General features: G+C 39.3%; 2 protein-coding genes and 1 long non-coding RNA gene across 22 annotated transcripts in view; all 3 read left to right on the plus strand.

Moving 5' to 3' along the window:
* The window catches only part of PRXL2C (peroxiredoxin like 2C), an 8,838-nt gene extending 4,322 nt beyond the window's left edge, over window positions 1-4,516 (plus strand). Inside the window, exons 5-6 of one of the 3 annotated variants that reach the window (XM_032840475.1) lie at window positions 1,497-1,628; window positions 4,029-4,516. In XM_032840475.1, the coding sequence (XP_032696366.1) occupies window positions 1,497-1,628; window positions 4,029-4,093 (197 nt within the window). In that variant the 3' untranslated portion in view covers window positions 4,094-4,516. Of the gene's footprint in view, window positions 1-1,496; window positions 1,629-3,957 lie in introns of all 3 variants that reach the window. The other 2 variants (XM_032840474.1, XM_032840476.1) reach the window with 2 other exon arrangements.
* LOC116856838 overlaps window positions 1-6,597 on the plus strand; it is a 12,790-nt gene extending 6,193 nt beyond the window's left edge. Inside the window, exon 2 of the long non-coding RNA XR_004380636.1 lies at window positions 6,398-6,597. This is a non-coding gene — a long non-coding RNA (uncharacterized LOC116856838). The remainder of the gene's footprint in view (window positions 1-6,397) is intronic.
* Window positions 6,598-28,056: 21,459 nt separating this feature from the next.
* CDC14B (cell division cycle 14B) lies at window positions 28,057-117,444 on the plus strand. 18 transcript variants are annotated; one of them, XM_032840528.1, is made up of 16 exons: window positions 28,058-28,309; window positions 35,519-35,545; window positions 69,484-69,574; window positions 70,126-70,201; window positions 72,694-72,786; window positions 84,942-85,018; window positions 92,000-92,066; window positions 94,704-94,766; window positions 97,685-97,772; window positions 98,076-98,306; window positions 101,939-102,077; window positions 102,251-102,410; window positions 103,101-103,198; window positions 111,626-111,742; window positions 116,191-116,256; window positions 116,559-117,444. In XM_032840528.1, exons 1-16 carry the CDS (start codon window positions 28,150-28,152, stop codon window positions 116,593-116,595), a joined length of 1,590 nt encoding a protein of 529 aa, XP_032696419.1. In that variant the 5' UTR covers window positions 28,058-28,149; the 3' UTR covers window positions 116,596-117,444. The 18 variants fall into 18 exon arrangements, with proteins under 18 accessions (XP_032696416.1, XP_032696417.1, XP_032696419.1 ...); XM_032840525.1 differs by having other exon boundaries at window positions 28,057-28,309; window positions 116,191-117,444; XM_032840535.1 differs by lacking the exons at window positions 111,626-111,742; window positions 116,191-116,256 and adding an exon at window positions 106,942-107,087.
* The last annotated feature ends 10,005 nt before the right edge of the window (window positions 117,445-127,449 follow it).

A 127,449-nucleotide genomic window follows, 5' to 3' on the forward strand; every position in this document is an offset into this window, starting at 1 on the left:
TTTCATCTTGTTGCTCTGTCATTTTCAGCCTAGGGCTTCCAAGAATGTAGAAGGAACATGGAGGTCATAAGAAGCAGGCCTGGAAATGGCCTGTATCATTTTACTCACGTGTTAGAACATAGTCACATGGCCATAACAAATTGCCAGGAGGACTGGAAATATAGGTTAGCTGTGGGCCCAGAAAGAAGAAATGGGTTTTGATGAGCATATATTAGTCTGTGCTGCAGTGGCTCTTGAAATAGTTGAAACTAATAGTTTCCTATTAGTAGGTGAGAGATTAAACAGGATAAATGATGTATTAAAAGGGAAAGCATTAAGGGCACCTGGCTAACTCAGTCAGTACAGCATGTGACTTTTGATCTTGGGGTTGTAAGTTCAAGCCTTGTGTTGGTTATGGGGAGGACTTAAAAATATAAAAAAAAAAAAAAAAAGAAGAAGAAGTGGGGCACCTGGGTGGCTCAATCACTTGGGCCTCTCCCTTCAGCTAAGGTCATGATCCTCAGAATCCTGGGATTGAGTCCCATATTGGGCTTCTTGCTCCACGGGGAGACTGCTTGTCCCTCAGCCTCTGCCTCTCTCTCTCTCTCATGAATAAATAAATAAGATCTTTAAAAAAGAAAAAGGTGGGACGCCTGGGTGGCTCAGTTGGTTAAGCGGCTGCCTTCGGCTCAGGTCATGATCCCAGCGTCCTGGGATGGAGTCCCACATCAGGCTCCTTGCTCAGCGGGGAGCCTGCTTCTCCCTCTGCCACTGCCTGCCACTCTGTCTGCCTGTGCTCACTCTCTCTGACAAATAAGTAAGTAAAATTTAAAAAAAGAAAAAAAAAGAAAAAAGAAAAAGGTGGGGGAAAGCACTATCAGTTTGAGAAGTCTGTAGCGGACATTTTTCTGTGGCAGATGATTGGGGTATTTCATCACTTTAAAGTAGTGGTTCTCCAGTAGGGTACATTTGGTGTTATCTGGAGACCTTTTTGGTTTGTGACAACTTGGTGAAGCTACTGTGGCATCTGGTGGGTATGCAGGACGGTGATGCTGCTCACCGCCCTGCAGTGCACAGGCTGAAGACTTATGTGGTCCAAAATGTCAGTTGTGAAAGGCTGAGAAACCTCTCTTTGAAGGGAGAAAAGAAGACAAGTTAACACAGGAAAACACAAGAAAGAAACTTTCAAGGGGAATGGGCAAAAATGGGTAAAGGGGAGTGGGAGGTACAGGCTTCCAGTTATGGAATGATTAGGTCATAGAGATGACAGGTACAGTATAGGGAATGTGGTCCGTGTTTTGTAAGAGCATCGTATGGTGACAGGTGGCAGCTATGCTTGTAGTGAGCCTAGCTAAGTACAGAGCTGGGGCATCACCACGTTATATACCCAAAACCAATGTATGTCCTGTGTCTACTTAAAAAAAAAAAAAGAATGTTTTATAGAAGCACTACATTATCTTCTGATATCTAATTGAATATAAAATGATAATATCTAAAGACAGTTCTCATTATTTCAGGAAACAGCCCCCACATAAAATCGAATATACTCTCAGGAAGCATTCGGAGTCTGTGGAGGGCAGTGACTGGCCCTCTTTTTGATTTTCAAGGAGACCCTGCTCAGCAAGGTGGAACCCTCATCTTAGGTCCAGGTAAACATCAAAGCCCGGGTCCAGTGGCACACTTTTTGTGCCTTTTAGAAGTTAGGAGGCCACACAGTTTCTTCATGAAACAGATTCCACGTAAAAATGGCAATTTGGCATTGTAACAGTCACGATTCTGTACTTGTAGGAGTTACCTTTGTTTGCTAAGGCTTCTGTGTATTTTGGTGCCCGTTACTGGATATAATGTGCCCATTACTCTGTGCCTGAGTGATTTCAGGTATTTGGGATGGGAAAGTCAGTGGTGGTTGGGTGAAGTGTATGTGTCAATAAAACTTTAAAAAGTTCATGGAAGAGGGGCGCCTGCATGGGTCAGCCGCTTGTATGCCAGATACTTGATTTCAGTGCAGGTCATGATCTCGGGGTCCTGAGATTGAGCCCTGTGTGGGCTGCACTCAGCAGGGAGTTTGCTTGAGATCTCTCTTTCTTTCCCTTCCCACCCCTGCCCCCACACTCACATGCTCTCTCTCTAAAATAAATCTTTTTTTTTTAAAGTTCACAGAAGTGAACATTTCTACATAGAACAAACCATCACCCCTTTTATTTCCTTTTTTTTTTTTTTTCCTCAACAGAAGAATCAGTCCAGTCACTTATATCTAACAAGGCTAGAAAACTTACTCAGTGTCAGAAAGCAGGTCAGCTGCAGGGACAACTCATTCAGTAACAATTACTATAAGCAATGTAGTTTTAATAGCTTTATTGATCAGTTTGGACCACCTGAAATTTCTTTAGCTCCACACTGCTAAATGGTTGAGTGTTGGATCTCTACCATGGTCAAGTGTTACAGTCAGGGACAGGCACTCACATATAACAGTGTAAATCACTAAGTTGTAAATTGATTTTCTTGGTGGTTCTTCCTCTTTAAAATTGTCCGCATAAGCGAGCATAGCTCCTAAGAGTTATAAAATTAACATTTGCTTTAATGAACTCCACATGTCTAAAAGTCTTTAGAAGGAGGCTTTTGACCAAGCATTGTGGCTTTTTGGCTTTCTGCAGCTGGAGCACTTTAGCTAGCTAAAACCTGTAATTTAAATCTCTCTTTCCCTCTCTTGTGAATTTACATCAGTTAAACTAGAAAAAAAAAAAAAAAAGACAAGCCTTGTTTTATGAGAATGAGTCCTCTAGATTAGCCCTGAATGACCTTGAGCCATAGTTTTGGATGGCTTGTTTCTATCTTCAGAAGGTTTTGAGTCCCTAATCTCCATGTCTCAGCATCATTTGACTACATGTTCAGGTGTGTAAGAGTGACAAGCACACAGAGAGCATCATTTGTGTGCCAAGCTGAGAACATACCCAATAAGGAGAATATTTTATACTACCTGCTGGAGGAAATGTAGCTTCTCTAAGGAGAGAGCTGGGTGTACTTATTTACAGAAACTTTCATGGTTAAACCTGTATTTCATTTCACCTTATTTGATAATAAGCCAATTTATGATATTAAATCTACAGTGATTACTGTAGACAGCACGTAAGTACAATGCAGAAAACATGCCTCTTTTTTTTTAAATTAAGATTTTATTTATTTGACAGAGAGAGAGAGCACAAGCAGGGTGAGCGGCAGGCAGAGGGAAAAGCTGGCTCCCTGCAGAGCAGGGAGCCAGATGTGGTGCTCAATCCCCCAGGACCCTGGGATCATGACCTGAGCCAAAGGCACATGCTTAACTAACTGAGCCACCCAGCACCCAAAAACATGCCTCTTATAATATTTAATCTTATGTTTTAAGTTAAAATTCTGGTCTTGAATCAAAGTAAAAAAGACCCTAGACCTATAAATTATGACCTTTCAATTTGAGCAGATAAAAGGATTGTGAATGTCTAAGTGTATTGTAACTAACTGTATCAATGCCCTGATTTTTCAGCCTCTTTTGGTCTATGGTTATAATGCAGATAGGCTATTAAATCAGTGTTTGGCAGTGAATTTTTTTTTTGAAGCAAGCGATTTATTCCATTATTACATTTAAGAAACAGATGTGATTTTCCAGCTTTGATATTTATGCTAGTTCCATATTCTGCCTGTCTGTTTGACAGGACATTTTATTTAATTACATCTAATAAAACCTAACAGAGGTTATAATTTAAGAATCTTTCCCCTTGGATCTCATAAAACATTAAGTATCACTTTTATTTAACCATAATTCTTGTCATGCTTTATTACTTTAATTAAAAATTATTAGGGCATTATATAGAGAATATTATGAACTCCAGGCAATTAATTTTTCCCTTTAGACTAATTAAAAGTTGAAAAGATTGCTGGTTCTAATAAGCAATAAATCTAATGAATAATACTGTATGCCAACCATTGCCTTTTATTCTCTCCTAGGTAACAACATCCATTTTATACACCGTGATAAAAATAGGTTGGATCACAAACCCATCAACTCTGTTTTACAGCTTGTAGGAGTTCAGCACGTGGACTTTACAAGCAGACCTTCGGTTATCCATGTGTGATGGTATAGACTGTGGACCCTTGGAATATGACCTGAAATGTTCAGAGTATGGTATCCTTGTGCAATGTCTAGCTTTTTGGCTTTTCACAGCCTTTGAGGAGTTATGAAAACACGAAGAGACTGTGTACTAGTTATTTTGTGCTGGGAGGCATCAGTTGTCAAAAATGTGATATATATTTATAATTCTGTAGCTTTTAAAATTTTATGTAAAATTAAAAAGTTTGTTTATATAAAACTTTAAAAGCTATAAAATTAGAAATACTATTCTTTATTTTACATTATGGTATATCCATTAAATGAAAGTTTCTGTTGGCCATTAAAATAATAAATTCTTTTGAAGAACATATAAATGGAAAGGTAAGCAACTCACCACCATTTTATCCAGTAAAAAAAGCAGGATATCAAATTCTATAAATAATATAATCATTTTTTTTCTTTTTTTAAAAATTAACATATAATGTATTATTAGCCCCAGGGGTACAGTATGTGAATATAATCATTTTTATATGTTTATATTTTTGTATGCTTAGGAAAAAAGAGAAAAACATCAGAATATTGCCAGGAGGTACCTCTATGTGGTAGGGTTACAGGTGTCTTTATTTTCTTTTCCATACTTTTATCTCTGAACTATTCTATAATGAGCATGATTCATTTTTTTGGCCAGGAAAAGTTCTTTAAAAATTATATGAAGAATATATTCCTACATAACAAGTTCCACAAAGTTGCATTTATATGGGCCACTGTCCACATGTTTCTATCCTTATTGCTTTACTCAAAGGAAATATAGCAGACCAAGCCTTTGCATAGCCTATGTTCACAGCACCTTGCACACCCATTACCCATTTCACTAGGAATTTTGCGGGGAGGGGTAAAAGGAGAAAAAAATTTCTTACGTATTTAAGATATGCTTCAGTATGCTTTTTGAAAGAATTCTAAGAATTGTTTAAACTAAAAAAACTTTATAGCTTAAATGTACACTGGTTTGGCTGCCAGATTGCTTTTATTTAGTGTATTGTGGTCATCTTTTATAGGTTTAGTTGGGAAGAAATTCTTTTGAAAAGTACAGTAAGATCAAAATCTTGGTAATTATTAGCAAGTATGTACTGCTTTGAACTTAGAAGCTTTTATATCAGGCATATGAGGTCACACACAAATATATTTTAAGTATCCAAATATTTTAATGTATGTTTGTAAAAAGTCATGTTTTTAATCAATAAAAATGAAATTTCTCATGACATTTAAAATTAAGCAATTTTGTGCTGGTTTTTATAGTAAGGAAGGACTGGTGACCCAGATCCATTTGCTGATTTTAGGCTTAAAACTGCTGAATCATAGCTTACACAAAACTTTATGTATTTATAAATGTATAGCACATTTTCCTAAGATCCATAAATGTTCTTTATGTGGCTTCAGGGAGATATAGGGAGATACAGGGAGATACAAACAGTGCAGTGGTAAATCACCAACCCAAACAAACATATTTAATGCAAAAAATCTTTTTTTGTTGTTAAGATTTTTTTTTTTTTGGTGGGGGAGAGGAGCAGAGGGAGAGGGATAAGTAGATTCTGCTCTGAGCACAGAGCCAGATGAGGGACTCAGTCCCACAACCCCGAGATCGTGACCTGAGCAGAAATCTAGAGTTGGATGCCTGACTGACTGAGCTACCCAGGCACCCTGATACAAAAATTATTTCTCCTAGTTACTGTGAAATATATAAACATGTGCTGTACCAAATAATGTACTAGACTCAAAATTTTGAAAACCCTTCCTACAATAAATACATAGAAATACTATTAGAAGAATGCTATCTATGACTTCCATGGTGCTGATTATTTGCCAGGTAGTATTCCAAGTGCTTAACATTCATTAGCTCTATAGAACTGACATGGTCATCATGCCCATTTCACAGAGAAGAAACTTTTTTTTTTTTTAAGCCGAACTTTTAATAAAAAAGTGAGGAAATGACCAGGGCCAAAAGCAGAAGTAGAAACAATGCTGATGACCATGCCCTGAAGCTGTGGGCTGCTCTGTGGTTTGTGCTCATCCCAGGAATGTTCCTTGGCCAACTGAAAGGCCTCGTGCAGTAGAGGGTTAAAACTAAGACCACCACCTAAAGTAGGGCCTGTGACCTATGCCTGCAACTTGAGACTTCCTGGAGCTTCTAAGAGCTATAGCTGCACCGCAGTCAGATCCATCTATGGAGCCCAGTGAGGAAGTGTTGTAAGACTTCTACAATGAATCAGACGCAACAAAAATTTTAATAAAATGAAAGTGCGTGTTTAATTTAAAAAGTAAATATTTTTGTTTTTCAAGAAGATTGATGATAAGCTAGTAATCTGCATAAAATTTTTATTTATATTACCATCTACCACTGGGGCCAGAGTGATAACATGGACCATGTGAAACTGAGGGACAAACTTTCTAAAGAAGCAGTATCATCTACTCTGAAGATATTAGTTATTTTTTTAAAAGTGTTCCAGAAAATAATTAAAGATGTGCAGTTGCAGAAGGTATATTTACATATCATTCTGTGAAAAATTAGTTTTAGTTTATTTAAATAGCCTGCATGCCCAACATGGGGCTTGAACTCATGACCCTGAGATCAAGAGTCACATGCTCTACTGACTGAGCCAGACAGGCACCCCTAGTTTTCATTTAGAACAGAGTTCTTTTAATCCACTGAGCCACCCAGGCGCCCCAAGAACAGAGTTCTTTTAAATTAATTTTGCTCATTTTCAGTTCCAAGTTTTCTTGTACCCATATAAAAAATGGAGTGGCAGCTATTCATATGCTGGCTCTGTTAGCAGAAAACTTTGAAAATAGGTATAAGATGCCAATTTTATATCTGTATTATATAAATTTGAATGATTACCTATTGTATAAGAATAATGTCCATACTAAAATAAGAAACCTATAGAGCAGAGTATTCTTGGAATTTGTTGTGTATACATATAATGTATAATTGTGTCCAAGCTGTCAGTCAAAATAGATATTATAATTGTTAAAATTTAACACATTTTTAAAAACTTTTTTTATTGTGGTAAAATACACATTACAAAAATTTACCATTTTAACCATTTTTAAGTGTACAGTTCAGTGACATTAAGTATATTCATAGTATTATGCAACCATCACCACTATCCATCTCTAGAATTTTGTCATTATGTCTTACTGACACTCTGTACCCATTAAATAATACCTCTCATGGCAATCGCTGTTCTAACTTTCTGCCTCTATAAACTTGATGACTCTAGGAACCTCTTATAAGTGGAGTCAGATAATATTTATCTGTTTGTATCTGTGTGATTTCACTTAGCATGAAGTCCTCAAGGTTTATCTGTGTTGTATTATGTACCAAAATTTCATTCCTTTCTAAGGCTAAATTATATTCCATTGTACATATATATATTTTATTTATCCATTCATCCCTCAATGGACATTTAGATTATTTCTACCTTTGGGCTACTGTGAATAATGTTACTGTCAACCTTGGAGTACATGTATCTGTTTGATTCCCTGCTTTCAGTTCTTTTGTGTATATACCCAGAAGTAGAACTGCTGGATAATACTGGCATTCCGTGTTTAAGGAACCACCAGACTGTTTGTTTCCCAGAGCAGCTGCATCATTTTATGTCCTGCCAGCCGTGTACAAGGGTTCCAATTTATATTCTCACCAACTTGTTTCTATTTTTTTAGATGTTTATTTGTTTAAGGAATCTCTATATCCAACCTGGGGCTCAAACTCACAACCTGGAGATCAAAGAGTTGTATGCTTGACTGAGCCAGCCAGGTACCCATATTATTATTACCTTTTTTTTTTTTTTTATAATGGCCATTCTAATGGGTGTGAAGTGATATCTTACTGTAGTTTTGACAAAATTTATCAATTTTTAAGCATGTATACACAATAACCAAAGGAAAAAAAATCTATGAGCAGTTGATGTGGAGTAATAATTTTTTTAAGGTAAGCTCCATGCCCAGTGTGGAGCCCCATGCACGGCTTAATTTCATAATCCTGAGATTGAGACCTGAGCCAAAACCAAGAGTCAGACACTTAACCAACTGAGCCACCCAGACACCCCAAAAGTATCCTCCATTTAACAAAATTTTTCCTGAGCTTAACAAGTACCTCAGTACCTGAAGAGACAGAACATTCTCCATTTGAAATGTGGACTATGGGGCACCTGGGTGGCTCAGTTGTTAAGCATCTGCCTTCAGCTCAGGTCAGAATCCTAGGGTCCTGGGATTGAGTCCCGCATGGGGCTCCCTGCTCAGCCAGAAGCCTGCTTGTCCCTCTCCTGCTCCCCCTGCTTGTGTCCCCTCTCTCACTATGTCTCTCTGTGTCAAATAAATAAAATCTTTAAATAAAATGTGGACTACAGAGAAAAATCAAATGAAGAGGTCTACAATTCCAAGTCAATTAACTACAAAATGCAATGTTAGAGAAGGTTAAAGGTAATTTTATTTAAAGTAAATTAAAAATAATTTCAATTAATATAAACTACCACAACTGAACCAGGAATAAATAGAAAACCTGAACAGACCCATAACCAGTATGAAGATTGAAACAGTCATCAAAAATCTTCAAACAAACAAGAGCCCAGGGCCAGAAGGCTTCCCAGGGGAATTCTACCAAACATTTAAAGAAGCATTAATTCCTATTCTCCTGAAATTGTTCCAAAAAATACAAAAGGAAGGAAAACTTCCAAACTCATTTTATGAGGCTAGCATCCCATCAAAAAAGAGAACTACAGACCAATATCCTTGATGAACACAGATGCGAAAATTGTCACCAAAATACTAGCCAATAGGATCCAACAGTATGTTAAAAGGATTATTCACCACAACCAAGTGGGATTTATTCCAGGACTGCAAGGTTGGTTCAACATCTGCAAATCAATCAATGTGATACAATACATTAATAAAATAAAGAACAAGAACCATATGATACTCTCAATAGATGCTGAAAAAGCATTTGACAAAGTACAGCATCCCTTCTTGACCAAAACTCTTAAAAGTGTAGGGATAGCGGGCACATGCCTCAATAGCTTCAAAGCCATCTATGAAAAACGCACCGCAAATATCATTCTCGATGGAGAAAAACTGAGAGCTTTTCGCTAAGGTTAGGAACACGGCAGGGATGTCCATTATCACCACTGCTATTCGACATAGTACTAGAAGTCCTAGCCTCAGCAATCAGACAATTGAAAGAAATTAAAGGTATCTAAATCAGCAAAGAAGAAATCAAACTACCACTCCTTGCAGATGCTATGATACTTTATGTGGAAAACCCAAAGACTCCACTCCAAATCTGCTAGAATTCGTACAGGAATTCAGAAAAGTGTCAGGATATAAAATCAATGCACAGAAAGCAGTTGCATTTCTTTATACCAACAACAAGACAGAAGAAAGAAAAATTAAGGAGTCGATCCCATTTACAATTGCACCCAAAACCATAAGATACCTAGGAATAAACCTAACCAAAGAGGCAAAAAAATCTATACTCAGAAAACTATAACATACTCATGAAAGAAATTGAGGAAGACACAAAGAAATGGAAAAATGTTCCATGCTCCTGGATTGAAAGAACAAATATTGTGAAAATGTCTATGCTACCTAAAGCAATCTACACATTTAATGCAATCCCTATCAAAATACCGTCCATTTAAAAAAAAATGGAACAAATAATCCTAAAATTTATATGGAACAAGGAAAGACCTCGAAAGCCAGAGGAATATTGAAAAAGAAAGCCAAAGTTGGTGGCATAAAAATTCCGGACTTCAAGCTCTATTACAAAGCTGTCATTATCAAGACAGTATGGTACTGGCACAAAAACAGACCCATAGATCAATGGAACAGAATAGAGAGCCCAGAAATAGACCCTCAACTCTATGGTGAACTAATCTTCGACAAAGCAGGAAAGAATGTCCAATGGAAAAAAGACAGCCTCTTCAACAAATGGTGTTGGGAAAATTGGACAGTCACATGCAGAAGAATGAAACTGGACCATTTCCTTACACCACACAAGAAAATAGACTCAAAATGGATGAAGGACCTCAGTGTGAGAAAGGGATCCATCAAAATCCTTGAAGAGAACACAGGCAGCAACCTCTTCCACCTCAGCCGCAGCAACATCTTCCTAGGAACATCGCCAAAGGCAAGGGAAGCAAGGGCAAAAATGAACTATTGGGACTTCATCAAGATCAAAAGCTTTTGCACAGCAAAGGAAACAGTTAACAAAACCAAAAGACAACTGACAGATGGGAGAAGATATTTGGAAACGACATATCAGATAAAGGGCTAGTATCCAAAATCTATAAAGAGCTTATCAAACTCAACACTCAAAGAACAAATAATCCAATCAAGAAATGGGCAGAGGACATGAACAGATATTTCTGCAAAGAGGACATCCAGAAGCCCAACAGGCACATGAAAAAGTGCTCCACATCACTCAGCATCAGGGAAATACCAATCAAAACCACAATGAGATACCACCTCACACCAGTCAGAATGGCTAAAATTAACAAGTCAGGGAATGACAGATGCTGGCGAGGATGCGAAGAAAGGCGAACACTCCTATACTATTGGTGGGAATGCAAGCTGGTGCAACCACTCTGGAAAACAGCATAGAAGTTCCTCAAAAAGTTGAAAATAGAGCTACCCTATGACCCAGCAATTGCACTACAGGGTATTTACCCTAAAGATACAAACGTAGTGATCCGAAGGGGCACAGGTTTATAGCAGCAATGTCCACAATAGCCAAACTATGGAAAGAACCTAGATGTCCATCATCAGATGAATGGATAAAGATGTGGTATATACACACACAAGCGCGCACGCGCGCATACACACACACACACACACACATACATACAATGGAATACTATGCAGCCATCAAAAGAAATAAAATCTTGCCATTTGCGACAACGTGGATGGAACTAGAGGGTATTTCGCTTAGCGAAATAAGTCAATCGAAGAAAGACAACTATCATATGATCTCCCTGATATGAGAAAGTGGAGATGCAATGTTGGGCGGCTGGGGGTAATAAAAGAATAAATGAAACAAGAATGGGATCAGGAGGGAGACAAACCATAAGAGAGTCTTAATCTCACAAAACAAACTGAGGGTTGCCAGGGGGAGGGGGGTAGGGAGAGGGTGGTTGGGTTATGGACATGGGGAGGGTATGTGCTATGATGAGTGCTGTGAAGTGTGTAAACCTGTAAACCTGGTGATTCACCGACCTGTACCCCTGGGGCTAATAACATATGATTATAAAAAAATTAAAAAATTGTTAAAAAAATAATAATTTCAATTAAAAATAATAAAACTGGCATGCCTGGATGGCTCAGTCAGTTAAGCATCTGTGTTCAGCTCAGGTCATGATCTCGGGGTCCTGGGATCAAGCCCCAAATCAGGCTCTCTGCTCAGCAGGGGGACTGCTTCCTTCCCCCTTTCTCTCTGCCTGCTTCTCTGCCTGCTTGTGATCTCTCTGTCTCAGTCAAATAAATAAAATCTTAAAAAAAAAAAGAGCAAAAGCTAAGACATTCCTGAAGAACAAGAGGCAAGAGGTGACATGTTCTATGAGAAATCAAAATGCAAGATAAAGCAATAACAATGAAGATGGTGTGAAATTGGCAGGGCATATGTATATATAGAGAGTAATGGAATAGAACAGAAAGCTCAGAAACGGACAAACACATATAGACACACCTAACATATGCTGCAGATAACTGGAGAAAGGATCGAGTATTAATTAGTAAGTGGTGCTGGGATAGTTAATTATCCACAAGAAAAGACAAATACATGAGTGTAATATTTGTAAACCACTATTTTTCAATCACAGTATCATTATTCTGTCTGGCATGACCTCAGGCAAGTCCACTCCTATCAGGAGTGACATTCCAAGAGTTTAGGGATTATCTCTAAGAAGCTAAGGGCAAAGGCCAGACCTCTTTTGAAGGAAGACCACATTCTTTGGTATACAACTATAAATTCATAGGGAAAATCTCAGAAGTGGCTAATAAACATGGAAAAATGTCCAACTTCACTAGTAATTAAGACTTGCAAATTAAAACCACAATGATAGGGGCGCCTGGGTGACTCAGTGGGTTGAGGGCTCTGCCTTCCGCACAGGTCGTGGTCCCGGGATCGAGCCCCACATTGGGCTCTCTGCTTGGCAGGAGGCCTGCTTCCTCCTCTCTCTCTGCCTGCCTCTCTGATTACTTGTGATCTCTCTCTGTCAAATAAATAAATAAAATCTTTAAAAAAAAATAAATAAAACCACAGTGATAAACTATTTTATACTTGGGAGTTTGGCAAAAAATAAAAAGTATGATGAAAACAAGTGTTGAGGATAGAGTCATGGGTATTCTCACACACTCATAGAACATAAACTAGAGAAACAATTTGCAGAGCAATTTAACAATACCTAGTAAAATAGAAAACATGTATAGCTCTAGAGTCAGTCTTATATAAAGTAGTTGAAATGCAGAAAAATATCCACAACGACATTGTCTGTCATCACTATAAACTGGAGACGTCCTAAATGTCTATTACCAGGAGAATAGATGAATTAATTGTAGCATAAAGTTTTAAGAAGTATATATTGTTTATAGATACCTACATATGTCTTACAGTTTTAAAGAAATGCAAACAGTGGTAAACAGCTAATTAAGGAAAATGAAAATCTTCAGGGGAATGAAGGGGAGGTGATTAGTGTGCACAGAAAGGGGGTTTGGCTGGGTTGGCAAAATTTCATTTCTTAAGTGATGTAGTTGAGTACGGGGATATCTGTTGCATTATTCTTTGTACCTTTTGTATGTATGTATGTATGTATATATGTATGTATGTATGTATTTGAGAAGGAGAGAAAGCATGAATGGTGGGGGGGCAGGGGTAGAGGGAGAGGAAGAAGCAGGCTCTCCATTGAGTAGGGATCCCAACATGGGGCTCAATCTCATGACCCCAGGATCATGACCTGAGCCAAAGGCAGATGCTTAACTGACTGAGCCACATAGGAGCCCCAGTACCTTTTGTAGTCTTAAATGGTGTATAGTACTTTGAAATTGACTATATATGTCTCTGTGTATGTATATACATATATATATATATATACACACATGTGTATATATATATATATGCATACACATATACACACATATGAATATATCATAGCCTGTTTTGTAGATGTATTAATCAGGTTGTACCTTATTGTCCAATAATTGCCTTTACAGCACAAATGTTGAAAAAGAAGACAGTCCGCAATTTTACATTTTTTTTTTAAGATTTTATTTATTTGAGAGACAGGGAGAGTGAGAGCAAGAGAGAGAGAGAGAGAGAGAGCACGCGAGAGTGAGCACAAGCCGGGGAGGGGGGGTCAGAGGGGGAAGGCAGAGGGAGAGGGAGAAGCAGGCTCTCTGTTGAGCAGGGAACCCACCTTTGGGCTTGATCCCAGGACTCCGGGATTGCGACCTGAGCTGAAGGCAGACGCTTAACTGACGGAACCACCCAGGCACCCTGACGGTTTTACATTTATACATGGAAAGTGGAAAAGCAATTTTTACACCTTTAAAACATGTAGGTTTACTAAGCTGTACATTCAGTGCCCGCCTAGAACGGCAACACAGGGGTGTCTTTCTTGTTTGGGATCTGGGCTGCAGTGCTGCCTTACAGGTGATATGGTCTGATAGGGAGAAGATGTTTTCCAGGGCCAATTAGGTTAGGTATTATGGGAGATTTAAAGGACAGATACGGCAGAATCTTTGCCTTTAATCATTCAGAATATATTTAGGGAAGGCGGGAAGAGTATCAGGGCAACTAGTAAAATGGGGTAGTAAATGATAAACAGAGTGCAGAAAACCTCCCAGTGATTTGAAGGTCTTGGAGGGGAAGGCTGGAGATTGGAGTGCTCAGAGGTTGGCACATGAATTTTTAAAAGCAGCTCACAAGAACCACAAGTGTAATTAGCCTTATTCATCATGATGAGGTATTTGATCAAAGCTCTTATGGAAGTAAAACTTGTTTCTAAAAAATTATTTTTAATATTATGCCAATCTTCTATACCCTTTTTAAAAACAGGTAAGCACTCAGAGAATTTTTAAGATTTCTTTAGAAATCACTCCCAAAAAAAAGAAAAAGAAAAAGAAAATCACTCCAGCTCTATTATTTAACTTTACTCTGAGAGCAGCCTGTAATCACTGACATTTCCAGACTTTGACTCCTAAAGACTTAAAATGCCACATGTGAATGTATTTACTAAGTTGATGTAAACAAAGAATAGCTTCACAATTCCAAAAACATGCAAAAATCTCTCATAAGCACAACATTCATCATTCTTTCTGCTTAAACCAGTATACTTTTCTCTCCATTTTTCTAGACTGAAAGCTCATATTTTGATATTTTGTTGTTCATATCTGTATTGGCCAGTATGAGGGCCTCCTGTGAATTAATGCTGTATGCCACACAAAAGGAAAACAAAGCAAAGAAATGCTTTCAAAAATGCATTGGAGGGGGGCGCCTGGGTGGCTCAGTGGGTTAAAACCTCTGCCTTTGGCTCAGGTCATGATCTCAGGGTCCTGGGATTGAGCCCCCTCATTGGGCTCTCTGCTCAGCAGGGAGCCTGCTTCCTCCTCTCTCTCTGCCTGCCTCTCTGCCTACCTGTGATCTCTGTCAAATAAATAAATAAAATCTTTTTAAAAAATGCATTGGCGGATTAACGACTCAGGAACAATAAATGTTGGTGAGGATGTGGAGAATTACTATCTCTCACAGTGTTGGTGAGAATGTAAACTGATGCAGCCACTCTGGAAAACAGTATGGAGGCTCCTCAAAACATTAAAAATAGGGCTACCCTATGATCCAGCAATTGCACTACTATTTATCCAAAGGATATAAAAATAGTGATTTGAAGGGGCACATGCATCCTAATGTTTATAGCAGGACTATCCACAATAGCCAAAAGAGCCCATTGACTGATGAATGGATAAAGAAGATGTGGTATCTATATACAATGGAATATCATTCAGCCATCAAAAAGTATGAAATCTTGCCATCTGCAACAACATGAATGGAGCTAGAGAGTATAATGCTAAGTGAAATAAATTAGAGACAGACAAATACCACATGATCTCACTCATATGTGGAATTTAAGAACAAAACAAATGAACATAGGGGAAGGGAAGGAAAAATAAAATAGAATAAAAACAGAGAGGGAGGCAAACTGTAAGAGACTCTTAACTAGGGAATAAACTGAGGGTTGCTAGAGGGGAGGTGGGTAGAGTATGGGGTAACTGGGTGATGGGGATTAAGTAAGTAGAGCACTTGTTATTATTGAGCACAGGGTGTTATACACAAGTGATAAATCACTACATTCTACCCCTGAAACTAATAGTAAAACAAAACAACAAAAACAAACAAAAAAATGTATTCGAGGGGTGCCTGGCTGGCTCGTTGGTAGACCATGTGACTCTTGATCTCAAGCTTGTAAGCCTGAACACCATTTTGGATGTAGAGATTATGTAAAAGCAAAATTGAAATAATAATAATAATAATAGGGCCATCTGGGTGGCTCAGTGGGTTAAGCCTCTGCCTTCAGCTCAGGTCATGATCTCAGGGTCCTGGGATCGAGCCCCACATCTGGGCTCTCTGCTCAGCAGGGAGCCTGCTTCCCCCACTCTCTCTCTGCCTACCTCTCTGCCTACTTGTGATCTCTTTCTCTGCCAAATAAAAAAAAAATCTTTAAAAAATTAAAAAAAATAATAAGTATATTGCAGAATATATTTTTCCAAAGAGAAACAGATGGACAATGGGTACATGAAGAGATGATCAATATCACCTATCATCAGGGAGATGGAAATCAAAACCACAATGAGATATCACCTCACACCTGTCAGAATGGCTAAAATAAAAAGGACAAGAAGTAACAGTGTTGGCAAGGATGTGGAGAAAAGGGATCTCTCAAGTACTTGGTGAGAATGTAATTGGTGCAGCCACTATGAAAAAGAGTATGGAGGTTCTTCAAAAAACTGAAAGTAGATCCAGCAATTATACTTCTGATTATTTGCCCCCCCCAAAAAAATGAAAACACAAACTCAAAAAGATATCTGTACTTTTGTATACATTGTAGCATGATTTACAATAGTCAAGACATGGAAGCAACCTAAAGTGTCCATCAAAGGATGAATGGATAAAGAAAATGCATCTAGTGTGTGTGTGCACATACTCAATGGAATATTACTCAGCCAAAGAAAGAATGAAATCTTGCTATTTGCTGTTTACATGGATGGAACTTGAGGGCATTATACTAAGTGAAATAGGTTAGATAAAAAGAGATAAATACTTCATTCTCTCACCTATATGTAAAAATTAAAAACAAAACAAAACAAAACCAAGTTCAGGGCACCTGGGTGACTCAGTCCAGTTAAATGTCTGCCTTCAGCTCAGGTCATAGTCCTGGGGTCCTGGGATCGAGCCCCACACTGGGTTCCCTGCTCAGCGGAGAGTCTGCTTCTCCCCCTCCTTCCCACTCTTGCTCCTTCTCACTATCTCTGTCTCTCTCAAATAAATAAAATATTTTTAAAAACCAAAAAAAAACCAAAAACGAAGTTCATGAATACAGAGAGCAGACAGTTGGTTGCCTGTGGCATGGGTAGGCAAAATGGGTGAAATGGGTCAAAAAGTACAATTTCCAGTTTTAAAGTAAATAAGTCATAGGAATGTAAAGCATAGATGAGTGTAGTTAATAATACTTTACTGTGGAGTACCTGGGTGGCTCAGTCTCTTGAGTGCCGGACTCCTGATTTAGGCTCAGGTTATGATTTCCATCAGGGGATCGAGCCCTGTGCCAGTTCCATGCTCAGTGTGGAGCCTCCTTGTCCCTCTCCCTCCCTGCCACTCTGCCTTTCCCTCCACTCCCCTCCCTACCCCCCTCCTCCCCAACTCTCTTGCTCTAAAATAATTAATAAAGAAAATCTTTAAATAATACCTTACTGCATTTTTTTTTTAAGAGAGGGAGAGAGAGAAGGGGGGAGGGGCAGAGGGAGAAGGAGAGAGAGAGCCGTAGGCTCCACACCCAGGGCAGAGCCCAATGAAGGGCTGGATGTGGGGCTCCATGTGGAGCTTGATTCTCCACCTAACAACCTGAGATTGTGACCCAAGCTGCAATCAGGAGTTGGTACTTAACCAACTGAGCCACCCAGGTACCCCACCTTACTGCATATTTGACAAGAGCTGAGAGTGGATCTTGAAAATTCTCATCATAAGAAAATCAAATTTTATAACTATGTATGGTAATAGTGTTAACTGGACTGATTATGATAATCATTTTGCAATATATACAAATATCAAATCATTATATTATATACCTGAAACTAATATGTTATGTCAGTTATACCTTAATAAAAAAACATACTGGAAACCATTATCCATGTATGTTGTATAATTAGGAAAATAAAATACAGTATTAGAACCATTCTGGCAAAGAGACCTTTGACCAAAGAGAAATAATTTAAGCATCTTTCCGCTACTTTGAGGAAAGAAAACGTATTCATTTACTAATATTGATAAATTATTCTTTTTTTTAAAAGATTTTATTTATTTGAGAGAGAGTGAGTGAGAGAGACAGAGAGAAGGAGCAGGGAGAAGGGCAGAGGAAGCAGACTCCTCACTGAGCAGGGAACCTCATGTGGGGCTTGATGGTGGGGGGCTGAATCCCTGGTTCCAGGATCATGACCTGAGCCAAAGGCAGACGCCAAATGAGCCACCCAGGCACCCCATTGAGAAATTATTCTAATATTTACTTAGAATCTATATGCTACAGTGTAATCACACACATCTCCATTAAAAATTATAAAATTCATTATGTAAGTTTGCTTATGTTATTTTGTTTTAAGATATAAAAGTGAACCACTCATAGGGTATATAATAACAGAAACAAAAAAATAACCTGGATACAAAAATACTGAATTTTGAGCCAGGTGGATGTATTATCTACTTAATAAATAGTTATTTTTATAAGTAATAATCAAATTGTCATTACATTACAACCTTCTCTACATTAGTTGATACTTACAGAAGACTCAACTAAAAACCCAGTGCAGCAAAGACTATCAACCTCATTGCTTTATAATGCCAGTTCTCCTGTCCTCTTGAACAGTATTATTTTCTATTTCCCACACAGAAAGCAAATAGGCTCACACCAGTAATTGGGCAAATGTAAATCAGAACAATGAAATGGGCAGCGCATGTGACTCGATCTCAGGGTTCTGAGTTTGAGCCTCCATGTTGGGTGTAGAGATTATTTAAAAAGAAAAGAAAAAAGAAAAGAAAGGAAAAGAAAAAATACTTAGAAACAAAACAAAAACGAGATGCTATTTTCCTTATCATGTGAGAGGGGGTTACAGAGTACGTGCTGTCAGCAGCACAGGTCAGGTGGGATTCTGCAGTGGTCAGAGAACATCATACAGCAGTTAATACTTGAATAGTTGTGAAAAAGAGTAAGAAAAGTGTAAGAAAAGTGGTGGCAAGAGCCTCCAGAAAGAGGGCACAGAAAGTGCAAGATTAGAGAGGAGCACAGCCCTTTGGGGACTCTGGGAAGGTATGTGGCTGTGCATACAAGGCAGGGAAGGAATCGCAGGAGAAGTTGTAGATGAGGCCAGAGTCAGGTCTCAGAGACCTTGAATGCTTTCTAAATATCATGATCCCAGTGGAGAGAGCCAGACCTTCCTAAAGGAATAACTGATTCCAGGGTGGAGTCAAAGAAAGGACACGTTAAACCTGGAACATCTTGTGCCAGAAAGTAAGAACACATTAAAAAATTGATGGGGACATGTCAACAGGACAAAGAAACTAATATGAAGTGCCATCCACTAGTCAAATCTGGGACAAATTGAGCATCAAAATATATAATGACACTACAGGATTATAATCCATTATAGAAAACAGGATATGAATAATTAATAATCCACCAATCCATCCATATGTATACATACATTGTACATACATATAAACAAAAAAGCACTCCTCTTCCCAAAGAATGCCAATTAATAAACGTAGAACATAATTAGAAAGTCACCAGTCTGTACCATTATAGTAACAACTGATTCAGAATCATCAATGTATACTAAATCACTGGGTGAAAGTTTGTGGTCTTAAAGTATCTCCCCACAAATTATTAATTACAAGAGGAAAAGGTATACCTTTTTAGTGGAAAAAACTGGCAGGTAACACCTTAATGAACCCGGTGATCAAAGTTCATAATTATCCAGAAAAAGGCAAACTTCATCTTGGATCTCCTAAAACCTGACACATCGAGTATACACCATCAGGGCTGGAAACTGCAAAAATGAACACCCTTGGGCTAATTGTTAGGAAAAGGACTGCTTCCTGGGTCAGGGAGAAAAATGCTCAAAAGGACATTATTAGGATAATTGGTGAATTGTGAAGACGGACCATGAAATATTTGATAACTGTACTGTAGGAATGTTAAACTTCTTGAATTTGACAATAACATTATGGTTATGTAGGAAAATGTCCCCATTCTTAGGGGAGCAGTCATGATGTCTGGAACATTTTCTCAAATGTTTCAGATATTAAGCTTTTCCCCCCTAAATTAACTTATAGTTTTGAAATTTTCAAACTGAACTAAAATAATAATAACAATGACTCTCCTAGAAATGTGTAGGATGGTCCAGAAGATAAATTCAAGACTCTCTAAATGGGGCAGGGAGCTATTAGAACATTTTAGTTGATAAAATGATATGATTAGATTTGCCATTTTGAAAGTTTACTATGGAACAGCATGGAGCATGGGCCGGGAAATGGACATGCTGGCCAAAGGACAAGTTTGATCTGCAAACTCTTCACTTATAAACATATTGTACTGTTATTTTGGCAGCTAGATTGAAGTGAGAAACATGTTATTTTTTATATAATATTTAGTAGTACATAAGCTAAAAGGATTACATTAATACATTAAACATGAAAACATAATTGTTTTTCTTTCCATAAATATTATTTTTTTTTTTTTTTTTTTTTTTTTTTAAAGATTTTATTTATTTATTTGATAGAGAGATCACAAGCAGGCAGAGAGGCAGGCAGAGAGAGAGGAGGAAGCAGGCTCCCCGCCGAGCAGAGAGCCCGATGCGGGGCTCGATCCCAGGACTCCGAGATCATGACCCGAGCCGAAGGCAGCGGCTTAACCCACTGAGCCACCCAGGCGCCCCATCTTTCCATAAATATTATTAAATGACAATTCACTTTTATGGATGATTTCTAGAAGCTGACTGACTATATTATGGGTCATTTCAGCTTTCTGTTTTTGTCTTTTGCATAGCCCCTAACTGGATAAAACAATTGACTGCTCAGTTGAATCTGCATTTAAAAATGAAATTAGGGGTGCCTAGGTGGTGCAGTCAGTTAAGCACAGGACTCTTGGTTTCGGCTCAGGTCGTGATCTCAGGGTCCTGATCTCAGAGTCATGAGATCAAGCCCTGTGTTGCAGGGAGTCGGCCTGAAACTCTCCCTCCCCCTACTCTCAAATAAATAAATAAATCTTAAAAAATGAAATTGATGGAGAATCCAACTTAATTTGTCCATTTGTGCCTTGGTATTATTGAAGAAGGGGGAAAAAAGATAGTAAAAACCTCCCACCAAATAACAATGTGCATTTTAATCTTTACTGTCCTCCCTATTCCTATGGAAAATAGTGGGTGAGAGGGAAAAACAAGACTGGGCTAGGATCTCTTCATAGACAAGAAAATTTGTAACAAAAAAACAGAAAAATCACTCAATATATTGGAATTGCTGGCTAGTTCTCTTCCAAATTCTTTTCAGGGAATATTCTCCCAGCCACAACGGGAGATAAAGAATAAATTGCTTTTACACTTCTGCAGCTACAGAAGTGACTTGAAATTGATGCCTTTAATTTACTTCTAACTGTGTGGATAAGGGCAGAGTCAGACAAGGGATGTCTTTCTTGTCCTGCAACAATTGGAAAGACAAATGTGTGTAGTGAAGGTGAAGGAGGCTATTAGCTACTTCACATTACCTGATTATCTCTGTTGATTACTACCCACAGCCTGCTCAGTTCTACCACTCTCAAGCCCCATGGGAGGAGGTCTGGTGGAGTGGGGCCGGCAGCTAGGGCCAAAATGCAGGGACAATTTGCTTTGACCCACCAACTTGGGTCTGCAACAAATTTGTAGCTCAGTGCCGTCTGAGGAAGAGGACCAAAACCCCAGCAAGGACAGCCTATCCCGTTCAGTCAGGGTGAGTGGGAGGGAATGTTCTGAAGTTGAGGTATGGTGCCAAAGGGGTGTCAGGAGTGAGATGGAGGGCAGCAAGCAGGGACAAAGGAAGGGTGGCAGATGGATTGGAATGGCAAGGGGGATGGTCTGGGCATGGGTTTGGCATAGGACTCATGCTTACGTTTGCATGGATAGTATTTCTGTAAGGACCACTGCTTCTGTATGTTATTTTGGGTGGTGGTGGCACAGGTGCATATAATTTTAAAACCCACTGAACTAACATCCAGATCTTAGCTTCTGCTGCATGTTAATTATATCTCAATTATTTAAAAGCCCATTGGAAGTAAATACAGCAGGAAATTACTGTAGCTGAAATCACAATCTTATGGTGCCCTAGAGCTTACAAAATGAGGTAATGAGAGACTGCACTGCCCCGAACTCCAGACTAAAATACAGAAAAGAGTTAGTTTAGTTTAGTTCCAAAGTTCTGTTGGGCCTTGGTGTAAATGAAAGTGTCCCAGATGTAGTAGATTCTGCTTTGGTCAGCCAGTAATAGGTGTAATTTCTTTTGCCCCAGTAGGCCTCTGGGCCTTGTAAGAAGCGAAGAGGAGGAACTGAAATTAGTCTGGGCAGTAATTTAAAATACTATCTCCCTTGTGAACAAAAGAAGCTGAGAAGTCTATGTTTAATGAAAATTCTTCTCATTCCTATGAATTTAGGCCATACTGTCTTCTAGTAACAGTGGTAGGATCAAAGAACAATACAAAAAAATCATGTTCATAATAAGCCTATGATGGTTTACTTATTGAAGTAAGAAAGGACTTAAATAAATTCAAAGATAGACTTTTCCTTTACCAGTCAGGGGAGTCTGTGACTCTTGATCTCTTGGTTATTAGCTCAAGCCCCACAATGGGTGGAGACATTACTTAAAAATAAAACCTTGAAAAAAAAAATCTTAAAAAAAAGGACTGGTTGAATTGATCAGACATTAAGACACATAAAACTTTAGTAGAAACATGAATATAGTAACATGCTCAGCTTTACTAGTGATCAGAGAAATACAATGAAAATTACAGTAAGCTATTACTTTTTCTTCTCAAACTTAAAAATATTGGTTATATTTAGTGATCACAAGGGTGTACAAAAACAGGTATTCTAAAATATTATTGGTGTCCAGCAAAATTTAAAAAACGGATACTCTTCAATCCAGCAATTCCACCTTCTGTGGATATACATATGTTAGGATATTCAATGCAGGACTGTTTGTAATAGTGCCCCCACCGAATACAACCTGAGTGTCCATCCATAGGAAAATAAATTATGGAAAACATAAAAGGGAAATCCATTCAGCCATTAGAGTGAATGAAGTTGGTTATAAAGACTGCCAAGGAAAATGTTCAGGATCCAATATTAAGTAAAACAAACAACCCCCCCCCAAAAAAAACCCCACTTCACAGAACAATATGCATACTATGAAACAATTTATTTTAAAAATCTTTTAAATCTAAATACAGACTGTTTATTTTTATTTGATTTATATGAGAGAGAGAGAGAGAAAGCAAGAGACAGAGCATGAGCGCGGAAAGGGGCAGAAGGTGAGGAAGAGGGAGAAGTGGACTCCCCACTGAGCAGGGAGCCCAAGGAACACAGGGCTCAATCCAAGGATCCTGGAATCATGACCTGAGCCAAAGGCAGACGCTTAACCAACTGAACCACCCAGGCACCCCAGAATACAGACTGTTCAAGGTGGTTATTTATGAGGATAGGATTGGGGTATGGGGGTGAAGGAGAACATTTTTGGTATACACACACGCATATGTAATATATATTAAATATTTACACATATATATAAATAAATATAAAATATATTTGATTTTTATTTACATTTCTAAAAAATACAGACACATTCATGCATTATTTAGTCATTTGGGATAAAAACAAAGAAAAAGAAAAATCCACTACTCAAGAATCTTTGAGTTAAAAAGCCACTATTACAAAGTTATACCTACATTTAAGAAGCAACTGATGAGGAGGATGAGCATGTATATTCAGTCTTGGTAGAAACATTTAGCCAAGGACAGCCTGCTGATTCTCATGCATGCTTTTCCATTTCTCCCAGGTTATTAAATTCTACTGTACTGATACACTGAACATCTGACAATAAGTCAGATGTGTGTTAGCATTTTTCAAAAGGTGAAGTGAGAATGAGCTAGGTGCTGCTTACTCTGTGCCCCAGGCACAGGCCTAGGCTTTGGGGTGAAAGCCTTCTTAGTCATTCTCTAATCTCAAGACTCAGTATAACCAGAATCCTTACCATTCTCTAGCTCCTTCCATCCCAGCATTCCATTATTATAATTATTGTTGTTGTGTGGGAGGAAGTGTACCTAACCCCAAATCCCAAATTAATATCAGGAATATTGTTTTAAAAATCTGCAGTGTTATGGGACACCCGGGTGGCTTTGTCGGTTAAGCATCTACCTTTGGCTGGGGTCATGATCCCGGGGTTCTGGAATTGAGTCTGTTTCAGGTTTCTTGCCTGGCGGGGAGCCTGCTTCTCTCTCTGCTTGCCCCTCCCCCTGCTCGTGCTTTCTCTCTCTCCCTTTCTCTGACCAAAAAAACAAAAAAAAAAACAAAAAAACAAACCTACAATGTTAACATGTGATGTGAGGTAAAAAAAAAAAATCATTAAACTGTATAACATTTACACAACTATACAGGTTATTTCAGAAATGGACCTACAAGGAAAGGTCCCTTCAAACCCTGTCCTTAACCTGTGAAGAATGGTGCTGACCCCAGGAAAGAGCCACGGTTTTCCAAACCAAACTCACTGTAGGACCTAGGATAACTGGCTTGACCTGACAAATGAGGGATTCCTCACCTACAAAATAAAAACGATAATATTTAACAGGGCATTTGTGTGAAGCCCCTATCACCTGTGTACAGAATGTGGTGATCGCTTAATAAAATATCCATTTTCTCCCCTTTTTACAATTCTAAGAGATTTTCAGTCTCAGGGTCAGGAACATGGGGGATCAGATTAATGCTGAGAATACCAGAATATCCAATGAAATAAAACCAACTCTTTTTTTAAATTTTATTTTTAAGTAATCTTTACATTCAACTTGGGGCTTGAGCTTAACAACCCTGAGATCAAGAATTGCATGCTCTACAGACTAAGCCAGCCATGTGCCCACAAACCAACTTTTAAAAAAAATGTTAGTGAAGATTTTAGTGTGTGTCCTTTTCCCCACATACCTGCTACCCAAACCCTCTAGGTTTATGGAAATTTGACCTTATGTAAATTATTTATCTTCATATCATTAAGCTATAATTTACTTATCATTTGAAATTGAAACTTAGTATCATTAAAAAAAATTTTTTTTAAGATTTTTATTTTTAAGTAATCTCTACACCCAACATGGGATCAAACTTAAAACCCTGAGATCAAGAGTTACATGTTCTACCCGCTGAGCCAGCCAGGTGCCCTCATCATTGGAAATTTTCTTTTAAGATTTTTAAAAAAATTTATTCATTTGAGAGAGAGTTAGAGAGAGAGCAGCAAGCAGAGGGAAGGAGGAGAAGCAGACTCCCCACTGAGTTGGAAGCCTGATGCTGGGCTTAGTCCCAGGACCTGGAGATCATGACCTGAGCTGAAGGCAGAGGCTTAACCATCTGAGCTACCCAGGTACCTGGAGAAGCCTTGAAATTTTAACATAATGTATCTATGGACCAGTTTCTCCTCATTTTAGGGTAAGATTTCAAACTTTCAGAGTATGACTTATCTTTAAATATACATATCAGAAAATGTTCCAAAAAAAAAAAAAAAAGAAAAGTAAATGTTCCATAACTGAATTCTTTTCAGGGTGAATTTACCTGGGAGAAAGGAATATAGAGAATCCCTTCCCTCTTTGTTTTGTTTTTCACCATGCTGCCCATAATGCTGAGGATCACAACCAGATGCATCTGTTCTCTAAGCTCAGACAGGCTGGGGAAAGACAAGCTGGAATCTTGAAGACAGTGTTTAGATTCTCACTCCAGCCCTGCCCTTGCCACTTCAGTGGATCCCCATATCCTCACCATGAAAGGGAAGCCTTGGACCAAATATTGTGTAAAGTGCCTTCTAGCTCTAAAATTTTATGATCCATGGTCAAACAGTGAACAACGAACTAACCAATCAACCAAGCGAACTAAACTACATTTCCTATGGCCAATTTCTGAGCCTAGAGATTGTCTTATTGAACATCAGGAAGACTCAAATTGCTCAAGTGAACACACAAATATCAGTAAGAAATACCACTTTTCTACCACTACCTAAACATGACCTAAAAACAAAATACAAATAGGGTCTAAAATTTTGATGTGTGTACTTGCATATGGACTTCCTAGTCCCAAGAATGTAAGACATTCTGGCAAAATTACCAACTGTAATTATATATTTTCTCTCTTAATGATGTTATAGTAACAAAACCATAAAATTCTGTTTCTAAAACATGAAAATACTTAAACAGCATAATTATTTGTATTTATTATATTTTCTCTTTTTTATTGGAATCATAGACATTTTGTTAGAATTTCCAGCCTTAACACTTAAGTTTGAAGGAGAAAATGAACTGCTGTAAGTGAACTTACTGGCACTTCAATCTTAGTTTGACAGTTAGATAAGTCACCCTCAAATAAATAGAATATCATGGGGTATTTGAATTTCTTTCATGCTAGGGATCAAGAAGATTCTCATGGATTATCTATTCAAAACAAGACCTACTCAATGTTAACTAGACTTGCTGTGGTGATCATTTTGCAATATATACAAATCAAAGCATTATGTTTACACCTGAACTTAATATAACATTATATATCAATTATACCTCAGTAAACAAAACAAAACAAAAGACTTCTGCAAAATTCCAGATAGTATGGGAAAAGGTGGCCTTTCTACTGCTGAGCCCCTAAGGCCAGAAAGGCCTCCTATTTCCGGTCAAAGCAGAGGACCTGGGAGGATAAGTTTCTGTTGAATTTCGACTCATTTGCATAGCATTCCACAAGCTCCCAATTCTTTCCCTTCATCGCTGCCCCTGAAGACAAACAGGTAAACCATTTTAAATTTAAGGCCTTCACTGATTTCCTTAGGGGCAACAGGGGATGAAAGAACATGATTACTAAGCTTCTGGTCTAAGTGGCTGATCTCTAGTTCCAGACTGTTCAGCTGAGTCAGTGATGCAGAACCTTCTTTCCCCAGCCCCCTTTCCTCCTTAATTAGCAGCGCTAAAGGGTAAAGGCCTTCAACAATAGAAGTCAAATAGCCCCCCACCCGAGAAGTACTCCATCAAAATTTGCATTTCTGAGACGCTTCTAGGGGGACTGACTCAAACTCATCTTTCTTTTCTAGAGGCTGGCAGTGCTTGCGGACCTGCAGGATAAAACGTTAAAATGCTGGTGAAAATTAAGGAAGAGCTTGCAAGACGTAAAGTTCGGGGCTATGAAATCTAAAGATTGCCCTCCACTCTATTCACCTTCTTAGATGCTACCATGCAAATTTATTTAAAGTCCCTCCAAAATGAGAGTTTTGGTTAAGTTCCAGAAATATCAGCCATTATTTTAACCCAGAAGAAAAAGATATGACTCCAGTTTGCAGGATGAAAGTTCAAGAATTAAATTCGCCACTTGCTTCAATACTTCAGTAATTGGATCTGTAGACACCTTAGGTAAGAAAAACTCAGCAACTGGTGTATAAAATTACTGAGTTAAATGCGGGTACTGGATTCTAAGAGGAACTACGAGACAAACCGTACGGTATATCATGTTTCCATGGTAGGTTTATCGACGCCCTAAGAAGCCCTGACTTAGTCTTTTTGAATGCTGGGCATACCATAGGTCGGTAGAGTGTAGGTGATTTGGATCCTGGGTCGGTTGTGGTATCACCTTTACCTTAAGTCTACAGAGCGGCGGACAATTTAATCAGTCCATACTCTTTTCCAAGCCAGCAGCCGTGGCAAGAATCCTTCTCACTTGGCGCGATTACAAGGAAAACCCTGAAATACTTTTAAAAATACACATGCCAAAGAACTGGAGTCAAGTTACTAGGGTGGGGCTGTGTACAGCTTCGGCGACTCACTAAAGGAAGTTGGGACCTGGGGTCTCGGCACCGGAGGAACACAGAAAAAAACAAAAGTTGGGGGCTGGCGGAGGGTCGCGAGCACATTTTTATATTTGATTGGCGGAACCACTCAGACTTTTCTTTATGGCGTCACCGGGTACCTGCCTGTAGAAAGGCCCCGTCTCCGTGACGTCACGCATCACTGACCAATGAAAAGCCCCATTCTGCGGGCCCCGAGGAGGGTTGTGGGCCCTTTTTTGTGAATGAAGCTCCACGGAACAGCCCTCCTGGGGTCCCGGGGAGCCGCGGCCGACTGTGCTTCGGCGCTTCGGCAGCAGCGTCCGCGGCTGCGGTGGGCGCGCGCGGTTACCCCGGGCAGCCCCAGCCACCCGCGGCAGCACCGTCGCCTCGGCCGCCCCAGCGGGCTGCGGGCACCTGGGGGCGGGCTGGGGGGCGCCGGCGGCGGCAGGAGGCGCTGTAGCCAGGGCTGCGGCGCGGGTCCCTTGGCGGCCGCAGGAGGGAGCGGGGCAGGCGCGGTGGGCCCGGCCCCTCCTCCGACTCCTGCGCCGCCGCCTCCCGCCGGGCTCGACCGGCGCCCGCCGTCCCCGCAGCGCCGTTCCGCGCCCGCCGCCCCGAGCGCCCGCGCGCGGGGCCGGCGGGGGCCTCGGCGGGCGAGCGGACGCGCGGGGCCATGGTCGTGGCCCCTTGACGGGCCGCGGCCGCCTCCATGAAGCGGAAGAGCGAGCGGCGGCCGAACTGGGCCGCCGCGCCCCCCTGCTCGCGGCGCTGCTCGGCGTCCTCGCCCGGAGTGAAGAAGAGCCGCAGCTCCACGTCGCAGGAACTGCACCGCCTGGACCACCAGGACGACCTGTACCTAGACATCACCGGTGAGCCGGCGAGCGAGCGCGTGGCGGGCGTCGCAGACACGCGGCACCCCGCGCGGGGGTCCTAGCCCACCCTCCCAGGCAGTGGAGGCGCCTCCCTGGGCCCGGCTGACACCTCTCCACCCCCACTCCCAAAAAAGCCCCACCGGCCACACCCCCTTCAGCAGCCCGACTCCCTGGGAGCGCCCCCCTACCCCGACTTTCCATCTGCGGGTGTTAGCGAGCTGTAACTTTATCCGTTTTGCGCTCTCCTACCCCGGCAAGATGGGCCGAGGGTCACCTTTCTAAATTGCTGGCGTCAGCTCGGCGCCTCGGGCTTTTTCTGAGTTCGGGTTGATAGCGCCTCCCGGGGCTGCAAGCTCGGTTGGCCCTCACAGGAGTCTGAACCTCTGAATCACCCCGGAGGATTCCCCGAGCGCGCAGAACGCGCCGGCACAGGAGCAGCTGCCCTGTCGGCTGGGCGTTCGCCCAACCTCCGCCGCTGTGGAGGAAATGGAGTCCCGCCTCGTGCGGCGTTCCCACGTCCTCGCGCGGGTCCGCTCCGCGCTCGCCCCCTCCCCAGCGCGCGCGCGAGCACACCCGGACCTAGCAGGGTCCTCTCCCTCGCTTCCTCCTCTCCTCTCCCTCGCTTCCACAAGGAATGTGTCACACTGGTGGCCTGGGAGCCGCTCTGCGTGCCGAATGCCCAGAGGTGTCACTTCTGAGAAATCGCAGCCAGCAGGAGCAGGTAGAAAAGCAGCCCTTTGATAGCGGTTTTATTAATTAGTGCTGCCTCTACAGTTCTTGAAGACTAACAAATCCAATTTGGCAGCCGTTGGATTTGCCAGGATTGACACTAAAGCCTGTGAAGGCATGAACGTGATGATGTATGTGGAGAGGCTTTGTAAACAGCATCGCTGTCTACGGTTTTGAGGGAATTCGCAGTCCGCTTTCTGTGGCGCGGCATGTGTGAGCCTTGGCGTGTGGGATTTTTATAAACAGTTTCCCGCCCTTAGCCACTGATAAGCCAGGTGAGCTGGAGTGGTCAGAATATTTATTTAGAAAGTGTCCAAACACAAATTTAGTAGAAATTGTTTTTTAAGTTGATGGACGGCTGGAAACTTAAGGTCCATATTAATAAAGCTGCGAGTGGAGGGGAAGGTTTCTTGGCGCGGGGTGGATGGACCCCTGGGAACTGTGGAGGGAGGAAGAGGTTGCCTTACGTGGATGGCCGGCTGGCACCTGCCCGGGTCCCCCGTAGCGCGCTCTCTGAGGCCGAGACCGGGTCCCACCAGGCTGTGCAGTCCCAGGGAGATAGCCTCGCCAAGGAGGGCTCGGGTGGGTGACGACACTACACATTCCTTAGGCCTTTGTTCTTTATACCTCTTAAAAGGCATTTTGCTTCATAGCATTTATTTTTAGGGCAAGTAACACACGGCTCGTTACAAAGGTGCCAGGAGTTTATAGTGAAAAGTTGGTCGCAGCCACTTGGTGGCTTTCCCTAGAGGCAAATAAAGTTTCCTATGAATCCTTCCAGAAGGAGACTGTATGTGTATAAACTTGTGTATTCTCTATCATACGCAAGCATGGTAGCTTACATGTTGTTTTGCACATTGTTTATTCTTCGCGGTATTCTCTTCTTAGAACGGTTAGTACATGCAAAACTGCTTCATTCGGTTTTAATTACTGCTAGGCCAAAGTAGATAGGGTTTTAGAAAATAAAACTATAAAGTACATGTGGATTTAAAATATGTTTAAGATTTCATTGTATTTGTTTATTTTTAAGTAATTTCTGTAGTCAGCCTGAGGCTGGAACTCACAACTCCGAGATCAAGAATCGCATGCTCTACAGACTGAGCCAGCCAGAAGCACCCTAAATACATGTGTTTTATAATTTGTTTAGACAGCTCCCTATGGATAAGCATTTAGGTTGTCTCCATCAAAAAGGAAGTTTTGTAAAGTCAAGTCATTGGGCTAGATCTTCTTCCTCCTTCATGGAGGGCTTTCCCAAATCACAAGAGTGATTTAATTTCAGAAAATATTGCTAAGCCGAATATTGAGGAAGGAGTTGGTGCATTATATAAATAAAAAATGCTGCTGTTATTTAGATTACAAGCCCAGATAATGGAAGAGTCCCGTCTCAGTGTAAGAGGGGAAGTAAGGGAGTCAACTTTGCCTGGAATTTTTCCAGGTATCCCTTAGTGACAGTCTTGGCTTCTTAGAAAAATGATACTGAATCAGTCTGTTTCAAGGTGATAAATAAGACAAATTAACTTGGGGGTAATGGGGTGAAAAAAAAAAAGTAACTTTGGATACAGGGTACAGATTACTTTTTATTGGGCTTGGAGGGAAGGCTTGAAACCTCATCCTCAGCAAGTGGCAACCTGGTCCCGTCCTCCCCAACTTGTTTTTCTCTCAGTTTTTCTTCTTAATATTTTTCAAGTTGAGCATTAGGAAAGGAGATATATAAATATAGTTTGTCTCTTCAGTAATATTTGCTTTCTTTTTTTCTGTGCTACCTAAGTTTCTATAAATTGTGCCATACCAGCAGGGAGAGTCCCCTTTTAATGGCTATATGGTATTACACTGTGTGGCTGAATCGTGATTTATATAATGGCAATAAATCAATGGTTATGTGGGGGGTTTTCAGTCCCTGCAAATGGCAGCAGTAGCATCATTGTATATATCTACATACATGTATGATTGTATCTACAGAGTAAAGTAGAAGTGAAGGGGCCAGGCCAAAATATATATAGGTTTATCCATTCATTGGTGGACTTTTTTTTGGTGATTATGAATAATGCTGCTGTGAACATTGATGTACCAGTTTTTGCATGGAGTTGTTTTCGGTTACTTTGCATATATACACCTAGGAGTAGAATTGCAGGGTTGCATGGTAATGCCATGTTTAACCTGCCAGACTTTTCCAAAGCTGCTGTACCAGCAGCATTTTCCACCAGAAATTTATTCCACATCCTCACCAACACTTGTTACAGGATTGTGAAGATTATTTCCCACTGGGGTTGGTTTGTAAAAATTAATGCACATTCTCACTTTTGCCCACTCTGTCCTTAAATACATTAATTTTTTTTTTACTTTAGTCCCTTATTGTTTTTATTACAACTATTTCATCTGTTAAGTCAAATTCCATTCCCATAGATTGCAGTGTATTTCATGGTGGTGTATACTTTTTTTTTTTTTTTTAAAGATTGATTGATTGATTTTAGAGAGAGAGATTAAGAGAGAGTTCTAGTGCCTGCAAGGGTGGGGAGAGGGAGAGAGATGTCAAGCAGATTCCCCAGCTAGCACAGAACCCATTGGGGCTCCACCCCAGCTGCAATCAAGAGTCAGTCTCTTAACTGACTGAGCCATCCAGGCACCCCAGTATATATATTTAATATAGGATGCTTAATGTCTGTTTTTTTCCCTGTAGTCCTTTGTTATGTGGTCACAATTTTTTTAGTGTGCAGCCAACCATCTGGCCACACTGGCCGTTTACTAGGAGCTGACCGATGTTTATTCCCATGTGGACCCCATCCACCTCTCATTGGCCATTCACTCAGGTCTTGCTCTGTGCAATGACGTGGATTTTTATATAAGCTGTATTCCTGCTGCAGTTCCAGTGTATTATGTTTAAAAAAGATAATAAAACTGTAACCTGTATATGTTAATGTGAAAGAGATACTGAGTAAAGTTATAATCAGAATGAGTTGTGATCGATCAGGGAAACTGGGGAAGAAGGGAAGAGAAGAGGGTTTCTGATTGGCTTTGGAATTAGATCTCTCCCAAGATGGGAGAAGTACCAAAGGAAAAATGTTGGACATCGATTTTTGATTTTCCTATGAAACTCTTTGCAGTCAGAAGTCTGAATCTTTTTATTCTTATTCCTTAAATAGGGCCATAAATGACAGTGTACATTCTCCTTTCCTTTTCATTAATATAGGAAAAAATATTAAAGATTATGAAATTACTGTTTTATCCCTATGCTTGATAATTGATGGATTTAATAGTTGGTACAGAGCTTAAATTTATTTTACTTCTTTATTTTTTAAAAACTTAATGACTAGTGAAAGTAATTGGTATTAACTATTGGCTAAAAAAGATTTTTAGTGGTTAAAAAATTTTTTTTCAGTGTCTGTCATGATAGTCTATCTCTTTAAGACTGTCTATTATAACTGTAAATAATTTTACTGGAGAAGCTCTAGTTGAGGTCAGGATTGTCATTTAAAAGCACCAATTAATGGTATATCAGATACTCATCAAATTAAACAGATATAGCACTGCCTCTACCCTGCCTTATTTTCTTTTTAGGATTTAAAAAATTCACACTAGACATTATTAGACAAAGAAAATTTATTCATTAATTCAAGAAGTATTTAATTGAATGCTTACTATGTAAAATAGTGCTGTATATTCATTGTTTGCTGTGATCAAAGTATATTTTTCTTGATAAAAAAGGAATACAGTTACCTGGGGCACTGATTCAAGGAGGAAATTCATTTTTCTTCAAGACTATCACGTAGTAGATTATTTAGAGTTTTAATAATTGAAGCTCATCAAAGTATGTAGTTTTCATTTTCCTTCTTATGACTTAGTTCTAATTTATTTTCTTGATTTACGTGCTTAATTCTTCAACATCTTTTACTTCCGATGGTGTCATGTTAGTTACCTGTTTTAGGTCTAAATCCTTAGGCACTGGGGCACCATACACAAAAACTTAACATAGTTGTGTTGTTACTGTTTCACTGGACAGAATGGTTGGGCACAGAGATGAAGGGAAAGTAGAATAACTGGGTGACAAAGATGGTACTAATGCTAGGACTTGCCAGTCAGTGCACACTGTAATTTCTCTGCGCCTTTGAATAATGGGAATGAATTTCCCCAATTCCTGTGGGGGAGAGCTGGAATGAAACCACACTGTGGATTTTTAGAATGGAAGGATGGCATTGCGTGTGTACCAGTGACATTTCCTGGAAGTTTGTGAGATAGTCTTTGGGGATCTCTGAATTGACAGGACAGGTATTTTGTTATTTGAAAGAATTTCAAAAGATCACCTTGAAATACCACAACCATCCACTTTTCCCTCAGAACTTAACACAAGAGATAAGTAACTTTGGCCAAATTGATGCACCTTCTTTTTGGCAAAGCTGTCCTACCTGTCTTTTATTCTTTCCAACAGATAAAGCTATTTAAACAGAGTTGTACATAAATGATTCATTGGCCATCTACTGTTTAGTCCTGTGTTTACGTAGACTAATAGGTGATGTCCTAGTAGATACTCCATAAGTTGTATCTGTAAAGTTGAATTTAGATAATTACCTAGTCAGTTTGGAAATATGACCAAACTACATACACAATTCAAGTCCTCCATTCATGCTGTTGTCCAAATTGGCTGTCATCACGGCCCAGATTTTCTAGATAGTTCATTCATTCAACCAAATTGTAATGAATACCTACTCTGCCAGGCTTTTTTCTTTTTCCCCTTCAAGTGATAAAAATAGGTCACTGCTGGAGATAATCCCTGGTCATATGGAGTTTGTTTTCTGTGCTGATTGAGAAAATGAAACTTGGAAGGTCTGTGGGTAAACTAGATTAAACTTGGAGGGTCTGAGAAATAACTAGCTTAGAGAGGGCTGAGCCATATCGTGGTTGAAATCCTTGGGGATGTAAAACTTTTCACAGGGTATTTGAACAGTTAATTCTAGTGGTTAGGCATGAGGATACCAGGGACAGCTCGTACCGGCCTTTGGGGAGACTGAACACAGCTGGATTATTAATAACCTTTTGGAACCTTTTTTCTCTCATCTGTTTGAAAGTTAAAAGTGCACAGTGTTGTTGGAAGAACTGAAGCAGATGTATGTGAAGTGCTTGGCTTGGTGCCTCTTTGACAGCCGGGGCTCCATAAACGGTCTCTAGTATTAAAAGTGTGTGTGCAGTGGCCCAGGATACCAAGGGCAGACTGAGACAGTCACCATGGTTGGAAAGGTTTCCAGCTCTGAAGCAAACCTTTCCCCCATATGTGTATGTGCACAAAAGGTTCAGTGAATCAGCATAGCGAAAATGCAAGTGTGTTCCTTTCTGTGCTTCTAAGAGCGATCTTGAGGGCAGAAGCACTCCAGATGAGGCTGGTTCAGTATTTGTCAAAGCTCTGGAAGAGATTTAGCACTGCCTTGACAATCTTTTCTGCCTTGGGAAAAACGTTGCCGTTTCTCTTTAAAAATTCCGTGTAAGAGGAAGAATAAACGAGCTGTTTCTTCCTTTTTGAGGCTGTTATGTATTTTTACTACACTGAAGAGTTTGTATATAGCCTTATATTAAATTGTAGCTAAGCTTATTGGGGGGTGTGTCTTTGTAAAGAGGAAAAGGCTTCATGGGAGAGCCTCAGGTAGAAGGTTATGGAAAATAAAACAAATATATTAAATTCTTTACTGGTAGAATATAAACTCTTCAGAGTGGTTAGTTTAAAGCATGACTATGCCCTAGAATATTGTTTTAAAAGAATATTTCACAGATCCAAAAGATTTGATACTGGTGGTGTGTATTATAGGCAATAGGACATTTTTTTGGTTCTTATTTTGAGTAAAACAAAATTGCCTTTCAGTGGGCCTTTCCATGCTTAATTTGTGGCATGGAACCCAATGTATTTGGAAAGGGTGGGAGTTAGACATAAATAAGAAATTACTTGTTTAAATCTTTTCCTTTAATTACACTGAGAACAAAATAATTTCAGTAGCCAGTATTTTATTTTCCTTTCCATACTAGCTACAGAGTATTTTTAATCTTAGTCCTTTAAGGTCTTTCACATTAAAATTACTTTTATATAATTGTCAGTTGAATGAAAAACATGGATAGACTGGTTTCAAACATTTCAAAGCCATTCCTCACTTAGGACAGGCACCTTTATGAGTGAGGTAAGTAGGCACAGGGGTTGTGGACAAAAAAGTGGTCAGATTGATACAGAGACATGGAAACTGTTTGGCAGGAGCTAACCAATCTTCAAGTATCATTTCTTTATATTATTTGATTTTTAGCTTCTGAGGTTAGTCACTTAATTTCTAGAAGTGCTGACTACCATATTAGACAGGGATTACATTAGAAAACATTTTCTAAAATAAAATTGATTTTAATTTCCTAAATGCAAGGATATTTAACTGGAATGTGTGAGTCTCATCTGGATTCTCTAGTTTATATGAAAGTTTTACGCCCTTCTCTCTCTTTCTCTTTTTTCTATAGCTTTTCATGGATACTGCTCCAACAAAGGTATTCAGATCATTGACTCTACTTTGCAGTGCTTTCTGATGATTTTAAAATTGTAGATTTAATCTGTTAGTTGTCATTCTTGGTTCCGTCCCTTCCTGTTTGCTTGTCTTAAATTTTAGTCTTGGGTAGCAGATTCAGTTTTCTATAACTGTAGAGTATCCTTTGTATGTTTATGACTTAAGTTGAAATTTGTCTTTATATGAAAAGTTTTGTTGGTTTCTGTGTATAGGTAATGCTGACAGTTGTTTGATATTTTACTGGGTTAATTATTAATGCTGTGTTTTTGATGGTGGATATTTTTGGTAATACTGAACTTTTTCTATTATAATTGAATCTTACTTTTGTAGACTTGTTGAAAAGATGCTTAGAATAAGTTGTTATAACTCAACAGCTATTGTTGATTTGTTTTTTCTTTTGCGAGGTCACTTAGTTCTTTCTAGGCATTTCTTTGTTTAATGGACAGGCTTATATCTTATTTATTGTTTTTGGCAAGAGGGAAGTCTCATGAAATGCCAACTTAAACTTTGGGAATGGGAAAGCTCTTTCATAATTCTATTAAAAAATTAAAAGTATTCTGATTCCATTTCATTTTCAAGTGCTTCAGATAAAGCCAGTTATCAAAAGAACAAATCTATATGGCTCCATATATATAATAATTCTAATTTTAAAAAATTTCTGCCTTTATTCTCTTGGTCTTTTATTCAGCTCCTTTAATTCTTAGTATTATTTACCTTCTAGAGAGTCCCTTAGAGGACTTTATTCACCAGTTGAAAGATTTGGTCCCATTGTCTTGGAGTCTGAAAAGCTGAGGAAGCTAGGCTGGGTAAATTTATTCTAATTGTGTAATATCACATATTGACTTCATTTCTCAGGTAGTTCACTTTCATACTATTAAAATTTGGTTGCCAGTGTACTTTTCACAAAAGAAAAACATCTTGTTCCCAATGTCGATGGTATTTGTTGTTCCTTCAAGTTCTAATTTGAAAGTAAAATTACTTTCTTGGCACTGCAGTTTATGACATTGATCTTTTTATACCCAATCCATAATGCTATAATATCATTACAGATTCTGAATTCTGCAAAGCCCTCCATTTTAGGACCATCGCAGCTGAATCATTCTCTGCATTTTGCTCACTTATACTCATTTATAGTTGTACATATTGTGCTATGAAATTAATTAGTATATCCATTTAACAAATATTTATTGAGCAACTACCTTGAGCAAGACATTGGGCCAGGTGTTATTGAGGAAGGGAGGAGATATGAAGATTGATCGCAACATCCCTGAAAGAATGAGAAGGCATAGACTATTAAGTCAGCATCTCAGTGACGACAGGTAATGAAGGAATCAGTCATTATGTAGTTTTGCTCTCTTCATTTACACAGTGTCAGTTTAAGAGAATTTTGTGATGCAAATGTCACTCCATAGTTCCTACACAAAGTGAATTATTTTTTCCAGTGTGTGGTGAAAACGATCTGTCTTAAGGTGTCTTTCTCTTGGGAGTGTGGGGGGTGTGGGCGTAGGTGTGTGTTTTAAACCTTAAAAGAGACAAGAGGAAAAAGCTTAGTTGTGGTATATAACTAGTCATATCCATATGTGAGTGCACTGTATCTATGAATACTGTAAACATCTAAATGTATATTGTTAATATACATATTGTTAATATACTGAAAACCTTATTTCTACTAAGAACCTTATTTCTACTAAAACACAGCCGAAGTAAAAGGACTCCATTCCAATTAATTCTGTATCTCTAATTTGAATCTCAAGAGCATCCCAGACAATGTAATTTAAAATGAGATACCTTGTTTGTTTTTTAAAAATACGTTATTTATTGGTAGGAATTAATTACAGAGCACCTTTTAAGCTGAGTATTGCTTTTTGAATTGAAGGCACTAAGGACGAAGATTGCCAAGTATTTTAAGAACTACATTTGGTTTGTGTGACTTGAACGGAGAACTGAAAAACATTCTAATTTTCACATTCTTTTATAGGTGCTGAGGAAGAATTACTTTGACATGAATGTATAACAGAATTAACGTTATGGTTTTATATTTTGGGGAGCCGTTCTCAGTCTGCTCTTGGAATTTTTTTATTGTAATACTGTCATTAGGTAGCTTGTTGGAAGCACCTTATACATGAAACTGAATCATCTTTACATGCATTTAGTTCCTTTTGACAGTAAACTGTCAAATAAAAGCTTAGGATTTAACTAGCAAATACAATTGAGTTTGGGATTTTAACTTCACTATTAATATACTCTAATTTTAAACTATTGTGACTGAAAGGGCTCAAAGTGCAAATTCACTCAGGATATGTGTGAGTGCATTTTATGGTGGCTGCACCATAGAAGTGGCTGCTTCTGGGCTACAGCAGAGATTTCACACTTGACCCAGATCTCTGGGAAGTGATAGGAGACCGTAGAATGGGGTGATGTATCTCTTAATCTGCCATATAGAGGGGCTTATCAGTGAGTGTCACAAGGATCAAAGATGGATGTCTTTGAATGAATGAGAAAAGAGGCTTGAACGCCCTGTAGCTCACTTCCCCCTTTCTTCCCCCTCCCCCCAGGACCAGCAGGAACTTTTCTTGATCACTGTAACACCAGTCTGCTTTCTTCCTGCTGACAGCATCATTGTCCCTACTGTGGTGGCAGTTGTCAGGGGTTGGTGACTCCTGGGATTGGGGATAGACTCCACTCCAGTGTGAGGGGAAACACCCTCTTCTACCCCCTTGACCTATCTCACAGTGCTCTCCCATTCCGCCAGTAACAAGCATCAAATGTGGTACTTAAACTAAATTAAATAACAGCTCTGCTCCAAAATGAAGAAGTACTTTAATGTAATCTCTCTTACTCAGGAGAGCAGGAAAAGGATCGTAAACCTTAAAGCATCTTTATCTATTAGAGCCTATGAGATTATTTTGATCAAATAAATTTTGGGGGGTTAAATGTGTGGATTCAGAAGACAGCCATTTCTAGGCACAACAGCAAAGAAGTTTTTTTCTTTTTCTTTTTAAATTTTTCTGCCTTTCTCAGTCTGACTTTTTTCACTTAGCATATTACTCTCTGGGTCCATCCATGTTTTACCAAATGGCAGGGGCCTCATTTCTTTTTTTCTGGCTGTGTAATATTCCATTGTATATATATGTATATATCTTTACACACACATACACACACCACATCTTCCTTATTTCTTTGTCTATGGATGATGGGTACTCAGGTTGCTTCCATTATCTTTGGTATTATAAATAATGTTGCAGTAAACATAGGGGTGCACCTATCTTTTCAAATGAGTATTTTCATTTTCTTTGGGTAAATACCCAGTAGTGGAATTGCTGGATCATACAGTAGTTCTATTTTTAATTTTTTCAGGAACCTCCATACTATTTTCCACAGTGGCTGCACCAATTTACATTCCTACCAGCAGTGCACGAAGAGGAGTCTTTTTTTTTTTTTTTGTAATATGATACTTTTGGGAATTTCCAAAAGTATGTGGGATGCTTTTGAAGGCTAAGCAATAAACATTTTTTTTTCTTCAAATCAAACCTTTGGATTAAGGACTTTATTTTAAAATGGCCAGAAAAGGGGCACCTGGGTGGCTCAGAGGGTTAAGCCTCTGCCTTCGGCTCAGGTCATGATCTCAGGGTCTTGGGATCGAGCCCCGCATTGGGCTCTCTGCTCAGCAGGGAGCCTGCTTCCTCCTCTCTCTCTGCCTGCCTCTCTGCCTACCTGTGATCTCTGTCAAATAAATAAATAAAATCTTTAAAATAAATAAATAAATAAAATGGCCAGAAAAGAAATGTTATTCTAATTATAGAGATTTATGAATAGGATTAATAAGTTTTGTTGGTTATGCCACAAAAGCAATTTTTAAATAATGTCAATTTTTTATGTACCTATTACACACCCCATTTAACATAACCCTATGCAGTGCTACTTTGTTGTAATTATATTGTCTTCAAAATAATTTTACTAAGAATAAATAGGCATGTATAAAAGTGGTCAATGTCGTGTTTTGGCTTCCCCAGCACAGACTGAGTCAAGGATTCCAGCACAGTAATTTCTTCGGGATATGATCCCAGAAAACTCTCCAGAGGGAGTGGGGAAGTGAGAGGGTTATGAGTGGGAAAGAATGCTCATTATATTAGGCAGGTTACTTTTATACTAACTAGAGTTTGATCCCATAGGGGAAATCTGACAGCAGTATAGAACATACAAGGATTGAGAGGACTGGGATATTTTTTAACCAGTAACTTAGAGTGGGCGCTGAGTGATAATTTTGAAGTGCTGTGAGGATGGCCAGAATGGGCCCTATAGTCAGGAGAAAGCCCTGCAGGAGATGCTGGTACAATTGGAAAGTGTTGGTGGGGGAAGGGTCTAAGTGGAGCTCTTCAGTGTGTCTCCAGAGTCAGCTAGGCTATTGTTAAATTTTTGTGTGCTCCTAGTGCTATTGTAAGTTCTCAGCTAGTTAGTGCTCAACTGTTATCCTGAGTCGAGTGCATGACTGTCACTCTGTTGTGTCCTGTTAGGGTATGAGGTGTTTTTGATAGCAGATGTTGAGAAAATGTATGCATGGGACAGGGTGGGTTTGTTAGAAAGAAGCAGTGGGAGAGCTGGACATAAGTTTAGAGACCATTGGAGGGAAATGTGTAAGGAAACTAGGTAAAGATCAGCATGCAGTTACGGATGATTGGGAGTTCTGTCATTTTTACGAAAGGCTTTATAAACACCGTAGCTTGGATGTTTGACTAACAACTGTGTGATTAGCACCTAGAAGAATTACAGCCAGAGACAGTCCTGTATTCAGTGAATGTGAACTAGCTGGAGGAGCTGAGCCATTGCCAATGTAGGATGCCAGGACTGGATCTCCATGGAGACTCCGCGGTTTCTGTGCAGTTCCGTTTCCAGAAACTCCTCATCCCCAGCTAAGTGAAGTTTGTGCAAGAATGTGAAGTCAACTACCTTATGTTATTTATTATTTTTTTAAGAAGTTTTCATTTATTTCTCTATACCTAACCTGGGGCTTGAACCCATGACCCTGAAATCAAGACTTATATGCTCTTCCAAATGAGTCAGCCAACTGCCCCCTATGTTCATTCATTCGTTCTTTTTCTTTCTTCCTTTCTTCCTTCTTTCTTTTCATCCTTTCTTTCTAAAAAAATTTTAAAAGATTTTATTTATTTGAGAGAGAGAATGAGTATTGAGAGAGAGAGAAAAGGAGCAAGAGGAAGGGCAAAGGGAGAAGCAGAGTCTGCTCATGAGGAAGCTGAACGGGGGCCTTGATCCTGGGACCCTGGGATGGTGACCTGAGCTGAAGGCAGATGCTTAACTGGCAGAGCCACCCAGGCATCTCTGTCATTTATTTCTAATAAGGCCAGGTAACAAGTGTTAGGAACTCTTGGGAAAGTTGCAAAACGAATCTGTATACTAATTTAATTGCTTGTGTAAAACCTTACACTGATATAAATGGGAGAACTCACAGTTTACCATATATAGTGTAAGTAAGTCCTGTTTTCCTACCTTTTGAGATACTTCACCTATTTTAAAATTAATTAAGTAGTGAATTAATGTTAGTAATGTATGTATGAGGTTTATCGTGGTCTTCCCCCCCCCCCCCCCCCCGAGAGAGAGCAAGCAGGGGAACAGGGAGGGTCAGAGGGAGAGAGAGAATCTTTTTTTTTTTTTTTTAATTTTTTAAATTTATTTTCAGCGTAACAGTATTCATTGTTTTTGCACCACACCCAGTGCTCCATGCAATATGTGCCCTCTCCAATACCCACCACCTGGTTCCCCCAACCTCCTACCCCCTGCCCCTTCAAAACCCTCAGATAGTTCTTCAGAGTCCATAGTCTCTCATGGTTCACCTCCCCTTCCAATTTCCCTCAACTCCTTTCTCCTCTCCATCTCCCTTTGTCCACCATGCTATTTGTTATGCTCCACAAATAAGTGAAACCATATGATAATTGACTATCTCTGCTTGACTTATTTCACTCAGCATAATCTCTTCCAGTCCCGTCCATGTTGCTACAAAAGTTGGGTATTCATCCTTTCTGATAGAGGCATAATACTCCATTGTGTATATGGACCACATCTTCCTTATCCATTCATCCGTTGAAGGGCATCTTGGTTCTTTCCACAGTTTGGCGACCATGGCCATTGCTGCTATAAACATTGGGGTACAGATGGCCCTTCTTTTCACTACATCTGTATCTTTGGGGTAAATACCCAGTAGTGCAATTGCAGGGTCATAGGGAAGCTCTATTTTTAATTTCTTGAGGAATCTCCACACTGTGGGAGAGAGAATCTTAAGCAGGCTCCACGCCACCCAGTGCAGGCCTCAATCTCACCACCCTCAGATCATGACCTGAGCCAAAATCAAGTCAATTCATCAACTGAGCCACCCACGTTCCCGCTTTTCCCATATTATTAAAGCCTTGTACAGTTCATTTTCATTTTTCTTTGGAAACAGTAATTCAGTCTGTTCTTAGTGGAGGAGAAAAAATAAGTCATATCACTAATCATGTTAAGAGGTGGACTTTAACAATGCTGAAGCTTTCACATAGGATCAGGATTCAGTTATAAAAAAGCCTTGACTTTGGAACCATTAGAAGTAATTTTTCTTCATTTTCTTGAATATCGGTGGGCAGCTCATAGAGCTTATTTGCAAAAGCAGAGCTATTGATCTTTCTTGCCCTTTAATCATGTTCTATGCTATTGAGGTGCATTTATGATTCTGGGTTCATGACACATTCATCGTTGGTCCATGCAAGCCCCTTTAGTAGACTTTCTATATTTTTGAAATATGACCCACTAAATAACACTTAGTATATTCCATCACTTAGAGTTGCTTGTGTTTTTTAAAGTCTTTTCATTTTATTTTTTTTTAAAGATTTTATTTACTCGATAGAGAGCGAGTGTGAAAGGGGGAGGGTCAGAGGGAGAAGCAGACTCCCTGCTGAGCAGGGAGCCTGATGCAGGACTCGAGCCCTGGGACTCCAGATCATGACCCGAGCTGAAGGCAGTTGCTTAATCAACTGAGCGACCCAGGTGCCCCCATTTTATCTGTTTTTTTAAATAGATAATACATATGTGTAATTCAGAATTTAAAAGATAAAAAAGAGGGGCGCCTGGCTGGCTCAGTGGAGCATGTGACCCTTGATCTCAGGGTCATGAGTTTGAGCCCTACATGGGGTATAGAGATTACTTAAAAATAAAATCCTTAAAAAAATAATAAAACATACAAAAGAGTAAATGGCACAGAGTAAGATTTCCACTTTCTCTTGTCACCCAGCGACTTCTCTTCCCTTTTCAGAATAAATTGACATAACTTTTTCTGTGTCTCACCAGAGATTTGCTATGTATTTACAAACATGTATATATGTGTATACAGATGTATGTATATTTGTATCTTCTTATGAAAAATATAGCACTTTATTCTCATTGTTCTGTTCCTTGCTTTTTTCACTGCTGTTAGGTTGCTCAGTGAGCATGGAATGAAACAAAGGGAGCTGAGGGATCCTAACAGGATGTTTTCAGGCTGCTCTAGATTGAGATGTGATAGTAATAATCTCTGATGGTCAATGTCTGCTTGATGCAAGGGCCATGCTAAGACTTGTGTCTCTCCTCTATCCCCAGATAAGTTTTCTAAGATACAGGTGCTCATTACTTTTGTTTTTAATTTTTTTTAAAGATTTGTTTATTTGAGAGAAAGAGCACATGCTAGAGTGTGAGCAGGGGAAGGGCCGGCAGAGGGAGAGAGAGAATCCCAAGCAGATAACCCACAGAGCATGGAGCCCTATGCAGCATCCTAGGACCTTGAGACCATGACTTAAGGGGAAATCAAGAGTAGGAAGCTTAACTGACTGAGCCACCCAGGCGCCTCAGGGGCTTTTTTTTTTTTAAATTTTAATTTTTATTATTTTTAAAGATTTTATTTATTTATTTGACAGAGATCACAAGCAGGCAGAGAGGCAGGCAGAGAGAGAGGAGGAAGCAGGCCCCCCGCTGAGCAGAGAGCCCAATGCGGGGCTCGATCCCAGGACTCTGAGATCATGACCTGAGCCGAAGGCAGCGGCTTAACCCACTGAGCCACCCAGGCACCCCGGGGCTTATTTTTAAAAAAGACCACACAGGAAGAAAATGGTCAGAGATCCTACTAGGAAGGATGTTTTCTTTATCAGTTAGTTTAGGTTTGGTTATATTGTAATAATAAGCCTCTGCTCACCCCCTGGCCAATCTCAGCAGCTTAAAAGATAAATTTAAATATTTTCTGTTTCACATCCACTGTGGGTTAGCAGGGGGTTCTGCTTGTTGTAATTGCTTAGGGACTTAGGCATATGAGCAGCAATCATCTCTAACATTGTTGGTTCCTATACCAGAGGAAAAAGAGTGACTATGGAGGGTCTTCAATCAACAATTAAATGTTTGTTTCTACTCATAAGTCTGTGGCCAGAATTAATCACAAGGTCCCACCCAGCCACTGAGGGGCAGGAAGCCAGAAATATTTGAACAGCATTAATGGTTACCACATTTAGCCTTTTAGATTGTTCATTGTATATTTATATACATAGACATCACTATAGAGAGAGAGAGATGTTTTTACATTAACAAAGTAAACACTGTAAATACTATCATTACTTTTTTCCACTTTATATATTATAGGGGAATCTTTCATTGTCCTCTAAGTATGTGTCCAAATGTATATCTCTTAGTAGATGCATATTGTAGTGTATGGATATATAAGGTATTTATTTCCTTATAGTCCCTCTACTGAGGAAAATGTCTATGAATTCATTAACATAAAATTGGGTAGAGAATTTTAGGTTGTAGACCTTCCCCAGCCAAGCCATGGATTCTTGTCACAGTTCTTCGGTTATAAATATAAGCTTTATTTAGAATAACCTCTCTTTATCCCCTTTGTCCTCTCATAAAGTACGTTTTTATTTTTTTCTTGTCACTGTCACATTATTAATATCCGGTAAATACATATGTATTTTTAAAAATTTTAATTCCAGTGTAGTTAACATGCAGTGTTATACGTTTCATGTGTACAATATAGTGATTCAGCAGTTTCATTTATTACTTAGTGCTGTACTCTTGGAGACACCTGGCTGGCTCAGTGGGTAGACCATGGGACTTTTGATCTTGGGATTGTGAGTTCGAGTCTGTTGATGGCCTACTGAAAAAAATGTTAAAAAAACAAAAATGATAACTGTATTCTTAATCCCTCTCACTTACTTTGCCATCCCCCCCCCCCCAACTCCCCTCTGGTAACCATCTGCTTGTTCTCTATAGTTAAGAGTCTGTTTCTTGGGTTGTATCTTTTTTCCCCTTTGTTTGGTTTCCTAAATTCCACATATGAGTGAAGTATGGTATTTGTCTTTCTCTGACTGACTTATTTTGCTTAGCCTTATATTGTAGATCCATCCATGTTTTTTGCAAATGGCAAGATTTCATTCTGTTTTGTGGCTAATACTCCATTTTATATATATGCCACATCTTTATCCATTCGTCAGTTGATGGATACTTGGGTGGCTTCTATAATTTGGCCTTTGTAGATTATGCTGCAGTAAACATTTATCCCTTTGAATTAGTGTTTTGTATTCTTTAGGTAAATACCCAGTAGTATAATTACTGGATCATGTGGTACTTCTGTTTTTAATTTTTTAAAAATGATTTTATTTATTCATTTGACAGAGAGAGAGAGAACAAGCAGATGGAGTGGCAGAGGGAGAGGGAGAAGCAGGCATCCCCTGAGCAGGGAGCTGGGTGTGGGGCTTGATCCCAAGACATACTTTGGGATCATGACCTGAGCCGAAGGCAGATACTTAACTAACTGAGCCATCCAGGCGCCCCTATTTTTAATTTTTTGAGCAACCTCCATACCATTTTCCCCAGTGGCTGCACCATTTTGCATAACCACCAGTAGTGCACAAGGGTTCCTTTTTTTTACATTCTTGTCAACACCTTGTGTTACTTCTTGTGTTATAATTTTTAAACTTGATATCTGGATAGGTATATACATTCATATGGTTCTGAGACAAGTGTAAAGTGAGCAGTCTCCCATCAGCCCCTCTCTGTCCATATTTGTCTGCTTCTCCTCCCCCTGCCTGCCATCCCCCAGGGACTTTAGTTTGTTGTTTGCCTTGAGTTTTTAAAAATGCATAAAATATGGATCCTTCTAAAAATTACCACTTCAACGAACTTTTTTATTGTGGAATAATTTAAGATTTACAGAAAAGTTGCAAAGATAATACAGAGGGCTTCTGTATATGTCTTCCCCATTTCCCTAATGCTACCTTACATTACCATAGGATTTGTCAAAACCAAGAAACCACCATTGATGTGATGTTAACTAAACTCCAGACTTTATTTAGATTTCCTCACATAAACAACTTTTTTTTTCTGTTCAGGATACAAGCCAGAAGACTACACTGTATTTAATAGATTCTTTTTGAACTAGAAAATAGCATATTCTACACATGCTTCTGCACCTTGGTGTTCTCCACTGATACCACATTTCACTGATTTTTAAACACAACAGAATATATTAAATACTTCAAAGAAAGAAGACATGCTGCCAATTATAACTAAGTCACAGAACTTAAGCTACAGCATAAGTTCAGAGATATTCAAATGTGAAAAAGTATACACGTTAGAATTGATGGAATAGGATATATCTTGGAGATCTTTCAATTTTATTTCATAAAGACTTCCTCATTCATATTTATAGCTGCATAGAATTTCACTTTATAATGCACATAAGATCTTTAAGCCCTTATTCATACTCATTAGGATTGCTTTCAGTCTTTAGCTATAAAAAATAAAATGCTCTATTGAATAACCTGTTACATACGTCATATGTACAGATGTGTATAGGAATGACTTTTCAAAAGTGAATTGCTGAGTTAGAGGTATATATATTTGTAATTTCTGTAGAAGTTATACCCATTTACCATTTCATCTGCAGTGTGTGAGAGGAGTTGTTTAAAAGTTCACCAACAGGGTGGGTTACCAAATTTTTGGATTTTTGCCACTCTGACAGGTGGAAAATTGTAGTCTCAGTGTTTTCATTCATGAGCATAGGTTGAGTTTCCCAAAACTGGCCATAAATATTCTTCACCCAATTTTTTATTGGACTGTTTCCTGTTTCCAATTTATATGCATTGCATTAGGCTCTTTAAACATTAGGGAAGTTATTAACGTGTTAGGATTTACAAATGAGTTTTATATTTGTCATTCACTTTTTAATTTTCTTAGAGCTGTGGTGAGATGTGTGTTTACCATGCAAAGTTTATAGCTGAACCTGATAATCTTTTCTCTTAAGGTTTCTGTATTTTAAGTCCTAGTTGGACTCAACAAAGTTATTAGGGAACTTCCTATGTGTTTCTTTCCATTTCTCCTGTCTTGGCCCTTATGCTATTGTTCTCATGCATTTTACTTATACATATATTATATTACAAAAACTCCATAGTACATTATTACTTTTGTTAAAACAATCATCTTTTAAAAAGATTTGGATAAGAAAAATACTCTATATTTACCCATGTAGTTATCATTTCTGGTACCCTTCATTCTTTTGTATAGATCCAGACAACTGGTATCATTTTCATTCTGCCTGAAGGATATTTTTTTTAAACATTATTTATAGTGCAGGTCTGCTAGTGATGAACTCTTTGATCTTTTGAATATCATATCTAAAGAGGTCTTCATTATGACTTCATTTTTGATAGATTTTTGCTTAGTATAGAATTCAGGGTTGGCATTTTCTTTTTAATTTCAGTACTTTAAAGATGTTGCTCTCTTGTGTTATCACTTAAATTGGTTCCAACAAGAAATCTGATATCCTTGTCTTTGTTTCTGTGTGTATTATGTAATTTTTTCTCTGGCTGCTTTCATGATTTTCTCTTTATAACTGGTTTGGGGCATTTTGCTTACAGTGTAGTTTTCTTTGTTTCTTGTGCTTAGGATTCATTGAACTTTTTGGATCTGTGGGTTTATAGAATTCATTGATTTAGAAAGTTTACAGCCATTATTACTATTTTTTAAGGATTTTATTTATTTAGTTGTCAGAGGGAGAGAGCATAAGCAGGGAGGGCGGCAGGCAGAGGGAGAAGTAAGCTCCCCATTGAGCAGGGAGCCTGTTGTGTGACTCCATCCCAGGATCCTAGGATCATAACCTGAGCCAAAGACAGATGCTTAACCAACTGAGCCACCCAGGCATCCCTTGGACATTATTTTTTTAAATATTTTTTCTGCCTGCCCCACTTCCTTAATATTATAATTACTTTTATATTAGGCCATTTAAACTGTCCCACAGCTCACTTTTCATTTGGGGGGATTTTTTTTTCTCTTTCATTTGGATAGGTTCACTAATGTGCATTCTAGCTCACTTAATGTTTTCTTCTCCTATTATCTGCCATTAATTCCATCCATTGTGTTCCTCACTTTATAGATTAGTCTTTATCTTCAGAAAAGCTTGAAGTGGGCCGTTTTTATATCTTATGTATCTCTACTTTTTTTACTCTATTTGTATTTTTTTACTCTATTTGAAAAATAATAGCTCTATTGACATAATTCAACTACTATACAATCCTCCAATTTATTATTTTTTAAAGATTTTATTTATTAGAGAGAGCATGAGATGGCAGAGGAGTAGAGGGAGGGACAGGCAGACTCCCTGCCAAGGAGTGGGAGACAGGACTCCATCCCAGGACCCTGAGATCAGGTCCCTGAGATCATGACCTGAGCGGAAGTCAGATGCTTAACTGACTGAGCCACCCCCAGGCACCTCCAGTCCTCTAATTTAAAGTGTACATTTGAATGGTGTATTTTTTTGCAATAGTATATTTTATTTTATTTTATTTTTTTAAGATTTTATTTATTTATTTGACAGACAGAGATCACAAGTAGGCAGAGAGGCAGGCAGAGAGAGAGAGAGGAGGAAGCAGGCTCCCCGCAGAGCAGAGAGCCCGATGTGGGGCTCGATCCCAGGACCCTGGGATCATGACCCGAGCTGAAGGCAGAGGCTTTAACCCACTGAGCCACCCAGGCGCCCCTGCAATAGTATATTTTAAATAGCGTTTAAATTTTAAATATTTAAAAAATTGTGTTTCAGGGGTATATAGTATACTTACAGAATTGTGCAGCTGGCACCATGATCTATTTTTAGAACATTTTCATTATCCCTAAAAGAAAGCTTTTACCTAATAGAAGTTACTCCATTCCTTTCCCTTTCCCCTTTGGCAATCTACATTTTGTTGCTATAGATTTTCTATTTTTGGATATTTCATATATGTGGGATTATATGATTAGTGATCTTTTGTGACTGGTTTCTTAACAGAATGTTGGTGAGTTTGTTATGTTGTAGCATGTATCAGTGCTTTATTCCTTTTTAAGACTGAATAATACCACATTTTGTTTATCTTTTCTTCACGGACATGTGGATTGTTTCCGCTTTTAGGCTGTTATGAGTAATGCTGCTATGAACATATATACACAAATTTTTATGTGGACATATATTTTCATTACTTAACTTACTGAACATATGACTACAGTTATAATAACTTTCAGTGTCTTTCTCTGCTCATTCTAACTTATGCATCCATTCTGGGTCTATTTTGATTGATTATTCTCTTCATATGGGTCATGTTTTTCTGCTTCCTTGCACCCCTGGGAATTGTTGGATACTGAATTTTACCTCGGTGGGTGCTAGATATTTTTATTTGTTAGGCAGGCCTGCATCAATGCTAAGTCCAGGGCCAATTATTCATTATTGAGACAATACCTTCCTGAGTACTCTTATCCAGTATGACTTAGGAGTTTTTACATAATGGCCTGTGAAAACAAGTGCCTTCAGAAGCCCTTTATGAGTGCCAGACACTGAATGCTCCAGTCCTTTCAGAGGATTCTCTCCTGGGCCTCCAGTAGTTTCCTAACTTACTTATACTGTTAATTACTCAGGACCCTTCCAAATCTCTGGAGTTCTCGCTCTGTGCGGTTTCCTTTTCTTTGGTACTCTGTCCTGTGAACTCTTGCTGCCATGGTTTTCCTGCAGTCTGCACCATCTCTTCACTGTGGGGAGTCTGCTGGGTTCTGCCTCCATTTACCTCTTTGCTAGGGCAGTTACAGGGCTCACCTTTTTTGTTTTCGATGTCTCAGATCATTGTCCTCCATTGCCTAATAGCCACAGTCTTGAAAACCATTATTTAATGTAATTTGTCTGGTTTTTAAAAAACCTTTTTTTTTTTTTTTTTAATAGGAATGATAAGTCTGGTTTCTGTTACTCTATCTTGGCTAGATGTAGAAATCCTCTGTTTTCTTATGTATTCTATGTTTTCAGTTTCTTGCATTTAAATACATTTTCCATTTGAAATTTATTCTGCTGTGAGGACACGGAGCCACTTTTATTTATTTTTTCAGATGGCTACCTAATACAGGCACTTGTGTACTTGACATGTATCTTGATTTATTATCCTTACTGTATATAACATTCCTGTATGTGTCTGGGCCTACTTTAGAACTTCTGTTCTATGTATATATGTCTGTCAGTTGCTAGGAACAGTCAATGTTAGTAATGGAGGCTTTTTAATATATTTTAATATCTAGGAGAACTAGTTCCTTTTTAGAGCTCTTTTAAAAAAATCTTTTCGTGGCTACCTTGAAATACTGGTTATACTTCCCATCACAGTTACATTTATTGCAGTGGCGACAGTGAAACCTATTAACAGTTTTTGCTAGGACCATGGGTAAAAAGTGATGTAACAAGACTTTTCAATATTAGAAATGGTTAAGGAAAATATATTATAAATATGTATTTATATATGTGTGTATATTTATATATGTATGTATTTTAAAGTAAACTTTACACCCAATGTGGGGTTTGAACTCACAACTGTGAGGTCAAGAGTCACATGCATGAGGCGCCTGGGTGGCTCAGGGGGTTAAGCCTCTGCCTTCAGCTCTGGTCATGATCTCAGGGTCCTGGGATCGAGCCCTGCGTCGGGCTCTCTGCTCAGTGGGGAGCCTGCTTCCCTTCCTCTCTCTCTCTGCCTGCCTCTCTGCCTACTTGTGATCTCTCTCTCTGTCAAATAAATAAATAAAATCTTAAAAAAAAAAAAAAGTCACATGCACTACCATCTGAGCCAGCCAGACAACCCGAGGAATAATAATACATTTTAGATGATTTGCGAAAATAGCAATCAGTGTGGTTCCTATAATTTAACTTCTATGATTGTGAAGTAAGTTGCTTGAAGAAGTTGGAATTCTAAAGATTACAAGTGGGGAATTTTTTTTTTTTTAAGATTTAATTTTTAAGTAACCTCTATACCCAAACTGGGGCTTGAACTCACAACTCTGGAATCGAGAGTTGCATGCTGTATGGATGAGCCAGCAGGCGCCCCGGGAATTTTTGAAGTGCTGATATTCAAGTGATGATCAGAGAAGCTCAGCTAAAAGAATTGTGGACTGACTGAATGACAATTGTGGACTGAGCAAAAATTCTTTATGAACAGGGCAGTCTTGAAGATTCTGACCAGGCTTTGGAGGAGCTAAGGTGATTGATTGGCAGTGAAAGGAATCACATGTGAAGTTCCTTAAATAAAAATCCACTGGTCTTGGAAAAAAAAAAAAAAAAACAACCCAAACCCTCCAGCTATTCTTGTTTGTTTATTCTTGCATATTTTCCATATGAATTTAAGGATAAACTTGCCTATTCCATAAACAAAAAAAATCCTGCTGGTTACTTAAAACTAACTTGGAAGGAAAAAAAGCCTTTAGGATGATAATACTCTGTCCACAAACATAATATGTCTTGTTTGCTCAAGTCTTCTTTTTTTCTTTTAAGATTTTATTTATTTATTTGGCAGAGAGGGAGAGATCACAAGTAGGCAGAGAGGCAGGGAGAGAGAGGAGGAAGCAGGCTCCCTGCTGAGCAGAGAGCCCGATCCGGGGCTTGATCCCAGGACCCTGGGATCATGACCTGAGCCAAAAGCAGGCTGAGCCACCCAGACGCCCCTCAAGTCTTCTTTTGAGGAACTCATTAATGTGCTAAAATTTTATACCATACAGTGTCTTACACTTGTTTAACTTTTTCCGAGGTATTTAATCTTTGTTGTTGCTATTATAAATAGGATTTTTTTTCTCTTTTATTTCATGTATAAACAGTACCTGAACATTTAACTGAGCTCATTATGGAAACCATCTTAATTTCATTTAACTTTGACTCTACAGTGCCTACCATGGAGTTTAGAAGATAAAAGTGACTACGCTTACTGTTTAGATGTCAGAATAAAGACTGAGGAGTTAACTATAACTTCATTAATACTACGTTTACATTGTAGATGATTATCTCATGGCTTTGCTTTTTATTATTAAAATTTAGGAATTGATCATTCTGATTGTGTTGGTATTTTATCTTTCAGCTCTTGTAAATAAGACTATTAATATTCTTTTTAACTACCTGTTTTTGAACTCTGTTGAGTAAGTTGGTATAGCTAATGGTGACCATAGATTTGTTTGGTAAATGAGAAGAAAATGGCCTTAAAAACTTATGGTTTTACATTGCTGTGAGAAATTAAAGACACGGGGGCGCCTGGGTGGCTCAGTGGGTTAAAGCCTCTGCCTTCAGCTCAGGTCATTATTTCAGGGTGGTGGGATCGAGCTCCACATTGGGCTCTCTGCTCCGTGGGGAGCCTGCTTCTCCTTCTCTCTCTGCCTGCCTCTCTGCCTACTTGTGATCTCTCCCTCTCTGTCAAATAAATAAATAAAATCTTAAAAATAATAAAGACACAAATAAATGGAAAAGCATTCCATACTTGTGGATTGGAAGACTTAATATTGTTTAAATGTCCATACTACCCAGAGTGATCTACAGATTTTATACAGTCTATCAAAATCACAATGGTATATTTAGCAGAAATAGAAGAAAATTCCAAGATTCATATGGAATCTCAAAGGACCTCAGCCAAAACAATCCTGAGAAAGATGGAGGCTGGAGGCTTCACACCTCTGATTTCAAAACATATTACAAAGCTACAAAACAGTGTGGTACTGCCATTAAAACATACACCAATGGAGCGGAATAGAGCTCAGAAGTAAACCCTTATGTATATGGTCAAATAATCTTTGACTGGGTGCTTGGGTGGCTCAGTCAGTTAAGTGTCTGCCTTCGGCTCAGGTCATGATCCCAGGCTTTTGGGATCGAATCCTTCATCAGGCTCCCTCTATTCAGTGGGGAGCCAGCATCTCCCTCTGCCTCTGCCTCCCTCTCTTTGTCTCTCATGAATAAATAAATAAAATCTTTTTAAAAAATTAAAAAAAAAAAGATCTTTGACAAAGGTGCCAGGGCTGCACTGTGGTGAAAGGATAATTTCTTTAGTTAATGGCGTTGGGAAAACTATATGTCCACATGCAAAAGAATGAAATTGGATTCTTACATTACATCACATACAAAATTAACTCAAAATGGATTAAAGATTAAATGTAAAACCAGAAACTAAGACTTCTACAGGAAAACACAGGGGAAAAGCTTCAGGACACTGGATTTCACCATGATTTCATGGATATGGTACCAAAAGCACAGCAAGAAAAGCAGCAGTAGACAAATAGGACTGTATCAGATATAAACAATTTTGCACATCAAAGGACATGAGAGTGAAACCTATAGAATGAGAAAAATATATGTAAACTGTGTATCTGATAAATGAGTTGATATAAAGCATTTTGTTATTCAGAATATATAAAGAACTCCTGTAAAGAACTACAACTCAACATCAAAAAAAAAAAAAAAATCCAACTAAAAAATGGGCAAAAGACTTGCAGAGACATTTCTCCAAAGAAGACAAAGAGCCAATAAGCTATATTAGAAAAAGACCTTTCTGATTTCCCTCCTGTATGTTTCCTTTACTCTTACAGATAACATGTCACTTCTAATACTTCTGGTTACCAATTATGTGGGGATTTTCCCCACACCAAGCAATTCTGTGACACTAGATGGATGTCCTATAATTGAACTTCTATTCTGACTCTATCAACTTGGAGATAGCATCAGATCTCACAGATGAAGGTCTCAGTCCCACAAGACTGCCCTCCCCCCACTTCAGATGCCAATCACAAATCCAAGTTGTTACCTGTGCTCTTCTTCAGGTTTGATTAATTGCTAGAGGGGCTTAAAGAATTTAGGTAAACAGTTAACTTACTGTTTACCAGTTTATTATAAAAGGATATGACAGGATACAGATGAACATCCAGATGGAAGAGATACATAGAGCAAGGTATGTGGGATGGGATGGAGCTTCCATGCCTGCTCTGGGCCCACTATTCTAGTACTACTATGTGTTCATCAACCTAGTAGCTTCCCAAACCCCATACTACTGGGATTTTTATGGAGCTTCCTCATGTGGGCATGATCAATTTATCAACTCCATTTCTAACTCTTCTCTCTAAAGAATTCAGGGCAGAGCTGAAAATTCCAAGCTTGTAATATGGCTTGCTCTTTCTGGTGACCAGTCCTAATCCAGAGTCATCTCATTAGAACAAAAGACATTCCTATCACCTAGGAAATTTCTAGAAATTTAGGATCCTGTGTCAGAAGCCAGGATCAGAGACCAAATACTAGAAAAAAAGATATTCCTAGTGTTCTTATCACTTAGGAAATGACGGTTTTAGGAACTATGTGCCAGGAACTGGGGCAGAGACCAATATGTATGTTTCCTGTCCTCTCACATAAACATATGAAACAGTGCTCACCATCACTAATTATTAGGAAAATGCAAGTCAAAACCACAGTAAGTTACTGTGCCTGTTAGGTTGGGCACTATTTAAGAAAAGAAAAGAAAAAAAAAGCCAAAATAGCAAGTGTTGGTGAGGATGTGGAGAAATTGACAAAAGTGTCAGGGCTACACCTTTTGGTGTCTCACTTTCTTTGTTTTTAAGTAGGCTCCATGCTGGGTGTGGAGCGCAACATGGGGCTTGAGCTTACAACCCTGACATCAAGACCTGAGCTAAGATCAAGAGTTGGACGCCTAACCAACTGATCCACCCAGGTGCCTCAAAAATTTTTAATGATCAAAGTGGTGATAAAACTCCAGCATCCTTTTTCTCTCATAGGTGTTTGCTTTTAATGTAGGCTTTTATTTGTTTGCCTTTTTTTTTTTTTAGATTTATTTATTTGACAGAGAGAAATCACAAGTAGACAGAGAGGCAGGCAGAGAGAGAGAGGGAAGCAGGCTCCCTGCTGAGTAGAGCGCCGGATGCGGGACTCGATACCAGGACCCCGAGATCATGACCTGAGCCGAAGGCAGCGGCTTAACCCACTGAGCCACCCAGGTGCCCCTATTTGTTTGCTTTTTAATGTAGGCTCCACAGGGGCATGGAGCCCAATGTGGAGCTTGAACTCAAAATCCTGAGATCAAGATCTGAGCTAAAATCAAGAGTCGGATGCTTAACGAACTGAGCCACCCAGGCATCCCTAGAACCTTTGTGCATTGTTGATGGGAATGTAAAATGGTGCAGTTGCTATATGGAAAACGGTATGAAGGGCTTTAAAAATTGAAATTAGAACTACTGTGTGATCTGAAATGTCACTTCTGGGTATATATCTAAAAGTACTGAAGACCAGATTTCAAAGAAATCATTCATGTACACTTACATTCACTGCATTTTTCCACAGTAGCCAAGAGGTGAAAGCAACCTAAATGTCCGTAACAAGTGAATGGATTAAAAAAAAGTGGTATGTACATAAAGTGGGCTATTATTCATTCTTTAAGGCTGTCCTGTCATAAAGAAAAACATTGAAGAACCTTGAGGACATTATGTCTAAGTGAAATAAGGCAGTCGCAAAATGACAAATACTGTATGATTCTACATATGAAGTATCTAAAGCAGTCAGACTCTTAGAGACAGAAAGTAAATGGTGGTTGCCCTGCTGGGGGAGGTGGAAAAAGGCAGTTGCTGTTCTAGTAGATATAGAATTTCAGTTTTTCAAGATGAAAGAGTTCTGGAGATCTGTTTCACAACGTGTGCATAGTTAACACTACTATACACTTAAAAATGGTTAAGATGGTGAATTCTTTGATTTGTTGTTTTGTTAAATATGTATCTGATTGATTACAGATATTAATGAGGTCTTTCAAAAATTACTTATTTTTAGTAATCTCTACTAGGGGGTCAAACTCAAAACCCTGAGAGCAAGAAATGCATATTCTTCTTACTGAGCCAGCTAGACATCCCTGTGTTATGCTGTTTTTGATCACACACATACACAGTTTTTAAAAAATAAGTTTCACATCTATTTCTATTTGTTGATTGATCTTAATATTGCTATTTGTATAGGTATTCCTCTGGAATATATTAGGCTCTTGGAGATCAAGAATCCAGATTTCAGAGACTGTTTTACTTGTATCTTAAGCAAATAAGTGCATCTGACAAATATAAGGGTTAGTTTTAGGGGTGGAACAGAATATTTGAAATTAGAATTGCTGAGGAAAATTGAGAGAATGTGTGATTAAGCATTAACAATTCTTGCACATATCCATTCAATTTAAAGAAAAACAAAATATACTTAGGTATAAATTTTATTTATAGCACTTTATGGATTTTACTTTTATGGATTTTACTTCTGTTTTCAGGCAGTTTTTCAATTATAAGTACTTAAGTAGTGCTGCAAAACATAAAGCCGCTTTATAGGTATAATCTAAATATCTCATTGTTGAGGCGCCTGGGTGGCTCAGTAGGTTAAGAGTCTTGGTTTCAGCTTACGTTGTGATCTCAGGATTGTGGGACCAAGCCTGCATTGGGGATCCCGCTTGGCGGGGAGTCTGCTTGAGTTTCTCTCTCTCTGCCCCTCCCCTGCTTGCACTGTTATCTCTCTCTCTAAAATAATTTTAAAAAATCACATTGTTGTAAAGTAGATAATAAGTATAATTTAGCATTAACATTAAATTCCTGGATATTTAATGACTTCCTAAAACCTCCTTAAAAAAAAAAAACCTTTAAAAACATAAAACCACCTCAAAGTTACATTAAACAAGAGCTAGTTCCTCTTCAACTTCAAAGTATAAACAAGTTTATCCTTAGGTTTACTGTTCCATGTAGAGCTGCTGTAGAGAGCTAAATGTTACTGCTGTGAAAAATCCGTTGTGTCAAAAAATGACCTGTAAGCAAGACAGAATGCTCCTTTGCTGAATGGTGCTATGTGGCTGGGTTAATTGAGGGCTTTCAGTGAACATCCCACTCTCTTTCTTAGATTTCCACAAACTTGTGCTGCTTCCAGTGCTCCTTTTAAGACCCCCCTGAGTGTTTGTTCTGGTGTCACAGCTCCCCTGAAGGAAGCAAAGCTTTGAACGGAATTGAGCCTGGAAAAGCTCAAACAAAGCATTTCTTTATATGATACAGATTGTAGTGTTTTTGGCCCCTCTTTCCTTTTGAAAAACAATTAAAATATTAAAATTTGAAAGCCATATCGTGTAAAATGAGCAGTTTTGGAAGTCACCTACTTGAGCCACTTAATTATTTTTCTGTAGGCTTTCCTTGAAGCCCAAATGCAATATAAAAATGAGAAATAAGGGGCTTTAAAAAATATGCTATATGTCAATTCCTGGTATATATGCTACTTTATATATGAATTAATTCTGGATACATTGGTTATATTTGTTAAAAGCTTTATTTTCCCCCACTGTTACAAGTTGTGCAAGTTACTTATTCTTCCTTGCACTGCCTCCCTTCTGTAATATGGGGGTGATAGTGGTAGTGAATCATAGACTGTGGTGAGAAATAAAATGAGATAATGTGTGTAAAGTGCCTACCCAGGATGTACTCAGTAAATGACTTTAATTTTCCTCTGCCCTTGTCTCCTCTTCTTCCATTTTTTTTTCTTTTTTTTTTTTTTTTAAGGTTTTATTTACTTATTTGACAGAGAGATCTCAAGTAGGCCGAGAGGCAGGCAGAGGGAGAGAGGAGGAAGCAGTCTCCCCACTGAGCAGAGAGCCTGATGCGGGACTCGATCACAGGACCCTGGGATCATGACCTGAGCCAAAGGCAGAGGCTTAACCCACTGAGCCACTCAGGCGCCCCTCTTCTTCCATTTATTAAATTGGCTTCTTTTTTTTAAAAGAGTTTGTATATTATTTGATAGAGTGAGCAAGCTAGAGAGGATGAGCAGGAGGAGGAGCAGAGGGAAAGAGAGAAGCAGACTGTCCCACTGAGCAGGGAGACTAACGCAGGACTCGATCTTACTACCTGAGCTGAGGGCCGACGCCTAACCAACTAAGCCACCCAGGCACCCCTAAATTGGTTTTTTATATAGGCATTTATTTTTTATTTTTTATTTTTTTAGATTTTATTTATTTATTTGACAGAGATCACAAGTAGGCAGAGAGGCAGGCAGAGAGAGAGGAGAAAGCAGGCTCCCCGCCGAGCAGAGAGCCTGATGCGGGACTCAATCCCAGGACCCTAGGATCATGACCCGAGCCGAAGGCAGAGGCTTTAACCCACTGAGCCACCCAGGAGCCCCTATAGAGGCATTTATTAAGCACCTGTTGTGTATTAGGCACTGTACTAGGTAGGGTGTGTTTCTGACTGCGTGCTCTCATTCTCTTCAGATGCCTAAGAAAAGCAGAGTTGTTCTCTGAGGATTGGTGTTCAGATCAGGACTCTTGGATCCAAAGGACTAAAAGCAGAGGGAAAGCCATAGCTCCCTTGCTTCTGTTTTGGCAGTAGTGGGGGCCTTTTGTTTTCTTCGTATCCACTTGTCAGAATGTGTAGATTAGAAAATGATGGACTAATTTCCTCTAAATCTGTGTTGCAGTAATCACTGACCATGTTTGCACATGCCGCACATTTCCATCATTGCAGAAAGTTTCTATTGGGCAGCAGTATTTTACATAGTATGAGAGAGTTGGACCATTAGTGGATCATTAGTTTTAAGAGAAGAGAGATAAGAACTCTGGATTATTCTGCTATTTCTATGTTACTTGAAGCAGACCTTAGAGCCATATGACATGGTATTTAACAGAGTCAGTGTTCTCCTTATTCTCAATCCAGAGTACTTTATTAAATAATGTGTTTGATGGAATGTAAGGAATGGCAGATATTCCTTCTGTTAATAAAGATAGGCCCTGTATCTATGAATTAGGAAATGCAGATTTATAGGAATTACAGATTTTAGGACCCGAGGAACTGCTTTAAAATTTTTTTTTTTGTTTTATATTTTATAAACAGTCTTTTACAGACTGGAAGAATAAAAATACTTAGATTTCAGCAATCTTTCTGCTAGTCACTATCTTTTCTGGTATTTTTTTTTTTTTCTGGACTGTAAATAGTTATTCATGGTCTGTGCTATACACTTAATTAGGTCAAGGTAATTCTTAATTATATTCTATACAAAATAAGGTACTCTGTAGTTATTGTAATCATTTCATGAATGTGTACCAGTTAAGATTCTTTTTGTCCCCCTTTTAAAAAGTACAGTATAACTTGTGTACAGTAAATTGTACAGATTTATGTGTAGAGTTTAAAATTTAAGAAGGACTTACCCCTGTGACCCATTGTTCTCTCTGGGCCTCTCTCCAGTAAACTCCTCCTTACCCCAAGCATCCACTGTTCTGATTTCTGTCAGTATAGATTAGTTCTTCCTGTTCTTAAAATTTATGTATCTGGAATTCTATAGCATGAACTGTTGTATCTGTCTTTTTTTGCTCAGCATAATGCTTCAGAGATACATCCATTTTATTTTGGGTATCAGCACTTCATTCTTTTGTTTTCACTGAGTAGTGTTCTGTTGCATGATACAGCAATCTATTTATCCATTCTCCTGTTGGTGGACATTTCTTGTTTCCAGTTTTGGGCTCTTATAAAGCTGCTACAAGTAATTTGTCTACAAGTCTTTTTGTAGACGTGTTTTATTTCTCTTGCGTATATACTTACAAGTAGGATGGTTGGGTCATAGGGAAAGTGTATGTTATGTCCCATCGTCTTAACATCATTTAAAATTCCCATTAGCAAAGTTTGAGAGTTCTAATTGCTCTTTATCTTCCTCAGCAATTGGTGTTGTCATCCTTTTTTTTTTTTTTAGATTTTATTTTGAAGTAATCTCTACACCCAACGTGGGTGTGGGGCTCAAATTCGCAACCCTGAGATCAAGATTTGCAGGCTTTACTGACTGAGCCAACTAGGTGCCTCTGGTGTTGTGATTCTAAATGTAATCTTTCTAGTGGGTGGAGGTATTTCAGTGTGGTTTCACTTTGCATTTTCCAGATATTGAATGCCTTTTTTTTGAGCTTTTAAGCCATTCGTATAGCTTCTTTCATAGAGTATCTTCAGATCTTTTTCCCTTCCCATTAAAAAAAATTTAATATGTGCTCAAAATCCTCTCAACAACATTTTCTTTAAAACTACAGCCAAATTGGCACAATTTTTAAAGATCTTGCTTTGATGTTTCTCTACAGAAAAAAAAACCCCACTATTTGTTGATAGGACTAGTGGCCTAGAATTGTGATTTGTACTAAATATTGTTAGGAGGGCCTTGAAATACTGTTGGAGATAATGAGTATTATGAATAAGAATTTACTTCTGATTAGGTTATATTAAAAATACTCATTAAAGTAAATCTATTTTACATTAACTGCCAAGAAATTTGAGATGAGATACTTACCCCCTTTCAATTCCCTCTACTTTTTGAAATGCTCATTTAGGTAGATAAACTAGAATTTATCTATTAAAGTTCTTGGCTTGGAATCCTAGAAAAATATCTGTCTGCTGAAGTTGACTGCTTTATTTCAGGGTAACTTCCTTTCTCTGGCTTGTGTCTTACTTCCATGACTATGATGATCCAAATGTTTTAGGACATGTTAGTAATGCCAGATCTAATCTAATTTTTGTATCAGATTTTTGGAAACTGACCTGAGCCAGTTTGGTCATGCATAACTCTTAGGACTTTTTGATAGATAACAGTAAACTTCAGGAAAACTTGAGGTAAATAGGGTTATAATGAAAGCTAGTCTCAGATAAAAACAATTCTACACAACAGTCATTTATTAAATATTCTTAGCAAGCAGGCATAAATCTTGGTGCACCCATTCCTTTGGGCTTAGCTCCTGAATTTTTAGGTATTCGACCCCCGTTTTCATGACAGGTTCAGCTGAGACAGAAATGACAATATTATATTCCAGGTACAAGATTCTGTTAACCTTATAGTTGGCACCAATCAACCAGAAATCCTCACAGCTAATAACTGGACACAGGACACTTTAGACATGTGGTCTTAAACGTTATATCTAAGGGTCACATTAGATTCTTATGAAATGTTTGTCTAAAATATTAGAAGATTTTAAAATTTATTTTAGAGATGGAGCACTAGTGCTAACGTGGGGAGGAGCAGAGGGAAGAGAGAGAAGCCATCTCTGTGGTGAGCACAGAGCCCTACATGGGGCTCAGTCCCACAACCCCAAGATCATGACCTGAGCTGAAACCAAGAGTCATACAGTTAGGGCCTCTGGGTGGCTCAGTTTTTAAGCATCTGTCTTTGGCTCAAGGTCATGGTCCCAGGATCCTGGGATTGAGCCCCACATCAGGCTCCCTGCTCAGCAGGAAGCCTGCTTCTCCCTCTCCCACTCCCCCAGCTTGTGTTCCCTTTGTCGCTGTATCTCTCACTGTCAAATAAATTGAATCTATAAAAAAGACACTTAATCGATGGAGCTACCCAGATGCCCCGTTTGTCTAAAATATTTTATAGACCGATTATACAGTCTACATATGTGGACAGCCATTAATTTCACCAATGAGAGCCCTTTCAAACAACTATTATTTTGATTAACAAAGTACTCATTTTACCAATAAAAACCACTTCACATTCAGTAGTTTCATTATAAATTTTCCAGATACATGGATAACAGAAAAGCTGTATCATCTCTGGAATGTGATTTTCCTGCAAAAAGCTATCTTTGGAGTATGAGTTTCTGATAAGAGCAACTGCCCCTTGATCAACTGATTTGTCCCACAGTGTAGCTTAAGCCAAACTGTGTACATTTTGAACTTGTCTATGCAGTTTGAAAGCAAATTTAACAATAACCCAGTGCCATTATATAAAACAAAAGATTTCATCTGTATAATGCACTCTACCTTCTGATAAATTTAGTAAATATATATTAGAAGTCTCAGATAAGAGTAACTTTACAAGATTCAAAGACAAAGAAAACAAGAGTCTAGAACTATTAATTTTGCTTTTTGTTACATAGCCAGAGAGCATGTGAGACAGAGGGCTGGAGAGATTCCCCCACCCACTCCCCACCCCAGCCCCCCAGTGATTTAAATTTCAGAGCCTCTGTTTTAAAGAGAAGGGCCAAAGAGCTTGATAGAGCTGTCTTATCTTTGCCACCCCTTAGTATCTCCCCATAAAGTGCTCTGAGAGTCAAACAGTTTTGAATCTCTAGCCTAGGGATGAAGGATAGACTAAGATAAAGAAGGATGGTGAAAGGCAGCTGGCAGGCGTTACTAACTCATTCTTCCAGTTAAGAGTGCTAGGCTAGTTACTAATGTTTTATTTAAACTGATGTTGGTCCTGGGACAGTAGATCTTGTCCTGACTGAAAATTGCTGTTGTTTGGGTACTTACAGGGAATTAGGCCACCCAGGTTGAGAGGGAGATGATCTGGAAAGATGATGAGAACCCCCTCCCCCCCAATCCCTTCCTTACTCCTCAGAAGACTATATTTTAAATAACGTATAAACTAAGTAAAAATGACTTACTATTAAATGTTCTTAAAGACATAAGTAATAACTATAAAATAACTATTTCTTTCCCCGCCCCCCAATTCCAGTTCCTTTTCTGTAAATGAACTGTTTGGTTGGGTATCCCAGTTGCTTTTCTGTTTTTATATGTATAAATTTGCTTATAGAGATACTGCTTTGTTTCACTGTTTTTACATATATCTGTTGTTTGTCTAGATTTTTTTAAAATTTATCTTTGTAGTACTTGCGAGATTTCATAGTGCTCTGCCTCATTAATTTTACATCACAGTATGACTTAATTTTAGTTTGTGTAATTATTCCGCTTTGATAGCAATTGTTATTTCCATTTAGTTTTACTGCAGACAATGCATTAGTAAACATCTTCACAAATGCTTCTTAGTGCTTATATGCTAGCATTTCTCTGAGGTAGACCTCAAGAAGGGGGACCGGCTGGGTCAAGGAATATGTGCATAACAGACACTGCCAGACTGCCCTCCAGAATGCCTTATTTGTATAAAAGTAGCAACTTCCCACAACCTTTCCCTGATTGGTACCAGCATTTATTTATTTATAATAAATAAATAATATAATACTTATTTATTTATTAAAAATTATATTATAAATAATATAATAAATAATTTTTTTTTATAGATTTTATTTGTTCTTTTGACAGAGAGAGATCACAAGTAGGCAGAGAGGCAGGCAGAGAGAGATAGGGAAGCAGGCTCCCTGCTGAGCTGAGAGCCCGATATGGGACTCGATTCCAGGACTCTGAGATCATGACCTGAGCCAAAGACAGAGGCTTAACCTGGAGCCACCCAGGCACCCTGATACCAGTATTTAAAATATTTTTCCGATTTGATGGTGTGAAACAGGATTAGTTTTATAATTTTTATTTTTTGAATAATTACGTTAAACATCTCACATGGTTTTTTTTGTCATTTGTATTTAGTTTTCTGACTTGCCTTTTTATATTTGACTCCATTTTCTGTTGGACTGTTTGCAATTTTCATAGGCATTTTTTAAAAAAGATTTTATTTATTTATTTGACAGAGAGAGATCACAAGTAGGCAGAGAGGCAGGCAGAGAGAAAGGGGGAAGCAGGCTCCCTGCTGAGCAAAGAGCCCGATGTGGGGCTCGATCCCAGCATTCTTAGATCATGACCTGAGCCGAAGGCAGAGGCTTAACCCACTGAGCCACCCAGGCGCCCCAAAAAACTCTTGGGTTTTGTATGTTAACCATCTATATCTAGAAACTTTGTAGAAGTTTAGTAGGTTATTTAATAGTTTGCCTACAGAGTCTCTTGTATTTTTTAGGAAAATAATGATTGTCTGTAAATAAGGACAGTTGGCTCCTTTCCAATTCTTCTCTCTTGTTTCTTTTTCTTTGGCATTATCTAGAACTTCCAGTTATTATAATGATAGGAGTTGTTGTCTTGTTTTTTTTTTTTATTTCAGGGAGAGGCTTACAAATTAAAGCATGAAGTATAATATTTGGTAGAGGTATTTGGAAGATACACTTTATCAGGTTAAGGATGTTCTCCTTTAGGCTCATTATACAAAGATTTAATTGGAACTGACTTGGTTTTAATGATTCCTTTTTCTGTATTTAATGAGATAATCATGTGGCTTTCTTCTGTAATCTGTTCATGATTTTAGTTTTTTGTTTTGTTTTGTTTTGTTTTGTTTTAATGATGAGCCAGCCACTGGGAAGGTGTTCTTTTCATATGCCATTGACTGTTTGTATACTTTTCTGAATTGGCTATTTATAGCCTTCGTAGAGTTTTATTTTCTATTAGGTTGCTTTGTAGGTACTTTTTATCTGTTGTGATGATTAACTCTTTTTTATATATTTTCCCCTAAGTCTCTGTTTTTTTCCTGTATGACCTGAGTTTTGTGTCATGCTTGAAAATTCACCATTTTAAAAAAAATATTTATTTATTTATTTGACAGAGAGAGAGAGATAGCCAGGACCCTTGGGATCATGACCTGAGCCGAAGACCGATGCTTAGCCAACTGAGCCACCCAGGCACCCCCAAAATTCCCCATTTAAATTATAAAACTATTCAGTATATTTTAATAGTTATATGACATCTTTTTAAAAATTATGTAATCTGGTATTTTTTTTCTAAATAATAGGTAGGATGGGAATCTCACTCTCTTTTTATACATGTTGATATTTGCCTCTTATTTGTGACTGACTTGAAGTATCATTTTCCTCATTTACCAAGTTTTCATATATGCCTAGGTCCATATTTATCTTTTGCTGTTCTAAAATCATACTGTTTTAATTATTCATGCTTTATATTAGGGCAAGTCTCTGAGGCAGGGATTTTAGAAATCTCAGGCTTCAATCTAGTGTCCTGTTCTAATTCTGCTACTTTACCACAGGTTTTGGGACCTTGTTTGGTTAGTCACTTTGCCTCTTTAAGGTTAGGTTTCATTTCCTGAAAAATACTGATGGTAGCAGTAGTAGTATCTACCTCATAGGTTGTAATGAGCTTATATTAATACAGTACCTGGCACTACATTCTCAGTAATTTTTTGCTGTCATGGTTTTCTTTTTTTTAAATCCGTACTTTCGTTAACATTCTTCCTTTGCTCCCCTTGGTCATTTCTTCCCTTCAAAGATGCATGACTAATACAGATGAGAGCTTGATGTCTGTTGCCCTCTCTCTCAGGTGGAGACTGGTTTATTTATTTTTTTTTTACCTGTTCTCTTTTGTTCCACAGGTATAAGAATCTTCCTTTCTGCTTGTCTTGTGGTGAGATCCCTTATACTGTAGGGAAGCTGCTTATGTGTCTAGCTGCTCTGCCAGGATCTGTGAAGTCAGTTCAGTTCCAGGGGCAAAGAGAAATAATAGAAAGTCCAGTGTGTCTATTATGTCCAAGTAGAGTTTTTAAAATTTTCTTTTAAAAAGTGGTATATACTGTTTTATCAGTGCCACCTGACTCCTACATATATTTCTCACTTGGTTTAGATCATAGCCCTCTTTTTGATTAATTATCCCCAAATATCTACAGTTGTTATGCAGGAGAATGTTTTTCATTTATTTAACATAGTTATTAAAGGAAGAATTAGCAAATTGGAGGCCAAAAAGCCAAGTCAAAACAAACAACTTTGGCATGAGGATGTTGAATGTTTTTGTTAGCATTTTAAAATGGTGAGATTTTATTTCCTTCTACTATTATCATGTTATCCAGAGAAGAAAGAGAGGCAACATTATATGACAGGCATATATAGGCAAGAAGATTTATTACTTTAAAACTTTGGTTTTCTGTTTCTGACAACAGAACCATTAAGTGAAAGATATGTGGGTTTACAGTAGGTTTATAATTTTAATCATGAACCTTTAAGCACAACTTTGTAAAGACCCCTGTTTCTAGCTCCAGGTTTCTAATAAATAGCTCTCATCTTAGCACTCTAGTCTCTGTTACAGGTTATTGCAATATTCTAACAATAGAATATTGAGAATATATTCTATAAGGATAATTGGACATCAAAAACCAGTGATTCTTTTTATCTTCCCTGTAATAATAAACATCTCTTCCCACTTCCTTCTAGGTATACCCAGTTTATTTGGGTTTGTTAAAAGAAACTGGATTTCAAGATATATGTAGGTAGAAATCAAAAGAAGTTACTAACTAGTTCTCTTCTTTAAATGTGCACAAAGAACATTTTCCAGGTTGCCTTGTACTGTGCTTACCATGTTTTGTATCTTGATGAAGAGTCAGCTTTGGAAAAACACTGTTAGCTTGCAAGTTCATTTTTCAAAGCTTCTTAATTTTGAGCAGGTAATATATGGTACAGAATTTGAAAGTTTTTAGAAAGGCATAAATCTCACTTACCCTTCTGTGTTTCTGAACACCCAGGTTCCCTCTGTAAGATATCCACTACTACCAGTTTCTTGTATATCCTTCTGGATATTTGCTATGCAAGATTTCATGTACAGTCATACGAATGTGTATATATACTTTACATACACTATGGTAGTATTTAAATAGGAGCCTATCTTGGCAATCTTTTTTTTTTTTTAAGATTTTATTTATTTGACTGAGAGAGACGTACAAGAAGGGTGGGGAAAGGAGAGGTAGATGGAGAAGCAGACTCCCCACTGAGCAGGGACTCCCATGTAAGGCTCCAACCTGGGACCCTGGGATCATGACCTGAGCTGAAGGTCACTGCTTAACCATCTGAGCCACCCAGATGCCCCCTGTCTTGGCAGTCTTGCCAGTTTACAGTCTTGAACATTTTGCCAAATTACCCTTCCTTGCCTTTCAAGGAGGTTGTCCCAGTTTATATTCCTATCCATAGAAAATGTGAAAGTGCCTGTTTCACCACAGACTCACCAATAGGATGCCTTATCAAACTCTTTTGATTTTTGCCAGTCAGAAGGCAAAATAGTACCTTGTAGTTTCAGTTTGTGTGTTGAAGTTCAGCATCAAGATGAGATGAATTTTAAAAATATTTTTCCAGTTTATCTCTTGACTATGTTTATTTGACATGAAGACCATTTTAAAAATGTGTGTCAATTTAGTAGTTAATTCTCTTATGGCTTTTAGATTTTGTTTCATTTAAAAAGGCCTAGTCGGAGAGTACAGAAATAATTCATTGTGTTTTTTTTTACATTTAAAGCCTTTGATCCCTCCAGAAATTTTAGAATAAGGTTAGGAGGTATGCAGGCTTACTTTTGAGGCAAAGATGTATATACTGTAATATAATGTGTATGTTTGTATTGAGACTATAAGTAATTTAGGGGAAAGAGTTGTTACTGTATTGCTTTTCTCTGTAAGGTAGAGTCATTGCAAATTTTCTCATGGATAAAACAATACTTTTTCTGTAGGAAATTTGGAAAAAGAACAGGGGGAAACGAAAACCAGCCACGGCTCCAGCACCAATATATATAACAAAATCTGGACCATACTCACACTGTATCTTAATTTTTTTTCACTTGAGACTAACACAGTTAAACAGATTTAGAAAATACTTTAAATGGATGCTTCATATTGTATTGATGCTTCATATTTGTATTGTGTCCGAATATTTTCCAACCATCCCAGTGCTTTCCTGAGGCGAAATCTAAGGCCTTTAAAGAAACGCCTGGCCTGAGCTTTTAGGCTTACCTTTAAATCCGGAACCGTTTTTGGAAAGCCCATTTTAGATGAGATGCCAGCACTGGCGCAAGCCCGGCATCCAGCGGTCTGGACCCAACCTGACCGAGGACAGGACGGAGTCCCGGCCCACCACCCCGCCTCCCCTACCGGGACTGTCCCTCTCTGGCCAGAGCGCCCCCTAGCGGCGGCGGCGAGAGCAGCTGAGTGCGCGGCTGTGGGAGGGCCCTCGCGTCGCTTGGCTGATCCCCACCGAGCCTGTCTCTTCTAACAAGTCCTTTTAATGGCTTTTGGAGCTGCTTGTTTTACGAGGCTGTCATCCGCCTCTCCCGCGCATTGCTGCAGGTCCCGACTTCAAGTGCCTGATTGCTGCGGGGCCTGCCTGGCCTGGAGCTGCAGAATACCGGGCAGGGGCTCAGCCAGAGCAGCTGGGGCTGGTCTGCGTCCCACTCCCTCGCTGCTCCGTTTGGGGAAGTTTGAGAAGTTTTGAACTTCCGGGGTTGGCTGGCCCGCGTCTGCCCTGTGGAGGGTGACCGAGGGGCGTCGCTGTGCCCTGCCCTTGGGCGCGGCTCTTTAAACTTTCTGTTTTTTTAAACTTTGGGGGTGTGGTCGCGGTGCCTCCTCTCTCAGCGGCTGGTTGTTCCCTAGCCACCCGGTCCTCCCCTCCGCCCCGCCTTCTAGATGCTTTGGAGTCATGAGCCGGGAGGGCGCAGGGACCCCTCTGGTGGTGGAGGTGATCAAAGGTGAGTGGGGTGGCGCGGGGCTTGCCTGTCCTGGAAGCTGCTGTGGCAGCAGTATTTAGGGGGTGTCAGGCCGTGCCGGGGGAGGTGAGGAGGCGCCTATTGCCGGCCAAGAGCCGCCCTTCAACTTCGCCGCCCGGCCGATGCTGTCTCACGGGCGTGGGTGGCCTCCCGGGACTCCTCGTCCCCAGGCGTGGTCTTGCTTTGGGGTGAATCCGCACAGATGTGTGCAGTTGGGAACCTGGTGTCCTTCCACCCCTGGCTGGCAGAGGAGTTACTTACCCCTACTCACCCACGGGAGCAGAATCCTAGGTCACTCTGTGCACAGGGATCAGGGGTCATTTGTGGTTAGCGAGGAATCAGCTCCGCCATCTGTTTGAGTGTTTGTGGTTACAAGACATTTCAGTTGAGGAGTTTGCAAGGAAACTAACACGGCAATTGTGCGAGTTGAACTGCAGACAAAAATTGTTTAAATTACCATTTGGTGAACAGATGCCAGCTGGCGTTTGTTTGTTTTTTTTTTTTTAACTATTTTGAAGGCTGTACTTGATTTTGCTACAATCTGAGTGTAAATAAGTATTCTATTAGTACTATTTAGTACCACTAGTAGGTATTGCAGGTGACTGCTTCACCGTGGATTTTTAGGCAACTTTTTTGGGGGTGAGACAAGGGAGGAAGGGTGGAGCCTCTGAGCATTACTGCTCCTTACCATTCTTGCTAAACGTCACAGCAGCCTGACTGCATTTATGCAACACAAGTTCATCTCACTCATCTTGGAGAAACCTCTCATTGCTTCTGTTATAATGGTAATTTGTCTAATTGTAAAAATAACCACAAAAGTAGTGATCCCTAAGAATAGTTGAATAAACTTATGGTTTGTTTCGTTGTTTGTGTTCTACAGAAGTAAACGTTAATTTTGCAGCTATTTTGACGGCATTCTTTAGCTTCTACTTAAAAAAATACAGTTTCCTATTGAAATGATTTTTTAGGATGGCTTGAAAACCTACTGAAACAGAGCGCAAGTAATCTGCCTATCCAATGCATGCTGCTGTTTGCTGAAATTTCTTAGCCCAGGGGAACCAAAGTTTTGTAATGAGAGGTTCTTCTAGAAACCTAGCCATATTGCTGTGAAAAATTACTTATTGCTATTGAGATTTATGGTTTTAACAATTTCTCCTTTAAAAATGTTGCTTATTTATTGTTACCCACCAAAATAGCAGAACACTTTGAAATACCCATTGGCACCCTTACCATGCATGAAAAAAATAAAAATTTGACTTCATCTGAAAAGAGTTGCATCATGATATGTGAAACTTTTATTAATAACCTGAAGGAAGGAACATTGCAATTTTTCCATTTCAGATCGCCTTTGTTTTGCCATTCTCTACAGCAGACCAAAGAGTTCATCAAATGTACATTATTTCAGCATAGATAATGAACTTGAATATGAGAAGTAAGTACTGCTTTTTTAAACGATTGTTAGTAACTTTTTTTTATTTTGAAGAATCTAAAGGTATGTTTGTAAATAGAATAGCCTTGGGAAATTACAAATCTGTTGATTGATAATTGCCAAGTACTTTTTTCTGCGTAGTATAACCCTTGGTGATAAAGTAGACCTTTAGGGCAAATATCAAAATGAAGGAACATTCCTAAATTTAACAAGTTATATTTGAAATCTAGCAGCTTAAAGTACACATGAGATTTAAACTAGTATAGTTATAAGTAAAATGTGGGAAAATGTGTGGAAAAAAGGCTTTTTTATTCAGATATTATTGAGGCTGGATTTAAGCACTGTAGCCCTTGTTATATTTTTTAGTAGGCATTCCTTACCAGAATGCCACTAGTTTACCACTTGTACGGCAGTATCATTAATTAACATTGTTAACCGATAACAATTTGGTGTATGCATTCTTGTCGTAGTTAGATGTTGTAGTTCCAAAAAGGCATTTTAAAATTTAGAGGATCTGGAATGTATATGTATGTTTTTGTTTTTCATTTTTAAAGCTTCTACGCAGATTTTGGACCACTCAATTTGGCAATGGTTTACAGATACTGTTGCAAGATAAATAAGAAATTAAAGGTAAAATCTTTTTTACTTAAAATTTGACTTAGGTAATCATTGTTAGCCCAATTCTGGGGAGGGAAAAGAAAGGAAAACCTACCTCTCTTTTTTATTTAAAAAAAAAAAAAAAGTTATTTTTCACTGCAGTGTTGTTTGGGACATACATGTGATTTTTGTTTTATATAATCATAGTGCATATATGTTTCTTGTTCAGAGTTTTGACTGAATGGTTTAAGATTGATTGGGTCATTTTGTTCTGGTTTGGATTGGTAATGCTCAGATACTTGAAAAGCCAAAGTAGAAATTGGTTAATAAAGTGAGACCTCTTGCTGTCTGATCTAATGGAACTGAAACCTAACAAGAGAAATTTCCCTTGCTTTGGTTATTGTTCTTTCTGCCTTTACTTTGACAGAGTGCTTTATTACTTTATAAAGAATATTGCCTCATCTACTTCCATTCTATCTTTAATCTCCCATGATATTTGTACTCCTTGTGATTCTTTATCCCCACCTTTATATATACCATTAAGGAGCAAGGAAAGCAGGGGCTCTTAAAGGGCCTCTTTTTAAGACTGTGTATGAGAGTTGCAAAAGTGTATTTCTGTTACTTTGAACTCAGACCCCATTCCTTTATTTAAAAAAACTTCTAAGTTATGGTCACATCAATAAAAAGTGTTTATGTACTGCTTAGCAAGTCCAAATTAGTCACTGTAAATTCTCAAGTAGAAAATACTGGATTTAAGGGTAGGTATTTCTTAAAAAACAGCTTTAGCCAATTGATTACTTATCATCCTAATACATAGAAAGAAATAAAATTTCTTTTTTTTTTTTTAAGATTTTATTAATTTATTTGACAGAAAGGCAGTGAGGGAGGGAACACAAGCAGGGGGAGTGGGAGAGGGAGAAGCAGTCTTCCCGCTGACCAGGGAGCCCCATGTGGGACTTGATCCCAGGACTCTGGGATCATGACCTGAGCTGCAGGCAGATGCTTAACGACTGAGCCACCCAGGCGCCTAAAATTTATTTTCAGTTAAAAATTAAATTGTGTTGCAAATTTATGAGTGAGTAAGGCAGATTTTTTTTTCCTTGAGCCTCAAACCTAAAATTCCCCATTGTAAATGTTAGAAGCACCTGTCAAAGGAGTTACTAATTTGCAAAATGGAAGTTGTAGCATTGCCTTTTCTTTTTTGTATTATATGTGTTTGCCCTACAGGTTTATGTAGAGATGGAGACTCTTCTCTCTGGACTTTATTTTTCTCTTGAATAGGAATATAAATGTTTATGGTTTTGTATATTTATGGCCACACCCTCCTTCTTTTTTCCAGTTGCTAATGGCTGGTCTTTTGTTCATACAGGGCTGGGAAACTAAAAATAATTTCCTCCCTGAGGCCACCCCCCTTGTGTTTCTTTGCTTTAATTTTGAAAGACTTTTTTTTTTTTTCCTTTCCTGTACTCCACCTTTTATCCTTTGACTCAACCAAGAATATATTGACATATCCTTCCTTTTTTTTTCTTTTTTCTTCTTTTAACTTTTTATCATTTACCAAAACAACTTCTTTCAGGGTGTTGACCACCCAACCTGATGGAAACATTACTGCCTATTCAATTAGTGACAAAAGTGTGTTGAGAGTTTGAATTAAAGTGTCTTGTGCTTGTGTTCCTCTATGGCTGGTTGGGTTTTGGTTTTATTACTATTTTTTTTAATCAACTTGGATCTCGTACTCTTTGTAAACAACTAAAGGAAAATAATGTACACGTTCACCATTGACTCACAGAAATCAAGAAATGTGTGCTTTTGAACTGAATATATCCTTTCCCTTATGCTTACCTGAATCTGTTTCTGCTCGTGTTAGTGAAATACAGGTGAGGAGGTGCTAACTATAATCATGTGCTTTTTTTGGGTTTTTAAATTCCATACACTTTCTATTTAACTTTTTATTGAAGTGTAATGTATGTACAGAAATAGATACGGATCTTGAGGGCACAGTTCAATGAATTTTCACAAACTGAATATATGTAGGTAATCATCTTGGTTATCAAATCAAGAACAACATTAACACCACCAAGAGCCCACTTTTGCTCTGTTATCTCTGCTCTACCCTCCCCCTACCCTCTTATCCCACTCATCATCTTGGTTTCTAACAGAATTATTTCTGCCTGTTTTAATATACCCTTTCAATTATAATCGTTTTGGGAATTGATTTAGAACCAAAAATAAGAGAAGGAAAGCAAAGTCTCCTACTGCCTTTGCCAGCATCTTGTGTATTCTTTCAGAGCTTATACTTCAAGTCCCTCCCTACTCCTTAACTGTACTTTCATCCTAATCTAAAAACATGTCTTTTATGGGAATGTACATGGTATTTTGGGATATCAAAGTTAATCATTTTAAAGATCTTGCTAAGGTGAATGACTATACATTGTAAGGTTTGAAATTAGTCTTCATCACAAAAGGAACTTATAGAAAACTTGAAATTAAAGAGAAAATACTAACACCTGTTTATCTTTATGTAGTCCATCACAATGATGAGGAAGAAAATTATTCATTTTACTGGCTCTGATCAGAGAAAACAAGCGAATGCTGCTTTCCTTATTGGATGTTATATGGTAAGTATTTAACTGATTTCCTAACATATTAGTGAAAATGCATACAACAGTGGTACTTTAAATTGTAGTTGGAATTTGGAAATTACTTTTTCTAAGATAATATCTTGATTTCTTTCCAGAAAGAACATGTTTTGCTTTTAAAGATTTGATCAACAGGGAAGGCTGTGCATATTTGGAGGGATAGGGTATATGGAAGATTTCTGTACCTTTTACTTAGCTTTGCTATTCTGAACCCAAAACTGCTCTTTAAAAAGCCTATTTTTAAAAAAATTGACCAATAGTATGTGTTACGGCACTTAAGGTTAGAAGATAATGCCCCCAAAGCTGTGTTTTTATAAACCCATGATCCATTTAGTGAAGTTGTGAAAGTGGAGTCAGGACCAATAATTGATTTTTTTTCTAGAAAAACATCAAAGTGCTTCACATGAGGTAAGAGTGCTTTATAATTTGAATATAGGCCATTTTTTCCTAACTAAGGTGTGACTCTTAGGTCTATTCTCATGGATTCTCTCCATTCTCATGAAAACATCTAGCATGAGGACATAGTCAGTGTTGTAGGACAAGTTTTACATACTATATGGGTTACATAAGACACTCAGAGGTCTTTTTTTTTTTTTTAAGTTTTTATTATTTATTTGTCAGAGACAACGTGCACAAGCAGGGCGAGCGGCAGGCAGAGGGAGAAGCAGACGTCCTGCTGAGCAAGGAGCTCAAAGTGGGACTTCATCCTAGGACCCTGGGATCATGATCTGAGCTGAAGGCAGTTGCTTAGCTGAGCCACCCAGGCGTCCCAAGGTTTATTTGAATCATTGAAAAATACAGTTTGGAATAGCCAGTATTTACACAAGAGTTATAAATTTCATTTATTTATAAGGATCATGGAAGATTTTGTTTTTAGAGTCACATTTTATCAGTGCCTAGTACATTCATCTGCAGGGGTAACTTAGCAACAGTTTTTCCAGAGTAGGCTGATGGCTCCTCCAGAGTAGTGCCCCTTATCTTTTTGTTTGTTGGTGTGGAAGCCAGCTATCCTATTCACTGGAGAAGAATAGTGAGTGGATGTGTCTTCTACTGTCATCCACAATAAGGGGATTGTTTCTGAAGTTCTTTAGATAAGTTTTTTCTTCCCCCAACTTGCTACTTGCCTCTGCCATGCCTTCCTCCTTTTGGAAATTATTTTCTGGTATATAGTTTAATAATTTGGAATATACAGTGATTAAACCAGAAGTTGGTGGTACTGGCTGAAATTGCACCTAAACTTTCCATAATTTCCTTTTCTATGTTTAAGGTAAATCATTAGGAAATGTGATTAAGGCCTTTTTGCTCTTGTTTTCATCTTGTGTTCACAGAAGAAATGTTTCTGGGATAGGGCTAAGTTTTCTTACCATCTCTGAATGTGTGAAAACACTGCTTGTAGATTAGGTCTACTAAAATTTGACTTTTTAAGCTTACCCAGATGTGTTGCTTTTGGTTTTTTTTTCCCCTCATCTCTCGTGGTGTTCATTGTGCTTAGCACCAAAAATTCTTAGGGGGAAAAAAAAGCCTATGCGAGTTAAGAAAAAGAGTATGGAGAGGTGGCTCTTTTAACTGGGGCATTAGGTGCCATTACTTAACCCCATTACTTAGCCATTACCTGGGTCAGAAGCCCTGTGGATTAGAATAAATCACGACAGCTTTATAGAAAAAGGGATGCAGCCAGAATTCTTGGGGTTTATAAAATACTAAAGGGAACCCTGGAGATATGGTCCTTAGTGTAACAGTAAAAGTCTTTACATTATCAAGGGGGAAATGGCTGAAGGCATTCCATTTAAGAGAATATGCTCCTGAATAGAACACACAGAGTTCTGCCTCACCTGCTCTTATGTCAGTCATTTATTTGTCTCTGGTCAGATGTTATGTCCCCAAGATGGTGGAGGCAGGGAGCAGGTCTTGGGGAGCCAGACATGGTGACTTCAGTGTCAAGAACCCCTAGAGAGGGTGGCTGTGAGTGTGGTGGGAACCAAGGGTTTTGTTAAAAACAAAGTACTTGATAATTTTATAAATAAGGAATCTCTTTTTAAAAATCTTATTGCTGTTGTTTTTTATGGCCAGTGATAAAACAGTGACTCCTTAGCACATTTACTGAAAATTTGTTGTCATATTTGCTCTAAGTTTGGTGTTGTCCTTTTGACTTTGTTTATGGTTGCGTTTTGGCAGGTTGAAGTTTATTTTTCTATATTTAACATATTTAGAGTTAGAAGTCCTTTCAGGGTTTTATGGTCTCAGATTAGCACAGATTTGATTGGTTAGTAAAGTGCCAGGTAAGCAATTTGGACATTCAGTTGAGTTCATTCCTCTGCTGAGTTAGAAGTCAGCTCGGCAGGAGGATTACAGTTCTTGGCTTTAGCAAAAGTGTGCAGCTGTGACTGGTTGGCTAAAATAGAAGCTTGGAGTTGAAATGATGCTAGGTGAGAAAACAGGAGAAAAACTTCTAATAAAAGGAAATTAATTAATTAATAAAGATTTTGTTCATTTATTACAGAGTGTGCAAGAGCACGAGTGGAGGGTGGGAGGTGCCGAGGGAGAGGGAGAAACAGGCTCCCTGCTGACCAGGGAGCCCAACTGTGGGCTCCAAGCTCAATTCCAGGACCCTGGGATCATGACCTGAGTCAAAGGCAGAAATTTATTAATAGTAGCAAAGGAGTGTCAAGATATAATATAGCTACCTCAAAAGATTAAACATTGAGTGTGAATTTGATGGATTTGAGGTGAGGATTTGATCTGGTTGAAGTCTGTTGAATCCTCTGATTAAAGAATTTTAGAAAGAGTGAGTTTCCTAGAAATTGGTTTGCAGCCTTGATGACCTTTCTGGAGTTGTTGAGGAATTTGGGAAATAGTAATGAATGCTTTTTAGTGATTCATCTGGAAGATGGTGTGGTAATGTTAGAACAAAAAATCTGGAGGAAGAACTGTTGGGAAGGAAATATTCCGAATGGACTGACTCTCTATCCATCCTTTTACACTCTGAAAGGAATGCACTCTCTATCTTCGTGTATTCAAAAGGATCTAATATGGGGTGTAGAGGAGGCTTGGTGTTGTGTCAGTCCTTCTATTTATTTTTTTTGTCTTAAAAACAGAGGAGGTTTGGTTTTGAAAATAGTCAAAATACTCAGCTATTGAAACAGGATTGATATGCCCATGCTCTGTTAGTCCCATTTGTCAGATGGTCAGGTGCTACATGTGGCAGAAATGAGATTGGCTTAACTATTAATTGGCTTAACTATTCATTTGTCTTTGTGTATTTCCAACTATTGCACTTTGTGTGGCCTGATAAATGGTTTCAGCAACTATCTGAAATGGTAGGAGCTTTATTAACACACTAGGTGAAAGTAAAAATCTTTTATAAACTTACTCACTGTAGAAAAGTCAAAAAATATAGAAGATATCTGAGTTTTTCTTTTTACAAAAAGATAAGTACATCACATAATTTTATAGAGTAGTAAGTTTACCCCGTTGTGATAAGTCGGTGGCAAATACCTAGGCAGATTTGGGGGGTAGTGGTATTTAACCTGTCATTTGAAGTAAGGGTGAAATTTTAAGTGGAAAAGCAAGTGCCTTTCAAAACATTCTTGATAGTGAAGAGAGTATTTTGAAAATAAAAGCTTGAAACTTTGTTTTGTCATTTTGTTGTGAAAAATGTCATGTCAAAACCCATATTTATACCCTTGAGAAATTTAGGAAACTTGCCTTAAAAAGAACCCTCTTTTGTATTTATAAAAGCAGGACATGTGCATATGTGTGTGTAAAATCCCATCTGTTTTATGTTCACCAGGACAGTTTTATCACTGTTTTTTTTTTTTCCAGTCAGTGGCCCATTCTTCCATTTTAGTAATACCTGGATTACATTCATATTTCCTCCATTGATCCAAAATGTCCAAAACAGTACCTAATCCAGGATCATACATTGTGTGTGATTGTTGTGCCCTTAGTCTCTCTGACACATGTATGGTCCATTTTTGCTAACACTGATGTATGGAAGAGACCAGACCCCTTATGGAATGTTCCACCTTTTGAATTTCTCTGTTTTCTTCCTTGTGGTATTTTTAAACTTGTTTATCCATTCTCTGTATGTCTTATGAACTGAAAGTTAAATCTATAGGCTCCTGTATTAGTAGTTTATGTTGCATTCTGTTAGAAAACATATAATACCTAAATTACCATTAAGGATGCTAAAAACGACCACTGGATTCGGTGCTAACCATCAAATTCCTTCAATGTATGGTTTTCTCCTTTATGACTTAATATATTCCATATGGTGTTAATTTTGGAACTATTTGTATGTTCAGTTCCCCATCAACCATGCATCTAGTGTTTTATACAATTAATAGGACTTGCCTCAATCAATAATTTTATTATGGCTTCAATATAACCATAATTTCCAGTTATTTTATTCATCCTGCATTTATTAGTTGGCTTTCTTTTATGGGAATTGAGTTTCCCCTCTCCAGTTGAGACTGAAACCAATTTGGTTATCCTGAAACCAGCTTCCTTCTGAAAAGGCAGAATGAATGATCTTTTCCCTTTAAGGACATAGCTTTCAAAGTCAAGGGTCACATTAATAGCCACAAAACAAAATGTTATAACCCAGTTTAAAATCATCTCAATAATGTTTCAGTGGATTCTAAACTTATTTGCTAAACATTGCAGAAATGTGTAGCACTTTCCCCTTTAGTTTTTTACAACTACTTTAGTTTTTAACAACATCCCCTTAGCATTTGGGATGTTGAGAATTTACTAACCAAATGTCCATCATTGCTGGATAGGATGAAAGAAAATGAGTGTAATCATTACTGCATTTGCATTTACTTATCACTGGAAAATATCTTTTTAAGTTACAGCACCCATTAACATCAAGAATTGAAACAGCTGTACATGATTTTATTTATATGAAGCCCTTGGAAGATGTCTTGTATGTCTAGTCCACAGTGATAGAAGGCATAGCAGTGGTTGCCTCAGACTTAATGGGGGAGGAGGGAGACATTTGGGACTAACTGGGAAGATGCACAAAAGAATCTTTGGGGTGATAAGACACCTGGATTGTGTTGTGGTTATATAGCTGTGCACAGTTGTTGAAACCCACTGACCTGTACATTTAAGATGTTTTCATTGATGGTATAAATTATACTTCCATAAAGTTTTTTTTTAACCAACAACAAAAAAATAGCTAAACTCACAACTAGGCTTTTAAATCAAGATACTTACAAAATGAACCACTAACTTAAATTTATTAATATTTTAGTGAACAGAGGTTCTTTAAAGCACAATTGTTCTATATAATCATTTAAGAAATAATTGTCACTTTATCTCTCTCTTACTATGTATTTTTTTACATGTATACTTTGTAACAGAAGTGGTAGTGCATTATTATACTAGTAGGTACAAACTTTAATTTCTAGTTGCAAAACAGCTTTTTGGAAGAGGGCACTGAGATGCCTGCACTTTCAATTTATGTAGAGCATCTGGCACAAATTAAGCACTCACTAAATGTCTTTTTCTTTATATTTTTCTGCTTCGTTCCACTATTCTCATATCTTAAATCTACTTTTTATATTAAAAAACAAGAAAGATGCCATTTTATCTTGTCGGTTATCAACTTTGTTCAAATCTTATTGCCCCAGCAATTATATTTTTCTGCAGATACATAGTATTCAGCTCTTCCATAGGTAAATGTACTTTTGAGGGCTAGCCTGGGAAATTAACCACCATTTCTAATATTTTCTTGTGGTTAAAGTGTTCTCAGTGTAAAATAATTGATGCAAGCAAACTCTTGGTATATAGCTTGCAAATTTGCTTTCCTTTAATGTTCAATAGATTACTTTGGGAGAGCTAATTTTGCTTACATGTAGATTCCTTGTTCAGAATATCACTCTGTAGTATTTTAAAATTCTAAGCAGTTTTTATAACCTTTAGAATGGCTTCCCTTGTAAACATTTACATCGAAAATTATACTAATTAAGTTCTAGGATTTTATTAATTCAGTCTGTGAGTAGAATCCTAAATTGTGTTGAATTTGAAATTACTTCAACAGTCATGCTAAAAGCTCAGGGACTTAATTTGTTATTTAATGAAGACCTTTTGAACTTGTGGTCTACTTTTTTTTAAGGATTTAATTTATTTTGGACACAGAGTAGTCAGTGCTGGCTTAAGGTGGCTCCAGGGTGAAGGGATCAGATGAGAGAAGTTAAACCAAAGGGAGCAGAAAGGAGAGGATCTGAAAGCAGTAGGTAAAAATCTAGTTCAGCAAACAGCAGTCTAGATGGGGCGCCAAAGATGGGAGGATAAAATCAGGTGGGACAGCCCAAGTCTTTGTAAACACTCATCACCCAGCAGACACCTTCCTGGGTGTCTGTGACAGGCTGGGCAAATAGCAACAAGCTGCTGTAAATAGCAACCAGGAGCTGGTTAGTGCGAGGTGTGCCCAGAAGGGGACGACATGGGCCAGAGGAAGAGGTCGTGTGGTGGAGGTAGCTGAAGGCATCACAGCTGATCACAGCCTCACTTCCTTTCTTGCTCCCGTGAGCCTGACCACTGGTATTATAGCCGCCTATGACACTTGCAGGGTGATATTAATTTGGGGATAGAGTGAAGGGAAATGACTCTCTATTATGAGCTTTGATTGTAGATCTTTTAAGCTCTCTGGAATTTTGGATCCTGTCCTAGTTTCAGTACGTGTTTGAGATAGTACGGTTTCTTGTCTATAAATAAGGCCTGAGCAGTAGGCCCTCTTCTATCCAATAACAAGCAGTGTGATTTTGGATGACCAGTGACTGTAACAGTTTGAAAAGTAGTGGCCTGCTAGCTCTGTGTAACTGAGTATTTATAAATAGTAGGTTGCTTTTGCCAATGTTTAAACATTAGAAAGTTTCATGCAAAAAAAAAAAAAATTGAGATTTTTGCTTTGTTTTAAAAAAATATCCCTAACACCCGCATAATATAACCATGTACACTAATACCCAGGCCCAATTTCCTCACATTTATTAGCTGTCTGGCCTTGGCAGATACATGATTGCTATGCCAAATTTGCAGTTTCCCTTTATCTAAATCAAGGATCATTCTACCAATCTACTATATATATCTACAAACATATATACATAAAAATAACTGAAAAGTTACAACTATTGAAATCTAAGGCTATCTGATTTTTTAAAAAATGATTAGGATTTTTTTAAAAAGTGATTTTTTTTAAGTGATTAGGTTTTTTTTTTTTTGGTATTAGTGCAGGAGCTGTGAAAGTGATTTTACTTTATTTATTTTATCATATAAAATTGTTAATTGTATATAGTCTTGTCCCTACTTGCCTTTTTTATTCAGCAGTTGGATCTTTAAGCTTGTTTCTAACTTTCATTGATTCATAAACATTCTGTGTTAATCTGATGAGTGATTTTTTAAGAAAGATCATTTCAGTCTTGTCATAGGAAAGACTATGTTATCTGGTTGAAGTGAAAATAGTTAATACTGGAAACATTGTGATATTTCTCTGTGAAAAATTTTTGAAAATGGTTTACTGGCTTATCTGACTGCCACATTTGTTGTGGAATTTAAATATCCTTTGTTATTCTTCATTCTCAGGATGATTTGTGTAATGTTTTGGTTTTTAAAACCTACAAAGATGGTTTTAAGTCTCTCTGAGTACATAGCTGGAGCTTCAAAATGTTGTATGTAAGAAAAGAAATAAGAAGTATATGTCTAAATGATTGGGTTTTATTATTTGAGGCCTGAATTGTCAGGATTGAAATTGAATGATCAGGCTATAACTCTTTTCTTTCAGTCCACTGATTTCATTCACCACTGATCAAGCCCCTCCCAGGTTTTGAAATACAGATCAGTAGTCCAAGGTTAGCAGTTGTCACAGGGACTGGGGCAGGGAGATGATAATTTTTAAAAATGGGAGTGTGGAAGTCCTAGAAATGGCTATGGTATTATTCAGCAAAAAAGATATTTACACTAGGACTTTAAAAAGCTCTACTGACTTCTCAAGTATTTTTTCCTCAATATTTTATTCATCTTGTGAGATTGCCCTTTGCTTCTTCAGAGAGATTACCTACCTCAGAGAGAGAGAGAGACAGACTACAGGCTTTCCTTCCCGTTGCTTTCTAAGCCTTGGGGCCTGTTTACATTTACATCTCTGCACTTGTCATCTATTTGCTTATTTATCTACTTTTAACAAACTGAAGTGATCATTTCCTTATTCACTGTTTATTGTGCTAACCTGTTACCTTTTTTTTGCCTGAGAAATTTGCCTGACAAATTATCCCACTGGGCTGCAGTCATCTGAAGGCTTGCCTGGGGCTGGAGGCACTGCTAAAACATGGTCCAATCACACCCCTGGCCGGTTAATGCTGGTTATTGGCACGAGGCTTCTGTTCCTTGCCACATGGGCTGCCCAACTGCCCTCATTGAATGAGGTACCTGGAGTGAGGAATCCATGGCAGAAGCCTCAGTGTCATTTATGAGTTAGCCTCAGAAGTCATACTCTGCCATTTATGCATTGTTTACACATGGGTGCCCTAGTCATTGTGGGAGGGAGCTACCTGGGAGGGTAGAAATACCAGGAGATAAGCATCATGAAGGCTGTTTAAGAAGCTGGCTACCACAGCTGTTTAATATCTCTCTTGTTCCTCATTTGTTGCTTTCTATTTTTGGACAGCAGTGTGGAATTAGAATGACCATTCTATATTTGTTCATAGCTTCTCATGAAAATATACCAAAGTAATTTGAGAAGGACCTAGCTTCCAAATTGCCGGGAACACAGTGACAGATTATAACATTGCATTGATTTAGAGTTTACTAATTTGGGGATTTGTGTTAATATAGGAGTCATTTATAGGGTTTTTCTTAAATTTAAAATAATTTCATATGGCAAGGCCTTTTGACTAGGGAAGGTGAATGGGTGTACAGTGAAAAATGATAGATTAGTAGCAAATATTCCCTTGATAGTTACGTGTCTTAGTCCTTTCAGTAGCAGTAATGAACTGCCAGAGACTGGGAGGCTTATAAACACACAGAACTTTATTTCCCACAGTTATGGAGGCTGGGAGTTCTGAGATCAGGGTACATCAGCATGGTCTGGTGAGGCCTCTTACATGGTAGAAGGGGCTAAGGATCTCTCTGGAGCCTCTTTTACAAGACACTGATCCCATTCATGATTGCTCCACCCTTATGGCTAACCATCTCCCAGAGGCCCCATCTACTAATACCATCACCTTTTGGGGGTTAGGATTTCAACATAGGAATTTGCAAGGTGGGGCACACAAGCATTCAGACTGTAGCATTATAAAATAGATTTGTTCTGAGTCTATAAATTTCCTTCAGCTTATCTCATTAATACCCATATCATCTATGTATGTACATTATGTACAGGCATTCCCCAGCTGGATTTAAAAATAACTTTTTTAAAGCTCATTACTAGGGATTTAGGTTTTATTCCTCCAAAGGAAAAAATGTTACAGTGCTCTTGTGTTCTTTAAATTGAACATGTGTTCCAAAACATACATCCAACCTGAAAAATTATTTAATATATTAGACTATTTTTGTTTTGAAGGTTAGAGGGAAATAATACCTAATTGCAGTTTTAGTAATTGAAGAAACTAAAGAACTGCAATCTTGGGTAAGAAGAATTATCTTTAACCTGGTGCTTAAGGAAAATTTTATATAATTTGAGAGAAGGTCTTACTAGAATTTTAGGGAGAATCTGAAAGAGGTTTCTGGACCTCTACTAGTCTGTCTACTAGTAAGTCCTAAAATAGAATGGAGAAAAGAAAAGACTTTACTGGTGTTACACAGTAAACCTTAGAAAAGAAAGCAAACATGTTGGAGAGTAGAAGAGAATGAGGAAATTTGGAAAGGGGGGGAGGTTGGATTTCAAAATTTTTTCCTCAAAGAATTATCATGCTGTTCTTCCAAATAAAAAGTAATAAAATAGAAAGTCATGTGATAAGTTGATGCTTAAAAGAGGAAGTAATATATAGACAAAAAGATGACTGAGATTATAATAGATTATCTTATGGTTAATTCATGATAAATTGCAATCTTATATGACTCACAAATAACTGTACTTGAAAATTTGTACTAGGTACAAGGTAACAAAGCATTTCCTTATTGTAATCAATTATTTTTTCTTAGACCTTTTCTCGTGGATTTGGATGCTGCCGTAGATAAACGTTAGAAGATTCTGTATAGTTAATTAAAATTTGTATTTTTTTAAAGAGTAAATAGGATAAAACCATATTGAGAAACAGCCTAGACATTGGGAAAAAGTTCTGCAGTTATGATTCTTTAAACAGAAAATTGGTGAAATGCTCTCTGGAAGCTGAATCAACTGTTAATGACCAGTTTTGGGACATGTCCTCAAAGTTTCAAAGATCCTTGTTGGATCTGTGATTTTATAATTTCTCTTAATCCAAAGATTTTTTAATACTTAAGATTTAAGAATTTAGGTTCAGTGAATTAAACATTGAATCAGAGTCCATATATAGTATATGAACCAGGAATTTAAAATGAAACCTAAGACATGGGTCCTCACTTCAAAGAGTTCACAGTTAGGTTGAGGAAACAGTTCATATGTATAACTAATGAAGACAAAAAGTTTATAATTTAGTATATATATAATTTAGTTTTGTTGCTTTTTTAAAGATTTATTTATTTATTTTAGAGAGTATGCATGAGAGGAACAGAAGGAGAGAATCTCAAGCAAACTCCCCACTGAGTGTGGAGCTAAACACAGAGCTCAGTCTCACAACCCTAAGATCATGACCTGGTTTGAAATCACGAGTCGGACACTTAACCGACTGAGCCACCCAGGAGCCCCTTTGTGATCAAAATTTAAAGTATATTATCCCAAAGTAAGCTTTAGCATTGAATCTAATTTATGTAATAATATATATGCCAAATCTAATGCTGTGGCCACCTCCCCATCTTCCCATGCACGAGTGAAAATGCCCTGCCCTGCAGGAAGATTCTGAGTTGGAAAAAGGCTTGTGCCTTCAGATTGAATGAGGGTCAGAAAGTCCCAGGCAAACTTCATTGGAGATTGAGGATGACTTACTTAGGGGGATGTCAGTGAAATTTTCAAACTCCAGGTTTCTTTCTTTTTAAAGATTTTATTTATTTATTTGAGAGAAAGAGAGAGATAGCGAGAGAGAACTGGGAAGAGGAGGGCTCAGAAGCAGGTTCCCTGCTGATGAGGGAGCCCAACATGGGGCTCGATCCCAGGTCCCTGGGATCATGACCTAAGCCGAAGGCAGGTGCTTAACTGACTGAGCCACCCAGATGCCCCTTGAATTCCAAGCTTCTTGTAGGTTACTTGTAAGCAAGAAGAGAGAAAGAGGCTGGTAAAATACTTCTGCAACTCTAGCACTGAAAAGACAGTAGAGCAACATGAATGAATTATTGAGAGAAAGGAACTACCCGTCAAAAAAAATCATATACATTGTCTGTAAATGTCAGGGCAGAGAACAAGAAACTATTGGAAATGCAAGGAATACCAGTGGAGGATCCAAAATGCTAAAAAAGCTACTTGGAATAGCCCTACCACATAAAGATGGAAGCGTAAAGTAGTTCTGAAGATAAAAGAAGCCAATGAAAATGGGCAGCAAATGCAGTTTTATAGAAAACCTGTACAGTGTTGTAAGTAGTTAAATCTAAATGAAAAGAGTTAATCAAAATCTTGCTCTGCCTTTATGTCCTTCTCCACCTTTTCCCCAGTCTCAGTCCATTTCCCATCCACATCCCCTACACACTTCTTTATGGTCATTTCAGTGGATTTTCAAGAAGATGAGGTTAAAAGCATGTGTTCCATCTAATGTCCTGATATAGAAAATGTCCTGTTTTAAAAACGCTATACTTGTTACCACAAAGTTGTTGTGAAGTTGTTTGTTCAGTGCTCTTACTGCAAGCAACAGAAACTAGCTATGGCAGATTGAAGGAAAAAAGGAATTCACTGGTGGGGTACTGGGTACTGGTGGAATACTGAGTACTCTACCTGGCACTCAGGACCCTTGGGAAGGCTGGAGAACCAGGCTCAGTTAATTAGAGAGAAATCGTGCAAAATTTTGCAGTGACAACACTGTATCTTCATTTAGAAATAAACTGCCTTTTTCTTCTCTTTTCAAATGTAGGTTATATATTTGGGGAGAGCTCCAGAAGAAGCATATAGAATATTAATGTGTGGAGATACATCCTATATCCCTTTCAGGTAAATATAAGAATAACATGACAGATTCATTCAATCAGGCCCTTGCCAGAAAAATCTTGAAATATCTTGGTGTAGTTGTTTTTGGCCAGGGGGTGGAACGGGGAGAGGTGGGGGGAAGACCTGGTAAATAGTCATTTTGGAGTGGGTACAAATAATACCATAGATCTAGGTTGCTCAACAGTGACACTATTGACATTTTGTTGTGGGGGCTGTCCTGTGTATTGTAGGATCTTTAACAGCATCTCCGGCTTCTGCCTACTAGTTGCCAGTAACACCTCCACCTCCACGAAATTAATTGTGGAAACCAGAATGTCTCTAGACATTGCCAGGTGTCCCTTGTGGCAGTGAATCACTTCTGCGTGAGAACCTCTGCCACTTATGGAAACTATACTTTGTAATCAGATGACATTCCTGGGATTACAGTACTCAGAGCTGCCACTGAGGAGTTTGGGCCCTGAAGAGTTAAGAAATAAGTTTTCCTGATAAGCAGGAGTTAATTTCAGTGGCATAAAGGAACATCTTTGTCCTAGCAATATGCCAGCAGATATAGTGGGTGAGGTTGCTCGTGTGGCAAGCACCACTACTAGAAAAACCAAATGCCAAATGTCTTTGTCATCAAGGTGGTATAGAAGTAGTGTCTTTGTATAAGCAGGTGGTAGCCTCATCCTCACCTCAAACTTACCAGGTGATTGTGTTGCAGATATTTTGAAAAAGCTTGTGTTTTTCTTTAAGTTCTCAAAGTTTATCTACCTGTTTCTTAAAATCCTTGACTTAGCTACATAATTGAAATATCGTATGGCACTTAACATGAGATAAACATGTGAAACAATTTTGTGGATTGCATACTGTGATAATTTTAAGTATTGCATTATTACTCATAAGTTAGTAGTTTTAGTATTGTTGCATATACCTTGAATGCCTGATGTTGAAGGGATGGCCTTGCTTTGAAAAACATAAGTTTGTGAATTTGACTTCATTTTAGACAAGCTTTGTGATGGGTCCCATTGACCTTTAGGCAGAATCTTCTTCAGTAAGTGTAGGACTGTCCATGGACTTAGTCCATGAAATAGATGTTTGTTTCAGCTTTATATTGCACTGAAGACTGTATGTTAAGTGATTTAGCAAATTAAAAGAATTACTTTGAACCCAGTACTACCATCTTTCTTTCTAGTGCAAGGATTATGTTAGGTCTTCTGTTATTTGAGGAGGGTAGGAAGAGATGAAGATTATTTTCTAAACTGGAGAGTGCTCTACTTTTTTTCTCAACCTGTGCTATTATAGCAATCATATACTTCCTTTAGAAGAAACGCTTGTATCTGTGGTCTATGAGTCATAGGAACATTGGTATACAGTGTTAATTTTGTTGTAGAGTTCTTCCTATTGGTATTCCTTTATAATAGTGCCATTCTTAAAGTTTATAACATAAGGTCCTGAAATAGAACAAGCACATACATTTCACATAATCCAAGTAAGGATCCATGGAACACTGTTAATGTAAAAGAGAATTTGCATTAATTTAAATGCAAAGGCCAAAACAGAATAAATGTTGCCTTTTTGCCATACCTGTGTTTAAAATTACTGAAGTTTGGGGGCGCCTGGGTAGCTCAGTGGGCTAAGCCTCTGCCTTTGGCCCAGGTCATGATCTCAGGGTCCTGGGATCAAGCTCTGCATCAGGCTCTCTGCTCGGCAGGGAACCTGCTTCTCCCTCTCTCTCTGCCTGCCTCTCTGCCTACTTGTGATCTCTCTCTGTCAAATAAATAAATAAAATCTTTAAAAAAAAAAAAATTACTGAAGTTTGGCACTGAGAATTGAAGTTAGTTACTTCTGGTCCTGGGAGTACAGCTAGTAATTCTCTAAAAAACGGGACTTAGCTAGAAACAGCTCAAGTTTGTAAAATTTGAATCTTTGTAGGCCTAGATGCCAGATATCTGATGTATTTAAAGTATTGGTTCTCTAGGTATGGTCTGTGAATTAGTGTCAGTGTGTGAATGCTTTGTTACCAGCTGTGACAAGTATAGGAATTGCAAGTAAGATTTTAGAGACTTTCATAATAATAGAGTACTTTAATGTCTGTGGAATCAAATATTAGAAGAATTTGAGCTTGTATTTGATTTTTTCCTTCTATTTTTTCTAGTAATTCACTTTCACTTGTAAATAAAAAAGTAAAAAAAATTCTGTATTTTAATTAAATAGAAAGTATTTTTTATTTACAGAAGTTACTGTGTTCTTTTGTGGTATGTAATAATGCAATACTATCATATTTTCTACTTACTGCATTTTATAAAAGTATCAGCATATGCGGATTTAAACATCTGGTGCTTCACCACATTTTACTGTTCTGTTGAACTTACTAATTAGAAAGTAGGTCTCTCAGAATTAATAAAGCTTTGATAATTTTTTAAGCATGATAATATTCTGAAAAATTGCATTATAGTCTTTTATCCTTGCCACTCTTTAAGTGCACAGTATAAATATAGCTGTTAACAAGAATAGCATTCATTTGTAGTTAAACTTTCTATGCTCCATAGCAATATTTAATTAGATTTAATTCAACTTACATATAATTCTTTAACCACTGAGTTTACATGTTTGTATGTACCTATATATGACTTCTTAATGGATTATATCAATATTTCTCTGCCATCTAAATGAAAATATAGTATAAAATGTAGTTCAGTATTTTCTCGGAACCTTATGATTATTATTGTTAGGAAGAATATACACTGCCATTCTTTGGTATTATCTGTTTTTGCTTTGCTTCTTAGTTGATTTTTGAGGGTCGGGGGGAAGGGGACCTTTGCTTTCTGTTTTCTTGGGAGATAGTACTGTGTAGTTTTTAATAGTTTGATTATTGATGTTAGAGCAAGGGGAGTTTGACCCTCGGTTCTGCCACTAACATCTCTATGGTTCTTTACAAATGTGAGACTTGGTCTCCTAGTCCATAAGTGAGAATAACAGTAAGATCTTCCTAATGGGTTATGAGGATTAAGTAACATCCTGCATATAAAACACCTAGTACAGTGCCTATCTTTAGCTAACATTTCTTGAACATTCATATTTTTGGGTTTTTTTGTTTGTTTTTTTAAATTTTATTTTATTTATTTATTTGGCAGACAGAGATCACAAGTAGGCAGAGAGGCAGGCAGAGAGAGAGGGAAGCAGGCTCCCTGCTGAGCAGAGAGCCCGATGTGGGGCTCGATCCCAGAACCCTGGGATCATGACCTGAGCTGAAGGCAGAGGATGAACCCACCGAGCCACCCAGGTGCCCCTGGTTTTTTTCTTAATGTGTATCTTTTTCTTTCTTTCTTTTTGTTTTTTAAGATTTTATTTATTTGACAGAGAGCACGCAAGCAGGGGGAGCAGTAGTCAGGAGAGGGAGAAGCAGATTCCCCCACAGAGCAGGGAGCCCGATGTGGGGCTCGATCCCAGGAACCAGGGATCATGAGCTTAACCAACTGAGCCACCCAGGGGCCCCTCAATTAATGTATATCTTAATATAGTTAAAAGAAATCTACTAATCTTATATGTGTATGTAACCACCATCCAGTTCCAGGTATAGAACACTGCCAACATTCCTAAGGATTCCCTTCAGCCCCTTTCTAGTCAGTAACTATCCCCCAAGTAACCACTATACTGTGACTTCTATCACATCAGTTTTTCTTGCCTTTGAACTTTTATGAATGGAGTCATATAGTAGGGATTACGGAGGGTTGGGACCTAGCTTTTTAAATGCATAATGCCTGTGAGATTTATCCATGTTATGGCAAGTATCAATATTCATCCTTTTTTTTACTGCTTTTGTAGCATTCCATTCTATGAACATATCACAGTTTATTTACCCTTGGTCCTTTTGATGGATTCTTGTGTTATTTGCAGTTTTGGGCTATTATGCATACAAGCTGCTGCAAAAACCGTTATTCTTAAAGCTAGTATTTGACCTTGTTTTGCAGTTTCTCGGCAATACTCTTTTCATTCTTTTTTTTTTTTTTTTTAATTTATTTGACAGACAGAGATCACAAGTAGGCAGAGAGGCAGGCAGAGAGAAAGGAGGGGAAGCAGGCTCCCCGCTGAGCAGAGAACCTGATGCGGGGCTCAATCCCAGGACCCTGGGGTAATGACCTGAGCCGAAGGCAGAGGCCCCAACCCACTGAGCCACCCAGGCGCCCCATCTTTTCATTGATTCTCACCTGCCTTATATATTTATTTATTTAGAAGATTCTATTTTTAAGTAATCTCCATACCCAACTTGGGGCTTGAACGCACAACCCCAAGACCAAGAGTCACATACTCCACTAACTAAGCCGGCCAGGCACCTGCTCCTTTACTTTTCCAAGTTTGTTTTGTTTTTGTCTTTGTCTTTGTCTTTTTCTCTTTCTTTTCTTTATTTTTCAGAGGGAGAGAGAGAGAGCACAAGCAGGGGAACCTACAGGCAGAGGGAGAAGCAGGACCCTGAGATCATGACCCAAGCTGAAGGCAGACGCTCAACTGACTTAGCCACACACACAGCTGCCCACTTTTCTAAGTTTGTTAAATTATCTTAGTAACAAGTCCCCCTCTGGCAGCCTTAGATCTATATTCATAACTGCTGTTCGGCTGTTTTGTGGAAACCTGATTGCTTGGGTAGAAGGAAGGATGTGTGGGTGTGTTTAAAGTTGGAGGTATTAAGAAATAAACATGAATGAGTAAAGAAAGATTTTTGTTGTCTATTCAGGTAGTATGATGTGTGAGGTAGAACTTTAGCTGAGCCCAGATTAAAGCTTGTGGAAACATCATTGACTAGAGCAGGGCTTGGCCCATTGTAGGTTCTCAAAAATATGCAATGAATAAATATTTCAGGTTATCACAGACTGAATCAACATGGCTTTAACTTGACTGGGGAAGAATTATCAGTAAGTTAAGAAGATAATAAAAGTAACTGAGAAAATGTAAAAAATTAGGATGTAATTTGGGAGTTTACCATATTTTCCCTGTAATTTTTAAAAAAATGTTTATTTACTTATTTGAGAGAACATGTGCAAGCAGGGGGAGGGACAGAGGGAGAGGCAGAGAATCTCAAGCTGACTCCACACTGAGAGCAAGTAATCTTACACGGGGCTCAGTCTCAGGACCCTGAGATCATGACCTAAGCTGACATCAAGAGTCAGCGGCTTAACTGAGTGAGCCACAGGCGCGCCTCCACTGACAATTTTGGGTTTGGTTTAGGCTAAATTACTTCATTTCCCTAACATAGGTTCTCTTTCTAAAAATATTCTTTATTCCTTAAAAAAATTATTCCTACAAAACATATGTTTTGTGTTGATTCTATAGATCAGTAGTTCTTAAACTTGAGCATACATCACAAACATTTGGAGGAACTATTAGAACACAAATTACCCGGCCCACCCATATAACTTCTGACTCAGTAGGCTTGGGGTGGAGCCTGGGAATTTGTATTTCTAACAAAATTGGGTGATGCTTATGCCACTTGGCCAGGGACAACACTGAGAACTACTGTGGTTCATTTTGTTTTTCTCCTTTCTGAATATTGCCAATAAACAATTGGTAAAATCATTTTCTAAGCTGCATAGAGAGCTTTTCTAGTTTGTAGAAGAGCAGCTTTTTAAATTCAGAAGCTTATAGGAAAAAGTGCCATGTTTTAAGACTTGGTGTGCCATCCTGTGTAAGCTAACCTATAACTTACCTCCTTAATTCTAACCAATTCAGACAGTAAAACTATTTTAAGTAAAAAGGATGTCCTTTTCCTCCTTATTCATGTTGCTATGAAAGTGTGTATTCTAAAGGTTTGTGTAACTTGAAAATTTTAAATGAGTTGTTTAATTTTTCAGGTAAGTAATATTATATTATTATAATAAAACCAAGGCAGGCAATTAATAATGATGGCTTCAGTAGCAGCCTGATTCCACCAGGGGAACAATTAAGGACCGTTCAGAGAGTCACAATTTGGCATTTCTAGAATGATCACAATTCAATTAATTTTTATCTTGCCTAATTCCAAACATTTTCACTTTATAATGGCTCAGGGTAGCTGGAAAGGAGAAGCAGGTGAGTGTAGGATGGCCTTATTTTTCTGGACAAATTCTTAACAGACATTAAGAGATTTGTGGTAAGATTACAGATAGCTGTTGATGCGGTATTGGGTGGAGTTGTCTTTAAACTAATTTAAACACTTGCACAGGAGTACCAAAGGTGGTTGACCCCATAGTTCCTGTGGTTTTCTTGGTGCCCTGATCTTCTAAGAATCAGAAAGAAATTACTCATTTAACTTGTTAAAGACTGAAAACATAATGAGAAGAGCAGACTGCTTTTTTGTGTGGTTTTGAATTTGCATTTTTTAAAATAATTTTTTATTTTTTTATAAACATATATTGTATTATTAGGAGCAGACTGCTTTTTAACTCACATCTAGTATTTCATTACCTTGATTTCCTAATATGATTTCTCTACATGGATGAACATATACCTACAATACCTACTTACACTTGGCATGCATGTATGTGTAAATACAGAATCAAAAAGAAGTCTTTCCTGGTAACAGTTTAATATGGTATTTTCCAGTTTGAAGAAAAATTGCAATGCTTTGCCCTTTTGTGGAGAGGGGAACATATTACTGATTAGAATTCAAGAAGAAACTTCGGAAGCCTAGCTATCAAGGCCAGAAATTATCTTGGGAGATGATTGGAAATTTAGAAAGTTGTCTTTATTAATCCACATCTATAAAACAATTTCTACTGGAATATATGGAAACTGCAGTGAAATTTGTAACAGTGACTTATCCTTGACTTAACTAACCAAAAAGCTAGATAGATACTATATATATATATATAGTATCTATCTAGCTTTTTGGTAATTTTTTTTTTTTTTTGAGCCTGGTCCTGAGTTTGTGGTTTGATTTTGAATTCTAGTCAGCTCTGTCTTGATGCAAGTGTAATACAGAAAATGAAATTAACTGAGCTATTTATTTCAATACTTTTGGGATTTCAGAGATGCTGCCTATGGAAGTTGCAATTTCTACATTACACTTCTCGACTGTTTTCATGCAGTAAAGAAGGTAAGTGATTCGTAGGATGTGCCCAGTATTGAGTTGAAAACTATAGCCCCTAGGAAGGCTAGGCCTTCTTCTACAAAGATCTTCCAAGATGTGTATGATGTCAGAGATATCCCATTTCCCCACTAATGTTAAAATGATGCCAAACCAGAAAAGTTTTTCTGAATCTGAGTGTTTGTCTGAATGAGTTGGGAGAAAAGCCACTTGAAAAACAGAGCACAGTAGTTATGTAATTAGGTGCTAAATCCAGACTTGTTTTGAGTGTGTTGTGATTTCAGAGAAAAACAAGAAATAAATAGATTACAGGTTTACAAGTTCTCTCTGATTTGTGTATTTTACGTGTCCGATATCCACCAATCCTAATTACAACGGACATTTCTAGAACACAGTAACTGATACAAACACTTCATTTTTGTATCTTCAAGCATTCAATTTTTAGTTCAACAGAAGAATTTGTATAGCCCATTAGTTGGTTACTAGGTTTTATATAAGACTAAGTAGGTCACCACTGCTTTGTCAAAGCTATTTAAAAATAACTCCTGTGTTTTATAACCAGGGCTGCTTGCTGTTTTTGACTCTGAGGGACACCTTTCATATCACATTCTAAATGAATGGGGTCCCCTGGAGTTATGTGACGTAGCAGACTATGGTTATAACACTCACTCCCTCAGGTATATGTCTTGAATGTCAGGGCAGCACAGGAAACAAGAATTGGAAATCGGTTGCTCATGGATCAAATAGGCCTTCAACAACATCTTAAGTTTTATGTGACTTGTATTTTCAGAGGCAAAAGAAACCTGGGTTTACTTTCTTATATAATGAAACATGGTGGCTTTCTGAGAATTTTGAGAACTAAGTAGTAAACAAATTCGGAGATTAATTAGTATACCTTTTTTTCCTATCTTAGGCAACAAGGTATGGAACTTAATGGTTTTTTTTTTGGGTTTGAGTCCAGTGATAAATGGAGCTGGTTGGCTTCATTACCATATGCTTTGAGGCAGTTCCATCAGGCCTCAGATTAGGCAAGTAATGTTCAGAGGGAGTGCTCAAGAGATGGAGGGACAGCAAATGGAAACGACCCCTTCCGGTTGCAGTTATAGTTCCTGCCAGATGGGCCCCTGGGAATTGCTAATGTAGGCAGGCATAACTGTCCTGATCCTAGAGCTCCCTTCTCTCCTTTAAAAGGAGAGGTGAAAAACTTAGCCTTGGAAATGGTCTACTCTAACGTTCTATAGCAGTTTCCATTATTTCTCAGCTTAGTTTCTTTTTTTTTAATCAGATACTACATCCAAAGTCTAATTAATTAGCAGGAACTATAGGCCAAGTTTGTTTTTCTGTCTATATTTAATTTTATTTGATGGCTTCTGATTTTCAATTTAAACATTTTTTTTGTTGGTGGCTGATTTGGAATATTACTGCATATATAAAACATTTATAAATATAATTATGACTTAATTTTAATGCAGCTTCTAATAGGCTCTCCTTATGAATAGAAATTGCCTACAATTTACATTTTCTTGTATCATTCTGTTAGGAACATCTGTAGTTCAAATAGCATGACATATATTGAATATTTTGAATTCAGAGAAATATAATTCATCATGGTCTTAGAATTTAAATAACTATTTTTAAAAACGGGCTTTTTGTTTGGTATTGTAGCCTTATTTTTCATTTGTATTTCAGTAGTTTAAATTTTGGAAGTTGAGTTTATAGAGTCACCCCTTATGAACCAAGAATACTTTGCTGATTGACAATTCTTGCTTATACAGAGAGATGAAAAGTACAGTGAAGAGAATGTAGTCAATAGTAGTATATAATAACGTTGTATGGTGACTGATGGTGACTACATTTACTGTGGTGAGCACTGGGTAATACCCAGAGTTGTCAAATCATTATGTTGGACACCTGAAACTAATAAAACATTGTATGTCAACTGTACTTCATTTAAAAATTCCTGATTATATACTGCTTGGCAAGGAGATCATCAACCAGGGACAACACTTCTCAGGGGCCACCAGCTGGTCTTTGTGTCAGAAACTAGATACTGTGCTTATTTTGCTTACGTTATCTGCCCGCTGCAATTCAGAGTGAGGCCACAGAACAGAAATTTTATGGTTTTTCTCCTTATTGAAAGAAGAATTTTTTTCAAAATTTTGAATTTTGAGTAGTATCAAGAACATTAAATCTTTTAATTCAAATTCAAAAGAATTTGAAAGTGAAAATGTTTATGAAGTGGCGGGATTTGCTTAGAATAAGCTTACCTAGAGTTTCCTCCTTTTTTATTTATTTAGGGATCATTGCTTGGGCATTAGATTTGAAGGTTGAGTGGTGTTGAGCTAATAAGTTTAGTAGCATTACTTTGAAAACTTGTTTTATTTAGCTCTGCATGGATAGGATGATTGATGAAGGAAAATTTTAAAAAATCAAATCTCATTAAAATAAATATTGTTATAGCTAATTTTCCAGATAATGGAAGCATTTAAAACACATAATCCACCTTCTTTGAAAACTAGTAAGTGGAACAAAATCTAAATATAATAATGCTCTTTTGGGGTACCTCCTGAAATTTTAATTAGGAAATTGGATTGGAAATTGTTTTCTTATTTACATCTTTATTAAAAGTTTTCCTTTGGATTTTAGGCAATGCAGTATGACTTCCTTAATTTCAACTCATTTAACCTTGATGAATATGAACACTATGAAGTAAGTTTTCAAGGATATTGCTTTTAACTCCTTTATTCATGTTTTACTTACAGAGATAATATTCTTGTTTTTTAAAGAAGTGAATGATTTAGATGTGTATAGAGTAAAAAAAAAATTCAGGTCTTTATCCTCTCACCCCCAGTTCTGTAGTTCCAGTTCTTAATGGCGATTTCTGCATTTGATGCATCTTTTCAGAGTTGCATGAATGTGCTTATGGGCATTTTTCTTCAGTTTTCTTTTTTTTTTAGTGTTGATGATTTTCATGTAGTGATTAAATGAGAAAATCATAAAACCCTTAACAGAGGATCTTATGAGATGAGTAGTCATTATATATCTAATTACCTCTGGAAAAAATATTTTTATCATAATCTTTTGTTGATATGAAGTCAAGACTGTATTGGTTGCAAGTTACAGAAAGTAAATAGAAACGGCTTAACTAAAAAAGGAAAATTTATTGACTTATATAAATAAAACATCCAGGAGCAGGTATAACTTCATGCATGACCTGATTAATGTACTCCAGTATTTGAAATTAGGCTAAAGCTGCCCAGTAGTGATAAAAATGGTGACCAGCAGCTTTGATTTATTCTCTCGGCAAAGTCATCAGAAAAGACCCACAAGTTCCTCATTGGCCTGCCTAGGTCGTGTCCCTAGCCTAAACCAGACTGTGTTTCTGATGAGGGTGGTTGGTAGGTGGGCCATCTTGGTAGTTGGAGTGGAGTGCTGGGATCAGCCCTATCAAACCACCCAAACAAAAAGAGAAGAAAGTCTAGGAAAGCAAAGCAATAGATGTCCTCTACATTTTTAAATGTAGTGTACTTTTTTTTTTAAGCATAAGTAATTTGGTTCTACCATTCTGCCCTTTAAATAGATAGTAAGATGCTTTGCTGAAGGTCTCTTCACCATGAGTCCTCATGGAATCTTGTCTCTTTACGCTACCGTGGTTACCTTGAGCAGACTTTCTCACTCATAATGGAGTGATTCCATAGATAGCACTCTATGCAGCAGTATCTGGAATCCTGGGATAACTGCCCTTTCACAATCGATTTCTAGAGTAACTATTATTTTAAACTGTTTTGTTTTAATAGTTACAATTAGTCACTACTGTGATATACAAAGATCTAAAGCATAGCTCAGGATTGATTCATTCAGGCCAACCATATCTTCTCCGGAATGGGAGTACATATCTGAAGTACAATAGATATGTAATTTGCATCTTAAACTAGTAAATATAACTTAATACCATTATTTTTGTGCTTATCCTCATAAAATTAAACATTTAAAATAAAAAATACTTTCTCCTTTTAGGCAAGTAAAAGTAGTAAGACTGCCAGTTGGTATCCTTCAGTGGAGCAGAGTGGTGTCTTTATGTTACTAAGGAGTACTATAGGTGCTAATTAGTTTCCCTCTCACTAATGCAGAAATTGCAGTGTTGCGGGGAGTAACAAGGTTGCCGACAAAAGCTGTTTACTTTCAGTGAAACTGCACTGAGACCCAAGGAACTGTTTACGTAGCTACAGACCATGGGTCGTTTTGTTCAGTCTCTGGTGTATTTAAAAATTTTGGATTCGTGTCTTTCTTTGATTCCATGATGCCCATTTTTCCCCCATTTTAACTTCTCTGAATTCAGGATGCATCTTACACACAATCTGTGATGTCTGCAAATTCAATGAAATCTAATCAGTTTCTCATTAAAAACTCCAGATTTCTGGTTTCATTTCAAAATTGAAATATCTGGGCCCATTCTCATTCCTGCTTAGGCCTTTTTAGTATGGAACATGGGCTCATTAATTCCCCTCACTGATAATTAAGTAAATTGGATTGGGATTACCTGACTGGCCTATAAATACTCAGGCAACTCCCAGTTTATTTCTTTCTTGTTCTTAAGTGCACATATGTATACCCCAATTGCAAAGCTAATTGATCTTGTTTTTATTGCTAGTTTTTTTTTTTTAAGGTTTTATTTATTTATTTGACAGAGATCACAAGTAGGCAGAGAGGCAGGCAGAGAATGGGGGGTGGGGAAATAGGCTTCCCGCTGAGCAGAGAGCCCAATGTGGGGCTCAATCCCAGGGCCCTGAGACCATGACCTGAGCCGAAGGAAGAGGCTTAACCCACTGAGCCACCCAGGCAGCCCCTTATTGCTAGTTCTCTCCTTCACTATCGTGTCTTCCCCTTCCTGCTTAAATCTTTGTGTATCCATTTCTATTATTGTTAAAGTTTAGCTATATCTTATAATAATTGTTATGGTAACTTAGTTGAAAGGACTTAATAAGAGGAAGTAAAGTGTTTTAAATTTCAGTTTATATTTGTGTTTTTTTCTAGAGATAGACTGTAATCTCACTGTACTTATAATTTCAAATTTCCTGGTGGGGTTAGTGCAAATTTCTCTTACTGAATAGCTAACAAAATGATGGAAGTGTGTCTCTCTATGAGTAAAGTGTAAATATGGAGAAATCAAGAATTTTGTTACTTTCCCTTTGTTGAAGGAGTCAAGATTGCTCATATTGGAAGACAGTCATTCAAGGAAAATAGGGAAGCTTCTGGATTCACTCATATTAAAAAAAAAAATCACTTTCTTATTAAGTAGCAGTAACCACATGAGAATTTATGTGGATAAAATAACCAAAATATGTAGTTATATTTTAGGTAGCAGGAGTCAGCTCTATTTTCCAAAGCTGACTATCCCAAAGAAATGCTATCTTAAGAAAACCGATTAGGACGAGGAGAAGTTAACTAACTGTTCCCTGGGAATACTCATAGCAGGCTTAATTTTAACTTTCTTTTCTCCTGGTCATTTATATACACTTTTGTGCTAAAACAAATGGATTTGAAGTCCTTCAGACACTCAGTATTGAGAAGGGATGTGGACAGGAGATTAAGTCTAAAAATGAATTGTACTGATATTCCCTTTGCAGAAAGCAGAAAATGGAGATTTAAATTGGATAATACCAGACCAATTTATTGCCTTCTGTGGACCTCATTCAAGAACCAGACTTGAAAGCGGTATGTGAAAATAGGGAACCTAGTATAATTTTGTTATTGTAAGAAGTATCCACCTGTATTTTCCTTTGGAAGAGGCCAAAGAGTTAAACCATGCTTGTCTGTCTTAATTATTTAAATAAACTTGGTCATTTTAGTACATCATTCTGCCTGGCTTTTAACTTCTTAAATTAGTGCTTTGCCAGTTATAATCAAACTGGTATTCAATCCCTAGTCCAGATATTTTTTCCACCCAATTATAAGTAAAATTGTTATCTGTTGTTTTCTTTCTGCATTTGACAGCATCTGGTGAATTTCTTTATGTAGGTTACCACCAACATTCTCCCGAGGCTTATATTTCATATTTTAAGAATCACAACGTTACTACCATTATTCGTCTGAATAAAAGGATGTATGATGCCAAACGCTTTACAAATGCTGGTTTCGATCACTATGATCTTTTCTTTGCGGATGGTAGCACCCCTACTGATGCCATCGTCAAAGAATTTCTGGATATTTGTGAAAATGCAGAGGGTGCCATTGCAGTACATTGTAAAGGTATGTTTCCAGGGTTGGTTAAAGAATGGTGGATGTGCACCATGTTTAGAAACACACGAGCCCCATTTAGATTATAAGCCAGAATACATGAAGCTGCCCTTCTTGTACTTTAAGTAAGTTGCTTTTTTTCTTAAAACCACTTTATTGAGGTACGACTGACATTAAAAAGCTGTGCATATACAGAATGCTTTTAAAACCCTAATTTCATGTGAAAAGTATAATCTAAATTATATTCATTGGTAACCCTACAAAACCTTATCACACTGAAATGCATTCATTTAGAGGTGCCTGGGTGGCTTAATCGGTTAATTGTCCAACTCTTGGTTTTGGCTCAGGTTATGATCTCAGGGTCGTGAGATCAAGTCCCAATGTCAGTCTCGTGCTTCGCAGGGAGTCTGCTTGAGATTCTCTCCCTCTCCCTCTCTTGATGTCCCCTGCTCTCGCACATGCGTGTACTCTTTCTCTAAGTGAACAAAATCTTTTAAAAAAAGAGACATGCATTCATTTATTCCTTAAATACCTATTCAGTGTCTTTTGTTTGATATGTTCTAGAATATGTCAGTGAGAAGAGCAGACTCTGAGAGCCTCTCTTTGTGGAGCTTATAGTCTAACAAGTTCCTATGTTTTCAGCAGCTATAAAGCAGTGCCTTGGCACTTAATAAGTATTTACTGAATAAATGATTGTGTATTAAGACATTGTGTGGTGTACTAGGGTTTATTTAACTTCTCCCCCATTTAATAATGGAAAAAAGCAACCGGATAAGAAGATCCGTAAGGAAATCGAGGATTTGAACAACACGGTAAATCAACTAGAAATAACAGACACCTTAGAACACTGCCCCCCAACAAGGGAAAACACATTTGTCTCAAGTACACAGAGGCCATGGTAGTAATGGTTGCAAGCAGTGAGCTGGTTAATACCACTGAAATGTACACTTAAAAATGGTTAAAATGATCTCCAGATACTGACCATAAAGAAACTGAGATCTTTGAATTACTGAACAAAGAATTTATTTATTTATTTATTTTAAAAAAGATTTTATTTATTTATTTGACAGAGAGATCACAAGCAGGCAGAGAGGCAGGCAGAGAGAGAGGAGGAAGCAGGCTCCCTGCTGAGCAGAGAGCCCGATGCGGGGCTCAATCCCAGGACTCTGAGATCATGACCTGAGCCGAAGGCAGTGGCTTAACCCGCTGAGCCACCCAGGCACCCCTGAACAAAGAATTTAGAACAGCTGACTTAAAAATGCAGTGAGCTAACAGGAAACACAGAAAAAAACCGGGAAAATGATGCGTGAACAAAAATTGTTAAAGTGGTAAACTTCATGTCATGTGTACCTTACCACAATTTAAAAAAATAAATAATTAAAATCCAACACTGGTTATTTCATTTTTTAAATTATAATAAGCAGTTGAGGTTATTCTCACCCTCATTCAGGGTGGTTCTGCACCCCCCAACAGACATTTGGCAATGAATTCTTCCCTAGCTTACCCTGTGGAACCTAACAATTTAAGCACGTCTAAAATACAATAGTGGGACACCAGTAGGGTAGGCATTCCCATTCCAAATAAGAGAAATCAGGAAGAAGAAAGGTCTGATAGGTCCCAAGCAAGTCCAAAACCTGGCAAGGCAAATGCTGTTAGATCTTAAGGCCGAGACATAATGTTCTGGTTCCTTCCCTGTTACGCAGGCCCCGTGGGTAGTGGCCATGCTCCTGAAGTGGTGGGCAGGAACAACCTGACCCACTGACCGTGGATCCGGCCCTACCCTTTGAAACCCAGGAGTAGACAGCCTTGCCCCCAGGCTTATATTGGCAGTGACAGCCTTGTTGGTACCTTGGGGCTCTGCTTCCCTTTTCTTCAAGGATGAAGCATGTTTTCAGTAAGATATTTCTATTAGTCCTATTAGAATTCCAGAAACCTGAAAGCCTTCCTTTATTTCATCCTGTGTGTATCTCCTTTAATTCCGACCGGCAGCGTGCCTGCTTGGTATAATCAATCCCAGCACTGTTTTTGGCTTCTGCTGAGATGGCTGATTAGATCCATAGGTAATCACTTTACGGAATGGGTCATAGACCATTCCCTTGGTGTTCTCTCCAGAACATACTTTCTCACTATTTGCAATATGAATAGGCCTAGAATTTCCTAAATGTTTAATTTCTGTTTTTCTTAACAACTTTTTCTTCAGTTCATCTGTCTCCTCTCACATTTTACTGTAATAAGGAGAAACCAGGCTGTACTTCAACAGTTTGCTTATAGGAGCACCTGGGTGGCTCAGCGGGTTAAAGCCTCTGCCTTCGGCTCAGGTCATGATCCCAGGATACTGGGATCGAGCCCCACATCGGGCTCTCTGCTCAGCAGGGAGCCTGCTTCCTCCTCTCTCTCTACCTGCTTCTCTGCCTACTTGTGATCTCAGTCTGTCAAATAAATAAATAAATAACATCTTTAAAAAAAAATAGTTTGCTTATAAATCTCCTTTTCTAAATATCCAAGGTGGTCACTCACAAGTTCTACCTTACATAAAGCACTAAAACAATTTAGTCAGCCCCCGTCCCCCAACACACACTTTCTAACAAGGTTTCCAGTAACATGTTTCTCATTCCCATCTCAGTCAGAACTAGAATCACCATTAACACCCATATTTCTACCAACAGCCCCTTCAATGTGGTCTTAAGTTTTTTCCAACATTGTGCCTTAAAACTTCCAGACTTTTACAGTCCAACTCCAGAGCTCCTTCCCATTTTTACATATGTCACAGTAGCACAGCATTTTGCAAGTACCGAAATCTGTCTTAAGTGAGGGTTTTCCAGAGAAATTAGAACCAATGGGCTGTATATATAAAAGAGATGTATTATAAATAATTGGTTCATGTGAATATGGAGACTGACAAGTACAAAATCTCTCGTGTGAGTTGGCAGGCTAGAGACCCAGGAGAGCCGATGGTGTGGCTTAAATCTGAAGGCAGGCTATTGGAGAATTCTCTCTAGCTTGGGGAAGCCAGTCTTTGTATTCTCTTCAGACCATCAACTGATTGGATGAGACCCACCCACATTATGGAGGGTAATCTGCTTATTCACAGATCTAAATGTCAGTCTCTTCCAAATACACCTGCCAGGCTGACGTACAAAATTAACCATCACAGGAGGTAATGATATAGTCTAGATGAGAGTAAAGGTGGACAACAGAAATAGAGGTAAAAAAGAAATCCATATGAAAATGGGAATAAAAGTAGAATAGAAAAAACTGTTGAATGGGGGAATAAGTGTAAAAGTTTAAGCTCATGCATTTGGAAAGATGATGGTACCATTAACAGAAAACCCAGAGTAGAAAACAGTGTACTCATTGAGAATCATCACTTGGAAAAAGTGATTTTCACTTTGACTACATAGAACTATCAGGGGGATGTTAGCAATCTCCATGTCCAGGCTGTATCACATATCAATTAAATCAGAATTCTGGAGGTGAGACCCAGTGTTTTTTAATACCCTTCAGGTAATTACTGTGTGCATCCAAACTTGAGAACCACTGTTGAGGGAAGCAGAATCATGGGAAGCCTTCTAAAAAATTATACCTGCCCAACACAATTCTGGAGTACATGAGACCAGGTCCCTTTGGTTTGTTTCTTTTTCTAGCTGGCCTTGGACGAACAGGCACTCTAATAGCCTGCTACATCATGAAGCATTATAGGATGACAGCAGCTGAAACCATTGCTTGGGTCAGAATCTGCAGACCTGGCTCAGTGATTGGACCACAGCAACAATTTTTGGTGATGTAAGTAGACAGAGAACTTTGGTAATTCCTCAGGGGACACTTGGGTCTGGAAAATGATGGGAAGTAGGATTTTTCTTAGTCTCCAGTAATAGCAGATAGTCTGTAGGAGAGAGTCATTTGTGTGTGTCTTTCTGGAAAAGCTGTATTTTGATGACGTTATTTAAATGCTCTAGGAAACAAGCAAGCCTCTGGTTGGACGGTGACTATTTTCGTCAAAAGTTAAGGGGACAGGAGAATGGAAAACACAGAGCAGCTGTCTCAAAACTCCTCTTGGCTGTTGATGACATTTCAATCAATGGGGTCGAGAATCAAGAAAAGCAAGAACCTGAACTGGTAATCGAACCATCCCCATCACGCTGTTGTCATTGTTTTCAGTGCTGTTGAGGACCTTATAGGGCACGGGGAAATTGTAGATAAAAATAATAAAGTACATTTTGAGGGATTATCGTCATACATTTTTTTTTATACTTATAGCCCCCTCTAGGAACTTTTTATTCAAAATAGTTAAGATAAGGTCATATGTCCATAAAACTAAAATTGTTTGTTTGCTTACTAGGCACCAGAAAAATGAGGTATGTGAAGTAAGCTCTTTAGATGAACCTAGTGACGCTTCCCCGTGTGCCTCCCTACCACCTTCCCATTTTGCGACTGTTAATTTGGGGAACTAGTTGTTCTCAGTTGGGAAATGTTAAAGAATCAGGAATTTAGGGGGTAGTGGTACTATAGTGAGTGTGGTACGTGTATTGTGAAATTTTATGAAGACTGTTTCATTATTGAAAACCCATGATGCCTCCTCACAGTCAGTATGTTTTATAACAAGAGGGCTGTTGGGTTCAGTGTCTGTAAAGTCAACTGTTGGTTGTCTTGAAATGTGACCTGTAGCTTTATTTTGAAAGCAGCAAAATTTTTTAGAGTTCAGCAGTTTATTTGTATGTGTCTATGTGGATAAATGCAGGTGCTATGCTTTACTGACTTAATACGTGCAACTTAAGTCACTAGCTCAGTGTTTCTTTACTTACACAGTACAGTGATGATGACGAAATCCATGGAGTGACACAAGGTGATAGACTGCGGGCCCTGAAAAGCAGAAGACAGTCAAAAACAAACGCTATTCCCCTCACGTGAGTCTGGTTTCCTTTGTGTGGTTGATGTTATGTAATATGTATAGGAGGTCCTTCATGAGCATTTTTTCCTGTCTGTTTTTCTCCATAGTCACATTCCCATTATGCTACTTCGAAATGGTTATTGACATTATTTAAAACCCAGGGTTGTTGCCCAGGAAGCTCTTGGCTGTCCTTTATCTCCGTCTTGTGTTGTAACCTCTCTAGGCTGTGTACATAGGAAAGCAGTATTGGGAATGCTTTTTCTCCATGGATAATCACCACAGGCCATCCTCAGGAGAGTGGCAGCAGATATAAACCACGGAATAACAGATTTGCCCAGAGTTGCTGAAATTGTGTATTCCCTTAAATTCACTACCATATTATAGACCATTTGTTTGGATATGGTAGCATTTAATCAAGGATGACATTGTAGCTTTATGTTCTATTATTTTAGGGCAATAATGAACTAGATTAAATAAGAATTTTGCATTTTTCATTTGAGGAGTTATTTTCAAGTTACAGAAGGTTTAGTATGGGATAGGAAGTTTTATAGTTAGTGTGTATATGCTCACCTGTACTTGATTGTGTAAGTGCTAGTTGGGATTCAACCTCATGGACCATCTAGGATTGTTAGAAAAATATGTAGAATTTAAAGACTTGGCCATTGCACTTTTTTCTAGTATATTCTTTAGTATATGCTTTCATTTATGCTGTTGGATTCCTTCCTTATAGTAACCTTCCTTTTCATTGTGGGGTACCACATTTCCAGTTATATCCTTTTTTTTTTTTTTTTTTTGGTGGGGGAAGAGAGAGAGAGAATCTTAAGCAGGCTCCATGCCCAGTGCAAGGCTCAGTGTCATGGCCCTGAGATCATGACATGAGCCAAAATCAAGCATCAGACCCTTAACCGACTGAGCCGCCCAGGCACCCCTCTGGTTATGGTTTTGTTTTTGTTATTTTGTTTTGTTTTATCTGATTTTGGGGGGGGGGGGGATGTAGACATGTCATTTTGTTCAGTAATCATCTTGTAATACAGTAAGGACCTAATGACATTATAAACGTTCACGGCAGAGGACAGGCCTTCTTTTTAATTCACAGTGGTTCTTCACTGGCACCTCCTTGTTATCTAAAGTAGAATTACACAGAAGGCATGTGTTGTCATGGGCCCCTGCCTTGAGATGTTCTTAAAAGACACACAGAAAAGAATGCAGTTGAAAAGGGCCATGTGAAGAACACGTGTCCGTGTGGACTACAGGCATTCCCTGGGCCTTCTCCAGTGTGGGGCAGCTGCATTTCACTGAGAAAGCTTTCAGAATGGTGCCTTTTGTGTCATTTATGTAACTCCAGATGCCATTTTGATTTTAATTTAGAAAATCTTCATCTAAGGCCTTGATGGTTCTTTTTATTTAGAAATATTGTAGTCCCTCCAGATAATCCTCCTGAGGCCACAGGAGGCGTGATAGGTATAGGTACTCGCCTCAAGCAATGTTCATTCTTCCCCGAGCATTTGAGTCTCCCAGGAGCTTGTCAGAATGTAGATCATGGTTTTGGGCCTGGGGTGTGGTCTGTGACCGCACTGCTAGCAAGCTTCCAGGTATCACCCCCACGGCTGGTCCAGGGCTTTGCGTCATAAGCCCTAGAAAATGGGTGATTTGTGGGTTGCTTTTAGTTGTGCTCAGGTTTTTTGTTTTGTTTTTATGAATCTGCAACATCAGTTTATTTCTCAAAAGCTTCTGATAAAAAGTCAGGTTGGGAGTTAGGATGGGAATTCTGCTTAGTCAAAAGTTCCTGTTAAATAGGGCTTCTAGGAAATTTCCTTCAGTCACTCTGAGTCTGTTACGTTGTGAATATGTATTCCAGAGAGTTCATGTCACTTACTGCTCTTTTCTACAGATGAGACCATTAAAGTCCCTTTAATAGCTGATAGGTTTGTGGCAGTGTAAAAGAAAACAATGAATGAAGCCTAAAATTCTAAATACCATGGGAAACCAGACGGCGACACTAGACGTGATCACATTCACCTTGGCGTGTGAGGTGTCCCAGAGTGAAAATACTTATAAGAAGGAAAGTTAGTGAAAAATATTTAGTACTGGTGATTCTTAAGAGCAAGTTTGAAGTACTCAAAAATAGCATTCCAATTATTATTTTCTATTTTACAAACAGTATTATTTGGGGGTGGGGGGGTAAAGTTCAAAGTTGTTAGATGCTGTAAAGTAGTCGTTTTCTCAGAGAGTCTGTCTGATCCCGACTACCAGGAAGACATTAAATCGGGTAGCACCGTGACCTTGACGCGATCTGTGGGACGTGACGGCAAGTATATTGTTGTCTGTGCTAAAATAGATTTGGTCGATTTTATAACTTCATCCATGCTGCCTGTCTGCATACTGCTCATTTCTGTCAGGTGTTAAATGAAATGGTGCATAAAGAGTCCATTGTAGCCTACCTGGGAATAAGGTGAAAATACAGATCTAATTTGCTTTAAGTCTTCCTTAGCTGCACAGTATGGATGGGTGCGCTCTCCTCATTGGAAAATAATTCTTACGCCGTGAACTTTAGAAGAACGATGAAAAATCTGTGATGGAGACACTGGGATTTTCAGACCATTCTGCCTTTAAGATCACTGTTAAATCAGGAGCTGCAGATGAAACTTGGGGTGGATAGAGAGTCCTCTAGTGTTCCTAAGCCAGTTACTCTATTCTGCCTAAATACTAAGCCCCTGTAATCTTAATATATACGAGTAGGTTTGCGTTTTTGTGGAAGGAGTAAATGAGCTGTAACTTGCTGCCAGATATATCTTGCAGGGTGAGGTTAGATTGGATTTCAGGTCCGTCCTCAGTGTAATCCCTTGTCACTGGAGACCATATCGGGTACCTGTTCAGTGATTAAGATGACAAGGACACCGATAAAGGTCTCATAGTAAGCCAGACAAGTCATTTATGACTTGATCAGCCCCTTACTCGCACAGAGCAAATGTTCAATAGAGCCTTTTATGTTTGGTCACAGATATGTCCTGGTGACCATTTAGAAGTAGCTGGATGGAGTCACCACTCTTCAAACTGTGAGGTTTCCTTCTTGACTGCCAAAAACTAGACCACTGGATTAAGAAATACTGAGCTGAAAGCCAAGTTTGGCCATAAGAGGAAAATGAATGAGGAAAACAACTGAGGAAATTTATCTTATGTTGATTTGTGGGGGAAATGTTCCTCATTTTGTGTTGCCCGGGGTTGGGGGTGCTTCTCTAGTCCTTGTTTTCAGAGTCTGCCGTTTGCCTTAACTCTTAGATGATCCAATGTGGGACTGCATTGAAATGAGATCACTGCTGCTGTGCTGTGTTCATTTATAATTGTGCCTCCTTTGAATCACTGTTAATGATCAGTCCAGGGCTACGTGTTGTTTGGCTGGTTTTCCCTCCTTATCCCCTAGTTTGATTTAGTTTTCTGTGTGTGTATCTTCTGCTTTTCGAAGAATTTCCGTCCTGTAAGTACAACTCTGATTTCTGTATCGTACAATTAAATTAACAAGGGCCAGTTATCCAGCTAGAGATTGGATCTAATCTTTTGTTGCCAAATACCAAATCAATTTAAAACTGCAGGTAGCATTTTCTCCCCAACATAAAATGGCAAAATCCCATCCTTGTTTCCCACCCCTTTGTATCTATCACAGGGTGTCTACAATTCACACATGGCTTTATTTATTTATTATTTTATTTATTTTGGCTTCCCAATTTGAACATCTGTTCTTTCCCCTTCACCCCTTTCCAGATGTTCCCTAGCTGTGCTGACCTCTGCACTGTGTAGTGTTGTCATCTGGTGGATTGTTTGTGACTACATTCTTCCCATCCTGCTATTCTGTCTTGATGGTTTCAGAACACAGTAGCCGTCGGGACCCTTTGACAGATAGCTGCTGTGTAAGTGTCCCATTCCATTTCTCTATACGGTTACCTCTGGTGGCCAGTGTGTTTCTCATGGTGCATGTTTTTCTCACTGTCAGCTCTCCTAGCTTTGTTGGTTTGCCTCTTTTCAAAGGTTCTTTTTCTGAAACTTCTTAATTAATGGGAGGTGGGGGGGGGAGGCCTTCCCTGATCCTTTCCTATAGGGATACTAAAAAAATTTTGTTTTTAAGTTGTGCTTACTCTTAATGCATTTTTTGAAATAGTAATTTATAAAGTCACCAAAATAGTTTCTTTTTCCTATCAAAAATAGTTAGTGAGTCTGGGATAATTGGGGTGTTTTTCTTTCAGTCAATTTCCTCTAATTTCCAGAGTAAATGTCTTCAGCATATCCTTTTCAATCTAGCGAAAAAGAATTTGCCCACTGATTTCCTGCTGTTGGTAGAGATTTGCTTTTGCAGCTAGCTAGTGAGCGTTGTGTGGTGTTTCCCCTCTGACTCTGCCGTTGGTTGCAGTGCTTTTAGCCGCAGCTGCTTCCCTGCTAAGTCTTCTGCCTTGAGTAAGCAGAATCTTCTCCTTGGCTTCATTTCACATCCTTCCCTGTAGGGAATGCAGTTAGTACCGTTTTCAAAAATCATGTTAAATGGAAATAGGACAGCAGAGAAGACTGGAGTCCCTTGTTCGGCCTCGTGCTTCTGCATGACTGCCCCTGTGCTTACTTCCTCCCATTTCCCTTTCCCAGAGGTAATCAAAACGCCCTTATTAGGTGATTATAGCAGATTTTGTGTTCTCTTGTTATCTTTCACCCTGAAATGAATATCTTAACAGTGAACAGACTTTTTGTTCTCCAGTAGAGTGTGGCAGGAAGCTTCCCCGGGGGGAACACCATGCGGTTGCCACCAAGAGCATAGGAAGGAGGGTGTGTCCTGTGGGAGTGTGGTTCACCACTACCCTCTTATGTCTATGCTGCATTCTTTTTTCTCTGAAACTCTTCCTTGAGCTCATATTTCAAGAATTCATTCTCTTGTTCCAACTTGGACTTGGGAATTGTAAAGGAGTATGAAAGTTCCTTTTAGGATCTCCTCCAAAGTGGAATTCCATTGCAACCAACTCTCGTACTTTGTACTTCATGACTTCCTGGAGTGTCTTCAGAGGGCTAGAAAAGATTTAAAAATCCAACAGATGCCAATCTTTTCAAAATTAACATGTTCCTATTATGACATTTTCTCAAGTATCTTATTAATCCCAAGTTTATTATTGCATAGACAGATATGCAGTATTTCTCATACAGATCTTTTTGTTTTTCTTTTTTTTCCTTTATTCCTCTTACTAAGCTTAGGTTTCTGCATATTCTGACTCAGGAACACCATGCACTGCATAGATTTATTCTCAGACTGTTCTAAGTGGGAAAGGTATTTCAGATATGTGGAGTTCTAAACGGGTGGAATCGTTGCTAATAATACTTAGGCACTTTGTAGTTGTATTACTTTTCCCAGGGTAAGTTTAAAAATGGTCTCTATCAGACACCTTTCTTTTCAATATTCTGTTTAAGATATAATCTTTTTTTATTGTTATTACCGATATTTTTCAATGCATTTGTAGACGCAAAGAGTAATTCAGTTTAGCTTGCCTGATTAATTTGGAATTTACAGAAACCGAAGCCTTCAGCAGTAACAATGATGTAAACAGGTGTAATCTTTATAGTTATCTTGTGAGGGGACTACTTATGGGTATCATTTCTGGTATTCACCTCTATTGGCTGATGACGTAGCATGGCCTGGTAGTCTGATTTTCCAGGCATGCCAGGTAACAGCCTATCCCACACTACAGATGGTTGCGTCATATTCTCTGAGACAGTGGCAAAGGTGAGCCTGAAAGTTGTAGGGCCTCAGGCCCATCATTTGGAAAGTTTGTTTAGTGTTGGTGGATAACCAAGTGTAAATAGTGCACAGTCTCACTGATGGATTCTTTTCTTGGAACCGAACATTTATGTTCAAAGCATTTTGTAGTTTGAGAGGTAAGAGAGCTGGCTTGTCAGTTACTTGATTTGCTACATGCCTCAAGTTGCAAGTCTCTGTCTGGGAATACTGGGTCTCAAAAGAGGTTGCCAAAAAGAAGGTGAACTCTTGTGTGGGCAAGACATAAAAAGGAGGACTGCGGATTAAGGAAAAGATGGAAAGGAATTTACAGAAACAAAAGCCTTCAGCAGTAACAATGATGTAAACAGGTTTAATCCTTACAGTTACCTTTTGAGGGAAGTATTTAGGGGCACTGGGAAAGGAGAAAATATTTATGTAGAATACTGCTCTGCAAAGCCATGTGATTGGCCTGGTTTGCACAAGGTGAGAAGCAGTGGCCTCCCACATGCCTTGGGGGAGGGTGGATCTACCTTACGTTTGGTGTGGTGGGAGTTTACCAAGGTAATAATCTAAGTGTAGTTGCTGGGGGTTTTCCAGTTTACTGATGCATAACTTACAGATACAGTAACTGCTGTGTTGTTAATGCAAATAACTAGTTACCTGAATCTCTACTGGTGTGATTAAATACATTCCAGATTTCTGTCATGCTTTTCTTTTCAAAATAGCCATATGAATTATTTACATTAATTTTATAGGGAAAGAAATGCTTTCTAAAAGATGTTTCCTGCCAGCCTGATTTAGCACCGATTTCTTTTTTCAAATAGTGAATATTTCAGTAGTAGTTAAGAAATCAAGATTTAAATTTCCTAAAACAAGTAATATAATGGCTCTTGTTTTTATGTTAATGATTTTACAGGGTGGGGATTGTCTATACTTTTGGCCGTCAGTGGCCTCAAATTATTTGACAAGTTGGTGTGGTATTTCCAAAAAAGCCAACAGGAGTCTTATTTTCTCTCGTTGGCTAAATGGAGATAAAACCCGGGAACCTCGCAGAACAGGTATGAGGCCCCCAGACTGGGCTTCAGAAATAGCAGTGGAAGTTTGGTGGTTGTTTTGTTTTGCTTTATGAAAAATTCTATATTCAAATCCTGTTAGTAGAGACATTAAATATTCTCCGCCCCCCCCACCCCATTTGATATGATCAGAAAGATTTTTAAATCCTTGTTTTCAGAGGTGGAAATCATATACCAGGGCGGTTGGTTGCCTTCTTTGATCAAACTGTCTGCATATACCTTTTCTGTGTTGTTAGAGTGATAAAGCTTTGTGAGAAATCCCAAGGCAACCATTGGCTCATTTACCCAGGATCAGTTTCCTTCTGAGACCGAAGGCCTGTTTCATAGGCTTTGAGGAAGACTATGGGGATAAAGCAAACCAGCTGAGAGAGCAGCGCCCCCACCCTCTCTCCCCCCCCCACCCCCCAAATAGCTTGGAAACCGCTGGCCTCTAGGCTGCCTCTCTGGTCCACTGCCACCCATCGCTTTTTTTTTTTAAGTGATGAGAAGTTAAGCATTTTACTAAATGCTGAATATGCTTTGGTTTGGGTTAATACTCAGAATTTACAGATCTTTGCTGCATTTTGAGGACCTGGCTTTGGTTATTAATTAACATGGCGGTAACTCAGGCATAGGAGACAGGCATAGGAGACAGATACTAGTTAGTCATAATGGTTTCTGTTTACTCTTCATGAGCTGGGTCCTCTTAAGTGGTTATCCATTCTCACCTTCGTTTGGACATGAGAGGAGGAAGCTTATTTTTAAGGCAGTGTGTTCTCCTACAGATAAATAAAAGTCGAGTGTATATATAAATGTGTGTGTATGCAGTTCAGCATTTTGGTCATTATCTGTTGAAGAAAAGGGTTGCACATAAAATCATTTGATGTTTTCTGCTGTTTTCCCTGTGACCATTCAGTGAGGAATTACAAAACACCCTCTACTTTTGAGCAAGGTGTTTTATGTGGGCTTTATCTGAGGGTGTTCTTCTGACTCATGAATTTGCCTCCTGGACAACCTACACCCATAGGCATCAGTTCCTTGAGATTATTTTAGAGTTTAATTAAATCAAGATTCACGAAATTCAAACAATTTTGCTTTCATGTGAATGGTACTTAGTGATTTAGTGAGTAGTTATAATCTAGACAAAATTCAAGTTTTGTTTGAACATATTTTTAAAATTGAAATGTTATATAAAGTAAGTATGATTTGGGGTGAATTGCCCATACTTTCACCTCCGAAGAGTGACTTTTTTATAGATTTTTATATTCATATTCTTTAGAATTTGGGGCTTTTAAATGATTTCTTGTTTTTATGACTAGAATTCTGAGAATCTACTTTTACTTTGGAGCACAAAGATTTGTTCTACTGATTGATTTCTTTGGTGTGGGAATTGCTTAAGATGCCAGGTGATTTGTTCCTTAAAGCAAAGTAAATTCTGGTTATCTTTGTGTAACCTTCATGGGGAAATGAAAAAAACTTGGATGTGAAAATGTGTTTCAGATTTTTTTTGGCAAATGTGTTTGTGGAAAATCCTATCAATTCTCAATAAAATAATTTGCACTAAAGTGCAAAGATGCCTTCCTCCGTCAAGTATTTGAAAATTGTTTCAGTGAATATAATCTTATTTTTTTCCAACTGTTTTCAGAGTAATTCTTCAGTCCAGTGTTCAGAGCTGTAAAACATCTGAACCTAACATTTCTGGCAGTGCAGGCATTACTAAAAGAACCACCAGATCTGCTTCAAGAAAAAGCAGTTTTAAAAGGTGAGAAAAGAATCCTACTCTTCTGAAAAGTTCCAAGCATTGATTTTTCAAGTTTAATCTTCTGGAGATAGAAATGAAGAGAGAAAGAGAGGAGAAAGCAGAGTCCCTGTGACAGGAAATTAATCAAATGTGTTTGACTTGTTCATCATCTAAGAAAATCTGGGCCATTGCTAATGTAGGCTTTGTTTTGTTTTGTTTTGTTTTTCAGAGGTGGTTCTCAACACTGGAAATGTGGTCTCGGGGTCAGATTATGGGAAAATTGAGAGGGTTGTACTCAATACATTTTTGTATTTCCATAGCTCTCTGTTAGGCTCGGAGGAAATTTTTTTGTATATCAGATACAGCAAAATTGTTGGAGAATTAGCTGCAAATAATTGTGATGGTGGATATGAGAACACCAGCGAGTCTGGAATCCTTCTTTACCTAGGGCCTGGTCTCTTGGCCACAGTACACACCCCAGGGGGGTTTATGCTTTCACCTGGAGCCCAGCATCTTCCTTTCCTTCATTATTACAGGCTATGACAAGAAAAAGCACACGTTCCATGACCAAATCCATTACTCGTTACTGTTTTTGGTGGTTAATCATGAACTGAAAGCAGACATTTCACTTTTAGCATATTTCAGGAGCACGCCCCTTTTGAAGGAAGAGCAAATAACCTACTTACTGTCATCTCAGGAGGGGAAAGCAGGCGCCCTTTTTTTGTGTTTGTGCATCTTTGCCTGGTGTTGACAACACCTGTGGTCCTGTGCTCATGGCCCAGTGCCTCTCTTATAATAGACCACAAGCAGCCTGAAGATAGTTTGAACCAGACTTTAAAGCATCCTTCACGATTTTCCTTGCTTCTTTTTTAACTTTCTGCCCTCATATCTTTGAGGCGGTGGGATGGCTGAGTTAGTCTCCGGGGCAGGTTTCAGCAGCCTGCATCCTGAGGGACTTGCTAATTTTGAGGGACGAGCTCTCCCATCTGTGTCTTTGTGTGTGTGTGTGTGTGTGTGTGTTTTGTTTTTTTAAGGAATTGTTCAGTTATGCCATTCACCCCCTCTGCTCATTCTTTCATTATAATTTCACTACATATGTTTACTTACACAAGAATGTGATAAGGCCTTAGTTCAAGTAGTTGAAGACACCAATTCATAATTTGGGGATTTTGAATTTTTCATTGAAAGGTATCAAATATTCATAAATTTTTTATTCTCTAATTCCATTTGAAAAGAATATTAGAGAAATATTGACAGAAAGTCAAAGATTTAGGTACATTATAACATAATACCAATATGGTATTTATAACAGTGAGGAAGAGGAGATGGGCTGAAGATTGTTGAATTATGCCAAGTGAATCAAGAGTCATGTTTTTAAAGAAAACTTAATGGCCTGGATAAATGCTCATGAAGCAATAAGTGAAAAGAGCTACACATAAAAATTATGAAATATTACTCTAGTTTTGTAAAAGTACAATATACTTTATGTAAGGAAATGTATACATCTACAAATATATGTATATGCTTATACATATATTTATGTATAATATGTAAGTTTACGTATATTATACATATATTTAAATATTTATATATACATACATTTCTATGCATGTATGGAAATAATGTAATGGAAAAATATGCTGTATTATTAACAGTTCTTCTAGCTGGTAGGACAATTAGGGAGTTTTACTTTTTTATCATTTTCTTTTTCTCCAAATTTTTTACAGTAAGTAGGGAGAAATGGGAGCATTTTAACTTTGACATTTTAGGTGACTTAAACTATTAAAAATTCAAATAAAAAGCCTGCAGTCGGGACTAGTTAGACATGTTTTGAATGAACTTTTTTTTTTTTAGGTATAATTACTCGGGCTTCCATTACAGTTGAGTGTGTCTTGCACATTTAATTCTGCTTTCTGCTTTTCTGGATTGTGCTCTTCAGGCCACAGAGGAATAGAGTCCAGGAGCCGGGACCACGCGTGCCCAGTCACACTATGTTCCTCTGAGGGGCGTGGCCCTGTGGCAGTTTTTCCATCTAGGTCTTGTCTAGTGATCTAAACTTGTGCTTCTCAGCAGAGGTGGTTCCTGATTGCAGTGAGCATCTGCCTGAGGTCCGTGCACCGTATGCTTTGAGGGGTTGAACGTAGAATTCAGACTGAATACACTTGACTGAATTTTGAAATGACCCAAAGCAGTTTCCAGGCATTTGGGATAGTGCCAAAAGCCAAAAGGCTTCTTCTAAATTCTCAGAGTGGACTTTCAGAGATTGGGAAGGATGAAGAAATAAACCAATGAGAGAGAATTGGGTTTTGAGTGTGTTTCCCACCTCCCTTCAGGTAGGGTCTCCTTGGCCTCTTTTGGGTCTTTGACCTGTGTTCACATCACCTTAACTGTGAGCCACCTATAGCTCATGAAATGAAGGCAAATACGTTATGTACAGGTTTCATTTCCTGCTTCTAGGAAATAGAGTTGATATAGCCAAGCTGTAGCCTGCAGCTTTTATCCTACTGAATAGTATTCATTTTTCATTGAAAAGTAATGAGGGAATTGACACATTTGTGCATAGTCTGATTCAGGACAAAGCAATATAAGATTGTTGAGTAAAGTATTGAATTGAAAACTTTGCTTTAGACAGCAATACAAGGAAATGAACCTAGTATATCTTACAGTATAAAATAAATACCTCCAAGGTGCCAGCGTTGCCTGTCTGCTGTTACCCCACCACGGAAGCCTTCTCTTTGCAGGTTGATGTTCACACATGATCGTCCTCGTCCTATCTGTCCTGCCATCGGAACTTGACCTTTCATGCCCATGTTCTGTTCCCTTCCTAGAGGCTTCCGGGATGAAGACCTTACCTAAGCTCACTTTCCACTGATTTGGCTCTTTCGATTTTTGACAGTTTACTGAGAGGCTGTACGACTTGGGACAACTTTTCCACAAACACATTAAAAGAGCGGTTATTTGGAGGCTGAAAAACTAGGTGGTGTCATAAATCTTTGCTGCGGGGAGGAAGTGTACCCATGTTTCTCTCCTGGCAGATGCTCATTCCCTCTTGTACCCATTGAACACAAGCCTCATCTGAGCCTCACTCCTGGGTGCTAGGCTCTGCTATGGCCCAGCATGCAGTTTAGGCCTGGAGCGCTGGAGTGTGTGGTGGTAGATGGAGCACACTGACCCTCAGGGCAGAGAGAGTTCCATGTGGCACCTTCCTCATGCCCTTTCTCACGTCTGAAGAAGTAAATCAATGGGCTTCCACCTCTCCCAATTGCTGTTAGAGCTATAAATCATTCTGCTGTTTCTCTTTTAAGAATTACTAAATCCATTGGAGAACTGACCTGTTTTCCAGTGTTCTTTCTTTCGGACAAGCTCTCTTAGAGTTTTGAAAGTTCCATCATTGTGCCTCTGATTGAGGACCTGCAGTCACCTCATGGGGTACAATCCAGTTCAGTTCAAGTCTTGACCCAACATACGTACCATCAAGTGCATGTTTCTATAAGCATGTGCTATTTCCTTGGAGGAGTCCTTTTTTTCTTTCCTTCATTTTCTGAGAAAACGGTCATGGACAGTGATTTTTTTTTTTTTCCAAGTTATGTCATTGGGAACCATCACTTTCTGTTCCACCTGTCAAACCAACCTAATGTTCATGGCTTTTGAGGTATTTTGCAGCTAATTATCCATATCATGGGGGAAGATAAATGCTCAGGGTGCCTTCCTTGGCCTCTAAAAACGTGAGTGTTTCCATGAGCCCTTCTGTTGGGAGTACCACATTCAGGACTTCTTGGGCTTTTGAAGTCTGCTCATTTGTGACTTTTGTCATCATCATGCCTGCCACTGCTTCTTGTCTCTTACAGTCTCAGATCTCAGTGTCCATTCCACCAATTCTGGGCTCCTGTCTTTCTGTTAAGGTCATTATCTCTGAAAGTGCATCTACCTAGATGCACCAGAATGTTGTCGCTAAATATCCTTTTTAAAAAATTGTGGGTTTCCTCTGGTCTTCTAAGATACTGATTCCCCTTTGAAATTCCAGACATTTCCCCACTTGGGTGCACCAGTTGACCTGGACCCTTATAGAAACGCAGTGTTCCATTGGGGTCTCCAGAGACTAAGTGATGGATTCAGACAAGCTACTCTCCTAGAGCGCCATCAGTACCCAGTGAGGGTACCTCCAGATGAGAACTGGCTTCTCTGACTCTACCCGTTGCTTAGTTTCTTCTCTGAAAGTTGCTGTTGAGTTCAAAGTTGACAGAATAAAATGGGGAGGATAGAAGGGAGGTAGGGTGACAGTCCAGGTCAGTTTCCAACAGCGGGATGGCTTTTCCTGGGGCGGGGGGTGGGGCGCCCTGCTGGCAGCAGGCCCGAGCTCCACTGGAAACTGCTTGAGGGGCCAAAGCTTTTTCTGTGACCGAATTCTGGCTTTGGAAATAATCAAGTAACACTTCTTTATCTTTTCATTCTTTCCACCTTTCCCACAGCCTGGTTCCTCAGAGGGAAGGAAGGAAAAGGAATGCTTTGCAACAAATGCCCTTAATGGCATTATGGTACTCGCATTGCTCTGCTGCTTCTGCCCACCCTTCCTGTTTTCTTTGTTTTTATTTTTATTTTTTATTTTTTTGCAGAACTGAACCTTTTTCTGCTCTGCCTTTCTCTCCCGTTTGTCTTTACTTTATGGTTGGTACTGTACTGTCTTTTCCAAAATACTTGTCATTAAAAAAATTATACAAAGTGTATACTTTTTAGCATGTCACTACTTTTATTATGTTGCCTTCCTTGTCTTTTGATAACTACATACAGGACACTTGGAAACCTTCATGGTAAAATCCTTTTTTTTCTCCCCCTGTAGTCCCTCCATTTCAAGGACTAAAACAGTCTTGCGTTAAGTAAAAACCTGTGACCAGAACTGAAGGAAGACTCTAGGAACAGAAAACTACAGCAGGACTTAGCACAATTTATTTGGAAAAAAAACAAAATTGCAAAAAAGCCTTAGCTGCTTTCCACCTAAGAAGTTTATTCAAGGAAGACAATGTCCACTGGAGTTTAAATAACTACATGAGTTTGGGCACAATCAGTGACTTGAAGAAGGCCCGGCTCACCTTTTGTAGAAATGTCTCGAGTTTAATGACAAAAAAGCTGTTGTAAATTTAGTCTCAGGTGTAAATATCAAAAGCCCTCTGCTGTCAGGAGAGCTGACCAGTTTGTGTGGTGCACGTGTGTCCCTGTGATGGCAATCATTTTAGCTGCTGGCCTTCAGAAGAAGGGAGGATCTGATGGAGGTTTTTTATGTATTTATTTTCTGTTCACCCTGTGTCAAAATTTATAAAGAGAAAACAGGCGTTACTGAAATGATCCTCTCTGTAATTTGATACTGTTTGGTTTAACCATCTTCAGTTTAACATTTGTAACGTGGTTGTAATGGTAACTCTGTTAAGTACCCAAGCTGCTTGTCTTCCACCAAAGAGTGCTTTATTAACAAGAACCTGTGAAAAACCTGTTTGAAGACTGTTGGATGTTGTGATAAAAAGTGGTACTTTGGCAACCTAAACTGGTAAGAGAATGTGAGCTGTAGCTCTAGGAAGACTCAGGAGGGGAAACTGGCTTCAGAGTTGGAAGATTGTTGTAAGTCATTCCTCTATGTGTCGTTGAGGAACTGGAAAATGCCAAGGCTGCCCACTGTTTGGTTGCCCAGTCCTACAAACAAATCATATTTCCTTCCACACATGATTTAAAAAAAAAAAAAAAACTAAAACAAAACAGCACTGTTGGTGTTTTCCCTTGGAAACAGCCATCCCAAATAATGGTGGCTTAAAAGAAAAAAAAAAAAGTACTGCTTTATTAGGGTCTTTCTTTGTAGCATTGTGGATTTCTTTTTTTTTTTTTGTGATCTGCCTAAGGCCATTCACATACCCTTTGATTTCAGTAACAGTTATTCACATCTGGATTTCAGTTGTTTGTAAATAAGAGACTCACTGTTGCCTTTGGTTAGGGAATACAACTAACTCTTTGCAGAGTGCCTTCGCCCCTCCCCCCTACAGAAACACAGCAGATCTGTGATACAAAGCAATCACAAAAATAATTTATTTGCTGCTAAAACAAAATGGGGCCCAAAATACAAGAATATTTTGCAGTCACTTTGGTTACCTCCATAATAAAAAGTGAATGGCTTTAGTTATTGTTAACCAATTTTTGCCTGTCCTGGTTTGGAAAACAGGGGATACAATATGGAAAGGCTAGAGAAGGCAAATGCCTTCACATTACAAGATGAATGAACCAGGTGAGCAGGCAATTCCATTTTAAAAAGCTGCCTTTTTAACAAAACTTAGAGTGGTAAGAAGTGGTTGGAATAAACAGATTCAAGTCTGTTAATGCAGAAAGTTACTGGAAGACCATGGCTCCATTTTGATATTTACTCTCTTGGAGTAAATTATAAGGTTGACTGGCTTTGAGGGGAGATGGCAGGTGCCACTGTCTTGGTCAGACAAGTGGCCTTTCCCCGTCGGGATGGGTCATGCCGGCTTTTGAACACTGGGGACTAGATCTCAGAAAAAAAAAGGTGGCTTTCTGTCCCTGGAAGTGAAGAGACACAAAGACCCACTTACTGGATGGGAAGACCCCTCTTTGCTAAGCTCTGGGTGGGAGGAGAAACATTCCATTTGCTGTCTCGGAGATAATACTAAGTATTCAGACTGTGCCCTTGCATAAAACATTGAATTCTCAGGGCAATTCTTCCCTTGACAATTTTAAAGGCCATCTCTCCTACATAAATAATCCAGGTAGTTATGAAAATCAAACTTCCATCTCAACTGTCCCTGGTTTGGCTTTTTACTACATCAGAAAAAGTTACATGCTGTCTCCCTCACAGTAAATAAGCCATTTGGTGTCTTGGCCAAGAGTGAAAAATCTGGGCTTCAGCATTAACCACAGTACTTTTTTATTTTACAAATTTCCTTTTTGTGTTGGCTGCTCAAGTTTCCAGCTAGAATTGCTATCACTGTGGCTCTTTCTAAAAAATCTTTGTGTTTAACAGGCCCACTGAAATGAGTCATGGGAAACTAGTGATTTGATAAAGAAGCATTCCGTAGAACGCACTGGGGAGTTGGAATAGTGCTTCAGGGCGACTTCATAGCACACCAGTAAACTTACTGGGGGTGTATGTAGAATCCAGGAAGTCTCTGGGTCTGACTGATGGAAAGTACTTCCTGCTATGAATAAGAGTGGATTCTTTTTTTCCCCTAATGGAAACTTCAGCACACCCAGAATCTTCCGAGATTCTAACTCCCTTGTCATAAGAAAGACCCTGTTGCTATGGAATATGAAGTAGGGCATGTCAGATGGAGAGATTCCTTCAAACTTGAAGCCTTAAATAGCTTTGAAAGGACACCGAGATAGTTTCCACTGGGATTAAAATTAGAAATGAATATTTTTAGTTGTTCTTGAAGCTTTGGGGGGACTCATGTCCAAAGTCAGAGACAGTCCAAAGGAAGGGCGTCTGCAAAACCTGGTATCTAGAAGTATAGACAGACTTCTCTTTTGTAATGCTAAAGAAAAACTAGAAATCTCTCTTAGCTGTCTGTGAAGAGGGGTAAATCCTGAGCTGTGCCTCACTAAAACAAGTAGCCTTCCTTGTCCCAGTAGCCGCTTCTGGGTGGCATGCTGCTCTTCTCATCTCCAGCGTTCTTCTGTTCTAAACTTGGCCCCATTAGCCTGTCACCCACCCACTTCCTTCTCTTCCCTCCTCCCCTCTCACGGGGGTGATTTCTACCTCTTTTCTTGGGCCCAGACATTTTTTTAGAGGAATTCCCAAGTGTTCTCACGAGGCAAATGTGCTTGCCCTTGGAGCCTGATGGCCGGTTCAGCACACCCTGCGGACCATCAGGCGCTCTGGGTGGTGTCGTGCCAAGAGCTTCTGGAGGCTTTCCTTTGCTTCAGTCACCACCATTCATGACAAATGAGCAATGCGCTCTTTTGATGTTTGTTCTAAAAGTAGCTTAACTGTTTCTCTTCATACATTTTTACAAGTAATTATTGCATTTTGGAAAGCAGTGCTCATCGAAAACGACTTTAAAAAACTGTTTTAATTCTTTAATAGTTCTCTCCTGCGAAAAACTGTCCTGGTCAGGCTAGCTGCTGCTCCTCCATTTCTCCTCAATCTGAGTATTCCTCGTGTTGCTAAGTGGAAATACTACAGATATGTCCAAAAGACTGGACAATTCACCTATACTGTGTAGGAAATTACCTCCTTAATTGCCCAGTAGAATTAACTGTCAGCAGCAGATAAGTTCATCTGATTATAGTACTGCAGTTTTATATTAATAACTTGCAGACTTTTATCTAACCTGCACTCATGTACAGATTATTAAAAGTTTTAAAATGTAACTGATTAATCAGTATTTGATCAATCATTGTCTTGATTTTTTTATTAAAATGTATATTTCTAATCATATTTTATAAAGCCAAGAGAACTGGTTGAATGAATGTTTATTTTCCTGAAGGTATTTTTAAGATAAAGCTTCATAATGGCCTGTAAACTTTGCATATCTATGTAGTTTGGTACGTATTGTCGAGTTTGAAAATCTTGTGTATTGTAACTGGTTTTATACAAAACATTGAATAGTGAAAATTGTATAATTATAATCATATAATTAAAAGTATTAACCAAACAGACTTTTGGTTTGTTGTATGCACTTGCCGTTCTAAATCATGATAGGGAGTGGTCGAAATATGAAGTGGATATAAACTTCTGTATCAGTTTGCTAGACGGGGCAGCTGAAGCAGTTAATTTTCTTCCAGTTCTGTGGCTGGAAGTCCGAGCTCGGGGTGTTGGTAGGTTTCCATCCTTGGGCTTTTCTCTGTACACTCCAGTTCCTGGTGTCCTTCTGTCTGTCCTCTCCTTTTCTTATGACACCAGTCAGATTGCAATAAGAAGGTCCATCCTAATGGGCTCATTTTGACTAATTACCTCTTTAAAGGCCCGTCTCCAAGTACGGTCACATTCTGAAGCATTAGGGGTTAAGGCTTCAGCCTAAGAACTTGGGGGATGCCCCTTCCTTAAGACAAGATAGTGAGGGGCTCCTGTTATGAATTCCTTCTAGACACACCCAGCACTAGCTCAAGGAATGCAAAGGTTTGATTGGAGAAATTACTGAGGATAAGACACAAAATTCAGGCCCTTGGAGTCTCATGGGTTGTAGACTGTATTCCCCTCACATGACCTGCCGAGGTCAGGATTAAAGAGCTAAGCAAGGGGCAGGACTAGCACCAAGGTGCCCACATTCTGATGTCCAAGCACGGATGCCATCCCAAAGCCGTCTTCCTGCCTCCCCTCTGATGGCCTCTTGCTGGCCCGAACCCCAAGGACCTCATGCCCGCACCATCATGCACAGGTTGTGTCAGGGACGGAGGAGCTTGTTCTGTTAGGAGTGCTGTCCTGTTGCCAAGAGAACTCAGCTTTGATTCATGCCAGGATACAGATTTCAAAGTACAAACCACAGGGACTTGCCTTCTCCCCACATCCAAACTCCCACCAGGCACCGCTACCCCCGGAGTGTGATTCGCAGGCTCTGTCCTCTGTTGAAAGCCCGCAGCTTCTGCCTGCCCTCCGTGGTTGGCCCTGAGGCCCGCACTAGGTCACACGCCCTCCTGCTGACCAGTCAGAGCTCTGGTGATAGGCAAGGGTCAAACTGCACAAAGTACGGAAGTGCTGTGAAGGGGGCAGGCTTGGCTCTTGTAAGACTCGCGGTAAAACCCCAAGTCCCATCTTCCAGGGCCGTGCAGTGCAGTGTGGTGATGAGCCCCGGAGACCTTAGTCCTGTAGATTCTTGCTCTCTGTTTTCGGCAACACTGGTGACCTGCTAAACCCCTTCTGTTAAGTAAAATGGGAAGAAAAGCAGTTCCTGTCTTCATCAGGATCAGAGTTAAATGAGATAATCTATGCAAAGCAAAACAGTACTGGCACAAAGCTTTCAATAAATTTTTTTCATACATTTAAGGTGATTTTCTATAGATACTTAGGTAACGAAAGACTGATCGATTTTGATCGCTCCATAGCTGGTATTTTTGGTGCCTTATCACAGGTCCTAGTGCCAAGCACCAAGCATCCCACCCGTTGACTGTTTCTTTCCCATCCCCCATATGTCTGAGTCTGGTGCTGGGGCTTGGGGAGGCGGAAGGTCGGGGGTGGAGTTCCCCACGAACATGACGTGGAGCACCCCACGTCAGCAGTCCGTCTCCCCATTGTTGCTCACAGGGGTTGCCAGCAGCACTAGTGCAGGGCCCTGTACATGTCATCTGTGGGTTCTTCCTGGGTGGTGGTGCTTATTTCCTTAGAATAAATTCTTACCAAAGGCATTTCTACTGGGTCGAGAATGTGCAGTGATTTAAAGCTTTCGTGTACATTCTGTCAGAAAGCAGCTTGGTATAATTGTTCAGAGCGTAAATTCTGGACCCAGTCTGGGTGCAAACCTTTGCTTCGGTTGTATGAGGATTAAATGAGTTGGTATTTGTTAATTAGAACAAGTGCCTGGCACATACCAAGAGCCATATATATATTGTGTTTAAAAAAAAAAAAAAAAATGGCTCTCCCAAAGATCTGGGGCAGTGGAGAGTCCCCTCTATTCCCTCCCTTAGCAGCAGCTGGCAGGGCCCTGCTGAGGTCGCTAATGAAGAGCAGGACACTGGCCTCAGTGCTATAGGTCACCGGTCACCATTACTCCCTGCTCTTTCAGGTCCAAACTTTAACTGCCCCTTTACTGGGATTCGGGGCCTTTTGTCTTCCAAGTGGTTGGCACAGTGTGTACCTATCACAGCCTCACTATTTTTCTCACTTTTACCGGGGGGGAACACATGGACTCCAGGCAAACCCTTCCGCGGGCCACCCCAGACACCTCTTGCCTCTTCACCGGGGGTGCTGGCCCAGCCCCTGTAGGAATGCAGAGCCTCCCCCGCAGCCTGGCCTTGTCTAACTGTGTCTCATCTCTTTGCTAGCAAGTCTGCATGGCTTTGACATGCTCCTGGATGACAGGTGCTCCATCCACACTGAAATGCCCAGGTAAGGAGGCCTCTCACCTGGCGGGACCGGATCCCACGTTGGCTGGCCATCACCAGGGACCGGCCCATGCCCCTGGGATTCTGACACTGGCCCTGTGTCCTGTTTTTAAACAGGGAAAGGCTTTCAGTGGGAAAAGAAAGAGTGGAGGAGGTAGTATGGTTTGTGCATTCTTTTAATTGGAGAAAGACAATGGTTTCTTCTCATGGGTGTGTTTCTTCATGTAAAACAAGATGACTTTTCAGGCGGGACACTTCTTGCGTAGGACTCTCCAGAGAATGCAGTCAGTCTGGCATCCCCACCCACGAAATGCCAGTCATAGTCCCAGCCACTGGGTAAGCCAGACACCCCCGGAAATTTTCAGCCACCTTCAGGGAGCGGTGCTGCCCCCCCCCACCCCCCAGTCAGGAACAGCTTCCCTGGGCAGCGTCATGGAAACAGGAATGGCTGCTCTTAGGACCTTTTAGAAGTGAATGTTGTCGCCCTGTTCTGCTCTGGCCCAAACCCCAGTGGGCAAAAGGGGCTGGAGGAAAGGTTTCACTTGGTGAGAAAGCGCCAGGGTGCTCAGTCCTCAGGAATGGGGTTCATGAGGATTTGTGAGACTGGGGGGGACCCTTGAGACCGTGAGTGAACTGCCTTCCTGCCTGGCCCTGGCTTATCCCGTCATGTGGCCACCACCAAGAGGCTGTTTCCATTCCTGAGAGCGAGGGGTCTGTTGTGACCGAGCTGGATGCCTCACAGCAGTGGTGCAGGCAGGCCAGTGGCTGGCGGGCTCTTAGGACAGGACAGAGCAGGGCCTTGATCACTGCCCGGGACCCCTTTTGATCAGGGTGGTTCTGCTCTGGCCAAGCCCAGTTTGCCTTGCAGTGAACCAAAGAGTTGAGGGCATGCGCTGGGGAGTCTCTTCTCTAGCTGGCGTATTAAACTAGTCCTTGCCACACCCATTGACCCCCATAAGACGGGTTCTGGTGTCATACAGTTCTGACCATCTCCTCCCTTTTCCAGCAATAGTTGGCTGTCTCGAGCTGTAAACTTTCTAGACCGGCTTTTAATCTGGCTGGGGATCCGCGAGGACTAGACCTCCCAAGAGGCTCTCTCCTGGACAGCACAGTGCTCACCAGCGGAAATTCTCTCCAGGTGCAGTTTAAGCCTGTTCCTTCAAACGCATCCCTCAGCCTTGGCAAGAGTGTGTGTCCTCTTCCTCCACAGGGCCTCAAGGTTTCAGGCCGAGGCTAGAGCTGGGCCTACCAGTAGGTAACCTGGAGGGGTGCCTGGGATGGGAAGGGGCCAGGCTGACGCCCCTGTGGGGCCAGGTCAATCCCAAGCTCCCAGTAAATAGTGTTTCTTGGAACTTTCTTACATCAGGGGCCTCAGTGACTCACCTGCTGGAAGCCGGTCTGTCCCCCCCACAGAAAAGTTACCAGAGAATTTTTGAGTTCATAGATAGGCCTCGTATGGCCTCCCTGGCTGGGCACCCTCTGGCTCCAGGAGTGCTTCTTGTACAGGTGCAGCACGACCCTGGGCACCAGTCCTTCCAAGGCCCCACTCCAGGCATCTACAGATCCTTGCTGAAGTCCCCGACGGGGCGGCGGGCATGGGGGTGTCTTTCCACCCTGGCTCACAGGTCCCGGCCACCACTTCCCTCACTAGGCCAAGTGGCCTCCACGTTTCTCCTCCTTCCCTTCTACCCAGCCTGCTTACCCTCTTCCTGAAGGCTGCTCCTGCGGCCCCACTCACTCCCAGCTCACTTTGCCACACCTCGCAGTACATGGGGGCTGACCACTTTGCATTGCTGACAACATAGGCTTTACCTCAGGTACTTGATTCGAGTTTTCCTGCTGTGGCCCGGATGCTGCCAGCGTCTAGACAGAATAAGTGCAGACCAGGGCCACTGACGCAGTTGTGTAGGTGTGTCATCGGTGGGGGCGAGCTCCCCCGGGTTGGGCAGCACACACATGGGGGCTGTTCTCAGTGCCCCTGGTGGGATGGCTGTTCTCGAGGAAGGTTCTTACCTCACAGCATTAGAGAACTGTGGGAACTCTGGAGAGACTTATGTGCACCTTGACACCACTCCAGTCTCACGTGACAAGCATTCCTACTTCCAGATGACTTTGTGCTCCCAAGTCGGCCCTCTGAAATGGGGCCACGTTTTTGCAAAGTCACAAGGCTTAGAAGGCATTGTGGCTTGGCTGGGGAAATTCCAGCATCACCCTGAGTCACAGGAAACCTCGTGGCCGAGGGAAAGGCTTTCTGGAGCACTGGGAGATGGGCAGAAGCAGCCTGAGCCCAGCAGAGGTCTCAGGAGCCGTTGGGCCCTTTAGGTTCCATGAGGCCCCCGGGACAGCCAAGCTTCTGTTCATTTCCTCCAGTGCCTCACTGGTGACCTTGAACCTAATCTTGTGGCCTCTCAAATCTTGCCATCTTCACCTGTGCAGGAGACCTGATAAACCGTTCCTGGAACACTTCTAATCCCATCGTGTTTTCAGGAGAATGTCAAGTGGGACTCAGGCCACTGTGCGCAGTCATCGTGTTGCTCGCTCTGGCTCGCGCCTCGCCCCGGGGGAGGGGCTGAACACGGCCTCACACAGCACACGGTGGGGCTGCGTTGGTCTCCTGCCAAGGAACCTGTCCTCTGGCCTGTCCCTGTCCTTCTCCTACCAGCTTTACCCTAGAGACTAGTTACTGAAGTGGAAATTTCAGGAGTTTGGAAGGAACACTAGGCTTGAGGAGTGAATCCTGTTTCTGCCTCATCTTCTCATCCCAGGCTTGCACAGGTAGTAGTTAGGAACTGAGAAGACACACGTCCTCCCCCTGTTCCCTGCCTGGGAAATACGAGACAACTGCAAGACAGCACACAGCAGCTGCTCAGGCACCCCGTTTCCTTAGTCAGGGGGCTCTGCAACAGGGCAGGAGGGGGATCCTGCAGATGTATAAAACTCCCAAGCACAAAGCCTTAATGTTGGGGTGACCCTTGGGACTAAGGGTAGTGGCTCATTTCTGAGGGAGGGGAGGCTGTGATTGGCAGAGGCACATGGACAGGCTCATGGGAAAATCTGTTTCTTAGGTGGTGCTTATAAGGAAGTTTTGAGCTTTTATCTATATTATTTTACAATAAAGACTTTTTTCCCTAAGATTTTAGTTTTAAGTAATCTCCACACCCAACATAGGTCTCAAACTCACAACCCCAAGATCAAGTCGCACACTATACTGAGCCAGCCAGGTGCCCCCACAATAAAGATGTTTTTAAAATACCTTTTTTCCTTCCTCATTCCCTTTCCACATAAATACAGACCCCTCTGGGATGGAGCCAGGTGAAGCCACATACACGTGGGCCGTGTCGTGGGCAGTAGTGCCAGCTGCCCAAGGGCCTGATTCCAGGCCGGTGCCAGACAATCCAGAGAGGAGGGCGGATCCCTGGTGGTTGTTTCCACAGACCATACCCTCGTAGAGGCTGAGGGAGAGACAGGGGCGGTGAAAGGAAATGGGCAGATCTTCCCTCATGGTCTTATCCAGCTGGGTGACGCCATGTTGAGGGGGAGGGCAACCCTGCCTGCTGTTGGCAGCGTGGCTCTTTCCTGAACAGCTCAGGAGAGGTCAGTTCCTGTTTTTGAGGGCTGATCTTTCCCTGCTTCTGAGACCCAGGTCCAAAAGCTCCATAGGACTTTCCAACACCACAGGGTATGGTTCTGGAAAAAACACAATGGCCTGGAGGAGCTAGTGAAGAGAGAAGTGTTGAACTAGTGACCCCCTTGCGGCCTCCTGGGCTCCGGAGGGGCCTATGTCACATGGAATGAAAACATCAAATGCTTATCAGCACCAGGCTGAAGATATACTGCTGCTTTATTTAACCATCCAGTGCATGAGTTTAACCTTCCTAAGGCAATTCCCAGCCCAGCAGCCTCTAGTGAGTCTGCCTCCTCCCCCAGACCTTGTCAGAGCACCACCTTGGGTTTTCACCCCATCAAGGCTGGGTACCGGACCCCCTCCTTTCAAGGGTCACATCACTGTGAAGCTCTCCCAGCTCCAGGTCCTGGACCTGCTCCCCCAACCCATCTTCAGCTGCTGTCTGGCTGCCTGGGATCCAACTGTGAGCTCCTTCAAGTTGGGCTTAGGGCTGGCACACCTGACTTTGGAGTTCAAACATACTTGACCCCTGCCTTCCAAGAGTCTTGGGGCCTGACTTTTCTTTTGTGGGGTTAACTTGCTGTGTTAAGTTACTAGCTAGAAACGTGACCTGCCTCATGATACGTCTACACCCGAGCACCTCAAAGGAGAGTTGTAGGGGAACTTTGACCAGGAAGGCCTTCCCTTGTTTATAGGTCTGAACACAGTCCTGCCTACTCTTGATTTTCCCCTGCAGTGTGTTAGGGATTTCCCCTGCTCTTTGCTTCTGCTCACTCTTCTCTGGGGCACTTTGGACACCCACATGACTAAAACCCACCATCCACTTGCCCCACTGAGCAGTCTTCTCCAGGCTCAGAAACTGTACCCTGTCCCCAAAACTATTTCCAACTACGGGACCCAAGACTGCTCCCTGGTAGGGAATGTCAGTATGCCTGGGAAGGATGCGGTGTTTGCAAATACAGTATTAAATCTAGCACTACAGGCTTTTCAGGCATTATTTACAACACGAGAATTTTCTTGAAAGGGATCTCCGTTTTGCCAGTCTTCAAAGCCAAGGCAGGCAGGATGA

Source organism: Lontra canadensis, unplaced genomic scaffold (assembly GCF_010015895.1).
Source record: "Lontra canadensis isolate GAN:19392208 unplaced genomic scaffold, GSC_riverotter_1.0 scaffold113, whole genome shotgun sequence".
Lineage (NCBI taxonomy): Eukaryota > Metazoa > Chordata > Mammalia > Carnivora > Mustelidae > Lontra > Lontra canadensis.

Bases quoted from the DNA above. Each gene is read 5' to 3' on its own strand.
- CDC14B (XM_032840525.1), top strand. From the start codon at position 28,150: ATGAAGCGGAAGAGCGAGCGGCGGCCGAACTGGGCCGCCGCGCCCCCC. The intron at 28,310-35,518 runs GTGAGCCGGCGA...TTTTTTCTATAG, and splicing joins CCTGTACCTAGACATCACCG to CTTTTCATGGATACTGCTCC. The intron at 97,773-98,075 runs GTATGTGAAAAT...TTCTTTATGTAG, and splicing joins AAGAACCAGACTTGAAAGCG to GTTACCACCAACATTCTCCC.